This window comes from Lycorma delicatula, chromosome 7 (genome assembly GCF_047948215.1).
Source record: "Lycorma delicatula isolate Av1 chromosome 7, ASM4794821v1, whole genome shotgun sequence".
Taxonomy (NCBI): domain Eukaryota; kingdom Metazoa; phylum Arthropoda; class Insecta; order Hemiptera; family Fulgoridae; genus Lycorma; species Lycorma delicatula.
This window is the reverse complement of record NC_134461.1, coordinates 109119339-109249525: the sequence shown is the minus strand read 5'-3', so window position 1 is coordinate 109249525 and position 130187 is coordinate 109119339. Positions and strand designations below refer to the sequence as shown.

Genomic DNA, 130187 nt, shown 5'->3' with positions numbered 1-130187 from the left:
ATATAATGACCCTCACAAATCGAAAATCCGTGATATAATATTGTACTTATTACTTTGTAAGTGTAACCCTCGATTTTTATGATGGTATCCCTGGACACACTTTTTATATTATTATTATTATTATTATTAAATTAACATTTATTTTTGTTTCTCCATTCAATTTCTCCAATCGATTTTAATTCTGTTTTATATAACTAATCTTTGTTGCCACATTTGTAACACTTTTCTACTGCTGTGTTTTTTGTGTTTTGTTAGCAGCTATAATTTCTTGTAAACTAATACTTTTATTTATTTTTTTAATGAAGTGATGAGAATTAAAAAAATTGTTTCATCTTAAGTACTTTCATTTACATAAGAGCATTTACTATTAAAACAAGCTGTAGTAGTATATTTTCTTTTAAATTTTATTATTACAAGTAGGTTATCAAGATTTTGTACGCTACTTAGTATTATCAAGTACTGCTACCTAGTGGTGCAATTCGTAAACCTACTTTTTTGAGGAAAAACTGACATACTTGACTCCCGCGTTCATCAAATAGAAGAAAAAAACGTTGTCTAACATAAAATTCGAGGTGTTTTAGTAAGTATTCTTTATTAAAAATCTAATTGAAATGAAATACAATATGTTCATGCTTATTTTTTAATTCTTTTTCCCATTTTCTTTTCGCTTTCAGGTTAGGTCATATTTAGAACCGTACATATAGTTGCCGTACGTTGTTGTACATCGTGCCGTCCTCCGCGGACTCTTACCGGCGAAGTTCTAACTAACGAACTTCTCTAATCCCATATATTTACAACTTGATTTTTTGTTTTTGTTTTTTTTTTTTTTGAATTTTTTAAATAAACATAATTTAGAATACAGCAAAACAAAGAAATTTAAATAAAATAAGTAAATTATAACAAAGGATTTTACTTACTGCCATGTTCCAGATTCGTTTATAATCAGGTATTACATATAAATGTTTACATTCACTTATAGTTGTTAACCAAGAAATTTATTTTCATTTTTCGTAATGTGTACTTTGCAATCTGTTTAACTAGTGAATAATAAACAATCCCTTCTCTATACGTCCCAATGAAATGAGAATGATGATGTAACATGTAAATGAGAGTAGGATTGTAAAGACTGAGGCCGACCGTTCTTGAGTTGTGTGGTTATTTGCTTCCCAACCACAAACGTACATCGGAATCCACCGTCTAGTATTCAAATCCGTACAAAAGCAGCTAATTTTGGGCCTCAGAACTTCGACTTTGAAAATCAGCTTCATAAAACTGATACGCGATTACTAGTTAACCAGTAGACAAATCCGGTGGGCTATTAACTAACAAATAAGGTCTTTTTTGTATCTTTTAAATATTTTTGTAACTTACAACATATTTGTCCGTGAGCTACAGTTTAATTAGTACCTACTTACAATGATAAATCTATTGTAAACCACTATTATTCTTGTTTTAAAGATTTTCATAATATTCTTACTTGAGAATTTCAAAAGAAAATAAGTTCAAATTATAAAGAAGTCTTTCTCAAAAAAATAGTCATTAAATAGTAACAATCTTTTTTCTTAATATCCGGTTTATTTAAAAAAAAATATTTTAGTAATATCTTCGAGCTGTTTGGTCTGTATTTAAAAATTGAGGTCTAAATTTCTCAACTTCTGAAATTTATCTTGAAATTATTGCTACCTTTTGCAAATAAAAAATGATATTTTGTTTTAAACATTTCATTATTTCTAAAACTACGCACCTTAAAAAAAAAATAATTAATTTTTTTCTTACAATACATATAATTCAATAATAAATTAATACAAATATTAAATTTTCATATCAATTTTAACGATTATTCAATAATTTAACATTGATTATCGTTGGTAAAAAAAGGATATACAAAAAAACTAAAACGGAAATAAAACATGAAGTGTGATCTTCTCCTTTACTCAGATTTAATATTCTCGGGTTACACCGTTATAAAGTAGCTTGATCGAAAATTTCTTTGGACAAAAAGGTTTATGTGGTATCTTAATTTTTAATCCTTGTGTATATTATTTTACGAAGTTTACACAATTGAATGTAATCTGAATGATCTTACAGAATAACATGTTTTTTTACAAAATTAAAAAGAATAAAACAGGAATCAATCGAAGCAAACTTAATGGCAAGACTTGAATTTAGAGATTACATTTATTGATGGATGCAAATAGTTGTATTTCGTAAATCATAATGATTTAGGATCTTCTAGTAAATAGCTAATTTCTGTTTCATGAGAAAAAGGTATCTTGGATTGACTAGTAGGAAAAATATTTACATCTTGAATCATACACTATAAAGCGAGTAATTTTCTTGTAACTATTTTTTGAGCAAGTGTAAAAAATACAACAGTCGTCATTTAATAAATACAAATAGATGCATTAATTAATAGCTTAAACGTATCTAATCCACGTAAACTGTAAATTCAGATTGACCAATCAATTTTTTTATACGCCTCTTAAATAGGACGGGTAGATAAAAATTATCTCAAGAAAGATGAAGATAGTGTGAAACTTAAAGCAAAAAAATTAGTTTTACCTGCTTATGAACAAAATTTAAAGGAGAGGGTAATCATTTAACGTTGCGGTTTTAAAATTTTACAAAAGGATATTAAATTTGATAATCAGAAGACTATAGAGATCTAATAGTCCTTTATCTTTATTCAGCTATAAATTTTCCCCAATAAAATTCCTACCTATCCTTTTTTATTTTTCTGTTTAGCCTCCAGAACCACCGTAAGGTATGACTTCAGAGGATGAATAAGGATGATATGTAAATGAAGTGTAGTCTTATACAGTCTCAGGTCACTATTCCTGAAATTATTGGTTAATTGAAATTGAAAACCCAACCACCAAAAATACCTCTCTATTTCCTGTTTATTACGCAAATTATTATTTTTAATTAAACACAAACAAAATTAATATTTATTACATATTAGATGAGATATTTAATTTTTAAATTATGGTTTCTGATTATATTTGTTTGTGACCACTTTCCAGGTACAGCCAATTTACTTTGTTTTCTGTATTTATAACGATTTAAATGCTTCTTTACTTAGTTTTTTAATCTTTCTTTTAATTTTCTCTTTTGTATTTCTTGGGTAAAACCACATTAAAAAGAAACAGAATTACAAATAAAACATGTATGAACTCTAAGTTTTTATTGCAGTTTAATTTGACGTAAGAATAAAAACAATTCATATTTTATATTTATAATTATTTTAGCTTACTGTTATCCATTTGAATAAACTTATGCAAATAACTGACAAGTTATTCATTCAGATCGTGTCAGTTTATAATGAGCATATAGTTTTCATATAAGGATCTTTAATAATGTAAATATATTTGCATATTACATTTTATATCTTACATGAATAAATGATTAAAGCTGTTTTTATTATTAATAAAAAACGATTCAGTTTTATTTTTCCACTAATCTACACATACAAGCAAGCATTTGGATACACAGAAACACTCACACATACATACATACTCACCTTCTACATTATCTTTTCGTATATCCGAGCAGAAAATAATAAAATGTCTACATTAGTGAAGGTAACATTTCAGTGAACCAAAGCAGATTTATTTAGAAATTTACAAACACAATTAACGAGCATTATAATGTGTTATTCTTAATACACTTGAAAAATACGAGAAGTTACATGTTATGATTTATTCAAAAGGAATATAATAATCCTATTCATTTATGAACATTATAATTTATTTCTTTTATAATATTATTTTTGTATTATATTATATTATTTATTTATTTATAAATGTAATATATATTCATTAAATTTTAATTTATATTTATGTTGTTAAACCATAATATTAGCATATTTGATTTAAATATCTGTTATAATAGTAATAACAACAATAATAAAAATATTAAATCTTTACTAATTAGGACCTTTTTGTACCTGACCTCAACTCCTCCTTTTCATTATATATTTTGACTATAAATCCTTTTATTTTTTTAAGGGGGTTATTAATTTATTATATATAGTTATAATAATGAGTATTTATTAAGTTTATACCGTCTCTATAATATTGTACAGTTGTATTAATACCACATATGAATAGTATTACTACAATTATTAGTATGACATATTTTTCGAATGTAGGAATTTTTTAATTTGTTTTATTCGATAACATTCCGGGTTGGTCTAATGGGGAATGAGTCTTCGCAAATCAGCTGATTTCGAAATCGATAGTTCCAACGTTCAAATCCTAGTTACTTTCATACGGATTTAAGTACTAGATCGTGGATACCGGTGTTCATTGGTGGTAATTTTGGTTTCAATTAACTACACACATCTCAGCAATGGTCGACCTGAGACTGTACAAGAATACACTTCACTTACACTCGCATATTATCCTCATTCATCCTCTGAAGTAATACCTGACGGTGTTTGCCAGAGGCTAAACAGGAAATAAAAACGTTAAGTTAAAAGTTACTAATATACAATCCGTATAGTCTAATGATAGTATTTAATAGTTATAGAACACAACTCAAAAATAAACACATACTATTCAAATTCTTTCGAGCTAATACATTTACCGAAATGTATTTATATCCATAATCCTCAAGGTTATATACTTTGAGGAACACATCTGGGACGTATCATGATAGTGGATAATAAATAAATGTATAGGTAATTTTTTGGCATGATTTTATGAGGTTTTCTATGTTTTTTTTCACTTTTTTCAGTTCTGTTAGCTAAATAATTCTGTATGTAAGTGAATAGAAACCTTTTAATTTGAAGTTTTTTTATTTTATTTTATTTTTTAAGGAGTTATTAATGTATTATATATAGTTATAATAATGAGTATTTATTAAGTTTATACCGTCTCTATAGTACCTTTTAATTTGATGACTCGGAAGAACACCAAAATCATGTAATTTAAATTAAATGATTATTAAGCTAACCATATATACATTATATTCAATTCATACCATAAAATATATTTTTAAAAAATATTTTTTTATGTGTAGGTTGTAGGCGTGTATTTATAATTTTATAAACGTATGTTGTATGTTAAAAAATTTTCCCTACTGCAATCAAATATACTAAATTTTATAAAAATTGGGGTACTAAAAACCTGTCATTAAACTATTCTTCTAAATAACACGCTATTGCTTTTTTCCGTTCTACCAGTAGATTTTATTCAAAGCCTAAGTAACACGAGATAGTTATTTTCAGCTAAAAGTTACGAATTTCTTAATCCACTTATGATAAATCTTTTAATTGAAAGAATTCGTAAATTATTTTTTTTTTTAATTTAAAAAATACATGTTATTCCTAATGAAACATTTAATTGTTAGTGGAAGGGTTAGTGTTATCCTTTTGTAATTTAAAAGATGGTAATTTTTCTTGTATTTCGAATCTATTGAAATTTCTTATTGTATGGAATTAGGTAATTTCTTTTTTGTTTTCCATCTTCTAATTCTTTTTTGTAATTATTTAGTTGAGGTGCCTCATCCCGAAATCACAAAAAAACATATCAGATTTATTCAAAATTAATATTTATTTATATAATGATGTATTTTGGGTGTCGGAAAACCATACATTTAGCATGCCATAATTACCATAATTTGTATATTTAACGTTAATTAGACGAAATTAGCGAGCGAAATGAGCGTAGGTTATGTTTGGTTAGGTTATATTGATATTAACCACACATCTCAGGAATGGTCGAACTGAGAATGTGAGAATGTACAAGACTACACTTCATTTACACTCATACATAACATCCTCATTCATCCTCTGAAGAATTATCTAAACGGTAGTTACCGGAGGCTAAACAGGAAAGAGAAAGAAGGTTATATTGATATAATGCGCGATACATTATTACACGGAATCAATATAATTTAATCAAACACAACCTACGCTCGCTTCGCTCGCTAATTTCATCTGATTAACGTTAAAAATAAAAAGGTTATTATTATAAGACTATTTTCCGACACCTAAAATACATAATTAAATGAATAAATATTAATTTTGAATGAATTTGATATGTTTTTTTTGTGATTTCGGAGTGAGGCACCTCAACTAAATAATTACCTTCTTTTTTGTAATTTATATAGCATTATGAACTCAATAGATTATAAAATTACAAATTTTCCAAAGAATTTTTTAATTAATTATTTCTTGTAAGAGAGATAAATACTAGAAAAAAAGATCCCCATAACGATTCTGACGTCATAAAAATCTGTCTTTTGGTTAATCAGGAGGACTTTGTTTTTGTATATATAAGATTCACTAGTAAAATACATTTTTTATAAATGTTAAATCTTTTTTTTTATACCTCTTAAAAATTCAGAATATATTTGTTGAAATGTAGTGTTGATTTATTTAAAACAAAACCAAGAGTCCGATCATTTATTAATAATACCAATATTAATAATACTAATATACGTTTGGTTATTTAAATTTTACGGTGGCTAAACAATTTTAGAGTGGATGTAACAAAACTGTTTTTCTCCTATCTTTTGTCAATTGAATATGGGTAATATTGGTTTTTTTCTGAATCTTGAACTGTAGTTGGTTTATTTTGTAACCATAAAAGAATAATTTTACATTGTGAAAATACAACAATTTATTTGAAAATTTTTTTTTTTTTAATTTTAGCTTATAATTTTATCTCGCTAATTATATCATTTTTGAAAATAGTTATTTTGACGATGCTTCAAAAGTTTTGATTTTCGTTTGATTTTTCGCTTAAAACCGAGAATATTGCTATAAGCTTGACCACAAATAATAAAAAAAAGTGTTGGGAAATAAATATGTAGCAGATGAAGCTATCCATTCTCTTATTTATAATGTCTTGGCTATAAAACAGCAATTTAGATAAGAAAATTTAATTAAATTTAATATACGAGGGATATCTCTAAAATAAAGACCGCTAGGAAATTTCTCTCCTTAAGGTTGGTGAACCTGTGTCGTTTATGGTCACGCTAATAATGTACACACTGCATTGTTGTCTGTAAGTTGTCGCGTTGTAGTATCTTTGAAAACGTGTGAGTTATAAGGTTATAAAATGAATAGGAAAATCGATGTTGCCGCCGACTGTGATATACCTGGATTCATAGTTTTTTAAACCATCAAAACATTAAACCGGCTGAAATTCATAGGCAGTTGATTGATGTGTACGGTGATAATGTAGTAAATGAAAAAAACGTCCGAAAATGCTGTGAAAGGTTTAGAAATAACAGAATTAATGTGAATGATGAACAACGTTTGGGGAAGCCCTCACCTAGGACTTGAAACGCATCGGTGATGGAATCACAAAAGATCGTCGCACAACGATTTTCGACCTGGCCCTTCTTTTTCGTGATGTTTCAAGAGCTGCTATAGATTACATTGTTGACGACCATTTAGGATTCAGAAAGACGTCGGGTGCCGCACGTCTTAACGGAACATCACAAAAATATCAGAATGGGATCTGCCTTGGAAATTTTATGCGCTACACAGAAAAATATGATGAGATCCTTAATTCAATCGTTACTGGAGATGAAACATGGATTTTCTATTTATTGTACGCCAGAGAGAAAACGGCAGTCAAGTGAATGGCGTCATCCTCAATTACCAACCAGACCAACAAAGGTCAAGCTACAGACATTTGGACGTAAACTGATAGCCACAGTCTTTTGGGATCGGTTTGACATCCTGCTGATTGAATTCATGCCGTGTGAAACGATTATAAATGCAGAAATCTACTGCGAAATTCTACGTAAGTTACGGCGCGCCATTCAAAATCGGTGACGTGGGCGGCTGACCGATCGCTTCGTCCTCCTGAATGATATTGCACGTCCACATGTTGCGGGTTCGACGCGTGATTTATTGAAAACATTTGGATGGGAAATTTACGATCGCCCACCGTATAGTCCGGACTTATCCCCTTCTGATTACCATTTATTTGGAGAATTGAAAGAATTTTTGAGTGGTCAGCAATTCACGGGTGGCGATGATTTAAAAAATGCTGTTAATCAGTGGCTAAATGGACTGGCGGGAGAAGAATACGACAAGATATTAAAGCTGGTGTATCGCTACGATAAATGTCTTGATTCATGTGGCGATTATACAAAGAAGTAGTATGTGGTATGTAGTTTAAGAAAAATAAAATATATGTATAAATTTTCAGAATAAATTTTTTTACAATGCAACGGTCTTTATTTTAATGATAACCTCTTATAATGAATATAATAATAACATTTTTAGAACTCTGTTCATGAAATATTTCCAGGTATATTAAAAAGAAGACAAATTATTTTAGAAATTATTTATATAAATACTGTATTTAAATAATTAGAAGTGACAGGTACTGTTGTGTACGCTCGCCGTAAATAAGTATAATGCTTTAGTGATTTTATCTCTTTTAAAAAGAAGTTCAGTATTATTTTATTTACTGTTAATAAAAACAATAATGTATTCAATGAAAAAAAATCCACTTCTGTAGTTTTATATTCGTATCATTTTTATGATCAACATTATATATCTAATTTCCGGTTTTATTTGTGATTTTCGAATAATAGTTTTTTGTAGCATCATGTAATTTATATACAAAAAGAAGAAGTAACTTTCTACGATATATCTTACAAGACTTCTCCATTTTGTCTAATAGTGTTTTAACTATTATGTGTAACAGAATTCGTGCTTTATCTATTTTATTTACTTTTTTCTATTTCTTTTTTTGGTTTTTTTTAGAGTAATTTTATCCTGTTTTATTAGTTCAATATAGAAATGTAATTGTTAAGCAAAATTATTATTTAGCTTTCATAAATCAAAATGTACATTATACATTCAAATATATTTTTCTCTTTATACTATCAGTTTTCATTACGAATTAAAAAAAAGGAAAAAAAACATTAAATATTAATTCAGTATTTTCTTAAAATAAGAGAATTATTTTCTCAAAATAACTGTGTAAGTGGCTTATTTTATGAAAATTATAGTTGATTACATAAATATAAACGTTATACATTTTTTTTTTTGTTGAATAAAAAACTAGCATGGGGGTGTTTAAATAATTCACAATTTTCTTAGTATAAGATTTTGGATTATCATTGTTAAATTCGTTATACGACTTTCATTATTTGATAATATGTAAAATGCTTTCGTTTCAGTGATAAAAGACTGACAAAACAACTTTGTCAGTAACCATCTACTCATTTCACTCATTTAAACCCTTTTTTTATTGGACTATCGATTATGATAGTCCAATAATGATTCGGCTCAGACGGCCTTTTGTGTGTTGCAGATATCATAATTTCTTATGAAATTTTGCGTAAACCAGTATACGAATTGCTACTATTATTACAAAAATACATGTTATTAATTAATGTATTCTGTATTAGATTATATATAATTTTGAGTTTAGTTTGTTGTGTTTCATTCAAGTGTTATTTATTCGTTATATTTTGATACCAGATAAAAAATCAGCAGATTTTTGATGGGGAGTTAAGTTATTATATTAAGTTCTTTTTTTTTTTCAAGTGTCCTCTTATCCTTATGATCAGAGGACACTTCTCCGCTTAAATATAATTCATCTACTGTTGTTCAGTTGTACAATGTTAGCTCATTATGTCAATACCTATCCTTTTTCACTTAAAAACGAATTAATATAATTTATTTGTCGTGATCTATCCATTAATCTAATAAGTGTTATAATATTCATATCAGCTGTTTTGCGAATTAATAGAGAAATTACAAGGTATAAACGCTCCGGTGGTTTTACATATCCTTTAAATATTTCAGTAAACAATTAACGTCTAATTTAAATTGTTTTATTCAATTTTAATCAGTTTCCGTACAGTGTATGTAATATCTAAAGGCGGATTTTCCCTACAAGCTGCCTCTACTTGTCTCCTGTACCCCATTCTTTTAACCTAGCATGCGGAACAGGTGCTACTGGTTAAAAAAAAGTAATGCGTACGTGTTATTTAAAATTAATTTTCATAGAAAACTACCCCACGTCAAAGAAAATTATAATATTTTAGCCTATAATAAATAAACATCTCATCTCATATAATTTTGTATTACGTCATTGTTACTTTTTATTTATAGCAAACCTTAGTATAACACACTTGAATAGAAACTGTATACTTCCAAGAAATAAATAAATGAATTATTTCATAAACATGTTGGACAAAATATTAGGCATAAATAATTTTATTTGCAGTAACAAATTACCAGAACATATTTCGTTACTATAATAGTAACTTTATAATTTGATACGGAGAAAGTCATTGCAAATTAATGGATGTGACTTCGGAATATACTACTTTTGCTGCTGCTGTGAGAAGTAGCTGAGTGATGAAAGAACAGTGGAGGGGATACCACAGCGCATTGCTGACCCGCCTTCCGATATTACATACACTATAGTTATATACCTTGCATATAACGAGAACTGTACATTTAATTTGATCCTTTGGGCCGGATTTGAACAAGCGACCTAATTATTTATTAATATTGGATAGAAACAAGTATAAATAATTATTTAACCAACTGATTAATGACTAATTACATCATCTAACGGCGCGGCGACATGAAGGTTCCTAATTTGTACAGCGTAGGTGAAATAACTTGGTTATTTGGGTTTGTAAAAACTGAAGCGAGATTTTCATCTCATGACCTCTGCATCATAGATGTTGTTGGAGTTGTAACTGATCAACCACATTACTGTGTTGACGAATAACTTAACCCATATATCAAACATATAAAACTTAAAAATCGGTTTTAGGTTTAATCGGTCATTAAAGAAATTGGGGCGGAAAGAGATTTTTAACAAATTTTTCTGTTTTTTTGCTTCTTAAATGGAACGCTTAAACATTGTTTATTATCTATTATTGTATATCTATTGCCTGTTACATATATTTAACATGTATTTTTTTTTAAACAAAATTCTAAATTAATAACAAATTTTGATTATAGAACTGTAGTGTCTTACCTTTTTAGATATCAGTATCGTTTTATTAAATACAGTTTTATTTATATAACAGAAATTTTTGTTTTTTGAGCGGAAGAAATGATATCTGTGAAAGTCTTACCGTCCGGTTAACAATTTTTTTGTAATTTTTTTTTTATATCACGCGTTTTGTTAGATGATTCTTTTATTTTTATTTTTTTATGTCTTACTGATTCTTATCTTATGGATTTATTATTAAAATTTATTGCATTAGAACAAAGAAATTGAATTTCACGGCCAATTATTTTTGTTGATAGTCATATCATTCATACCATATTTTTCCGTTCTTAATTAAAATATTATAATGATCCTCACGAATCGAAGATCCGTAATGTAATATACGTATTACTTTTGTATCTGTAACCTTCAATTTTTATCTTTAAATTCGATTTTACCAATCATTTATTTTGGTTTTATTTATTCCTTTTTTTAATAAAACTATTATAATCTCTTGTAAACTAATACTTTTATTTTTCTTTTTAAAGAAGTGATGGGAATTAAAAATAATTGTTTCATCTTCAGTACTTCGTTTACGTAAGAGTATTTACTATTAAAATAAACTGTAGTATATAAATTTTATTATTTCAAGTATATTATAAAGTTTTTCTACGCTACCTAGAACTATCAAGTACTGCTACCTAGCGGCGCGATTCAGAAAGGTACATGAAAAAAATGAATAAAATAACATATTCGAGTCCCGCGGTTCATCAAATGAGAAAAAAAAAGTTGTCTAACAAAATTCGAGATATTTTTTTAAAGTACTCTTTATTATAAATTTAATTGAACTGAAATACAATGTTTTCACGCTTTTTCCCCCATTTTCATTTGACTGTTAGGTTAGGTCATGTTTAGAACTGTAAACGTATTTAGTTGACTTCGTCGCCTCTTACCGACGAAGTTCTAACGAATTCAGTGATGTGTATTTGCAAGAAATTTTACTGTATTACGTTAGTATTGTAAATATTCATTAAAACTACTTTGATCGGCTTAATATGATGAAAAAACGGACAAAAATTATGTACAGATAAAGTAATTTTTGTTTAAAACTTTTATAAAATAAATATGTTTAAGAAAAACGGTATTACTGTAATATAGAGATGAAAAATCAGTTTCACTGATTAAATTTCACTTCGTTTATCTTTTGAAATCGCAACGAATAACATATGATGATGATTCATGAGTATTCTGTTACCTTTATGGTTAGATATGAAATACAATCAACGTTACGGTGCATATCGTTTAGAATATATTGTTCTTTATATTAAGCTTAATCTGTTGTTTATTTTATAATATAATTAAATTATTGTAATAATTAATCTATTTTATTTACGTTATTAGATTTCATATCGATAGTATAGGTCTATTGTTTTTGTAACATTTGACCTAATTAATTTAATTTAATTAACTTCTTACATTTAAACCGTGTTACCGATTTCGATAAGATTATGTATTAATTAATATAAATAGCAATAGTTATGGTGGCAGTTTATAAAAATATCATTTGTTTAAATATTACTGGTTCTTTCTGTATTAATCTAATTCCTTGTTCGCAATTAAATATTAAAATAAATTATTATAATGATAAGACTTCAAAATTTTGTTAAAAATGCAAAAAAAAAACATTAATCTATGAAGAAAAATTAAAGAAATCCTAATTTTTTTCTTTTTATTTAAAACAATATTAAAAACTTCATAACCCAAGCCTATTTTATTTAGTATGACTACAGTTAGTAATTTTCCTTCACTTCTTTGATATTCTTTACAAGATTCCGTTATTACGTTATTGGTGATAAACAAATTATTTTTGTTAATAATTATTAACCTCGGCTTGTAAAACTTTTTCACAATAAATAATAATTGAGTAATAAAAAAAGAATTATGAAAAAATTCAGAAGTTATTAGTAAAATATGTACTTTTCATTTAAAAAAAAAAGTGTATATGTAATTTAATAGGTGTGCAAGGAAGTCATGTGCTGTCCACATCTGACAATTTATTCAATCTTACACCATTTTGTTCAGAATTAAATCCTGTACAAGTTTTGTTCAATATCCATTTAAAGTGTTTATTATCCATTTAAAAATGTTATTGAACGTTGATCATTTACCAAAATGTATTGATTTCCACTCCAGAAATACGGTTCTGAGATCAATTTTATTTGCTCTTTCAGATCAAAAAACCGTAAGAAATCAATAATTATGCTTCTTGATTAACGTCCTAGAAATTTCAGTACGACCTCATTTCACCGGGATAACTGAAATCAGAGGGAAATCTTTCACTAGCAAATGAACTATTTTAAGACGTGTGTTTATATGTACTTTTTCCATTATTTTGTTGAGAGAATAGGTTATGAAAGTCCTGGGAGAACTTCTTGACACTTTGTATATTCAATTTTTTTCCACAGGAGACTCTGGAGCAAGCTACACACAGTTACCCATGCGATAAGCATTAACTTCAAAGTGGAGACCAGCCAATTTAAGCCATTGCTCTTGAGAGTTATTTATTGTTATTGAAAGATAGAGATATAGGGAAAAAGACAAATCGCTTTTATAGAAAATTTAATTTAAGTAGAGCAGGAGGTTGGTGAATTTGATTTGAGCAGCGGTTTGGTCATAGTAAAGTTGAATATTGCCAACGAACATAATCCGGTTTTTACTGCAAGCTATTAAAACGGCCACCATCTTGAAAAGTTGAAAAATTTCATAACAGTTATATGGTCTTTCCAGGTATATAAAGTAAGTTAATGCAAAATTTTTGTTCAATCGATAGTTTTACTTGAAAGAGTAACAGACCCACAGAATCCGCTATGTATATAAAAAAATTAATTTTTTTTTCAAAGAAATGGAAGTAAAATGTACATACAGAGAAGTTTACATTCAATTATCTACAAAACTACAAATATTAAAAGGTTTCATTCTCTCTTATTAGTTTATTTAATTTATTTTATGCAATAAAAAGCAACTAAAAACATAATTTAATTAACTACATTATAATTATATTAGTAAGGTGATCTTATCAATTAATAAGATACTCTGAATTTACACAATCAGAATATTTAGTATATTCTATCTGAGTACTTTAAAAGAAATAATGATAGAGCTAATTCTAATCAGTTTACTTTAATTTTCGAGATATTTATTTTACGTAGATTTTGGATATCATAATTACCCAAGTAAATGTGTATTGAAAATTATTTTTATGTTACCTATTAAAATATTGTTAATCAATATTAAAATTTTAATTTCTTTCAAAGAACCTTTTCATAAATTATATATTAAACAAGCATTATTGGAATGCCGAATTAAAGACCGAACATTTTTTTGAAGACCTCACTTGACGAAGTCATAATATAATTTTAGACAAAATTTGTCTATAAGGTCTAAGTATGTATTTATCTTAAATAAAAGATACAAAAGCAGATATTTTGTTTAATTTTATTAATATTAAAATAATCTAACTTTTATTAAAAGAAAAATCTTGTTCCGTTCATAAGTATATAAATACCTAAATTTACATGAAAATTTATAAGTTCCTAAATTTATTTTCATATGTTTTTCTAAGAATGTTTGTATATTGAGTTCCCTCAATATATCGTACTATACAAAAAATTTAGCGCCTGTTTTCACTATGATATGAAATTTCACCGCGATCATAAAAAATTTAGCTTCCATTAAAAATTCATACAACAACCAATTTATAATAAAAATGGTAACAATGCTATTATTTTGCTTATAACTAGAATATGTAAACGAAACAAACTAATTTTTGAAAATTAAATTATCGAAAAATAGTAGAAAGAACTTCCCCGCTTCATCTCGGCTGAATTCACAGCAGAATTCATGGATTTTAAAAAACATAAAATTTTTTTCAGATTTCTCAATGCAAACTACTTGTTAGCGCTATTACGTTTAAATAATTTATCAAATATTTTTATTTTAATACTAAATTTATCTGGAAAGAATGAGTTAATATTTTCAACTGGTGATATAATATATAAGCACAGTAAGCATTTTTATTCTTACCCGTCCTCTTATGTGCGGCTGACATATTTCAAGCAGGAACAGTACTTATTGTTATAAATGTGTGCAGTATTTTTCTATCGGTTTATCAGTATGGCATATTAGGTTGAGTTTTATATATATATATAAATATATATATATATATTAAAATATATATATAAATATATATATATATATATATATATATATATATATATATATATATATATATATTATATGTATATGAACAAGTGATTATTAAATAATTATTGTAAACAATATTTTAGATGATTGAATTTGTAAACCTTCCGGTAAAGCTTCTTTGGACAGCTTTCTTGAGATATAAATCGGTTCTTACAGTTAATAGTTTTATTCTAATATCAAATTTAGCTATTTAACAATAATAAATTTCTACCTTTACTCATTTTTCCATACAATTATTATAAATTATTCATTAATGAAATGATTATAACAAGATGATTTCTTTTATAGTTTCTTAATGCGTTTTTTATTACTTATTTCATTATTACAGTTTTTTTTTTTATACAGTTTCTATCAGTTACGAATAAAAGTAAAACAACTGTTGTTTCCTGTTTTATTTACTCAGTTTTACAGTTTAAAACAGTTTTTTTATTTGTTTTTGTAGATAAATACAAGTGTATATGTATATAATAAATAACATATTTTTTTTTTTAAATTTATATATCTTTTTATTTAGAATATGGAAAATTTTGTAGACTTTTACTTCCTGAAGTCTTTTGTACTTCTTGTCAATGAGCAATTTATATACGATTAATTAGTAAGCAAACATTCGTTTGAAAATAAAAGCAATAATTTTAACAGACGTAGGTGGTATATAAAATATAAGAAGTTAGATAGAGAGAAATAAGGAGGAAGAGATAGAGAGTGAGAGAGTGTGTGTGTGTGTGTGTAAATGAAAAATTGAGACAGAAATATAGCCACGTAATTTTATTACGAAATAAGTCCGTTGATAAGAAACATCCTAAATTTGTCAGTGACTTATTATTTTTTAAATAAATTACCAAATATTTACAATTAATAATAATTTATTTGGGTAATATGTGTGATGAAATTCTAATTTTATTTAATTACTAGAACTAATTCAAATAATATGTAATAAAACATAAATTACTTTCAATAGAAACAGAAAGAAAGTAGCTTTTGTAATAAAGAGGATGAAAGAATCACGAATTACGTAATTATAGCATTTAAATAATAATTCTGCTGACAGATTGGTTGAAAAGTAATTTGTGTAATTGAATCAATAAGAGCTTTTAAAAAAAGTTTAACAATAACGCATATTGTTGCTATGGTGATTATGCTCTTACGAGAAAGTCAACTGTGGAACGTGTTGTCATAGAGTTTATTAATTTTCTAAATAATACGGTGTAATTTACTTATTTTGTTATAATTTCCAATGTTTTGATTATACTAGATATTATATTCAATTAATATTTATTGTAGTTAGGCCTGTTATGATTTTTTTTTTTATTTAAAATTTTTATTTACAATCAAGTTTTAATTACAAAATATTGCTAGCATGTAATTTTTGACTAATATAATTTTTTTAATGTGAGTACAAGATATAATTTACCTAAGTTTCGTAAAAAAATGTAACCGATTGTAAATAATAATTTGAAATTTTTATTAAAATAATTCAGCCACAAATTAAATTTCTGTGTATATCTTCTGATAAAATCACATTTAATAAATTTGTATTTTTTGTAAAGATTTCCTCCAACTGAAAATAAAATATATACGAATAAAATTTATTAACAATTCTTAAAATAAATATTCAAAATACTCCTGACAACAATGTTAGTTTTATTAAAACTCTCAACAACATTTTAAATTTAACAATATTTTACTAAAAAGAGCGTATAAATACAGTGATAAGATTTATTTAAATTCCACTTAAAATACGCTAAAATATTTTTTTAATGTAGGAAATATTTCATACTAATGCTAAGTACAAGACTGATAACGGAAGAAATCAGAACGAAAAGAAAAACCTATACTTTCCTTATAAGAAGATCTACATGCAAAAATCCAGCCGTATGAAACACCTACTTACTTTTTGAATGGTCCCTGTCAAAGGATTAAGATCTAGCAGATAAGATTTATTTATTTTTCTTTAATTATAATATCTTTATTAATAAAATAGAATATTTATTGAGATGGCACAGATCGTTTTAATAATAAATAATATTATAAAATTAATTAATGGGACTCTTAAAAGATTATTAACATTGATTTCAAAGAAACGATATTATCTTTTAATTTTTAATTCACGTTATTTTCTTCTTAGTCACGAATAATCAATTTACAACATTCTATATCATATGATACAAATTATTTATTTCGTTTTTTTTAACTTTTTTTTATTTTTTATAGTGGGTGTTTCTTAATTGTAATCATAATTTAAAAGCAAGTGTTTTTCATTAGTATTATTATTTTGTTCTTTATGTATGTGATATTTTTTATTGTTTTTATTTCGCCCTAGATTGTTTTAACGGTAAATATATAATATAATAGGTGTTATATTTTATAGTAAAAAAAAAGTATATATATATTGTACCTATACATAACGCATGCCGTGATTCCACTCGTTCATTAATGGGCTAATAAAAGATAATTAATGATATTGGTGAAGGGCAGGGGAATTTTGAAAGGAATGAAGTTTTTTTTTCTTTAATATATTATATAGAGGTAGGGGAAATTTATAATTTTTGCGTGTGCGCATGCGCGGTAACGTTCAGAGCGCGGATATTGTTAGGTCAGTTGCATGTTGTTTAGTTGGTGCGGTGTCATGGTGGCGTGAACATGTGCCCTCCCACATGGCAATCACACCTGGGGATGAGGATTCATCCAGGTAACATAACCTATAAAAAAACGGAGTTAAAAAAATTATAAAAAACATAATAATAATAAATGAAAATTTTATTTTTAATTTAAACCAAAATGCAGTAACTATTTTCATGGTTTTGTTTTATAAAAGTTATTAAAACTAACATCAGCCAAATAATAAATTAAAACATTGTAGATTTTTTTCAAAAATACCCCTGATTAATAATTTAATTAGTATTTTGGTTTTTAATCATTAAATATTATACGTGGGAATTTAAACTTTAAAGTTAAATTCATATTTTTTTTTACCATTTAATTTTTAATTAATGAAATGTAAAATATACAACAGTAAATTACTTTATTTGTTTCCCTTATTTTATTATTGATGTTAAAATCATTGAAAAAGAATTTTAAAACACCTAATTTATTCATAATCATTATATATACAACGTTTTTCATGCAATCCTAATAAAAAAATAATTTTTTTTTGCTATGCTTTTCAAATACCATAATTAAAATTTTTATAAATAAAATAATTAGCCACAAATTAAATAACTGTGTATATCTTTCAATAAAAAAAAACCCATTTAATAAATTTGTATGATTTTGTAAAGATTTCCTTCAACTTATATATTAAATTAATTGATAAAAATTTATATCTATGAAATTTAATAATATTAAATATTTTCTATGAATTTAATAAACCTGAAATGGTGAAAAAAAGCTTCTCATGTAAGAATGAGGTGATAAATATAAAAAAAAAAAAAAAATAGTTTTTTTTAAATTCATATAATGATGATTGAATTAATTATTCAAGTTTTTTAAGTTAATTATTTTATTATTATTTACTTTATATTTCATTATATTAACCTCTAAGTACAAAGGTTATGTAATCACAACACAGTAATATAAATATTAAATTATGTACTTTAATAATAAAATGACGTGTTTGTTTACCTATAATGAATACAAGTACGTTTTATCAGAAAATAACTGAAATTAAGTGTACACTTAGAATTAAACATTTCTATCTAGAAAATTTATATTTGAAATTTGTAAGATTTTTATAACTTAGTTTCTGTATTATTTAATCATTTTGATGTATTTTAAACCAATAAAAGCTATTTTCAGTATTGATAGTTAAATTTGTATATAAATTGTCGTATTATTAAATAAAATTTTTTGCTTAATTTCTTTATAAATTAATTTTGGAAAGTTGAATAAAATAAAATCATAAATGTTTTATAAATTCTTTCGGCTATTCATGTATCTTTTTCCCCTTGAATACCGTAAATTATTATAGTTTTGTTAATATCCTTAAGTACTTTAATTAGTACGTAGGGAGATTATTAGTTATGAAATATATATTTGAGGTTTACGATAAAATAATTAAATATGTTCAGATGTAAGAATATCGTCAGATGCTTCTATTTTATATGAAATTTAACGTTTATTCATTTATGTAATTTATGTCTAAATTGAAACAGTAATTTAAATTAATTATATTTAAATCTATTAAATGTATTTTTCAGATTTTAATATATCTTATGTAGATGCATGATTAAAAAATATTTTAATCATGTAATTACAGTTAACATTTTGACCTTTCTCAACTACCACAAAGTATAATATTTTAAATCATGATGATTAACGTAATACCTACAGTGAATTATAGTAATTTAATACAATTATTTAGTAATTAAAATAATATCTAAAGTTTAAAAAAGAAAATTTTCCGCAAATATTTTTAAAAAGTAAATTACAAAGAAAATCAGGAATGGACATAAAATTTAAGATATTGTAGGCAAAAAGTAGTTTAATATATATAATCTATATTTTTATCTTTGTATATTATTAAGTATGATTAGTTTCTATTATTTTCATATATTTATTATTATGATTTGTAATATTTACATAAACTTTTAAACTTTTTATTTTTTCATGAATATATTTCGGTTTTATCAGGTTAGCTTCATGGTTTTGTGTTATTTTTGTAAATTATTGCAAAATAATTTATTATTAACAAGCCTAAAAGTATAAATAAAACTTTAAGTATTGAAAAAATAAAAAAGTAAATATAGAATGAAAATGGTAATTTAAAAAAAATAAAATTTATCTTAAATAGACCTTAAAAATAAACATCATATGATTCAAATTTAACGAACTATGAATGAATAATCTATTTTAAAGGATTATCCTAATTTTTTCTGCAAATTATCTATATAGAAGAAGTTTAAAAAATGTAAATAATACAAATTTTTTACAGGTTTTTTAGTGAAAAAAACATTTTTTTATATCTAATTTTTAATACTAATTATATTTAATACTGAAAATATATTTTGTCATATTCCAATTTTGGTTTTACTTAGAAAAAAAAGAAATGAAGTTCAACAGCACTATCATTTAGTTATTATTAAATTTTTTTGTGATTGCAGTAAAATTTATTTTTCAACAAATATTATTTATTAGAAATACATTTTTAACATAATCTTCTTAATTTTTATAAAAAAATAAACTTTGTCATTGAGTTTAGAAAAAAAAATTCGTCCTTGTGTTTTTAAAATAAAAACTCAAGATAGTTTTAACGTTTTTGAATATATTATACAGTTTCATTTTAAAATAGTTAAAATATTGTTAATCCATAACAATAAACAACCCCAACACGGCCCAATGAAATAAAGATAATATGTATAACATGTGAATGAGGAGGTATAATCTTGTACACACTTAAGCCGACCATTTCTGAGACGGGTGGTTAATTAAAACTATCAAAGTACCCACTGTCTAAGATTTGAACCTCAGAACATTCGTGATCGTTAATCAGCTGTTAAACTACTGATTTTCGATGATGAATTAACCACGGCTAGACCATCTACCACCACTAGGTGGGGTTGATACATCGTAGAAAATTACAAAAAAAAAAGGCACCTCATTTGCACATTTTTGTACAAATAATAAAAATCATTGTAATATTTTCTTATCAATCCTATATTGAAAACTTATCATTAATAAAGTTATGTTGGCAAAATGTTTTGACTTTACATTATTTTTACATTTGAAGGATGAAATTTATAAATAAATTATTTATTAGTAATGATTTTATGCATAAAAATGTTTTTTTTTTTTTTTCTAAGTGAATTGCTAGGGGTGTAGCTAATATTATACTAAGGTCAATTTTCCATCTCTATTAAAAAAAAAAAAACAAAACTGTTCGGTTTAGATACTGTTGCAAATCCAAAGAGTAAATTTTAATCAAGTTTTAATTTTGTTTTCCAGTATAGAATTATAGTGTTGATCGTACATATCCGTTATTAGATTTACGTAATTATAATTTATATATTACACTTCTTTACGATAATTTTTACTCGTACATCGTGATATGTATTTCCAATTAATCCTACTGCAGCGTTGAAAACTTCTACTATAATGTAAGTTGATATTAAATTGTTATATTTATTTCTCTACCGAAAATGTGTTACACATAAAAATATGAAATTTAGAATATATTTTATATCGTTAACTAAATTATATGATATTTTATCTAACAGTTTTATTATTACACAGTATTTAAATGTATATTTTAAGAACGTTTACTATAATTTTAAATATATAATACATTCGTAAATTATTAAAAAAATAAAATTAATTAATTTAGAATAAAATCTGAACTAAATTTATTAGGGGTTTTCATGAATATTCAACGAAAAAATCACAATTTTTTTATTTTCATTGAATTTTCATTATTAAAAAAATTGTTATTATAACATTGCCAAAAATACAATAACTGTATTAAGTTAAAATTAGTTAATTTATTTGTAGTATTTTTACAAAAGTCATATTATAACTATTCCAGTTGGTTTTACAACTTCTATCAGTGATTAAAAATAAATGTTGATTGTACCACAGGATATGATTTTATGTTAAATATTTTTATAATTCTGCTTTTTTGTTCAGAATACTAGGTAATTGTTTTGTGTATTATAATTGGTTTTTATCGCTACATAGTGACAAAATTTCATAAATTTTGTACGCTTTTCTTACTATTATCTTTATATTACTATTATTATTACAACGAACATGATTCTGTACTACTTTCACAAAGAAAATGAATGAATTAATAGGTTAAAAATTATACTTGATCTGTGCCGGGAATGGAATGCTATGTTTGTTATTGTGATGAATTTTTTGTTGCCTTGTATTTATTTTATGAGGCGGGTAAATAACTTATACAAAATAGAAATTACTTTTATATGATTTTTACTGAATGGGTTTTTAATATTACATAATGCTAGTTTTTATTTGCTCATAAATGAGTTTATTTTAACTTTTATTATTGTATTCTGTGTGCATAACGTTACTAAAGTGTATTATTTATAGTATCTTTTTTTCTGTTATGCGATACATAAAGTTTTTTCTTAACATTTTTGTTGCACTCTTGCCATCTAATATATTTCCAATGCCCTTTGTATTTTCAATATCTAGGGTAGTAAGGTATACTAAAGGATAGCGAGACCTTCTTTTAAGTTATTATTTTATGTAGGTGTGTGAATGTGAGTGGATTATTGTAACCATTTGTGTGCGTGCGCGCGAGAGTGTGTATGTGTGTGTGATAACGACAGATTATATATATATATACCAGCATCCCCGTCACGACTTCACCCGGTCTATATAGTTACTTGCAATTTCCCGTCGCGATCAATTTTTCTTATTTACTTTTTTTTTCAGTCAAGTAACCGTAGGGAGGTGCAGCCAGTCGCGTTCCACATATAATAACAGTGGCAGTTGTAGTTGCTGTGTTGGTTAACCCGCCGCGCTCTACACCGTCGCACCCCCTTAAAAAAACGAAACTCAAAAAACCCGAAAACAGTTTTTAGATATTTATTTGAAGAGTATTTGCAAGTCCAAATCTGCTGACTATCTCGTTTAGAATAGTCGGAAATAGGGAAAATTTATAAATATTGTTCAAATTGTTTTTACCTTTCTTTCAAGTTTAATCTTAGTAATGAGCTTGAAAATGGTTTTTAGATATTCATATAAAGATTATAAATACAAAAAAAGCAAGTTGATGTCTTCATTTGTTACCGAGAAAGTAGCAATGTTTCAAAATAAATTCTTATCCTTCAAAAGTTAAAATTTCAAAAATCTATAAATTGATTTTTAGATATTCAGATGAAATAAAACACCAGTAATGAAGCTGATGTCTACATTTGTAGAGTAATTAAAAAAGTAATGAATTTCATTGTTACTTCATTTTACTCCGTTAAATTCGGAATTTCGAAAAATAATTTTTTAGTGTGCACTTATACCGTAAGAAAATCTTTTTCAAATTTTCATCAATTTGTCTTTAATGTTAGTCCATTGAGCGTTGATTATAAATGACTCATAACATGTTTTTTTTACATATAAATACATATATGTATGTTACATACTGTGAATATACAGATTACACAACGCAAAATAATATTTGTTGACATGAAAAAAATTACCTAAGGTTTTTTTTTTGGCGATGGGGTAATGCACGATGAAATTTTATTTGTAAAATTATCATTATGTTATAATAAACAAAAATAAATTCAAAAAATCGGTATCTTTATTTTTTCTTCTCTCCCACTTCCAAAATCATCTCCAAGAAATTATTCTGATTTTTGTTCTTTAACTACATTAAATGGAAGAAACTAAAAAAAAAAAAAATCCACAAAAAATAACAAATAAAAAGTTACCTGAGATTTCTAATTTTGGGGTGGTATGAATTATGAAGAAATTTTAACGTAATATTATTACTGAAAGTTTATTATTTATTTTTTTAATAATATTAAAAGTTTAAATAAACCAAATTTATAATTGAATAATTAAAAAAAAAAAGATATTTTTAAACCTTGATCGTCTTCCTTCCCCTAATATTGTTTGAACAGGATGTTTTTTCAGTCTCTTGAAATACTATTCTGCCTTGGAAGACATTAAAAAAAAAAATCAGTTAAATATATGTAATAATAAAGAGATAGTTTTTAGATTTTTGAGTAATGAGGAACTTTTGAGCAGAAATGTTAAGCATATGCCCCTTGCTTAATATAGAGAGTTTTTTTTTGTAAATTTTTGAGAAACTTGATCTATCTACCCCATCCCCTGAAAAAATATTGACCCTAAAATTTTACCATCTGTACAAAATTTCAATCGGTTTATCCAGTCAAAGGTTTTTTGAGCTTCAAATACGCCAACGTACGTACGTAAGTACGTATTTCATATGAACAGTACCCCCTGGTTTTTTTTTTTTTTTTATGTCCCTTAGTCATGAAACCTTGGGAAATGCAAAAAGAAATTCATACTCGATTCTTTGACTGATTTATCATACTTGCAGCACAGCTCTAGGATCTGTGAAACATAATCTAAAGCTACGTCTTTTAAAAAAAAATGTGATTAAGTAAATAGTTATTTCTGTGGATTGCTATTATTTAATTTAAGTTTTACTGAATAATTTTAAGATTCATTGAGTAAGCATTTCTGATATTAATAATCTTTTTTTAATTGTTATTACAATTTTCATTATATTGATTTAATTAGACTTTTAATAAGATTAAATTTAAAAAATCTACAGATTTGTTTTAAGATATTAACATGAAATTTACACACTCTAAAAATCAAGTAGATATTTTCATTTTTTACCGAGAAATAAAAAAAAATTTGCTTGGTATTAAAAAAATTCAAAATCCATTAAACTTGAAATTTCAAAGAGTTAAGAAATTAATTTTTACATATTCACATGAAGAATACACACACAAAAAATCAAATAACTAGTTTCATTTGTTACCGAGAAATTTAATAAACTCCGGTTCCTAAAAAAATCCAAAATTTAAAAACTCAGAATTTAAAAAAGTCAAGAAATTAGTTTTCGGATATTCACATTATGATTTCACAAACCAAAAATCTAATTGATATCTTCACATTTATTATCAAGGAATTAAAAAAAAATGGAGCAAATTTCATTATTACTCCATTCTAATCCTGTAAACTGGGAATTTCAAAAAATCCTTTCATATTTTGCACTTGCACTTTAAGAAGAACATGTACATTTTTTCTTCCAACATTTTTTGCTGGGCGTTAGTGAATCAGTCAGTCAGTCAGGTATCATATATATATATATATATATATATATATATATATATTGGACGATTTAAATGCACGTTTTCAGATAAGAAATTGTTAATTGTATACAAATGATATATTAATTTGTGACTAAACTATTTTACAATACTTTCCCTTCGTGATATAAGTACATTTACTACGTATTCTTAACATAAATAAATAATTCTTTGATTGAAATATAGAATTAAAGTACTGCTTTAAGTACATAAATCTGATACACGTTTATTTTTTTCAATTTACTTATTTCAGTTTATTATACATCTTTTTTTAAGTATATTAGACTAAAAGATATAAACCCGGTATCATCACGAGTTCATTACAGTCCGTTTATTTTTATACAGCAATAAAATATAAGTATAATAAAAGTTGTCATCTAAAATTAATCATCGTTCATTTATAAGGGTTTTTTCTATTTCTATTTCTAAAAAGATGTCAAAAACTTTATTTTTTAACAAATAATACATTTATAATAAAAATATTAAAAAAATGTATTCATACAAAGATTTATTTTTTGATGATCACTGTTCTTTTGTAGCAGTAAATTTATTTCATCTATACTAAAAGAAGTCGGAGTATTATATTGTTTATATTGCTGTATTATAAAAATGCGATCTCTTTTTTTTTTAAACAGTTCCAGTTTTTCCTGCTATTCTCAGTACATTCATCCTGTTAGTATATATCATAAAGAATAAAGATCAAAAAAGTATGCAGTAGAATTGCAGAATAGATGGTTTTAAATGGAAAAGATAGCTTATAGTTCTTAAACAACTTATAAATATATGCAGCAGTTGAAAAGTGTCTTATGGGTGTGTCTTAGAATTGACAGTCAAAAGACATAAAGAAAAGAATTTTTTCTCTCTTTGAAAATAAATTAATAAAACAAGACTTTTTTTAACAGACTTAAAAAATAAGAAAAAAATAAAATATATGCTGTTCTTTATTTTAGTTAGTTATTCTGTTAGTATTTTTCTTTACTGATTATTATTGTGTTATAATATATATTAGCCATTATCAACCACGCAGTATATTACCTAAATTCTGATTAAAATTCATTTCTATTTCGTACAACTAAATATAATGTAAATACGTTTCTATAGTTACAAGTAAAACGATTTTTTACAAATTATAATTTTAGTAGGGTGCTATAAATAACATTACTATAACCTAAAATATTTTTTTAATATTTTGTTAAACATAAAATTTATATTTAATGGCTTTCTTTATATTGTGTACATCCCATTAGATACAACATCAATAAATAAAAAAAATATAAGTAATAATAAGAATAATACAACTTCAGTAAAAATGAATTTTATTTAACGACATTGTTTTATTAATTAAACCTGTCTCGGCCCTTTATCCGAGGATCCCGGATTCTAATTACGGTCAGGCATGGTATTTTTCATGCGCTAAAAAATTCATTTACATATTTTCAAATAGCCCTGGTCCCGGAACCAGGCAAACTCTGGTACACGATGTGGCTTCATACAGGCCGATAATTCTATTACCTATTATATCGAAGGAATTCGATAGGTTCATCCTTCAGACAACGTGGCCTGTTTTAGAGCATGAGTCTTGCTCAATCATATTAACTTATTCTTTATAGCTTCCTTGAAGGACATTTTTCTCAGGTGAAATATGACCAGGAGTTGTCCACGTTCTTCGAGATTAGGTCGGGAGTTCCCCAGGGCTCTGACTTGGTGCATACATCTTTACTGCAGATATTTCAACAACAGATTAATTTGGCTTCATTTGCGGATGACACAGCTATTCTTAGAGCAGCTTGACTACAGAATCGAATAGCCCATAATTTGATATATTAATAAATTAAACGATATATTACTTTGCTTTCTATTGTTCTAGTGATGTTTAGAGTTTTTCATAATTGCTAATTGTTTGTGCTAGGCATAAAAGTTATTGTATACTAGTGTGTAATTTTTTTAAGGTTTCGCTGAGAACTTCATATGGTTTGGGGTGATATTATTTACTAAATGTAGATGTAACCGATTGTAAATAAGCTTTATGACAATAAAAAATTAATAAATTGAAAAAAATATTCCTATGTACAAGCTTCTAAAGCTTCGAAGATGAATTATTTCGTCATTGAAAAAACACATTATGTACATATTTGTACTTGTTGTCCTTATTTAACGGATTGTGATTTATGCGTATTACATTACAAATCACCTAATTTCAAAACTTTAGAAAACACTTTTTCCTAAAGATTCTACTTCTAGTTTTCGTTTTAGGTTTGAGGATTGATCATACGGTATGTTTATGTAAATACCCTTGAACAAACTACTCCTTTGCGTGCATCGGATTCAGTGTGGTTAAGGGCAGTTTGAGAAAACTGGCTTTTCCGTATAGCTAATAATAATGATAATAGATGATGAAATTAATTTCATTCATTCAGTCAAAAAATTTATAATTGACAAAAATTTAATTTATTCGGTAAAACAATTATTCTATAATAAACAGTAACAGTTTAATGTAGCAAGTAAGTTTATTTCTCTTATTCAAAGATGGAAAAGTAAAAACAAAATTGTAATGAATTGAATCGTTTTTTAAAAATATAAAATAGATTTTATATTCTTTTAAAAACAAATAAATTATCTCAAGTACGTAAATATTGCTTTCATCATTGACTATTGCAACTGATCTTGAATAAAAAACTTAAATAAAAATACATTTATATATAAAAATAATTAAAATATAAAACCCACTTACCAACAGTCTTTTAATGCGTCCTAGCGCTTTCGGAAACGAATTCCATCTTCAGGAACTTAAATTTATTTTTATCTAAAATTTTGTCGTTATGAGCAGAATTGTTTTGTAAAGTTTGTGAAATATATAAAGGTGGTCATGTGTTAAAATTGCATCGAAAATGTCTCCACCGTAAAAACGTTAATGATGGAGACATTCATTATGTCAGGACGTTAAGTCGACACAATTTTAACACATGACGACCACCTTAATATGTATCACATACTTTATATAAAAATTCTACTCATGACGACGAAGTTTTAGTTATTAAAAAAATTTTTAAGTTCCAGAAGATGGAATTCGTTTACGAAAGCGCTGGGACGCATTAAAAGACTGTTAGTAAGTGGATTTTATAGTTTAATTATTTATTGTATAATCATACCAACGGGCCATTTGATATAATTATTATAATTTATATATATAAGTAATATTTTTCCGTCATGTGCAAGGAAATTTTTCGAAGAAATCATTCTCTATAAAATATTTATATTATATTAATTTGAATTCCAGGATGAAGAATTAATTTAACTTATTTAAACGCTAAAATTTCTTAATAAAACTGTATTTTTCTATTGTGTTACACAAAATCACTGGTTTTTTTTGAAACTGAAATTCGTAAAAATTTAAAGATTTAATGTTAGTATTTTACGTTGTGACCGATAATAAATATACTACACACACATACAGGAGCACGCACACAGAAGTGATTATCGAAGAATAGAACAAACTTTCAGGATGTTGTACTGGTAAAAGTAAAGAACGTTCATATAAATGTAGTTTCAAAAAAAAAACTTTGTTAGCTAGTGTCGGCTACCGAAAGTTTTCGGGAACTTACTTAAATGTATTGCTTGTTCAAATGAAATATAAAAAACTTGATGTTGGAATCAGCTGTTTATATTGCCAACTTATGAAATAAATTATTTCAAACAAATTTAGATAATTTTTTTTTTTAATTAGCTTTTAAAATGTCCAATAAATTGTTTTAAAAATGTTTTGTTTTATTTGATTTTTGATTTTCTTTTTTGTTTTTTTTTAATTTTTTAATATTAAAATGTTATTTTTTTAAATTATAATAAACTTCAAAATTTTTAATTTTGTATTTAGTTTCTGTGAATTTGATCTTACATATTTTACTAAAAATTAAATTTTCTACAAGGCTGTTTACAACATTTATGTGTTATTATCCATTTAAAAAAGATTGTTTTACCCCAAACAAAAATTAGAATATTTTTCCACCCTAATCTTTCGTTTTTTATCCTAGATTTCTCAAAACCAACTAAAAATACAGTTCTGATACCTAATTTTTCCAATTTTTCAGATCAGAATTTATATATAAAACCATAACATTTACCCAAATATGTTCCAAGAATTAGTCTGGCTTAATTTTAACGAAGGTCCAGAAATCAAGGTAAAGTCATTAGCCAGCCGACACTTGTTAACGAACCGTTCTTGAATTTATGTTTGTGTGACTTTTCTTCTTTAATTTTTATCAATAAATAATATGTTCTGAAATTATGCTTCTTATTTTCTTAAATCGTCTGGTATATGTGTATTATATATACTATGTATTTATGAAATACTAATATATATATATATTAGTTAATATAATATATATATAGTAACTGTTGTTCTTAATTGTAGTACAAGTCGACAAATGAGGAGAATCAATTTACGAAATGAAGCCAACATAATTTATTTAGATCAAATGGAAAAGTTATTTATAAAAACAATATTTAAGTTCAATCTTTCCAGACTTTGATCGGAAGTTTTATTGAGGAAATGTGACCATTACGACAAATTATACCACTAATATAATTTTATAAGATAAGATTTTATAAGATAGGGAATCTTGGAGAGCTGCATCAAACCAGTCAAATGACTGAAGACAAAAAAAAAAAATATAATTTTCAAATTTTTTTTAAAAAAAGTATATCACTATATTACAACAAGAAAAAAGTAAGGGACGAGAGTAGTGTAAGCTAAATTTTTTTTTGGGCAGCGGTACCTAGGGTATGTTTATAACTATTGCTGATTGTCTTTAAGGTTGTAAATTAATCCTCTGAATGTCTATTATAGTTGATGGTATAGAAAATATTAAAACTTCTGATCGGCTCTAACAGGAAAAGAATCTACATACAATAAAAATGCGCGTGCGAATCACAAGTGTATGTACCCACATATGCGTGCCCGCGTACATGTATATCTGTTATAAACTTAATAATGTGTTGTAACTTATTTAAGTAGCATTTTAATTTGTTTAATCACATAATATTTGGTAGATTGTGTTAATCCCTTACAAAAAAAAATCTATATTTAAAATAATTTTTTTTTATTAAAATAAATTGTTAAAAATCTGTGTTAAAGTTAGATAAAGGTAAATTGAAAGAAATACTCGTCCATTTGACTCATGAAAGTTTTATTTTTAGATTTTATTATTCGCCATATTATTTTCTCAAGATTTTAAGACAGGCTGTTGGGGTATGTTGTATAATTTTAGAAAGAAATCGCTTTCTTAAATAAATATTTTTCGTTAAAACTCAAGTGTCTAGTCATTTTGTTACACTGTGACATAGGCAACTGATTGGCTTGATGATAAAAATCATAGTTCACAGATGTGAAATCATATTTAATGCTCATTTTTCTTATCTGTATATAAATATACAAAACATTTTTCGAATATTTTTACTTTTATTTATATTTAATATAATATATATTTATTTATATATTATCAAATCTTTTTACTCTTTATTTTTAATTCGTCCTATCTATAAATGGTAAATTACTGCCCATTTAATTGCAGTTTTTAATTAATTTTATGACTACATAAAATGAAATTAATACGTCGATTTTTGTTAAAAATTTACGCTCTAATTTAACTAATTTTCATACAGATATTTTTATAATTATATTATATTTTTTTTATTTTTAGATTAACTTAAAAATTCTACTTTTTAAGACATATTTCTCCTTTTTAGGTCATGATTCCTTTTGTTGATTAAAAAACTGTCATTAAAAATTTATTACAACAAAATCATTCTACATTTGTTTATTAGTCTGATAATTAGTGTAAATTTAATGCCAATTTATCTTTTATATTTTTTTTTAATTTTAATTAAAACAATTTTTTTTTTTAATTTTTGTTATTTAAAAATTAAGTCACAGCTTACAGTAATAAACTGTTTCCTGAATAATTTTATAACATAGTTATTTATTTATTAATGAGATTGCTTTCATTGTGGATAATATCTTTTGAACAGGAATGGAGGTGGGTCGTTAATCTCACGGGTCGCTTAATAAAATTGACCTTTACAACGACAACTAAAAGTTTTAAATAAATATAAATTTATTTATTTTTTGAATGTTACAGTTCAAAAAAAATGTTGGTATATATGCACAAGCTCTGACAATTGCATAATCATTTTTTAAAAAAATAAGCATATATGTACAAAAAAAAAGAAGAGGAACGGAGTGTTTTCCCATTGCTTTATCCACTAGATCATAAATACCAAGTCATAAATACATATCAGCATCATGCTGTACTTACTTAAATAAGGGATAAGTTATGCTCTTCATGCTGCACTTTCAATTTATTCTGGGGCTCTGTAGTAAAAATGATTCATTACTTTTGATATGATATATGAAGTCGAACAATCTTTTGTGTCAATAATTATTGTATCTACGTAGTATGCCTTTTATGTGGCAATTTTTTCTGATATATTTAGTACAATGTTTTTTCCGTAATTTTTGCTTTATTTTGTAATAAATTCACAAATTCCAGTTATTTTTAACATCCCAATCCCGTAGGGGAAGACACCCGCCTTGTGACGCTTCCGGTTGCCACACCACCCCGCTCGTTCATAGCCCTGAAGGGCTTTAATGGGAATCGTCTTTCACCTTCTAACTTTTAACATCGCACTGTAATAAGCCAGGTCTCGTTGGGATGCCACAAATGTAAATGCCTCGGTAGATATTTGCATTGGTGATTTTTAAACTCAGCTTTTGCCTTCGCTGTAGGCCTCGTGCGGTGATCTAGAATGTCCTAGATCGTTGCCCTCTGAACTACCGAACAGAGTCATTGTTAAAAATTAAACGAAATTATACTATGGATAAGCAAACAAAAGAAAATTAAATGGTAAATTTTTAATGTAAGTCAAATATTAAAGAAGGCTTAAGGAAATTCCTTATAATACAAACATTTTTTAAAAAAACGGGAAAATTTACGCTGTAAATTTATTTTTATATATGACCCGACCAATGTAACGTCTTAGAGGCCTATCAGCCTGCATCCTGTGCTATCTAAGGTGTTTAAAAAGGTCTTTTTGAAAAGACAAGAAGTTCGTGGACGATCAAATTCCGGCTCACCAATTTGGGTTTAGGGAGCGACATGCTTCTGTTGAGCAGGAAAACAGGATTGTTAATGTTATAAATCATGCTCTAGACGAAATCAGCGGTTTTCCTCGATGTCAGTAAGGCTTTTGAAAAGATTAGGGATGTTTGCTGCTCTACAAACTGAAAAAGGTTTTACCGCATGTTTTCTACGTAGTGCTAAAATCTTATCTAGAATACAGGTGTTTTCAGATTAAACATGGAGAGGTTTTAAAGGATTTGTTCGTTATACAATCAGGGATACCTCAGGAAGCGTTCTCGGATCCATATTGCATGTTCTATTTACTGTTGACTTACTAATTACTGCAGATACCACAGTTGCAACGTTTTCTGAAGATAATGCTATTCTTGCTGTCCATGAAGATCCGGCTACTGCCTATCGTTTTATTTTAGATTATATTACTCTCCTCGAATCGTGGTTTACACGTTAGAAAATAAAAATAAACGAAACAAAACCAAAGCACGTGTCGTTCATTTTTCGTAAGAAACACTGTCCTCCTGTTTCTATCTTCAATGATCCGATTTCGAGATCTCAGGACTGTAAATATTTGGGTTTTCATCTTGACCGACGACTTACTTGGGCGAAAAATAACAAATTTAAGCAGAAACAGTTTGATCTCATAGCTACTTGTTAGGAATGAGTTTTCAAAATGATCCATGACTGTTGTATTTGGATTCATCAACAGTTAATTTGAGTTCTGTTTAAGATTTTTCTATTTCACCTTGCGAAAAGGAATTCTAAATTTCTACATGTAAAATTTTTATGAAATTTGTTCCCAGAAAAAATAGTTTCCCAGTTTTTAACGTAGCTGTTCTTGTTTATGTTTTAAGTAAAAATATTTTTTGAATACAATTAGTGTTTTTTTCTGTGATGTTTGGTGAAATCATACATTTTTCAAAACTAATTGCATACCATAAAATTCGATTACTTTTTTATTTTTCAATGTACTATAAAAATAACTATAATTTAAGTAACAATGTTTGACAACTTTTTATGTAACAACTTATACGTTAGCATCATTATGTACGAAATAATTATGTTTCCCGTTGTACTGACGTTTAAACATATACTGCATCAGAAATGCAATCGTTAAATCAAATAGCTTATTATACAGTGACCTTGATATCCGCCACACCTAACTTATAACCCCTTATATTATAATCAGTATAAGAAACAGAGATATTACTTATTTAAACAGTAGACTGTAGATATAACTGAAAGTAAAATTTAATACTTCCCGTCGCGTCAGTAATAAATTATTGAAGGGATGTTCTGTTCTATTTAAAATTGATTTATTGTATATCATCTCTTGAGATTTATTATAATTATCTTTGTTATATTATAATTTTTAAGTCTACATATTCATACAGGAAATTGTTTACTACCAGAAATTATGTTCTTTTATAACCTTAAATAGATAACAAAATAAACAATAACAACAAAGTTAAATAACAAACAATATATTTATATCATAAATAACAAACCTGCACGCTAAATTAGGAAAACTGCATCTACAGAAAATTAATTTTAGTGTTAAAATCTTACATGTCTGTACGTTATTAGTACGTTTTCTAATAACTATGAAAGCAGTTAACTTTGTAATGAGTATCTAAGAAGTTTATATCATAGGGTCAGTAAATACTTCATTACGATCAAATCTAGTCATCTTCCACCATTCATATATGAACATGAATGGTTTTTTATAAATATTTTCTTCATTTCTTACTCGATACGTACGAAAGGATTTCAATTAACTAAAAGGAGTTTGGTATTAGAGTGAAATCTTTTAGATTCCAGTAATTAAAGCTTAGCCAAAATATTAGATTATATATCTGTAGTACAAAGCTGATGGGCGTTAATGATTATTAAGAAAGACTTATAAATTTAATATTAACAATTTAAATTTTCGTTGCAATCTTGGTAAACAGTAAATTATTAAAGTTAATAAAAATTACATCTTTAATAAAATAAAAAATAACTTATATATTTTTTGTATATTATTACTGCAAAACTTTGTTCAAATTTTGAATAAACCAATTTATTAAACTTTGGATTGTAATACGTTTAAATTAGGGACAGATGAGAGAATCATTAAATTTATTTACCAAACAGTAGCATTTATCATTAAAGTATTTAATAATTATTATAAACGGCACTTTAACAAATTAATGAATTTTAAGTTTAACGCCACTTCTAGAAGAGGTAAAAACTTACTAAGATGATTTACTCTTAAATAAATATTATTTCTATTATTTATTTTAGGAAAAAAGTTACTCTGCTAATTGAGTTGGAAATTTTACATAAACTTATAGATATTAAAATTAATTTAATTTTTTAAATTAATAATTAAATTATTAGTTGTTCAAATTAAATACTTTTTTGTTTTAATAGCCATTGCATAGAAATTAAATGGCCATTTTTTTTTTTTTTTTTTTTTTAATGAACATTTTTCTTAAGTTTATCAGTACTTTAAAAAAAAAATCTAATATGGACACTGCATAACTTCCTTGTACACCTATTAAATTACTATACACATTTTTAAAAGTACATTTGTTTTAATAATATTAGCGAGGGAACAGATAGAAATCTGTTCCCTCGCTATAAATTGTATTAACAAAAAAAAGATAAATTAAGTTTTTGTAAAAATTAATTTAAATTAATTAAAAGTTTAAGTGGTTTCTTTTTTTACAAATATAATAGTAGGATATCAGAAGGTGAATAGTAAAGGATTAAAAAAAACATTTGAAGTGTTTCTTATAAAATTTTTAAATAGTAAAAATCTGCGTGTGACAGGAAAAGTTGAGGATTAAGGTTAATCAAGGTAAGTCGAGGCAGGTCACATATGCCATGCGGAGAGGTGACTGTCCCGGTGTGTACTTCGATGGTGTTTTGATCCCGCTAACGGAGACTGTGCGATATCTGGGACTTCACCTGGATCGGCGTTTGAGCTGGAAGTGTCACGTAACGATGAAGAGGAAACAGCTAAACGCAAGGTACAGAGAACTTCATTGGCTGCTACGGAGAAACGCAGGCCTCACGTTAAACAACAAGATCTTGATTTATAAGGCTATCCAGCGCCCAATCTGGACGTACGGTGTAGAATTGTGGGGAACGGCTAGTACTAGTAATGTGGAAATTATACAGCGATTTCAGAACAATGGAGCGAGTGTAATAGCCGAAGTTCCGTGGGTCACGTGGAATCATGAGATTCAGGATTATCTGGAGCTCCCATCGGTTCGTGAGATTGCACAACAGCGCAATGTCAAATACCTTGAGAGACTTGAGAATCATGTGAACCATTTTGCAATTAATCTACTCGTTAACAGTAGAGACGTCTCACGGTTGAAACGAGCCCATGTACTCGACTTATTTGTGTCGTATCTAATTTCTTGTTACTTCTCTTTCTTTTTCTTGTTTATTTGTTATTAATGTTTGTTTTTTTGACTATATGGTGCTGAAATTAATGGTTTGTGATTTATGACTGAGCTTGAAATTTCATATTTAACTAAGTTTGCTTGCAACTATTTATTGTGCATTATTTATTTTGGGGGTTCCTTAAGTACCTTCTTATCACTTGGTTTTGTCAGGAAGCTTACTTATGGCTCTGCAGGAGAGCCGATTGTAATTATAATTGTTATTGAGCAAAAAAAACAATGAAAAACATAACAAAATTGACTAAGAATGTTATAATTCAGCTAACTAATCCATATTTTGTTGTTTAATAAACTTTTCTCACCTGTTTATTACAAAGCTGTAGATTTTATTAATAAAATATAAGTAATATATTTTTATTATTATAGAAGAACAATTGCTAACATGTACAGGAACCAAACAGCAACAGTAACAATTGAAGAACATAAGAAAGAAGCCGTAATAAGAAAGGGAGTCCGACAAGGATGTTCCCTATCTCCGTTACATTTTAATTTTTACATGGAACTAGCAGTTAATGATGTTAAAGAACAATTTAGATTCGGAGTAACAGTACAAGGTGAAAAGATAAAGATGCTACGATTTGCTGACAATATAGTAATTCTAGCTGAGAGTAAAAAGGATTTAGAAGAAACAATGAACGGCATAGATGAAGTCCTACGCAAGAACTATCGCATGAAAATAAACAAGAACAAAATAAAAGTAATGAAACGTAGTAGAAATAACAAAGATGGACCACTGAATGTGAAAATAGGAGGAGAAAAGATTATGGAGGTAGAAGAATTTTGTTATTTGGGAAGAAGATTTACTAAAGATTGACGAGGCAGGAGCGATATAAAATGCCGAATAGCACAAGCTAAACGAGCCTTCAGTAAGAAATATAATTTGTTTACATCAAAAACTAATTTAAATGTCAGGAAAAGATTTTTGAAAGTGTATGTTTGGAGTGTCGCTTTATATGGAAGTGAAACTTGGACGATCGGAGTATCTGAGAAGAAAAGATTAGAAGCTTTTGAAATGTGGTGCTATAGGAGAATGTTAAAAATGAGATGGGTGGATAAAGTGACAAATGAAGAGGTATTGCGGCAAATAGATGTAGAAAGAAGCATTTGGAAAAATATAGTTAAAAGAAGAGACAGACTTATAGGTCACATACTAAGGCATCCTGGAATAGTTGCTTTAATATTGGAAGGACAGGTAGAAGGGAAAAATTGTGTAGGCAGGCCACGTTTGGAATATATAAAACAAATTGTTAGGGATGTAGGATGTAGAGGGTATACTGAAATGAAACGACTAGCACTAGATAGGGAATCTTGGAGAGCTGCATCAAACCAGTCAAATGACTGAAGACAAAAAAAAAATGTATTATTTAATATTTTCAACAATTGAGTTTCATTCTTTCAAAAATACAGCGTTTAATATAATCTGATGCAGAGCGCCCCTTTAATTACATTTACTGATAAAAAAATTTATTAATAAAAGAATTTTAATTCATGTTATCATAGACTGTTGTAAAACAAAAAACAATAATTTTAACTGTTATTTCAAATAAATTGCATATCATAAAATATAAAATTTTTCCTTTACTCTACTCATGTTCTTACATTTCCTTTCTTTATCTTTCTTTGCGTGTACTTTTACAAGGGTGGGTGTGCTTATTTTTGCACGTGTACATATGTATATTTAAACAATGAAGGTGTTAGTTTAGCGAAGCAAGGCCACATCAAGCAGGTGTTTCAATTTTCTCGTGTTGTTGTTAGTTCAACGGCAAGCACGAGATAAAACATGTATTCGTTAGTTTATGTGTGTGTACTTGTATTTGTTTGATATTTATACGGCTTTGGTAATGCTGAAACAGGATGGAATTCGCGTAGGAAGAAAGCTGCCCAGTTCAGATAGGAGTCGATAGCTTCTGGAGCAAGGAATGGAATTAAGAATGTCAATGTTTAGGCTAATGCAAATGAGCTTTATAAACGTATTTGTTTCAATTTAAAATTTATCGCCTCTATTATCATTATTTTGCTTAAGCATTGTTTAAAATTTTATTCTTGTTTTTGATATGTTAATATTTTTCAGATTGTTTTTATCAAGTTTTTGCTACTCTGCTTAGCCATTAATTAAATCATATAATTGAGAGCTTAATTTTTATAAGTTTTTGCACAAGTTCTGTGACGTTTCGTAATAAACATGTTAATTAGTAATTCATAATATTTTTACCTTTGTTTTAGTCTAATCTAGTTTTTTTTGGGGGGTAAACGTATTTTATTACTGTTGGGTAACTTTTTTGGGATAAATACTACGTTTCCATATTAAAAAAAAGTTTTCTATGAAGCAAAAAAAATTTTTTTATTACATTTCTTTAAATTTATATTACTAAAATGTCAATCCGACGTCCATATTATTGTAAAAATATAAGCTTATGTCATTTTTTTAAACTTAAATTAGAAAAAGATAAAAAACACGACCTTATATACTCGTAGAAAAGATTTAAAAATAACCTGAAAAATGATCCAGTTTCGTATCAAATTGGCCAACTCAATTTTTAAAGTTATTTATTTTTTATCCTGAATCGCTTAGAATCCCCAACAATATGTTAAAAAATAAATATTTTAATAAAATGTACAGTAAATATCACGAAACTTCTTAAACAATTATCTTAACTTCACGTATATGTGATACGGAAATTCATCGCTTAGTTTTGATAATATTTTACCTTTATCATTATTTACCAATCAAGACCTTTTAACCATTATTAATAATTTTCGTATATGCATATACATTAAAAAAAAGCCACTTCCTTCACCCAAATATTATAATAAAATATAATAACTAAATTCTTGGTCATTCTATGCACGAATATAGTTCTTGCCGTAAAAATAAGTAGATAAAACATAAATGTATCTGCATAGTAAAAAAAATAATAATATATATTTTTAAATTTATTTAAATTGGCTTTATGCTTTACTTAAAACTTTCAGGCATACAAAACTACTTCAAAACAAGTAAGTCTGGAGTTCCAGCCAGTTATTGGGGAACGGCTTTCCAGTTCACTTTTATTTTGAAGAGTACATATTTTTCATAAAAATTTGGTTTTAAATATTAATTGATATTTATACGGTTAAAGCTACAGAGACTGAAAATAAAATATTTGTTTTTAATGCTTCTCACGCTTATCCTAGGTTAAGGACACATATAAAGTACGCTCAACAAGCATAACAGGTGTAAGCAGTAAATTTTATAATAATTGAGGAGAAAAAAGCAGTTTTATCTTTGAATTTTTCTTGTAAAAATGCCATCAGTTTTTTCAGGAAATTTTCTGAGTTAATTTCTTCTAATTTAATGTATTAAACTGTAGCGCAATGACAATTTTATGTTAGTATATCACCGTTTTCTTTCAAAACGTTCAACAACAGTGAGAGTTTAAAACTGTTTGTTGTATCGAATGCTATCTTAACAATGACAAAAATTAACGTAATAGGGACATACAATTAATTGCAATAGTTTAACAAAACAAGCTAACTAGAAAGTGAGTTGATGCAGATCGGTGAAAAACAAACTAGTTAGGTTTGTACACGACTAAATTTGTAGGATGTTGGTAATACAGCAGGTTTAGCTTGTTGTGTGGCCATGTCTAGTAAAATAAACATTATTTCGTTTGTAACTGTTTATATACTCAACACTGGTGCTGGTTTCTGAATGTCCTTAACTTAAGTCTACATTTCTAGTACCTCGCATAACTCAAAATTTTAACTAAATTTAAAGCTTTCTGAATTGAATTCTATTTAACTTATTGTACGACTATAATGTTTATTTTGGGAATGTTAATTTGCAATGAAGAAGAATATAAAAAAGATAATAACCTGTGTAAATATGATTAATTTCCAGACAAAGATGTATTAGAATTTATTTATTTAATATTAGGCAGTATATATTAAGTGATGACATTCACCTCATTATAGCACTTTATCCTATTACACCTATATCTTCAATCTTTTATTAAATAAATGCTAGTCACGAAATTATTCCTTTAATAAGAAGACTGATGTCTAAATTTGCTATTGAAAAAACCAAAGCCGTGAGTTGATTCGGATACTTATCTTATTGTTCATTATAGTTAATACGGTTCGCGCGCACAAAATCACACTCACACTCGTGTATGCGCGCGTGCGCACGCGCGCGTGTGTGCATTGAGTTAAAATACTATCCTTATACAAGACAAAGTTTATTCTATATTAAACATATATAAATAAACATAGGAGCAGAGTGAACAGTATCAATAGACTGAGAGATATTTTGTGGTGGAGAGTAGCTATACTCAGCCAAAGTGTATTACGTAGTTCTCCCGAGAATTTGATAAGCTATTTTACTCATGAAACTAATGGAAAAAGTTCATATAAACAAATGTCCTAATGTTTCGTTTGCGAGTTATGGCTAGTGAAAGATTTCCCTCAGATTTCAGCTATCCCGGTTAAATGAGGTCGTACTGAAATTTCTAGGACGTTTATTAAGGGACAGAAATAGTGATTTATTATGGTGTTTGATCTGAAAAATTGAATAAACATTCCATGTTAGCTGATATTTTTTATGATTTTTATCTTTTAAAAAAGCTACATAGACTGAAAGTAAAATGGTACACTTATTATAAAAGGTACACTGTATTATAAAAGTATTAGAAAATTCAACACACACGCGCGCGCAAGCACACACACAATCTTTTTTCTGGTAATTTGTTTTTTCATGGAAGAGAGTTTAAATTAGATATCATATTTGACATTTTTTTAAAGCTATTTTATATGTTAAATCTAAACAGTAAATAATTTTATATAAACGTTATTATTGTAACTTTTATAAATTTAAAAGATTTTTGAAAGTGTATGTTTGGAGTGTCGCTTTATATGGAAGTGAAACTTGGACAATCGGAGTATCTGAGAAGAAAAGATTAGAAGCTTTTGAAATGTGGTGCTATAGGAGAATTTTAAAAATCAGATGGGTGGATAAAGTGACAAATGAAGAGGTATTGGGGCAAATAGATGTAGAAAGAAGCATTTGGAAAAATATAGTTAAAAGAAGAGACAGACTTATAGGTCACATACTAAGGCATCCTGGAATAGTTGCTTTAATATTGGAAGGACAGGTAGAAGGGAAAAATTGTGTAGGCAGGCCACGTTTGGAATATATAAAACAAATTGTTAGGGATGTAGGATGTAGAGGGTATACTGAAATGAAACGACTAGCACTAGATAGGGAATCTTGGAGAGCTGCATCAAACCAGTCAAATGACTGAAGACATAAAAAAAAAATTTAAATTGCTTTCATTCCTATGATTTTTCTTTTCTTGTAAACTACAATTTCCTGCTGTGAATTATGTATCCATCTGGCGATCAAGTTATATAACAATCTTATTTGTACGCTAGTTTTGCAAAAAATGAATGCAGATGACAAGCCCAAAATTCACCAAGCTATACATACATGATTGAAGTCTTATAGTGTCCTAATAAAATATAAGAATTCCTTCTGGAGTATCACATAAACCAATCGGACAGTGAAATATTCTATCTCTTATTGTTTATTTATTTGACGGAAGAATGTTATTATAAACGCTTTTCTGTGAGGAGAAATTATCTCAATTTTAGTTTATCTATTTACATAAAAATAATCTAGAATTAATAATATTTTGATAGTTTTATTTTTATTTTTCTGTAGGATATAAAATTAGGAAATATTTTTAGAGGTATTTCTTACCGATATAAAGTGATAAATTCTACAAAGCGAATTTGCAGATTGTCTTTACTGTATTTATTTATTTTTTATTTTTATTCAAATATTTAAAACAGTTGGATCAATAACCTTTTTGAAATTTAATGTTTGCGTGCAAGTAGGAGTGCTTGTGTGTGTGTGTGTGTGTGTGTGTGTGTGTGTGTGTGTGTGTGTGTGTGTGTGTGTGTGTGTGTGTGTGTGTGTGTGTGTGTGTTTGTGTGCCGCTTGCTTGCTTTGTATTTGTTAGCTAGCAATGTTTTAATATATGAAAGTATGAATGCACAGCCCTATATTCTATGTAGACGGGGCAGGACACTACTTCTAGATCTCTTTACTTCGTTTGTTATTTACGATTATGTACATTATACAACTTTGTACGAATAAAGAATAGTTACTTGAAAGACTAGTAGGACTGGATTGCTATTTGGTATTGCAATTTTAGTTGCAATGCAATGCATTTCATTGCATTACAATCATGGGAGTTCTCTTTGTATGAAGTGCTGTATAATACGTTAGTTTGAAATGGAAAAAAGTAGGTAGTTCTTGAACTGGTGGAAATCACCATTCCTTTTAGATTATATGTTATTTCTTTAATCGTACATCTTTTTAAATAACTTAGGTATTATTATTAATAACTTTTAAATAACTTTAGGTTTCTACTTATTGTATTAATTTATATATTCAATCGATATTTCATTGGGAAATTGTATCATAGTAACAAATTACAGTTTTAAAATAATAAATTTTTTTTCTAATATTTTATTAAAAAGATTTTCATCAGTTTAACAGTAGCTTCTTTATATTAATTTTTAAAATAAAAAACAATCTTATTTTTTTAAAATAAGCCTTTAAAATAAACAGAATACATATAATCAAAAAATTGTACGATAAGTGAGCTGAAAGTCTGCCCTTCGACAACTACTGTGTCTAGCGTACTAGTCTGTTGTGTTTGTATTTTTATACAAATATATCATGAAATTAGTAATCGGATGATGTCATCTGGTAAGATATACTTCGGCTGTTGGTTTTTGGCACTCAGATTTAGATAGAAACGCGCTCATTAGAGGTTAGCAACAGCAGTGCGTGTACACTTCATTCCGTAACTGGGTTCGTGCTGACGGCAATAGTGCGTGTACAGTCTGCAAAAGAATTACCGTGTAATTGAGTATGTGTTGCGTATTTACGAGATATATTGTTTATCTTATATTATGTATTTTATATCATGAATGTATTCTGTTTATATCAAAGTGTAAATGTGCCACCTAAAAAAAAATCATGCAACTGGTGAAGCTCTTATCAGTAATTGTGATTATGACTGTACCGTCTCAGTAGCTGACTGAGTTTTTGTCCTTGGTGAAAACGCATGCGTTCTCCTAGTTTTGGAGGTGGTAATATTACGTTTTGTACAGCTATATCCAGTTGCCAATAATAAAGTATAGTACAACAAACCCAGCTCGCCCGTCTCACCAAAGCCAGCCGACAGTTCGGTTGACAAAGACAAGGTCAAACCTTCAGTTCAAATTGTAAAGAAAAATAAAACACCCATATCAAAATATACAAAATAAATAATTAAAACGTTTGTTATGAAGTCTTTTTATTTTGCTCATTCATCTATTGTAGTCTTATTCTGATAAATTAGCCAAAATCTATAAAAATAATAACAATAAAATAAACTCTAGAAAAAATAACCCGTGCCTAATAAAAAAAAAATAATAATTTTTATATATTTATATATGATATTTTATTTATTATATATAGGTGGATTTATATATAAATAGTGCATATAAGTGTATGCATATATAAATTAGTATGGTTTAAATTTATTTTAACGCAATCTTTTGTAACTTATCACCAATAAATCAACATTAACAATTTTTTTTTTTAATTAAAATTTTTCTGTTTGTTGTGACTTTTTTCTGATAGGATTTCTGTTTTATCAAATCTGTTTATTACTGTTTTAAACAAATTATAATAACTAAGAGAAATAATTATTGAATTATATTTATTTTAATCAAAATCAACTAAAAATGTGTGCGCAGTTCTGCGAAAGAAGATCGAATTTTCGTTAATTTAATCTGGTTTAATATTGCTAACAATTTTTTATCACACATAAAAAAACGTTAACTTTCCAACTTAAAGTATCATAACGAAACCTACCGGGTTAGTCTAGCGGTAAACTTGTTACACAACTCAACTAATTAAGAAATCGAAAGTTCTAAGGTTCAAATTCTAGTAAAGACATTTACTTTTATAGGATTTGAATACTGGGTCGTGGATATAACACCGGTATCCACAACCCTTTGTTGTTAGTTGGTTTCAATTAACCACATATTTTAGGAATGGACGACCTGAGACTTTCTGAAGTTATACCTTACGAAGGTTCCAGAGGCTAAAACATAAAAAAGTGAGAGAGACAGAGGTCCACACTTCTGACAACCTGCTCAATTCTTTCGACCTTAAATTGGGTGTAACTTTCAACCAATCTTCATAAAATTTTCAAATGCATAACTTCAGATTCGCTACTACACCATATCTAAATTTCAATAAAATTGATTTATTTCAGAAGATTTCTGATTCGCAAAGTTTTATCCATAAATATATAAGGAAAACCAAAAATTTAAGTGAATCGTATTTTCGTACTTCTACTAACACGAAACATAAAGAAATTAATTTACAACCCCACTCCCAACATGCGATAGAAGGTAAAACCGTACTTTTCTTCGAATAGTTGGTAAAAATGTAGATTTTGTATAAGTTAACTGTTTTTAATAAAACGTTTTTAAAGTCTAAATATTTTTCAATTGTATTAATTTAAAAAATATTTTTTAATGTATTATTCTACATTTAAAAGAAATATCCTTTTTCTTTGTTTTTTTAACCATCCACATATTAAGTATCGACGTGAGAGTTAAGATTGACTAATCTACAAATTTCTTTCTGATTTCTTCTTATACTATTAAATTGACCTCTACCTTTTCCGAATTGATTATCTGAAGGTAAAAATTATCGATCACATTTTTCTTCTTATTCTATTATACTCATTTCTTATTCAGCATACCGCTTTCTGATTTATGAATTATTATTATCATCTCACTCTTAAAAATAAAACATATATATATATATATTTTTTTTTTTGACGTGATGTTAGAAATATAAGTTTAGGAAAAATATGACATTGTTTTCTTATCTGAGGAATAATGTCAATATAATAATCATTTTATTTTTCTATAGATCTATCATTATAAAACAAAAGAAGAATTTTTAAGTGAAATGAAAAAGGAAAAAATAGGTATGAAATAACTCCTTTGGGTGATATCATGAACCGCTGAGTTCTTTTGTTTACGAGTAGGGTTATAAAAACATGAGACTATAAATTTCAGATAAATTAGTTTAGAATTCTTTAAAAATTGCAGCGTTAAAAACGCCTTGGGTAGTCGTAAGAAGAAGAAAAAATTTATAAACTTACTTTTGAGGAGGGAAATAGTAACAGTGATATTAAAAGTTATTAAATTTCAATAAATCAAAACTACCTAATTTAACAGACTTTTGATAAGGAAAAATGTTTATTTGCTACACACCTTTATATTATTATTGTGTGTGATTTGAATATATTTAAAATTAAATAGAAAAAAATGAACTACTCCCTTTTATTTAAAATTCAGAATTGTTCCATGTTTCGTAAATTTAAAAATAGTGTACATATACCTTATTACGTGGGAATGCACACTGAACTTGTAAGTACAGTTAATTGATAGTAACTTACTGTAGATGGAAAGAATAATATATACATAACTCCTGTACGGAATACCCATTACCGGAGATAGATTGACCCAAACCATAACGTGTAAATGAATATTTCACAATGATTGTGAGACTGTTAATGACATATCAGTATTTGTTATTTACAGTAAGCAATATTTAGCCCTTGTTAAAAATGAATAATTATAAAAAACCAGCAAGTAAAGCAAACGTTTTATGGTTATGTTTGTAATTAATTATTAAGTTATTTTTCGTTATCAAGTTACGTACCAATGTAATAATATATATATATTTTTTCATCAAACTGTTTATTATTTCTATTACTTAAAACGTTTTGTTTGTACGAATGATATATTTCCTAGAAAAATGTTTCCAAGGACTAATCAAACTAAAACATCTGCGGAAGCATATCGAATTGATAGATATAAATTGATAAAAACCTAAAAAAAAACAAAGTTTGACAATTTACAAAAACATAGTTTTAAAAATAATCAAAAACGTTTTAAGGAAAATCTCGTTTAACTCGCACAGATTCTATAAAGTACAACACAGAAATGTTGAACTATATATTTTACGACACACTTGAATGTATTTAAATTCCGTCTCTACAAAATTCTAAACTAGAGATTTAAAAAAAAAATAATAGAAATAATGTATGAAAGGCAATTTATAAGCAATTTTTTTAAGAAAATGTATAATGGAAATCACAAAAAGACCTTCTCTTTTATCTGAAAAGAAAAAGTAAAAGCGTATATTGTGATGAAGCTAAGTTAAAAGAGCTAAACAAAGTTGGAATGGGAATTCAAGACTTGAAAAGTCTATAATTAATAAAGATGATATTAAAAAAAAACAAGAGAAACTCAAAAATAAAAATGAATAGTTATAGAAGAATTCAGGAAATAGTTCAGTGAAACTCTTAAAACTTAACAAGAAAGAAAAGAAAGTAACTCTAAGAAAAGTGTTACAACAACAAAAAACCCGTTAAATTCAAAATTATGTTTAAAATATTCAAAATGAAATGGAATTTTGAACATTGTATAAAATAATTTTACTTAAACGTAGATAGAAATTGATTTTTGAAGACTGTAAGTACGAATGCTATTTTGTTTTTTGGTATCTTCTAAAAATAGTTTGATAATTCCTCTTTTTTTTTTTTAATGATATGATGATAATTGTTTAACAATCGAAATGCGCATCTTGTTTTAGGTATTTATTTGTTCTCTTATTGATTTTGAAACAGTTTTCCAACATTTTCTATTTCGTTTTATTTCAATAACTGTTTTATCACATCACTTTGTAGGTATTTTTATACAAATTACATATATAATCCGCTAATTAAATCTTAATGTAATTTAAAATATTTTAATTCTGTTTTAATCTATTCATTAAGTGAAACTATTAACAGTTTCTCTTTAAAGTAAGATATATTATTATGTCTGAATTTAAAAAATAATATATATTTAATCATTTTGTTTACATTATTAATTGATTAATTTATGAAGATAAATAAGAAATAAATAGCTTTCAGTCATAATATCACCAGAAGGATTTTGTTTCTTTTTTCATAATTTTTTATTTCTTAATATCCAATTAAAGTAATAGTAGTAGTAATAATACTAACAAATTAAACCTAGAAGTAGTAACTATTAAGTTGAATAATGAAAGTTAATTTGACAACAATACGATAAGACAAGGATTAGTTAGACGTAACCTGAATGTTGAAAGCCTCTAGGCATTTTTTGTTTTTTGCAATTCATCATAATCTGATTTGATTGACTGTCGAGTTAAACAAGTTGTTTTAAGATAGGTAAATACTATTAATTTATCTTATAGTAATTATGATTATTTATTTAACAGTTTTTATAGTTTTCATGATATCAAGATAAAACTCGTGTTTAATTTGCCAACTTTGTAAATTAGATTTTATATTTAATGTTATAATAATTAGCATCTATTTTTTTTTTTTTTTTTTTAACTATTTAACCATTTAAAATAATGGTTTTCACTTCAGTTCATGATAGATTACCTTCAAGAATTCAAACAATAGCTATTTATATTCAATATATATATATATATATAGCCAATGAGACTGTGAGTAGGAAAATTATTAGTGCAGTATTGAAACATCACGTCATCTAATCCTTCTGACACTAAGTAGCAGCAGCATAGTTCATTCCCTGCAAATTATTCTCTCTTAATATAATTAATTGTAATAAACACAGGAGGAACAAACAAACAATTATGAATATACAGTTATAAATGTGTAATAAGTATAGATATACATTATCTTGCCACAGTTTTAGTAAATAAGTTGTCAAATACAAAAATTCCTTTTTTTTAATATTGAGCCAATATTTTTTTAATATTAATTATAACTCACAGAAAAATATTTTCATTTGTTAGGAACATTATATTACGCAATTTGTGACTACGTAGTATGTCATGATTTATCAATGTTAAAAACATACATTTCCAATCTATTCTAGAAACTTAGGTTTTAAAATAATTTTTTTTTATTTGCTTAATCGCCGCCATGTTATTGAAGAATAGTATTTTTGTTTACAAACAAATATACCTTTTTCATCTTACAGAATACTCCACGATGCACAAACATTTTAAAATTAACCAGCCACATTATTCATAATGGAAATTATGAAAAATATGCAAAATATTATAAAAATATATATTTTGTCAAAAAAATATGCAAATTCTTTATTGAGGGGAAAAAGGAATATAAAATTCTTTAAAATTCAATTAATATCTTGCCAAAAATCTCTACTTCTTTTTTTTACACGACTGTCCAGAAAGGAGTGTAATGTATTTAGGATGTATGTATGTTTGTTACATCGTGGCAGCTCAACAGCTAAAGTAAAATATATATATATATATATATATATATATATATATATATATATGCAGGTGATTCAAAAGGAAAGGGAAATAATCTGTATACGGATTCTAGAGATTGAAATAAGGGAAAACGTTCATTCGACTGAAAACGCATTATTATCGAGTTACGGCTAGCGAAAAATTTCTTGCAAATTTCAGTTCCCCGGTGAAATTTCAGCATATTAGAGATAAACCTGATGGTTTCTTATATATTTTGACTTAAAAAATTGAATAAAACAGGTTTCAGAACTGTATTTTTTGTAGTTTTCATGCTATCCAACTGAAAACAAAAAGTGGATGACAAAAACATTTTTTTTAGATTTGAAGTGCAATAACTTTTCCAAATGACTAATAAATGCGTAAATTTTATTATCAAATTGAGTAGAAAATTTTATTCTGAGTTAAGTGATTTAATAAATTTATGAAAATCAACTTTTATTAATAACAGATTTAACAAAATAACACTTACGAGTTGTAAAAATAAAAAACAACTGTTTTTAGTACAATAAATTTAGATCATTTAAAAATTCAAATATTTTTTATTTACTTCAAAGAATCACTTACTGTAGTTTATACTCTAATAATTTATAATACAACTGCCCAAAAAGGAGTGAAATGTATTTAGACTGTGTACATGTGTGTTTGTTTTACCGTAACAGCTCAACGGTTGATGAATGACTGCGTTGTAATCCTTACGTTCCGGGAGTGTTATAGCCTATATAAATAAGTACATATTATGTTTAATTATTTTAAAACATTTAAAAAAATGTTACATTATATACAAAATTATCACCTAATTTTAATTATCCTATATCAAAGAGCAATGTTTTTTTTGGCATCTTGTTTGTTTGTTTTAATATATATCTGTTGTTTAATCTGTATTTTATTTTCTAAAAATCAAATCAAAATAATAAATAAAAATAGAACCAATCAATAGGACTTTAAAAATTATACTTTTTTCTATAAATTGTATTAATTGTTTATTTTTCATACAGTAATAATTGTATGAGTAAAACTGTTGTCTTTTTTACAGTTAATATTTTCACTGTAGAACGGAAATGAATTTATTAATATATAAAAAATGCTATAAAAATATTTAACATCTTATTGGAATTCAAAATTAGGTAAAAAGCAGAGTAAGTTGAGAATTTTTTATTTATCACTTACTTTATTATATAAAAATTCTTGGCAACCAGATAAATGCTTGTTTATTTTCAATATTCTGAAAGAAATAAAAGTAATTTATTCCTTCCCATTTGTCCAATTGTGTCGTACATATTTGAATTTTCAACGAGAAACAGTTCATATTTATTTTCCCATTGGTAATTGATTAGTTTGATACATTTTTTGCTCTTAACCTTAAATACCCTTTAAAAATCAAATGTTATATCCATTCCTTACGCATTTATCAATTTTATTATAATTTTTCCGAAATACATTCTCCTAACTTTGTTAACGAAATTTTAACAGAACTGTTAATTTAAATAATTATTATTTTGTTTAAATGCATTTAAAAAAAAAAACAAATATGCTGGGCCCATCCAGATGGGAGGGCCCATGGAGGAAACGCGATTCTGATTCGGTATTCTCTGCGGCATCATCAACTTCCGGGCTTCTGCACTGACAAGATTCAGGCAACCACGGTTGAAGTTACAGACTGGTTGGGGTCTATTAGGCTGTCCGCTGTGTACTGCCCTCCACGGCATACTGTAATTGATGAGTTGTTTTCTGATTTCTTTGCGACTCTGGATTCTAGATTCATTGCCGGAGGAGACTGGAACGCGAAAGACTCATTGTGGGATTCCCGGTTGACTACCTGCAGGAGTAGATCACTGAAGAGATGTGTTCAAAATCTGTAACTGGACCTGGTATCGGGATTCCAGCCGACATACTGGCCTATGGACCTGACGAAGATCCTGGATTTACTTGACTTTTTTGTTACCTCGGGTATATCACCTGCATACACTCTGGTGGAGAACAACTATGATTCATCGTCGGACCACTCGCCCGTTCTACTTAAATTGAGCACGACGGTGGTAAGGAGGAAAGAGAGGCCTATTCTTCATACGAGACGAACGGATTGGGTTTCTTACCAGGATTGGATCGAAGGGAAACTGACTGACCCGTTTCCACTCGATACCCCTGGGATATTGATTACGCGACGTACTTTTTGATCTCGGTCATGCAGGAGGGGCCGGTCTACATCTGATGATTTGGACACAGCTGGAGACAATACAAATCCAAGGGAAGTGACAGAACTAATTGTCTCGAACGTTTCAAAAGGCCAGAAGATAGGACTCAATAGGACGGCGCGGAGGCTGAGGAGGTTGTTGAGGACTATCAGGGACGAGACATCCAAAGAGTACATAGGAAATCTTTTTCACCTGAAAGGGGACGGATGCTTCTTATGGAAGGCTACAAAGAGACTGCAACGATTATAAGGAACGCCCCCGCCCAACAGAGGCATACTGGATCGAGGACTGACAGAGAAAAGGCCGATCTGTTTGCTTCACACCTAGAGGTAACGTTCCGATCCCACGATGCAGAGGGCCCCGACTTCCTTGAGAGGCCGATGCCAGTCAGCTTCCTGATTAAACCGATCTCTGCAAGGGAGATATTGAAATTAGTCAACCAAGGAAGACGATTAAGGAAGGCCCCAGGCTTTGACTTAGTGACGCACAAAATGCTTGTCATGCTACCACTTAAAGGCATCGAATACATCAGGAATTTGTTTAACGCTGTTCTGTGGACGTCTTACTTTACAGCGGAATGGTAGGTGTCGCACGTGGCGATGATTTTGAAGCCAGGGAAGTCTGCACAGGAAGTTTCTTCTTACAGACCAATTAGCCTGTTACCGGTCTTATCTAAGTTGTTTGAGAAGCTACTACAGCACAGGCTTAGGCCAGTGTTGGAAAGTAAGGGGATAATTCCGGACCATCAGTTTGGGTTCAGGTGTGGCCATTCCACAATGGAACAATCCCATAGAGTCATCAGCGTGTGTCTGGAGGAGCAGAAATTCTGCTCGGTGGCGTTCATAGATTTCCAGCAAGCCTTTGATAAGATATGGATAGCTGGCTTGCTCTACAAATTAAAGCTACAACTTCCTCAATCCTACTTCCTAGTCTTGCGGAATTATCGTGAGGGACGTTTTGCTCAGGTGAAATGGAATGACGAGTTTTCAAGGTTCTTTGAGATTGGATCCGGTGTCCCTCAGAGCTTTGTGCTGGGACCTGTGTTGTATTTCATATTCGCTGTGGATATTCACGCCACGTTCACTGATGGCACTGCTGGCACTGCTATCCTGGCCGTTAACGAAAACACTGGCCTACCTCGCAGACCCTACAAATGGCGCTGGATCGTGTGTGCGTGTGGCAGAAAACGTGGAGGATTAAGGTTAAGCAAGGTAAGTCGAAGCACGTCACATTTGCCATGCAAACAGGTGATTGTCCCGGTGTGTACTTCGATGGTGTTTTGATTCCGCTAACGTAGACTGTGCGTTATCTGGGACTTCACCTAGATCGGCGTTTGACCTGGAAGTGTCACGTGAGGATGATGAGGAAACAGCTAAACGCAAGGTACAGAGAACTTCATTGGCTGCTACCGAGGAACTCATGCCTCACGTTATCAAACAATATCTTAATTTACAAGACTATTCTGCGCCCAATCTGGACGTACGGTGTAGAATTGTGAGGAACGGCTAGTACTAGTAATGTGGAAATTATACAACGATTTTAGAACAAAGTAGCGAGGGTAATTGGCGAAGAAGATCCGTGGGTCACGCGGAATCATGAGATTCTGGATTATCTGGAGCTCCCATCGGTTCGTGGGATTGCACAACAGCGCAATGTCAAATACCTGCAGAGGCTTGAGAATCATGTAAACCACTTTGCAATTAATCTACTCGATAACAGCAGAGACGTCCGACAGTTGAAACGAGCCCATGTACTCGACTTAGGGTTTGCTTAACAGTTTGGAATCTAACACCATCAAGTTTAGCGGTGTCGTATCTAATTTCTCGTTATTTCTCATGCTTTTTTATTTGTTATTAATGTTTGTTTTGTGGACTACAATGGTGCTGAAATTAATGGTTTATGATTTATGACTGAGCTTGAAATTTCATATTTGACTTTAAGTTTGCTTGTAATTGTTTATTGTGTATTATTTATTTTGAAGGTTCCTTAAGGACCTTCTTATTACGTGATTTTATCAGGAAACTTACTTATGACTCGGCAGGAGAGCCGATTGTTATTATTATTGTTATTGAGCATAAAACTTAATATGATGTGACTTTCTTCAATTTTCTTGATAAATTTCAATAAAATCAGTCCCTTAATAGAAAACCTAAGATAAATAAAATGGGTAAATCTTCACAGAACACATTACAGATAGCTTATTTTACAATTAATATAATGTGTAAATTGTTTCACCAGGTGTACTGTATTTATTTTTACTTTTATTAAACAATAAATGTGTAGATCATGAAACATAATATAGAAGGGAACAAATTTATTAGGATGATATAGTTGAGAAATTGTCTCCTTCAAAAGTAATATGTTAGAGAAGAATTTAAATAATTAAATCTTTTATGAAATAAATAAACAACAAAAATTCATTGACCTGATTCAAGAAAATTAATTTTAAAATCCGAATAAAAGTGAAAAAATCAATTATACAAACACGTTAACTACTTATAAAAAAGACATAACAGTTAATTTATACTATTCCATGTACGAGTATATATAAATACATGTTGTAAAAATATCATAATATATATATATATATATATATATATATATATATATATTATGTCATAGAATCATATGTTTGAGAAAGTAACGTACAATAAAGATTCCTTTTTATAGACATTACTAGTAAACACCTAGTCATGTAATTGAAGAATTATTAGATAAATAAATTGCAATAATAGTTAACTGTGAAACAACTCAGTTTGTTTTTTTTTTTTTGCTACATCTCTGCTAAAGTTCCTTTTGTATTAAACTAGTAATTTGATCTAAATACTACAGTAAGTACATGACAAGAATTAATTTAATTAAAAAGAATGTCATAATAATTATTATATTATTATTCTGTTACGATCGTTTTATACATGTTGTTTTATTTTTTCCTAAAACGTACATATTATGTTGTAAGATAACTGTGTCGATTGATTCCATATAAAAATAAATAAGTAGCTTTACAGAAATGCAAAAAAAATTTCAATTTTTTTCTTCTTTAAGTTTAACGTTACAGTACCTTTACAATCTGTTTACAATTAAAATTGAACAAAAAGGAAATAAGCTAAATTTGAAGTAAACATTAAGAAGCTACAGATACGGTGGTTAGTAACTTAAAAGATAACAACGAAAAGAAAATTGAAGAGGACTTCGTAAAGCGGGTTTATAAAATTATTTAATGTATCGATAAATGAAATCCAAGAATATTGTTTCTCGTTAATCTTGATAAATCACTTATGGTGTTATCTAATAAATTAACTGCCATATAATCTGAATGCCGATCCAGACGATTTTGATATCGCTGACAGAGAGATTTCTTACTTAACGGTTCGTAATTTAAAATCGTTATATACGAGTTTATTGCTTATATACCAAAGTATGTTTAAAAATTTGTTCAGTGTTTTTATCTGATAACGTTTAAGTATATACATATTGGAATTGCTTGATGTACAAGTCCTAATTGGTTTCAAGATGGATTTATAAATCGATAATTTATTTTCTACTGAGAGCCTTGATCTATGTCCTATTAGTCAGTACATATTTTTAAACTTTGGTCTAATTGTATTCGCTTAGATTTGATATGTTTTGCTATAGTATGGTGCCGGTCAAAATTAAAACCAAAGTATTTACATTCTTGAAAACTTAGAATTGGAATATTTAAGATAGAAAGAGTTTAGCAGTTTTCCTTTCGAGGGGTGAATGTGACGTGCTTCGACTTTTTATCCAACTAGTAAGCAGGATTCGAGAAGACTTGAAATAATCTTGAATATAATGAGATGCAGTAGCTGGACTTTTAATGAACAGCAAGAATTGCAGTATTGTCAGCAAATGTTTCGACGGTTGTATCTGCTGTAATTGGTAAGCTGGCAGTAAACAGAATATATAAGATGGGTCCAAGAACGCTTCCTTGAGGTACTCCTGATTTTATTAAGAAAAAAATCAGTTAAAACTTCTTTATGCTTACGTTGAAAATATCTATATTCTCGCTAAGATTTTAGTATTACATAGAAAACATGCGGTAATTTTTTTTTTTAATTTATAAAGTAATCCTACTTGCCAAACTATGTTAAAAGCTTGACTGACATCGAGGAAAACAGCTGTTGTCTAAAGCATGATTTATAATTTTAAAAATTCTATTTGCTTGCTTCACTGTAGCATGTTTCTCCCTAAACCCAAGTTGGTGGTTTGGAATTTGATCATTTACGAAATGCTTCATTTTTTTTAATTTCATATAAAATTAATTTTATCGACAGCACAAGATTATCATCTAGAAAACACATTTTAACCAATAAGAAGTGCTGTTTTCTGTATATTAATAATTATAAGGAATGATCTATATTATTATAATTATGAAATGATATAACCGATATATAAAAATTTAAGGAAATTAAATTAATTTGGGTAAGAATTAAGATATACATTTTTTTAACTGTTTATTTTAGTTTTATTCTCTTCGGTTTTCAAATGATTTATGGTACCATTTTATAAATTATACATACTTTTTGGAAAAGATAAAATAAAAATTAGAATTGTAACAATAAATTTACTGAATTGGAATCTCAAGCAGTTCTGATCATATTACTTATTTTGTAATAACTATAAATCAAAATTTTATTATTATGCTTTTTATAAAAATTTAAATTGCCCTCCATTAGAAGATATTTATAGTATACTATACAGATTTTTATATATCTGTACTATTCTACTTTATTTTCATTTTTTGTTCTATATTATTAGGAAGATGTGGAAGGTTTTAGGTATTGCAATAACGTGAAGAAATTATTTGTCTTTATCCTGCAAATGGTTTTTTTTTTATTTTCTACATTTTCTTACATATAAAATAATTTAGGAGCAGAAATTATGTAAGTGGAGATATTATTCTTCTAATTTAAAAAAAAAAATATTGTTCTTTAATTTAAAGAATAAAGTGAAAATTGAATAAAACTTTAGGGAAGTAAAATGGCAGTCTAACAATTAGAAAGGTTTTCTTTATATATATATATATATATATATATATATATATAAAAGCAGAATTAGTGATTTTTTTATTTTTATTGACCTGAAATATCAAATAAAATAGGTCAGAACCTTAACTACAGTAATTTTTGACAAGCCTGGTGTAAAAACCAATAAATTGTGGTTAAAAACCCTGTTTTTTATTTTTGACATACAATAAATTTGTTAAATAACTAAAAAAAAACGTTTAAACAAAACTTATTGAGAATTTAATTCCGAACATAAAATAATAATGACCTATGGACTACTAGAACTATGGTACTAATTTCTGCGTTACTTAAAACTAACGGTTGAGAAAATAAATTTTTCTATAAAATTTCCTCGTTTCTTTCTCTTTTTTTAAAAAAATATTTTTATTTATATTCGCAACAACATTTAGTCATTATCGACTTATCAAGGTTAAATTTGTAAGTGTAAATGTACCGCTAAATGTGTAGTATTGAAGAGACTCAGGCCGACCATTCCTGAGACGTGTGGTTAATTGAATTCCAACCATCTAGCAACATCTGTATAAAAGCAACTACTTTTACCATGATTTGAACCTTAGAACTCTCGACTTCAAAATAAGCTGATTAACGATGACGAGTTTACCACTAGACCAACTCGTGGGTTTCCTCATTTGTTGGTTTTAATTTTGTAATCAAATACTCTATAAAATAAAAATGATAAAGCAACACTAAACTAAATTTTTAATAAAGAAACCAATTTTTAAAAAATCAGATGCATATATATTTGTAACCTTTCGTTAATATTCTTGATATATTTTTGACTTTTTTAATTTTTTTTTAATACTTTTACTACTTTCTCCTTTTACTAATTTGATTTAATTTAATTAACCTTTTACGCCTTTACTTTTACCTTTTACTAATTTCTCATTACCTTTTGAAGGTGATTTTTAAATAGTTGAAATATATGATAAAATAAACTGTTTAACATACCTCTTTTTCTTATTTAATCTTTTTATACGATCTTGTATTTATTTTATAACAGTGCGTACGAAAGGAAAATTTATTAAATGCTGAATTTTGATATCATAGCAATAGTAGTAACATTAGTATTCCAATAGCGAAATCCTTTGGGAAAACATTAGTCCACCTACAGCTTAAACCAATAATTACGTACAAGTTACGTATATGTATATATCTTCGCTATCTATATATTCCTACCACAATCCAATTAAACTTTCTCATGTATTTCATAAAATGAATTTTAGTTTTTCGCTTTACGTTATTTGCATTTTTGCAATTTTATTTAATGTAGAAAGTGTCTACTTTTTTTAAGTATATCAACTGCTATACTTACTGTATGTTTAAATCTACTGTAATCTATTCTGATCATACGATCAGAATATATTCTTCAGGTTTAAAAAAAAAATTATTACGTAGTTCTTGGCAAGAAGACCGACTTTTCATTATTTTATTTTTTATAATATGTTTAATATAATTATTTATAAAAACATAAATAAAAGAGAAAACTAAAAGAGGTATATCTTTTTTATTTAATATTATATTAACTAATTTGGTGAAATAAATTTAATGAGTTTACCCTACCCTCAAGCAACAAGATTACCTAACTCATTTTCTAAATTACATTTTCATCTAAATTAAAATATATTTAGATGTAGAAATAAACATCATAATCTGTTAAATATTACGATCAGTATAAGAATAAATTTAATACATAATAATCTCTCGCCACTGATAATTGTTTATAATTGTTATCAGTTATTTTCTACTGTATTGATTCGCAAGTATGTTTTTGTAATATTATCCATTATTTTTAATTTATAATATGTCCCAATTCTTAACAGTGATATAGAAGATTTACAATTTTACAGTCATTTATTTTTATTTACGTCTATGGATGCGTTGGTAGTATATTATTAATCAACTGTGAATGACGCAATATCAATACCTCTTGAACTTCACGTCAACCACAGTGGCATATTTCCTCTTGGTTCTCCTTTTGTTTTTGATGCAGATCTCGCTGTTTCGCTTAGGACACGAAATTTATTCTAATATAGAAGAAGCACATGGCTTCTTTCTTAGAATAAATTTAGAATTCTTTAAATTCTAAGTAAATTTAGTGTAATGTTGTTTACTTAATAATGAATAAGAAATGATTTCATATCTGTTCAATAAAAATAATCGTTCATTATGACATATAACGGGTGATAAATCTGAGACTGGTTTAAGAATTTATATATTGCCACATAATAACGAAGTGAAAAATTTACAAAAAACGTTGGTACGGGACTAATATAAAATATCTAAAATTTCAAGTAGTTATTTTTACTAAAAATATCAAATTTGCAAAACAATTTATCCAATAAATTAATTAAATACGATTAATTAAATCCAATAGTTTTCCAATAAATTAATTACACGTTAAAGATATAAATCAATACAAGGATGCTTTTCAGTTACATAAAATACTTTACCAAATATCATCTACAAACATATGTATAGCCATATGAACCATAAAAAGGGAACTTTTGTAGTGATTTATTTTTATTACTGCTGTTTAACATATATTTATTATAGAATCTATTTATAAAAATCCATCCAAATTTCATTCTTTTTGATGTATATTTTAACATTGAAAAGTATGTGATATTTTAAATAATTATTCTAATTTTAAAGCGGAAATTAAGATCACATTTTCTGAAAAAGCATCAAATAAAGATGTTAAAATGATATATTACATGTTGAAAATATTATAGGATAGCATAATTATAAAAGCCATTAATATTTATTTGAATGCTATGTAATAATAGTAGTAAACTGTTCGGGTATATTTCTGCTTAAAAAATAAATAAATTTGAGTAAAATCTGTCCGTGATTGATGATGTAATTATGTCTAAATCTGTTAATAAATAACGTAATAAAAAAACCTTATAAATTCTTTAGCTTTAGTATAGAATAAATTATTTACAAACGTTTCCGACTCCTGTCAATGTTTTTCGTTTTTAACAAAAACTTAATACTTTACACAGTAATCAGTTATTCCTTTTAATTATTGAATTTATTAATTATTTAAAAGTCGAATTATTTGATTGTTTTTTAATTTATTTTGCACGTTCATTATAATTTTACATGTTTTATCCATTTTTCCTTGATTATAAGGAAAAATATATTGTGACTGACCAGTATCAATATTTATTCGTTCAAGATGTGTTAAGTTATAAGGGTCATAAATATTTTACTCTTAAAGGTCGTTAAACTTTCAAAATTATCTATTTTAATAATTCTGAATTGCCTACGGGCGAAATCGCTTAAATTAAGCTATATTATTTATAAATCATAATTATTATTTTTTTGCTGAATACCTTTATTCACTTACAATCAGCTTCTACAAGGAAACTATAAGTAAATCCTATGACTGACTATCACGTGAAAGAGGACCACCCAATGACAATCCTCAAGTAATACAAAAACAATAGTCTAACATAACAAACAAACAATAGTATAACAAAAATAATATAACATTTTATAGTGCCTTTGAATGTTCATTCGAATGTCTAACCAACATTAACATTAAAACAACAAAATAAATAACAACTTTAAATAGAACCGTAAACGAAACAATAACTTTGAAACAACCAAGAAACAATAAACGTGAGCAGAAAACCGCCAAACCAGATCATCACAACGGGCCATTAATATCAAGCACATTGAGTCTTTTTAGTTTCCTAACGTTTTCGCTGTTGTCTACCATATTCAACCTGAGATGGTTAATGGTTATATAACCTGGACACATTCCTTGAAACTAGACGTCCAACTTCCTCTCGAACGCATGGAATGCTTACGTTATCGTGGATCTAAGCATTCCTCGCAAACCACAGCGCGTGGGTTATGTTTGTTCTGAAACCGTTAAATGACCTCCACGTTGCTGTTACTGGCCGTTCCCCAGAGTTCAATCCCGTACGTCCACATCGGTTTCAAGAAAGCCTTGTAGAGCAGAACCTTGTTAGACAAAGAAAGTTGTGATCTTCTACCCAACACCCAGTACATCTTCTTAAGCTTAATTTCAAGCAAATTCCTCTTCTCCCGTAATTTTTAATTCTTCGCAGTTATCTAGATGGTCGCTTCTCGTGCGTTAATTACAATCAAGAGATATCAGCGTTTTTCGATAATAACTCGGGGGTACCGCAGAGTTTATTCTGGGGCCGGTTCTGTTCCTGATCTACACTTCTGACCTGCCTACTCCTACTGACCTGCCTAGCAAATGTCACGGTTGCATCGTACGCGGATGACACGGCGATCTTGACGGTTGTCGATAGCCCGGCTACTGCCTTAGAGAAATTACAATCTGGAATGGATGCCATCAGCGTTTGGTTGCGTACAGGGTGGATAAAGGTTAATCTGGTAATGTCCATCCACTTGGCGTTCACGATGAGAAGAGAAGATTGCCCTGCGGTTCGGTTAAATAGGATAAGTCAGTACGGTACGGTACGGTATCTGGGCAACTTGATCACCGTTTGACGTGAAGAGATTATGTTAGAGAGAAGAGGAGGTTGCTTGAAATCATAATTATTAAAATTAAATATTGCAAAACAGTGTTTAAAAGTAAATTTTTACCTTCGTGGAAAAAGTTTTAAACTAAACTTAAGATATGCTAAAATTAAAGAGAGTGCAAAATTAATAAAATAGTGCAATTTACATATCTCCGCTTCACCACGTTATATAATTACTTGCGTTGTGAGAATGATAATGGTAAATAAATATTAAACGCTGTTCAGTTTGTTAAAAAATATCAGTGTATAGAAATTTTTTCAGAGCAACAATTTTGTTAGTTTGGTCAGTACAGGAAACTTTGAGTGATCTAAGAAAATCGGCCTAAAAATATTAGTTGTAGTTATCTGGGTAAAAATTTAGTTTGTCCTGTTTTTAGCGAGCTAATTGTGTTTCGTTTCCAATTTTTTTTCAATTTTTTAATTACTTGTATGTTATATTTTAAATCAAGTAACGGGAGGCAGATGCAACCAGTCACGTTGAACATACAAAAACAGTGGCTGTATTATTAAGCCCCCGCGCCGTATACCGCTGCACATCTTAAAAAATCGAGATATTTATCTGAAGTGTATTTGCAAGATCCAATTTATTAAATATCTTGTTTAATATAGTCGGAAATGGGAAAATTTACACTAATTTTTCAAATTTTTATACCTTTCTTCACCGTTTCAAGGTCGAATTTCGAACAATCTGGAAATTGGTTTTTAAATATTTAGATGAAAATTACACTCATCAAAAATTAAGTTGGTATTATTATACTTTGTTACTGAAAAATTAAAAAAATAGCCACGTTTAAAAAACAAATTACTCCATGTTAACTCATAACTCGAAATTTTAAAAAAATCTAGAAATTAGTTTTTTTGATATTCACATGAAGGTTACAAGGTAAGTTGATATCTTCACTTATTACCGAGAAATTAAAAATTTATTAACTTCATTTTAACCTTTCAACTCGAAATTTCAAAAAATACTTTTTTAATACACATGCACGTAAGAAGAATATGTATAAAAATTTCATCGATTTATCTTTAGTAGGTTATGCTGGGCGTTGATGAATCAGTCAGTCTGGACAAGTTGTTTAATAGGTACATATTATATATATATATATATATATATATATATATATATATATATAAACGTCCTGTATTAATTTTACATTATTTTTATTATTCGGTGTGTGTAGAATGTCTAGCGATTTGTTGCGGCATAGTTTTTTCCTTTACATCACATATGTACTAGTAATGTATATGTCAGGTTGATCTGACTCAAGACACTAATCAGACTTGCAAATGGTACAGCCATGCATAGATGTAACAAAATCCCATAAGGCTTGAGTTTTTCCTTATTCATCGAGAAAGTTTCCATAACACATATTTACCCTCTAAAGGCAGGTGATATTTAAAAGTGACACTTCACTCAATTAACTATATTTATTTATTTTACAGTGAACATAGCAAACTATGCATTACATTGACCTTACTGAATAGGAAGATATAAAGAAATATAAAAATATATAAAAAATTTCTTTAGTATGTAAAATAAAGTAATCATTAATATGATTATATTAGCTAGGTATGTTGGTTTATTTTCAAATAGTTTTATACATTTTGTGTCTTTAATCCTGTTCTTTATAATTTTATATGTGTTTTAATTCCTTATACGAAGTAAAGGAAGTATTGTAATGGCGACAAATTTCGGTTTTCAGACTTCAGTAGAAATATTCATTTTGACTATCCCTGAATCCACTTCGACGTGACGTCTGTACGCACATATGTATCTCGCATAACTCAAAAACGATTAGCCGTAGTATGTTGAAATTTTAAATGAGAGTACACAACTAGATGTTGTGTACCTCTCATTTTGATTGCAATTGGACCAAAAATGTCCAAAAAAGCCCAAAATCCAAAAGAAATTTTAATTTTGGAGTTTAACTGCAGTAATAAGACCTAATTATACCTTTACAACGATATTATCATAAATGGTACTTATTTTTCATTGCTTCCAGAGTTATAGCCAAATAAAAAATTTTAATTAATGAAATATTTGAATCTTAAAGGTGAAGGCACATCGGTTCGAATCCGACTTCGTTTCCTCTTTTTTTTTAACTTTTATTTTTTTTAATTTAAATATATTGATATATTAATACTTAAATAACAATTAAAAACAGATATGAAAAAAAAATCAGAATTTATTAGTCATAAAATTTTATGTTCTTTCCATTAAAAGTGTATATGTAGTTTAATAGGCGTATAAGGAAGTAATTTTTTTTTTTCTTTCTTAAATTAAATTATAACAATTCTTTAATAACGTTCAATTCTTTTATAACAATTCAATTATAACGTAATATATTTTTCTATCTTTTATTAAATAAATTTTCATTAAGTTTTTCATATATATATTTTTTAAATAAAAATATAAGAGTTAGAAATTTAAATACTTTCTTAAGCGATATATAGTCTTTAAGCTGTGTAGTGATTTATTTTCAGATGTTATCTTTCTAACTTTTAAGAAATCTTTTATAAAATGTCTCTTTTTGTCGTATTTGTTTCAGTTTGCAATAATTCATATACGTGTGGTCATAGTAATCTTCTAAAATTAATATTTTTAAAATGAGTAATAAAAAAAAAAAGATTAATATTAAAACAGATAAAATATAAGGTAAGAAATACTAGATCGAAACGGGATGATATGTTGGTTTTTATTTTATATTTAATAATAATATTCTATAATATTGTGACTTTTTTTATATATGAAATGATATATCTTGACCTTACATAGTTTACGACTAAAGATAACCCATTCCACTTGCAACAAATTTACAACCCAACAAGAGATAAAAGATACTTATGTTGTCTACTTAACTTTAAGATTAATGGTCCTCTGACGTTGGTCCAAAGAGGTTTCAAAAGAAGAAGGCGAATTTTTAGCATCTAACTTCCTCGTATACTAGCAAAGCATATTTAACTTCCGGGATACTCAACACACTCAATTTGAGAAATGATTGATGTGTTTTTAAAATGGTAAATCCGCTGTGAAAATATATTTTAATACGTATGTACGTGTATATTTGTGAATATTTTATTTTATATTTATTTTATTTATTTTTTTTTTTTTTTTGCAGTAGATTGCATAATATGAATACAGTGCATTTTGAACAGCTTTAAAATATTTTACATTGTGTTTAGAATATTTTCATATGAATGTACTGACATAATATATAATAACGCAGAAATGAATAAGTGATATTTATGTACATATGTGTCGGCAAGAATTCAAAAATTACGAATTTCATGATTTATTTACGGCTAAAAAAATTCTCATTAATCATTTCATGTTATAATTTTGTTGAAAGTTCCAATTTAATATTATAAAATTGCATATTATAACTGTATAATTTAATAAACCTTCCGGATAAATAATTTATCAATATATCAGCTATAGTCCATCTACGGTAACATGTAATATTTTCTTTTCACATTAAGATAACTGACATTACTGTAGTTTGATATATGTTAATGCATATATTTACCTCCTGATTATAAATATTATTACATTCTCCAGCCTTCACGTGTAAACATATACATACACAATTATTTTTTTATTCAGATTTTACATACCAATTTTTGCAATGAAATGAAATTTTATAAGGTACTAGAAAACTGGATTACATGCTATTTATTATTTCTCTAAAATGGAGAGAAAATATTTTATTAATTTAATATTTTTTATACATTTACCACTTCAAATTTTGTTCCGCTAACAAGTCCTAAAGTTTCATAAATTCATTTATTGGCTTGAAATGGCTACTTATTTTAATAGTTACCAGTTTTAAAATCTTTCAAATGCTGATATTCAATTTTAGTTTGATAATCAAAAGCTGATTTTATGCAAATCATATTTTTCGAAGGTTGAACTCGATTTTCAACCTTTTGGTCGAGCATATGCGTTTTTCTTCCAATCTTTGAGAACCTCTAAATGTTTTTTTTTTTTTTTTTAACTTCCGGGACGATTGTAAGGTATTGCTTCAGAAGAGGGTATGAATGAAATTTTTGTTGTGTGTGAATATGCCATGTCTGACCGGGATTCGAACTTGGAACCTCCGGATGAAAGGCCGTAGTAGCCTTAGATATTCTTCTTATCTGTGACCTCGATGATTAGACGTTATAAAAATAGCAATAAAAATAGCAATATCAAATTGAATGTTGAATCAATGCTAAAATTATTTGTATGACTTACCCTGCAGGAACTTCTTAGTTCAGAATATAAAAATCTACTAGTGCTTTTTTGAGGATGAGTTCTCGAGCGCGAGTCGCCGCCGCAATTTCAGATTAGATAATGACATTAAATTTAGCAAAATACATAACTTTGTTGAAAATGTCGATATTGATAATGGCAATGGATGTAGACAACTGCAGTAAATTTATCAACACAAGTTTTATATAAATATTCTATTACTATAAATACAAGTATAAATTTAAATTATTTATAAAATATTCCGTATCAACTTCGACCAAAAGGTTAGTTGTTAAGTAAATTCAGTAATAATTGGTTTTGCAAGATGAAATAAGGTAAATAAATAAATAAATAACAGTAATAACAAAATAAAAATAATTTATGATATGACTTTTTACTTTAAAATTAAATAAATAAGTTTACATGGTATGTCTTAGAAATAAAAGTAATTTTACTTAAATTACTTTTAAATAACGAAGTTATATAAAAATAAAGTTTTTACTCTTGTAAATTATTACAACTAATAAACAAGGTTAAAGAAGGATAAAACAAGATTAAGCTCAAAGAATGTAAAATCTAAAATTAGATGGCTAAATTTAATACCCAGTTAATAATTTCTATTACTAAACAATCATCATTAGTACACATTGACGAAACTATAGGAAAATATGTAAATAAATGAACTTAAAAAAGGATAAATATATAAGTAAAATTTCTGTAAGCAGTTTTTGAGCGTAATATTGTTCTTAAATATTGAAAAAAATGTAGTGTAACTTTTACGAAGGTAATGAAAAAAATTAATTCTCCCTTTGGGCCCGAAGCTACTTTCATTTTTATAGTTCTACGTGAAAAAAATTAAAAGAGTTAAAGCAAAAAACAAAAAACTCAATATATAAAAGTTTTTTTAGAGCTAGGGAATAAATTTTATGTTAAGCTTAACAAATTTGCTTAAGTAAAGTTTTCTCTAAATCTAACGCCACCCCTCCATAGTAAAGATTAAAATAAGAAAAAAGGATGTTCAAAAAACTTTTCTGCATTTTAGGACCGGGGTCAGTAATTTAAAAAAAAAAATCGTTAACATTTCTTAATAGCGCAATGTATAAAATGTAAACTTTCAAAAAGGTTTTGAAAAATATTTAATCCGAAGCGAGGTAGAGACAAAAAACATTTAATGTAAAGGGGGTTGATTTAATACAAAAAATGTTTGCATTATTTATATCAAGAAATTAGATACGACACCACTAAATTTGTTACGCAGACCCTAAGTCGAGTACATGGGCTCGTTTCAACCGTCGGACATCTCTGCTGTTATCGAGTAGATTAATTGCAAAGTGGTTTACATGATTCTCAAGCCTCTGCAGGTATTTGACATTGCGCTGTTGTGCAATCTCACGAACCGATGGGAGCTCCAAATAATCCAAAATCTCATGATTCCGCGTGACCCACGGATCTTCTTCGCCAATTACCCTCGCTACTTTGTTCTAAAATCGTTGTATAATTTCCACATTACTAGTACTAGCCGTTCCTCACAATTCTACACCGTACGTCCAGATTGGGCGCAGAATAGTCTTGTAAATTAAGATCTTGTAGGATAACGTGAGGCCTGAGTTCCTCCGTAGCAGTCAATGAAGTTCCCTCTGTTTCCTCTTCATCCTCACGGGACACTTCCAGGTCAAACGCCGATCCAGGTGAAGTCCCAGATACCGCACAGTCTCCGTTTGCGGGATCAAAACACCATCGAAGTACCACACCGAGACAGTCACCTTTCCGCATGGCAAATGTGACGTGCCTCGTCTTACCTTGATTAATCCTCAACTTTTTCTGCCACACGCAGACACCATCTAGCGCCATTTGTCGGTTCTTCGTGGCTAGACCAGGGTTTTCGTTAACGACCAGGATAGCACTGTCATCAGCGAACGTGGCGACAATGCAATCATCAAGGACCGGAATGTCCGCAGCGAATGTGGAATAAAACACAGGGCCCAGCACAGAGCTCTGAGGAACATTCGACCCAATCTCAAATTTTACAAGAGACAAGTATTAAAATTAAAAAAAAACACGACTGCTTAAACATTGCTTTTTAATATAGGATAATTATTAATTCTGTATAATTGAGTGTGCAGGTGAAATATTGTATACAGTATAATCTATATATATATATATATAGACACATATATTTATGTGGCCTGTGGCACTACCGGGGTACGACCCCTCTAAATCGGTTCAACAGTTGAGCTGCTACGGTGGAATAAACATACAAACATGCGTACACACTAAATATATTACAGTCCGTTTTGGGCAGTCGTGTAAAAATACGTATTGTTGAAATAATATATTTGTTATTTTACTATTATATAGAGTTAACAAATTTAATAAAAATCTTCAATTTTGATAAAATTTACAAATAATTACCATTGTAATTATTTCATTAATAAATTTAATGAAATTTATATTTATTATTATGATAATTTTAACTTTAAAAATGCTTTATCATTTGAAATAATTCAAAAACTTTGTCCGTTATAATATATATCAGTAGGCTAGTGTAGTACTTAAGATATGATTCAACCGAGTGGAAAACGTAGGCTGTTATTATATGGACCGGAAAATACATCAATAAACAAAATATATATGAATGAACTTCTTTCCTATATCTCACGTTTTTGAAAAAAATTATTTATCTCTATTACAATTGAAGATAACATTCCATTTATCTATCTATAATTTATAAATTATATCTCAATACTATCTGAGAATTTATATTATTTATTATATAAACTGACTACATTAAATATTCAATTTTATATTATTTGAAATTATGATATAATGAATATGATTAATGAACGGAAGGTAAAATTTATTTGAGTTACTTTGGAAAGTTACATACTTCTATATTATATAATGATTGACATATTCGCATTAGAAAAATAAATAGGAGATATATATATATATATATATATATAAATATTTTATATTGTAACTGCGATCGTTAAGCATTAAAAGTGAAGTTAGACCTACATAATTTAACATTTACTTGATAATGCTTTTATATATATATATATATATATATATATATATATATATATATACACACAGCCCATTCTTGTATATGCAGTTGCACAGACACATTTACTTTTTAGAAAGTTTTATATATATATATATATATAGTTCATAAAGTTACAAATACTTATGTATTTATACTCACCACGTAAGAAATATTTACAATCACAGACACTTTAATAAAACATTGTTTAATACTGATATAAACTTTACATATACTGCACGCATCTACTTAAGAATTAAAGAGCAGAATAGTGGAATAGCTATTAAATGTAACTTAAATCAGGCTTATACTAAATTAGAACTTACGCAGAACTTACAGTTAGGTCAAAGAGAAAGCCGAACTAATATTTTACGATTTAATATGATGGTGTCTATATAATGTTATGTATATAATTTACACATGCACCAAACACTTATGAGTACGTGCGGGCACGCACGAATATGGCGGTTGTAAAAAATGTTTGTTTCGTTATTATTTCTATATACTATATATTAAAATTTTTAAATAAATTAATTGTTACAAGTAAAGATAAGTAGCATGTAATGAAAATGTATTTAAGGTATTTTTGATGAAAGGTATACTTAAAATTTTTTCTTTATTTTAATTCGTGATTTGAATCACTAAAATATATGAGATGTTACTTTCTCTAAAAGTAATGATGTTTATTATTTTTACAATAAAGATAGGCTTAAATTTCTTTAAGTATAATGTACCCTTACGAAACATTTTATTGTTATTCTTTGCACTGAAAAATTCAAAAGACAAATATGAACTTTAAAATTTTAGGTTATATTTCATATTAACGGTACTGACATTATAATAACCGAATGGAACGAATAAGTGCGATAAGATACTATTGAATAGAACAAGTCTTGATTTAAATGAAGTGTTTAAGAAGAAGTACTAAACTGCGGCTGTTAAAGATAACAGCTCATCCAATATTACTTTACGCTGTAAAACGTACATGCGCTGTAAATGGGACGCAGATAAATTAAAGCCACTGAGGAGTGAGAAAAATTTACGGACCGATAAAAGATATTATGAATGGGCACGAGAAACAACCGAAGCTTAACATAGAAGTAACGGTAAACAGTAATTTTAAAAGAAAGCTATTACAACGGTTTTAATATCTTTACACAATTAAAGATGAAACACTAACTAAGAAAATCCTCTCAGCTAATCCATTTGGATAAATATCCATTGGTAAACCAGAATGAAAATTGGTGGATCACACCAATTTCAAATTAGATGTTCTGCAAGTGGAAAATGTAAAAAATAATAGAAAAATTGGAGAAATTGTTTTACAATAAGAATGGATTTTTAGGTTTATCCACGTGGAATGGAAATTAATTTCTATTAACTTTATATTTCATTAAATTTATTTTTATATATAGTAAATTCCGGATAACCGGACTACTTCGGAACCGGGATCATGTGGCCGTATTAAACAGCTGACTAATAATGGTTTATTAACGAAAAATGAGGAAACATACGCAAATACAGTGAAGTACATAAACACGATTTAACATCGTATTATTTTTTCCTTGTTTTTTTTATAGTGGCATCAACTATAATAGTCATTAACAACTTTATGAACACCTTTGTGAATTTCACAATAACCACCATACATTTGATAACAAACTGGAATATTTGTCCACTATCACAGATAAACCGCTACAGTTTTTTATATATTTTTTCCGCTTGAATAAAGCCTTCACATAACCCAGGTTTAATTGTCATCGAATAAACCCGAACACTGGACAATTTATAAGTGATTTACGAACCATTTTACATTACTCCTCACCTGCTGTGGAGAACCAAATAGATGAGCGTGGTTAGGTTTGTGTGCTCAATCCTCAAACTAGTTACTATGATTTAGTCTTTTTTTGTTTGGGATAAATGGTTTCTCAATGCCGTGTAAGACCTTGGGAGGATTCAGCAGCCAGAACTTATTTCACTGCATACGTAGTATGACAAGATTGTCTTTATGAAGTCTGTCTTACATGCTAATTCTAATCGGGGGCAATTTGTTGCCTCGCCTTGGCAGCATCTTCAGGCTGTTCGTTCCCGAGGATGCCGCTATCACTTGGACATCTAACAATAACATATTATTCTAAATTTATAACGACTGCCTTTTATGATCATACGCGTTTCACTTCAAGTTCTTCTTCATCATTTTCAACATCTTCCAGTTTTTAAGTAATGTTTTTGATTATTTCATCATCACTCCCATACACCTTTAAACATTCGTAATAAAAATCAGTAGAAATAAATGAAAATTGAACATCTTTTCATATTTATATAAAATTTACAAAATTTTTCTCCTAGTTGTAAAGGAGAAGATACTTTCTCCGTATAGCATTTAAACAACGGTTAAATCGCTATTTAAGTTATTATTTTTTCAAAAAAATAAAGAAACAAACTAGTGGGCCTTTCAAACGGCATTTCGGCTATTAAATCAATGTAATTTTACAAGAATTACAAAAATATGTTTCTGTTTGTACAAAACTAACCCATTTAAACGGCTACCTCGAATAACCGGGGATTCTGTTAACCTCAATTCACTATTTTATGAAAATGTCCATTCTTATATGTTATAAACAGATATCTCAGAAAAAAATTAGGTAAATTGATCAATACAAAAAAAGAAATAAGAGAAAATGAAAAGTTACATGTTATAAATATTCTATTAACATAAATAACGGTTTAATTTTATTAGAAATGACAGCCGAGCAGGGCGATTTGCCAGACTTTGTCTGTAATTTATATATTTAAATGTAAATCAATGTATCATGAAAACAATAAAGAAATAATTAAATTTCTGTAATAAATATATAAAATTTGACCCTCCTAAAAAGGTTTTGTTATAATCGCTAATTATTATACTCACATTCTTGACACATAACAATCTATCTCAATTATAAAATTTTCATCTTTATTTAAGTCGTTATGTCTTTTTCATTTCTTTTGTGAATATAAATATAAAATATTCGTTCAGGTTGAATTATATATATATACATATATTTTAAAAGTATTACAATTTATCATAACACCATATCTATCTGTTGACAACTATGAAATTTCATCTGAAATAAATCCAACTATTTACATGTAAAAAACATACTCTTTAGCTTTCCTTCTCGTAATTTATTTATATATTTATTTTTTTAATTCATAATACATTCCATTTTGTTAATCCGGTTTTATAAATATGATCTTCATATTTGAAAGTAATATATTCTACGTATATATTCATTTAGATAAATTTGTTTTAGATCCAATTTAATTGTGTTTAGATACATACATTATTTTAATGTAATAAGAAAATATATAAATAGATTTATTTTGAAATTGGTTTTGATATATTTTTATTTATTAATAAAATAATTCATTTTAATTTATTTCCATAGTAATGATAAATAAATAGACTTGTTTACTTTTTAAGGTTTATTATTATCATATATAATATATACTCGTATATGGAAAGATGTTTAATTTTCATTTATTTGTATTGATTTTTATTAGAATATGCTAATGTTATTATATATTTATATACTTAAATTAATATTTTATCATAATATAACCCTTATTATGTGCATATTTTATTATTTAAATTAGAATAAATTAAATTAAAATGAAGAATGAAGAAAGTTCTGATTTATTAAAAAGTAATTCAGAGAACTAGCTTGTTTAGTTTAAATGAGAAATTTAAATACTGAAATGGATTATCATTTTTTTGTAATATTTTCATAACATAACTATTTTTGAAATGGAAATGAATAAAACTCAGAAATATATAAGGATTTGGGAAGAAATACTACAGCTCAAAAAAATATAATATGGTTTATCTAAATCGATGTAGCTGGTAAATAAAATTTCAAAATATGTAATATTAAATTTTATATATAGTATTAAAAACACTTAAAATAGTTATGAAATTCTCATGACAGATCACAAGTTTAAAATGAACTTTGATAAACTTTTGGTACAGTTTGAATCAATTATTGTTTTTTATCGTATCTGAGTTTATATTAAAGTAAAAAAAATGGCAATTGTATACTTTTACAATCATCTTCGTCACAGCTTTACCCATGTTATACAACTTAAAAAATTAGAAACAGTTTTTTTGTAATTATGTTTGGGTTGTAATATAACTATTCTACTCTTGTGTCTTTTGGTCAAATGTCATTTGAAATAAGTTATTGTACTTTCTAGAATTATCTAAAAAATATTTAGATAAAAGATATGTTCTCAAAATAAAATTTTTAATGAAATCAATAGGATATGGAATTGCTCAAAGTACTTTCTTCCCAGCATATCAAAGTTCAGGAATTTCAGCATTCTATTTTTTTTTTTTTTTTCATTGCAATGGTTACTTATTTTAATAATGTAACTAATTTTAATATTTTTAAAATTGAGAGAATGTGATTTGAAACCAAACATTTCTTAAAAGTTAAACTCGGTTTAACCTATACGTTGTTCTTCAAGTCTATGATAAATTAAAAAAAAAATTATACTGTATACAAAATTGTCACCCGCACGTTCTTTAATTATCCTATATTAGTAATTATGCTACATTAAAGAGCAATGTTTGTCAAAATTTTTTTTTGGCAGTCGTGTTTTTAATTTTTTAATATTTATTCCGTGTTTCCAATTGAACCACTTCAAAAAAAAATTCATTTGTAATTTTTTTTAATAGAAACGATTTTATACGTAACAAATATTGTTTGGAACATATGGTATAAAAGTTGTGCATTAGTATTTCTACAATGTTGCAGGAGGAATAGTTTGAAAATTATATCAGGTAACTGAACTTACATTTTGCAATGTATGGTTGAAATATAAAAAAATAGAGTTTTTAAAAATATATGTTAAGTTTCCAGCGTTATTTATTTAAATTGTTATATTAAAAAAAAAATAAATTGATTTGAAGACGGGAAAAATTGAGTGATAGGGAAAAGTTGATGAATCCACAAACCTGAATATTATTCTGATGTACACATTCGTATACTGTATTATATTTCACGAAAAACAAAGTGTTCTCTATGTGATTTCCTGCTTCTGTTAACAATGGAAACCTTGCGTATTACCATGGTAACCATCCTCAAATCTACCAATAGCGATCAGCGCCTTTTCCCTTCCATTAAATTTGACACAAATGACAGTCATCTGTTTAGAGTAGGTAGAATTTGTTACTAGCAGTAAATGTATAGAAAAATTGAAAACTGATAGAGAGAGAACTGTTCTAAAAAACCAAAAGCAGATGATTATATGGAATAACAAATGTATTGTTAGTATTATTTACATAAAAAAAAGTTGTTTAAAATAGCTGATACGCTAAGTCAGCGTTTCTTCAACTTTTGGATAAATGGAACCCTTTATAATGCCCACTTTTTTCATGGAACCTCTGGTTTGCTTCAATAGTATGGTTTTAATACAACATTTTGTAAATGGATTATTTGTAATAAAAATGACAATTATTTCGATCAATATTTATTTGCTTCAAATAATCATTTTAAAATTAATCCAAAAATTTTTAAAATAACTTAAAAATAAGTTATTTAAACAGGATTTAAACATTAATGAGATGAGTGGTAGAGTGGTATTGTTTTTTATTATCACAGATATACTTAATATTAGGTTTTGTGGATGACAGATGAATTTTCATGTCAGGTCCGGGACACATAAGCTGAAAACCCCGTTTCGCGCATATATGTAGTTGCAATTGGTAAAGGTGCCAACACGCCCTTTTGTGAATATTGAGTTAACTGCATCATAATTCCACTATAGGCATTAATTAAAAATTTTCTTGCAACGATGAATCGGAAGTAATTAGAATAAAAGTTTCGTATTCTTCTGCTAACATAGTTGAAGTTATGCATTTACAATAAATGGGGTTTTAATCCTCAATGATTTTTTATATTCAATTTTTTTTGTTCATTTGGAAAATACTGATTAAAAGCTAGATTTAAATCTTTCAGGTGATGAATAATTTCTTCGGTATATGATCTTTCAATTTCACTTCTTCTTCTGAAAAGCTTCTTATTGTTGGGAAGTAATCAAAATCGTTGGAGCTCACACAAATTCTCCAAAATTTTATCATTTTCTTAATAGCAAGAATCTTTTCGTAAGCAGTAACCATAGTTATCTTTAGCAAAAGAGCTAGTTGTTGAGTCCGAAGTAGTTAAGTCAAGTTCTGCAGCAGAACGCTTTAGAGAGCTTTTTTTAAGCCACCTTTCCATCCTGCATCAAAATCTTGAAAATGTTTTTAAAACAAAAAATAGTGTGGCAGCTACCTTTTAAGCGAAATAAAGTTTATGTGATTACTAACATTGATAGTATGATTAACAACGGAAAATAAAATACAGACACACTATTAATAGAATTTCTGGGTTTTAAAACTTCAGACAGAACTAACACAGTTTATAAAAAAATATGATACACGTAGACAAGTGACTATTTCATTTGTAATTGAATTTGACTGTAATTATGACAGATGACATTAAATTGAAAATACTTCATCTTTAGCTCTACTACACAGACTACTTTGTCAATGAAAACGTTATCTCAACTCCATTGTTGGCGATAGTGTTTTCATTTTGAAGTTGTATCGAACGCAAAAACGATATTTGTGATTATCTTTGTTTATTACAGCGATTATTGTTTATTAATTTATTCTTACAACCATACTGACTACATATTAAAAGCACAAATGAGTAAGTTAATGTATACATACATTCGTAAACACATTAATATACTTATGGATAAACCTATGGATTTTAAAGATTACTGTGTAAATTACCTTACCTAAATAATTTCCTCCATAATATAGGGCAGGCAACTGCACATACTTAAACGCCTCATGTGAAGGCAGGATATTGGAGCCATGTTACAAACAAAATCCTACTGCATAAGCTAATGGAAGCGATGGTTAGTTGGGATTCTGTTTTAATTTTATGGGGTGTTATTTTTTATTGTTTTGCCTTGAATGTTATGAAAAAAAGCACGTAAGTTTCACGGAACCCCTGTGTGATCTCCACGGAATCCCAGGGTTCTGTAGAACACAGTTAAAGAAACACTGCACTAAACGCTCTGGATTATATAATATCATGTCTTAGCATAGCCTAAACATAATTTTTCAATAACTGATCGTATGATATAGTAACGGCTAATAATTTTCTTGTAAAACTTACTGTACGTTATTAGTGTTTTTTTATTTAGTTAGGAGACTGCATTTGAATTGCATGCTTAGAAGACTTTTCTACCTCGTATAAAGTGAAAATTGAACTTCAATCAAGATATTTCAGTGCATGCAAAAGAAATATGATCGAAGAGGGGGGAGGCAATCACTGTAGTTATTTGTCGAGCTATCATTAAAAAACGAACGACAGTATTCAATATACCATATTATACAAAAGATCGATGCAGAATAGGAACAAATTAAGTGCCCAAAAGCAGGTCAAATGAATGCTGATAAAAAAAGAAGAAAAAATACATCTTACGATAAGTAAAGTTTTTTGTTGCTTTATAAAAAAAAAAATTGGGGATTACTACTATACACGGTACGGGTTTTTTATTGAGTGATGCATTTACAGCTCAGCGTTAAATTAAGATTGCCTATAAAGTCAAATTTCTAGTTGAAAAGTGATATAAAACACTTAATATTTTACGATAAACTTTAAAATATCTAGTGATTCCCTTTAAACTAATGTAATAAATATTTTAAATACCGCGCTAGAGCCGTAATATTTATGAATCATCTTGGTGTGAAAGTGCCATGAAATATTTAGATTATATTAAGAAGTTTTATTATTCCTTCCTTGTATTCCAGTAAATATTTTAATGTTTAAAAGGATTCATCCTTTGTTTTTTTTACAACATTTTATTCAGAGATAAAAATATCTTGAAACCAATTTTTTTTTAAACTTAGATATCTAAGTACTTTCTAGAATTTTTTTTAAGAAATAAAGGTCATCTGATAAAAAGAAATAATATTTTATTATTTTTGTGAGTGACATGAACAGATGCTAATCCTACAATTTCTGAAAAAAATTAACAAAATATATCTAAATTTAATGGTCGTTATAAAATTTTTGTAGCTGTATGTATAAAACGGTTATGCTAGAATGTAAAAAATTAATCTCTGCAGTAATATTAACTTGCTTTGATGCATATTGTATAAATAACGTACCTAATAATAGTTACTTTATATCTTTCCCAGTGATTTTGTAGAATAACAACTTTATAGTTACGGTACCTAGTTGAACCTACAAAAGATTTTTACTTCAAAATTTATAAAAAATGATAAATATTTTTGTAAGAATTAGGAAGCTAATTACAAAGTATGGAGGTAAGTATGAGATTACATTCAGCCAACTTGTTTTAATAATTGAGAAATAAGTTATTTCGAATTAAAAAATTTTCTTCCTTTTATTATTCGATTGTTAAATTAATTTGTAGAAAAATTATTTTTGCGCGTAAAATTTAAAAATTTAGAATTTATTTTATAATATTTCAATAAAAAAAGAAAAAAAATTCATATATTTTAATTTCCAATATCCCACACTACCTTACTTACTAATTTACTTACTAAAAGTAATGAAATGTAGTAGAAATAACAAAGATGGACCACTGAATGTGAAAATAGGAGGAGAAAAGATTATGGAGGTAGAAGAATTTTGTTATTTGGGAAGTAGAATAAAGATGGACGAAGCAGGAGCGATATAAAATGCCGAATAGCACAAGCGAAACGAGCCTTCAGTAAGAAATATAATTTGTTTACATCAAAAATGAATTTAAATGTCAGGAAAAGATTTTTTAAAGTATATGTTTGGAGTGTCGCTTTATATGGAAGTGAAACTTGGACGATCGGAGTATCTGAGAAGAAAAGATTAGAAGCTTTTGAAATCTGGTGCTATAGGAGAATGTTAAAAATCAGATGGGTGGATAAAGTGACAAATGAAGAGGTATTGCGGCAAATAGATGTAGAAAGAAGCATTTGGAAAAATATAGTTAAAAGAAGAGACAGACTTATAGGCCACATACTAAGGCATCCTGTAACAGTCGCTTCAATATTGGAAGGACAGGTAAAAGGAAAAATTGTACAAGCAGGCAACGTTTCAAATATGTAAAACAAATTGTTAGGGATGTAGGATGTAGAGGGTATACTGAAATGAAACGACTAGCACTAGATAGGGAATCTTGGAGAGGTGCATCAAACCAGTCAAATGACTGGAAAAAAAAAATTTTTTTAAATAATTATTTAAAATAATTATTGGGTTATTTTTTAAATAACCCAATTTTTTTTGCTTGATATCACAACTTTTACACAAATAATAGGGAATGATTTATTAATAAATGTATTAATGATCATGGATTAATAGAGCGTTAATTTATTAAAGGAAAAGTTATTTCATCCAATCCACATCCAGATGCGGACAGCAACAAACAGTTGAAGATCTAATTCAAACGCGGATGTTTAGATGGTTTGTTCATGTGTGCCGGATGGACCCGGATCGCTTGCCGCACGGACTCCTCTGTAGGCAACGTCCTACTCAGTGGAAGATTCAGAGTTCTGCGCCAAAGTAAAAACTTGACCTCGACCAGGTCAGGATCGTCTCTATAGACCGTAAAGACTGGAAACCGTCGTGAACAAATTTCCGAATCCTATGGCACCCACAAAATGGAAGGCTATGGTGTAATTTAACTGGACACTAGGATTTTAAGAAATTTCTTTTCATTTAAGAGACAAGAACAAAATAAGGGGTAGAAAGACCGTATTATCATGATTTACGTGTCTTAATTCAAAAAAGTCTGCTTAAAACCATTAAATTGATACAGGAAGTCATTGAAATTCACAAATTATGTAAGACAAACTAATTAAAAATTTAAAAAATTATTATAAGAGGAATCGAAAGTTCTCGGCTAGCACGACGAGTGGAATTTTTCGAGGTTTGCTGAAAAGATTCGAATTCATTGTATATTTACTCTGAAGTACGTGGTTGCCCTGGACTTTTTTATCTACATAATAAAAAACCGACTCTTTCAAATTGTTTATACCAGTGACTTTCTTAGCCGAGGTTGAGAATCTAATTACAACCCTGCCTTCTGGAACCAGACCCCTAATTAAGCATGAACACGGTTCCGGGAGGTCCCTTCACTCTAGCTGCCAGATGAGGGAGGCCCGGCTATGCCGTTCCCGTCCTCCATTAACCAGCAACCGGGACTCGGTCCTTTGTGATTCGGAACGGACCTCCCGGAACCGTGTTCATGCTTAATTGGGGGTCTGGTTCCGGGAGGCAAGGTTTAAAAAAAAAGTAAAATAAATCTTGCGTTAATAATCACAGTTATTGTGATTTAAAAATTTGTTTTCATTTTATTATCCCATTGATAAATTAATTTGAAGAAAAATTATTTTTGTGCGTAGAATTTAATAATCTAGAATTTATTTTATATTTTGAAAAACATTCTTATTTTTTTTTATTTCCTTCATTCCTTTTTATTGATACACTATAAATAAATTTAAAATGAATTAAATTTTAACTAAGATCCTGATGTTAAGTTTAAATAATATTTTATTTTGATGATGAGTAAAGTTTGGATTAATTTTTGTACATTATTCGAAACTTTTAAAGAGCGATTCACCTTACCATGATAGAATATTTTATCATTGATACTATAATTGTTTTCATAATCTCATCTCGTGCAGTATTTACCATAAACTTAAAACATATTGAGCATCTGTTTTCATTAATCATTACCCACGATGAAACGGAAGCGGTATATGAGGTTGTGTGTCTGTCTTACCATTTTCCTGAAAAACTACTGGACCAATTTCGAATTTGGCTTTTTGCATTACATAAAAATCACTTCAGAGCATGTTTTCCCTCCTCAACTCCCCTGGGTTGGTCCTGCAATTAAACTTGTGGATGATAACTTAACCCAGGGGAGTGTTCTGTGACTCTTTTCCCCCGCCGGCAGCAGGTCCGGCATGGCAGGTCGGCTCACCGATTCCGGAATTTTTACTATGTCTTTTCTAACTTTATTTGCCTGCTTCAAGCTTTGATGCTGGAGGGCCGGGCCCGGCAATACCGTTCCTGGATCGCGCCCGGAATCCGGTGATTATCAGTGATTCAATTGTTTTCCATTCTTCGACATCTTGATTCCACATTGGTTTCAGGCAAGGCTTTACTTGATTCTTTCCCATCTGTGTATCTTTCCCATAATATGTATGGTGAAACGACACTATCAATCCATAATATAAAATTGGGCAGTTATCGTCGCCCAAATCAATGCAAGTACGCGCCGTATTCCCCATCGCCAGAGCAGCTTCTTAAATCAGTTTTATAGGCCACCATGGGGCGCTGCAGTAGATGTGTTTCTTTAAAACGGTTGGGACGATTTTGTTGCGGCTCTTTGGATTACACAGGTATCACCTCAGAGCAGGTTTGTAGATTAGGTTTACGGTTATAAGCCACCAGGGGACGTAATTTTTTAGGTAGAAAAAATATAATTGAACAGTTAAATAATTTATTGCATAATTTTCTGTTACAACGTAATTAAAATAAATTGAAAAGTTTATTTTTAGCGTTTTTAAACATAGACAAGTATAAAAATGTTGAAGTTTAATGCCGAATGCCAACTTACTAGATTATGTTGTCATTAAACTTTATAATAAGTGAAGTTCGAAGCTTAAGTTTAGGTATTATTATTCATCCATACGCGCAGCTTATCTTTGCTTTTCATGTCTATGCATGTCGGGGTGTATAACCTAATAATTTATACTTAACTGAACAGTAAATATATAAATGCATTTTAATGCACACGGGTAGGTATTTAATTGTTAATTACTTGTTTTATATGTATATTTACTTTTTTATAAATTATTTTTTATGATATGTATTTGTGTCATATAAGTAGATTATTTATTCTTTTTGGCTCCAGATATATTGGTGTCATTCAATGAATAACGGCATCAAGTGGTAGAAATAATTTACTACATTTTTTAACTTGCTATTTTATCATTTATTTATGTATATTTTATATATTCAATCATTTCATATTAAAAAAATGAATACATATTATTTTAGATATTTTTATCTAATTTAGAATAATAAAATTTTCATGTTACATTTTTAAAAATGAAATCTTTAGCCTCATTTATGGTAATAGACATTTAATATAATAAAAAATAAAATATGAATATTACCTGCATAAATAAATGTAACATTATACGAGAATGTTCTTATAAAAAGCTAAATTTAAAAACTCCACCCTTATACAGTCTTTTAGATTTACAAAAAAATTACATCTAGTAAAAAAGTATTAAATTAAATTAGCAGAGGTAAAAAATTAAATTATTTTTAACAGCGTTAAAAAACTAGACTTTTTCTTCATTGAACGGGACCTTTTCTGATGATTCCTTTTTATTTCATTTAGAATGGTCTCGTTGGAAAACGAAAAACTGTATTGACTAATTAAATTCAAGAAAATTAATTATATTTCCATATAAATATAGAGTATAGTAATCTAGAGAGATCACATTAGATCACTTTTAGATCAAAGTGTAAAATGTTTTCTAATTTATGATTAGTTTTTCACGAAGTAACGATAAGAATTTCAGAACATGTTCTACTAATGAAAATAATAAAAAATGATTATATAAATTCAGATCCTCTCCTGTTCTCTACTCAAGGGTAACCAAACAAATGAACAATTTTGGTGAAAAGAATTTTCATTATAGTAAGTTGTAATACATTTACTTAGTTAGTTTTAATCAATAAATTTGTTTGTAGATATTTTCATATATTCAAATCTTTGTTTTTAGATAAAAATTAAATTCAGTATTTTTCTGCCACGTATTGGTTTTTATTGGCAGTAACAAAATTATTTTACGCCAAAACTAAATTAATAATTATACAGAGTGTCCCATATAAAACGCAACCCAGCCTTATGTTGGTAGGTATTGAAATAATAAAAAGGTATGTGTAAATGTAAATGTAATTTTTATTATTACCATCCATTGCCTTACATTTAGAGTAAATGTTGGAAGTGGCCGCCATCTTCTTGAATTCAAGCTTCAATTCTTTTTACAGCGTTTCTTGCAACTTTTTTTCAAAGTTTGTGGCTGAATATTTAATACAGCTTGTTCAATATTGACTTTCAATTGTTCAAGTGTTCGTGGATTGTTGCTGTAGGCTTTTTCTTTGAGGTAACTCCGTAGAATCCGCCGCAGTCAAATCTGGAGATCTTGGTGGCCACAAGTCTCGACCGATAACACGATTACCAAAGAATTCCTCGACGAAATCAGAAGTTGAACCTGCGTAGTGCGATGTCGCACCGTCATGTTGTAGCCAGCAGTGTCTGTCTTCCTCTTCGAAGAGTGCAATGAACTGAAATAAAATATCCTGATATCGTTCTGCAATGCAATTAAATCCGTCCTTATAAACCTCTGTCTAGGTTCTGCGATTTGTAGGGAGAAATAAACTCCCGCCAACTTTGCATTCCATTCCATTCCATCGTTCTGCAATAATGGTGTACTCGAAAAAAATAGGACCTATTATTTTCTTCCGCGATATCGCGCACTACACGTCCAACTTCTGCGGGTGTAATTGTTTTTCGTGATAAACATGGGGATTTTCAGCACTCCAAATTCTTCTGTTTTGGCTGTTTACGTAGCCATGCAAATGAAACCGTGCTTCATCTGTGAAAAATAGCGAATCCATAACATTATTCCCTCACGCAGAAATCGACGGAATCGTTGACAATATTTTAGCCGTTTTTCTTTGTCGGGCTCAAGAAGTCGATAAACCGATTGAATGCGATAAGGTCGTAATTGTAATGTTTGGTCGCCCGATGAACAGTTGATTGGTTGATTTATTTCGAGAGGTGAGTAATCGGTCTTTGATTTCAGTGACTGTATGTATTCAACATTGACGCAGATATTTTGTGTTCCTCGTTATTAACAGAACCAGTCTCTCTAAATTTTGCAACTAACCTTAATACTATGTTTAACTAACCTTAATACTATATGTTTTATTAGGAGCTTGTTTATCTGGGTACTTATGGCGAAACAAATCTTGCACTGCAACCACTGATTTCGTACTGAAGTACGACTCAACAATGAAAACACGTTCATCTAGCGAAAACACAATCTTGTCTCTAGCAATACACTGAACGTTATGATCGCATTGTTGTTACTATCGGTAGTGTTCTACTGTTTCGCCGCGATGTTCAGATGTTGGACGAGTCCATTTCAGTAACGAGCAGGGGAGTAAGCTTGACTTTTGAAATTTCATGGATGAGTGGTTGATGGATTGCGGTTTATATGGGACAACAGTAGTTTATGTATCATAAAACAATTACTACAGATGCTGTTATGAGACCTGTTTTTTCAGTAAGATTTTTTTTTTAAATCCCGAGTTTGAAGAATTAAGATGGAGTAACAATAAAATGTACTATTTTTTTAATTTCTCGGTAACAAAGTAGATATTAACGTTATTTTTGTTGAATATAAGCTCTAATTACGTGATTTTTGTTCGACCTTTAAAGGGGTGAAGAAAGGTGTTTTGAACAATGATTGCAAGTTTTACCCATTATCGGTAGATTCAATTTGAATTTGTAAATACCATTTATAAATTTGAATTTGTAAATACGGTTTTGAATTTGAATTTGTAAATACCCGATTTCATAATTATTTCCAGATTTCATAATTAACCTTAAATTTCCCTTAAAAGTAACTTAAATTTTCGTTAATGAAATTTTTTTCTTAAAAATATTAATTTTTAGCCTCACCGATTTAAATCAATTATTAGTCTGTAATGAATAACAAATAAAAATAAAGTGAAAAATATGGTTTTTTATTGTTTCTGAGTTATTTCTGCGTCTTAAAATTTTTATATAAATATTTAGAATATTATAATGTACTTATATCGCCTTATGGAAAGAGAAGTAATGATGTTGACTATAGGGAAAATATCGACCATGATATTTGTACAACGAATGTTTAGACTAATTTTGTAAGCCATTGTTTTTTCAAATAGTTTCTTTATTAAAACGAGAGTAAATTTAATTTATAAAAAATTATTTTTTAATTCATAAAAAAGAGACTACTGGACTGATTACGATGCGGGTCTTGATTACAAAGGGATCCCCTTTGTACTTCCTTGTACAAAGGGGAAAAGGAAAAACGGGAAAATGAGAAAAACTAAAAGAGGATAAGGAAGGGGAAAAGAAAATAAGGAAAAGATACATGGGGAAAGGGAACAGAAATATGGTAAAAAAGAAAAACGGGAAAAGGAAAATGGAGAAAGGGTAAAAGGAAATCAGGAAAGGGGAAAATGTAAAGGGGATAAAGGAAAAGGGGAGAAGAGAAAAAAGGTAAAAGGAAGAAAGGAAAAGGTTAAATTTTGTGAAGTTACAAAATAAGTATAAGTATAAGTAAATAAGTATACAAGGTATACTCGTATACATATTGAAGGTAAAATATACGCAGTAACTATAGTGAATATCCGTTTTTTACAATTTTAATGGACTATTAAACTTAAATATATTTTTCAGTTAATCTGTAAACTTACTTTGGAATATCAAAAAGTCAGTAATCGTTGTATATAATTTTAAATTTGATGTTATAAAATAAAATATGCAGATAACTAAAATTGGAATATGACACTAAAATGTTTTTATTCTGTTTTCTTCAGAAGTTTTGTGCGAGTGATGTGTTTGTACGAAAAAAGAGAAAGAGTGATGTTGTGTTGTATTTCTAAGAAACAGTAAAATAGTTTAACATAGAAGTGCGCTTCAAGTTTATGAATAATATGTATGATGTCTTATTTGTATCGCTCATATCATAAAAACAACTGCAATGCTGCATAATGTTACCAGCTCTACTAGTTTTACTAAATTTAACAACTTGTGTTGTTTATATTTTTCAAAGTTATTTACTAGTGATATATTGTCGTGTAAGTTCATAAAATTATACTTTTTTCTTGTACAAATCGCTTATTTAGCCCGTTAAGAAAACCTAAATTCTATTTTTTTTTATAGAAGATAAATATTGTTTTAAGATTTTTTTCAGATTTCCAAGAGCTATTTTTCAAATAATAATGAATAGAAAAATGTTTAAGAAAGGTGTATTAAAATATTTTAATTTTAAAATTTTATTTTAAGATTCTCACGACTTATTTTAAATTAAATTTCAAAGCTTCGTGCTTAACATCATTGTGTTATCTGTACATAAAATACCGATTTCATGTAGCAGAAAGTTGGTTTAATATAATGGAATAAATATAAGAAAATTAATTAAATTTTAGTTTCTACTTTGTAGTATGAGATTATTTTATTTATTGTCTGGTATTATCACAAAAATGCAAGTATTAAACGGTTCTAATTGAAAATCAGTCTGTTTCATTGAATATAAATTTACTTCTTCTGGTAACTTTCCACATTTCATATATTAGTAAATAAATATTTCTAAATAGTCAGTTTTAATTTCTTTGGCCTCCCCCTTCGTTATTTTTTTTAAAATTATTATTCACTAATCTTCCGGGAGAGTGGCGCTAACAATATCTCTAACGTTGATATCAGATTGCAAGATATACTTTTGAGATTTAAGCAAAATATCCATGAGTTTTTATTTCAATTTCTTTCTGAAATCACTTGAACACATCTATGTCCTTCAGAATAGCTCTAATATACTGTGCCTTGTTCGTATCAGAAGATCACTGGTCAACAACGTTTGAAAACAAAATAGTTTAGCTTTGATAGGATCGGTGCTGTAATAAAATTTGAAACATATTTTTCATAATATTTTAATTACTTCTTATTCTATAATTTATCACACAAAATTGATTTTTTTAAAAAATAATGTACTACACGTCAAAATTAATTATATATTAATATATTTAATGATTATACTGATATTTTGTGATATCAAGCAAAAAAAATTGGGTTATTTAAAAAATAACCCAATAATTATTTTAAATAATTATTAAAAAAATTTTTTTTTTTCCAGTCATTTGACTGGTTTGATGCACCTCTCCAAGATTCCCTATCTAGTGCTAGTCGTTTCATTTCAGTATACCCTCTACATCCTACATCCCTAACAATTTGTTTTACATATTTGAAACGTTGCCTGCTTGTACAATTTTTCCTTTTACCTGTCCTTCCAATATTGAAGCGACTGTTACAGGATGCCTTAGTATGTGGCCTATAAGTCTGTCTCTTCTTTTAACTATATTTTTCCAAATGCTTCTTTCTTCGTCTATTTGCCGCAATACCTCTTCATTTGTCACTTTATCCACCCATCTGATTTTTAACATTCTCCTATAGCACCAGATTTCAAAAGCTTCTAAAATTTTCTTCTCAGATACTCCGGTCGTCCAAGTTTCACTTCCATATAAAGCGACACTCCAAACATATACTTTAAAAAAATCTTATATTATATAAAAAAATCTTATATTATAATTTAAAAAAATTATATTTTTTACTGAAGGCTCGTTTAGCTTGTGTTATTCGGCATTTTATATCCATCTTTAGTAATTCTACTTCCCAAATAACAAAATTCTTCTACCTCCATAATCTTTTCTCCTCCTATTTTCACATCTTTGTTATTTCATCTTTGTTCTTTCCATCTTTGTTATTTCTACTACATTTCATTACTTTTGTTTTGTTTTTGTTTATTTTCATGCGATAGTTCTTGCGTAGGACTTCATCTATGCCGTTCATTGTTTCTTACTAGAATTACAATATCATCAGCAAATCGTAGCATCATTATCTTTTCACCTTTTACTGTTACTCCGAATCTAAATTGTTCTTTAACATCATTAACTGCTAGTTCCATGTAACGGAGATAGGGAACATCCTTGTCGGACTCCCTTTCTTATTACGGCTTCTTTCTTATGTTCTTCAATTGTTACTGTTGCTGTTTGGTTCCTGTACATGTTCGCAATTGTTCTTCTATTTCTGTATTTGAACCCTAATTTTTTTAAAATGCTGAACATTTTATTCCAGTCTACGTTATCGAATGCCTTTTCTAGGTCTATAAACGCCAAGTATGTTGGTTTGTTTTTCTTTAATCTTCCTTCTACTATTAATCTGAGGCCTAAAATTGCTTCCCTTGTCCCTATACTTTTCCTGAAACTAAATTGGTCTTCTCCTAGCACTTCTTCCACTCTCCTCTTAATTCTTCTGTATAGAATTCTAGTTTTTGATGCATGACTAGTTAAACTAATTGTTCTGTATTCTTCACATTTATCTGCCCCTGCTTTCTAATATTTTAAAATAAAATCATGAAATATAATGAGTACATACTATTCAACCAATTAGATATTATGTCACATAAGAGATATAATTCAATCATATTAAAAAGTATAATCATTCTGTAATTCATTATATTACATATCAATTTCTATGTAGATGATTTTTAGAGTGTAGAGTAAATTTTTAGTGTTAGTAAAATTTTATTAGCTATTATTTTATATGACCGAGAGCACAGGAGAACGACTAACATCATTATGGTGTGATTAAAATCCTGATCTTTTTAAAATTATAGAATATGTTAAACTACTAAAAAAAACCTGAAGCCTACTTATATTTAATTAAAATTCAGTATTTATTTGTAATAATTTTCATCAGGTATTTTTTTTTTGTAGTGATTATATATTTTCTTTTATAATACTAGTGGTGTGGGAGTGGCAGTGCCGGGTTTATTCCGTTCCCGATCTCTACCGCATCTTTATACTGGTGATTCTGGAGTTGGAAGTTTCAGCGATGGTCCGCAAGCAAATACACCAGCTCATAAAAATACCACTCCTGAAATACGTCAATTGCTGACGTTAAAACAACATTATTATCCGGAAGGTGGTTGGGGTTGGGTTGTTGTTTCTACTGCATTCATCGTACAGGTTCTTACACATGGACTTCACACTGCTTCTGGTGTACTTCTATCAGAGACGGTCAACAAATTTGGCCCTGAAGTCACCATGCCTGCAGGTAATGTTAAATATTTTCATAATAATCGCATGATAAATTAGCGTGTATTTGTCCAATTATCAAAATACTAATTTTGAGTGGATCATCTCGAAGAAGACGCTTATTATAGAATAATTTGATGCTCATATAAATAAATTTTACCTTGAAGTGTGAATACTACTTGTATATTTTATTAGTTTTACAAAATGTTATCGACGGCTATAATATTCTTATTTTCTAATTATATTTCAATGAAATTTAATGTATTATACTTGTATATTCGTTAGTTAGTAATGATGCCTAGATTTATCCGATATGCACCTGATAAACACTGGGTTTCTTCTGCATAGCCATTGGAAATAGAGTCTACCGATTGGTCAGGGAATTTCTATATCGGTTCAGACGTATATAATATAATATAATATAAGACGTATATATATAATCTTCTTTGTTATTTTTAAATCTGAATATTTCATTAATTTTAAAACAAAAACCGGGAATAATCCGTAATAACATTATAAACCCAAAAGATACATTCTAAGAAGTTATGAAGTAGTCTGCCGATTGGTCATTGCAAGATTTGAACTAAAACATACTAAAACCATCAGCGCAAGTTTGAACTTTTTGGAATCAGGATATTAATTTTTTTAAAGTGAAAGTATATGAACAATTATTTTCCCTTGCCCCATTTAGTTATTCCCTAATACTTTATTCGTTGTACAAAAAATCTTTTGTTTAAAAAGTTTCTTTTTCTTAAAAATTACTATAAAAATCAACATTTTTATCACGATGAATAAGAACGTTCATACTGTCATCACGAACAGGAGAAGGGAAACAGATACTGTATCACTATTAACCCTTCCTAAGCGGCTAGAAGCACTAGCGTCACAGCCCTGCCATCTTTGAAATTCCCTTTTCCTCGCAGTGTTGCCAACCTAATTATTTTTTTGCAGATTATATACTAATTATTCGAATATTCCAAAAGTTGTTGCTACTGCATCATCAGCTACTGTTGTATTCTAAGGAGGAAGAATTAAATAAATAGTATTTAATTGGTGAAAAGGTAACTGGTTTGGATCGATCTTGAACTAGGTCGTCCGGTAAAAGTAGAGGCTGGTGCGTTAAGCCTCGTGACCATCCATCTGCCAATCGTGAATGCGAAATATCTGTTCTACATAAGACGCGAAAAATAATTCCTTAAATAAGATTAAATAAAAGAAATTAATATAAATAATTATTATTTCTTATTCGGATTACTATTTTTTCTCTTCGCAACTGTGCAATTTGTACGGTGGCGGCGGCATTTGTAATACGAGCAACCACCTATTCACGCATATGAACCATTCTCTTGTACACAACAATACTTTTCCAACCCCACACGCAAAATTCTAACGGTGTTTGATCAGGTGATCATAATGACCAGGAGTGTGGCCCTCCTCAACCAATCCATCCACTCTAGAAATTACTCATTTAAGAATGCCGATACAACATAAGAGAAATGGGAAGGCGTACCATCGTGCTAAAAGTACATGCGGTATCTTGATGCTCGTGGAACATGTTCTAATGGCAGCGACAATTATTCCTTAAGGAACTCCAAGAAAATATTGAAATTTAGATATCCTGGAAGAATGAATGATCCAAGTAGCTGATCATAAGCTAGACTACACCGTAATTTGACGGTAAATCGGTATTGGAGATTGCATTCTATTGTCGTGCGCGGATTGACTTCTGCTCTAGCGTGTTCATTGCGAAGGTTATTGGTGCCGACCCATTGACTTCTGCTCTAGCGTGTTCATTGCGAAGGTTATTGGTGCCGACCCCCATTTTGTTGAGAACGACATCAATTTTTTACTGTATTATATTTATATTTAATACAATATTTATCTTAAATACTCTTAGCACAAAATCAAACATGTGCAATTAACTGCACATAACTTTGTATGTGCAATTCCCTTCGTGCGGTTTTAGTGATAAGATCAAATTTCTTGAATTTGTTTTTTGTTTTTTATGGGCTACTTTACATAAAAATTAAAATCTTTACAAGTTTTGACAATAGATTTTTATACATTTATTAGTAATTTAATAAAAATATATAAAACGTGTGTGTGTAAATACATCCCTCACTAAATCGCGCTACCGTTTGTTGGAGAACGGATTTTCCAACAGATTGTACCACAGGCCTTAGGACCCACAATTAAGCATTATCACGGCCCTGGAAGGTTCCATTCCTTCTAACTACCAGGTTTGAATAGTGCCAGGCCCGGATATGCCGTTCCCCATCCACTAAGTAAACGGGATTCGGTTGTTTGTCATTGCCACCAACAGGGGTTCCAACAGTAAGAAACTACCGTTTGATGTCACGGTACATAATAGAAACGTTCAACAATAATAAAACTATGTTAAAACGTGTTAACCAATAACAAAAAGTGTTTTTTTAAGTGTTATCAGTCAAGCTAAAAACCAAAACCGTAAACATCGGTGTTGTCGTTCTGCCTCCTGGTGCACCGACCTCTTCCGTTAATTGCCAACTCCCGGTGTAGCAGTCAGAACAATCGTCCTCAAGTACGACTATATCTCACTCGCTTACTCGCTTACTATATTTCTCGATCACTCGCTCACTCGATCGATCAATCGACCACCTACTCTACCATCCGACCACTCGATCGACCCACTCGACCACTCAATCACCCCACTCTCTAAAGCCATCTATAAAGAATTAAATGAGATCAACGGAGTGATTTCTTTACTGAATTCTTTTTCTGTTAATAAGTTTTAAGTACTACTTTCTAATAGATGAATTCAAAATTATCTCCTTAACTTAACTCAATTTATTTTTTATCTTAATATAGATATACTACTGATTTCTAATATAATTATTACAGTTACTCATTTGGTTTTTAATTTGACCTGATTAAGGTTTTCCTTTCTTCGAGATTTTTCCTTTCTTCTAACCAACTAATTGGTGGAAGACTTTCTTTCTACATCTCTGAAATAGTACACCTATTATTTGCGATTTTATCTATATAATCTATAATTATATTGTGACCTGAATAATTATTTACAGGAATTCAAATTAAAAATTTTTTTAAAGACATAGCGAGTTTTTTAAACTGAATCTGATAAAGTTGACTTATAATAAAAATATATTCATATTCCTTTATTAATAATTCATTTATTTTTGTTATTTTTTATTTTTATTTTTTTGTTTGAAGAAAGATGTCACCTAATGCTAATGTCATTTCAGACAGCTTAAATAAATTTAGATGTTAAAAAATATTAATATCTTTCTTAGAAATGTCAAGTAATGCAGTTATAATTAATCGACTTACCACTTTCTCTCTTAATATTTTTATTTTTTATTCGCACACTTACTATTTGATGACTTGCACATTTTTCACGTCAATTTTAATGACGAGATAAAATTGAATTATTAAGTTCAATGGTGATTAAAATTTAGCTTACTTAAATTCATTTTAAAAATTATTTAAATTAGTTTGCGAATGTATCGCCTAGCAATGAAAATTATAGGTAGATCTAAATAAAAATAGATCTAAATTCCTATATCAGTTATCCAGGTTTATTTTCTTATTAATAATTATTTTTATATATATTTTTGTATTTCTTTATTGTATTATAGAAATATTTTATTAAAATTGTATGATTATTATTTTTACTGGGAAAATCACTAAAAGTGGTATGTTCTGATTCATAAAGTAACTGATCATTTACCCAGTATAGTTCAAGAATTAGTAAACAAAAAGTTTCAATGGAACCTAAATTTAATATATAACAGCTGATGGTAACAGGAATAATCTTTTACTAAGGTAATTTATGAAACATATAAAATATAAGATTATAAAAATAAAAACGTGACGAAAAAATTACTAATCCTAGAAAGTATTGGCGTAGATATTGAAATTTAAGAACTTTCCAATCAAGTTGGAACATTAAAATTTTGTACACCAATAACCACAGTTATAGTTATATTAATTCTCAAACGATTACATGAAATATTACTTATGGTAGAAAATATACTTATGATAAATATACTTATGATAGAAATATTTTACTTCTGGTAAAATGTTTTCTATCATAAAACATCCTCTTCCTGAATGATGTTCAGAATACATTTCTAATCCTTTCATAATTTCATTCTTTTTATTTTTATCGGTTGTAATTAAAGATTTACAAAACCAAAACATCACGAAATATTTTTATGTGTATAAATATACAGATATACTAGATCGTTTTTTTTTAAAACTAATAAACGTTCTAAGCTATAAACGTTCGTCAAAATTCAAACCTTAACTAAAGTATAATGTAATAACAATTCATCTAGACAGTGGGAAAGTACGTATTCTGTTTACGTTGTGGTGAAAAAAATCACGGAAACATCGTTTATGTTTCGATTATGACATTATTCTCTATCAATTTATTGCAACGAATAATACTTTCATAAAATTAAGTCTGATTTCATACGCGTTTGATGGTTCTCCAGAAAGCTAAATCGCAAGACATCAAACCCTATGATTCTAGTGATTATTCAATTCTTCCTCTGTATTATTTACGTTCAGGAAAAAAGTTTTCAATCCCGACTTAGTCTTCTCTTTATTTGTAATATCAAGATGTTTCTTTCTATAAATGTAAACAAATTTATTATTTTGTTGTTGCTATGGTTACCAGCTGTTTGCACGTAACATGTTAATATGCATTATTAAAATTAATATTTATTTAAATATCAAACGATATACATCATCACTCACAATGAAACTTATACATATAAAGGTTAATAAAGCTGTGGTGAAAAATAATGTAAAGAAATTAGAAATTCTATTTAGTGAATCTACAAGTGTAATATAGTAAGGTTACTCCTAATATAATGAATTACATGCAGTCGTAACAGCTATTCGTCGACAAAGCTGAACTTAACATTTGAAAATACTGGGGCACGGTAATACTGAATACACAATCCTTGTAATCCTGAATTACAATCCTACAGTAACAGTAGAATTGTGTATTATTTATTTTGGGGGATTTCTTAAGGACCTTCTTATTACGTGCTTTTGTCAGGAAACTTACCTATGGCACCGCAATAGAGCCGATTGTAATTATAAAAAGAAATATCCATTCTGACCATCCCTGAATCCATCTTGACTAATTTCGGCGTGACATCTGTACGTACGTATGTAAGTATGTTCTCAAAAAGTTTTTTTTTTTTTTTGTCTTCAGTCATTTGACTGGTTTGATGCAGCTCTCCAAGATTCCCTATCTAGTGCTAGTCGTTTCATTTTAGTATACCCTCTACATCCTACATCCCCAACAATTTGTTTTACATACTCCAAATGTGGCCTGCCTACACAATTTTTTCCTTCTACCTGTCCTTCCAATATTAAAGTGACTATTCCAGGAGGCCTTAGTATGTGGCCTATAAGTCTGTCTCTTCTTCTCAAAAAGTACATACTCAAAATTTTTGAGTACGTATTTACTCAAAAATGATTAGCCGTAGTATGTTGAAATTTTGGATTTAAAACTTGTGACATCTAGTTGTGCATCTTCCCTTTTGATTGCAGTAAACTGGACCGAAAGTGTCAAAAAAAGCCCGAATTTTGGACGTTTTCTTAACTGCAGTAACAAGCGCTCATAGAGAAAAAAAATTTCTCAATAAAATTTTTATTGTAAAAATTTTACAATAAATAATTCAGTATAATTATTTACAATAATTAATGAAATAAAATTAAAAAAAAATGTGTATATGTAATTTAATAAGCGTACAAGGAAGTCATGTGGTGTCCATATCACATTTTTAATAATAATATGATGGTTGGAGGGTAAAACTTCCAACCATATTAAGTATGATATTTTATCTTAATATCAAGCCTTAATACTAAACCTTGATTGAATACCTAACATTTTTGAGAAAAATTCGATCCATGTAAAAAATATATTCAATAGAACTACTGCCTTATATTGTTTCACATAAATAAAAATAGGCAGATAATAACTATTATAAAAGCTAAGTTGACATTCTTGGTGAAAATAATAAGAGAATCTTCTTTGACTTCATTTTCCATCGAAAAAGAGGGAAAGAGATTTAAAGCATCTGACTGTACGTAATATGAATCGAGTAATTGGTTTCCAAATGACTACATTTAATTGTCTTAACAACTTATTACATGGAATTAGTTCAAATTACTGTTTTCATTTGTGAATTGTGATAGCAGGAAATGAGAAATAAAAATCGTAATTAAAAATGAACGGAAATAGAATTGGTAGCTATTTTGTTAGGATTTATTAAAATTGCTTTTCAAATAAACATATTATGATCGTACTCTTTTATGATCTTTTTTCTACATCTAATGTAATTATATATCATATTCCCATTAAATGTAATTGAAAATGGAGATTTCTTTATTTAATCTTACAATAATTGCAGAATATTTATTTTATCGTTCTGTTTAATAGTGAACGATTTTTTATATTATAGTATAACATTATTTTTCTTTTTTTAAAAAGAAGTATTATTTAAAAATAAGATATGTAATAATAGTTTTAATTAAATAAGATATTAATGTTATCAGTCCTAGTTTGTTCATTTCAATCTATTTTCATTTCTTTTGTAAAATGAATCATAATTATTAATTGCTATATAATCAGATTTCGTTTGTAATAAAAAACCAAGAAGCGCAATAATATATACGTAAAATAATTTATTTTTATCTATTTAATATACCTTATTCTGCACAGTAATCCTTCGTTAACCAGGATAGTTACGTTCTCTGAAAATTTCACTAATCGAAATGCTATAATATGAGGAAAAAATGGTGGTGGATTCATTAAAGCACAACATTTACTTATTACTATAGAATTTGGTTAAGTAACGATAAATTTGGCACTTATAGCTATTTCCAGAGGATTATTTTGTATTCCCCATTATTAATCACGTTAAAATAATACTAATACTTTCTTAAACCCTTTTAGGTATGAAAAGAAATTTTCGTTTAAAGCTGAAGTTATATTTTTATCTACGCTTTTTATTATTTGAAATATTTTATATAAGATAACGAAAAATATATAAATTGTTAAAAAAATAGGTTCTTAAATTTATTTACTGTATCTTAACAGCAACTATATTATTTTATTATTTTTGTTTTTTAATTTATCACTTATTCCAGTTTTTTCCTTATCGAGTACTTTCATAGATATCAATGATAATATTTCAAATGTATTTAACTAATTAAAAACGAAATAAAATTTTTATATTACTCATTAGTAAATTCCTATCTTGAAAGTTTAAAATTTAGTTGAGCAGAGACTAATCAGGCGATAAAATTTATTAATAAATTTTAATACTCTTTTTAATTTTCTCAAATTATTATTTATTGTTATTTTTTAAAAGAAAAAAATAAAAACAAAAGTAATATTAAATTACATTTATTGAGAGTGTATTTGAAAAATAAATGTTAAAGTCTCTCTTCAAAACGCTTACCACCAACCGGTATACAGAGTTCAGCGCGGCGAATTATATTCAGAAAAACATTTTGCAATTCTTCACCTGGAATGCTGGCAATCTCTTTTCGTACGTTGTCTTACTTTTCCAATGTGTGTGGGCTGTAGACTCTCTTGTAGACTATCCCTTTCAGATAAGTTAGAAGAATTTAAAAAAATCTTACGTCTAAAAGTCTAGAGATCACACTGGGCAAAAGTCATTACTGATTCTTTGTATACTCTTAAATAGATGTCGGTATTAATCTCGTCGTTGGTCCGATGATCCGACTTCCAGAAATTGCACAATTATAAAACCATAGAGTGGTTTCATGGATGGGTTTCTTTGTTTTTTAATCTTATTAAAACCCTGCCTCCCGGAACCAGACCCCCAATTTAGCATAAAAATGGTTCCGGGAGGTGCCTTCGCATCTAGCCGCCAGATGAGGGAAGCAGCCGGGATTCTGTCCTTTGTGCTTCGTCTCTAATGGGGACATCCCCGAAGGGACGGCCTCGCCGGGGCTCAGTCTTTTAGCTTAGAGTTCGAGAATCCCCGAACTTCATCACCACCGATAACCTGTGCAAGCACGGGCGAACGGCAGCTTCGTACGGAGCTATCTTTCATTCCTCTCGCTTTCCGATATTTCATTTGAAGTATTCCCGACACAATACTCGACACAGTGTCGAAGTCACCAGACTGCGTAACATCGTTCCAACGATGGTCTCTTCATCGACATGCCGAGTTACGGCAGCACAGTCACGGAACTCCTCGTTCCACGGCGGGCACTGGAATATCACGTGTCTAAGGGTAGAAAGGGTCTTCAGCTCTTCCTCGTCTACAAGCTATGAACGAAAGACCCCATGATCGGTCAGGAATTGTGTCAACCAGAATCCCAGTTCACCAAACTTCCTCCTTGCCCACGGCTCAATGTGTGTGATCAAACAATGCATCCACCTCCCTTCCGTGGACGCATACCTTTTAGCGTCCAAGTCGAGCCCGAGGCGTATGGCGACGCAACTGAGTCATACGGCGCTGTACTCCCTCCAAAAGTCTTCTATTTTGCCCTACTACCATGGCTCTCTTCCACACTGGGGCGCCATAGAGGAGGATCGAGTTCGCCATATGCGTGTACAGATTCCTCTTTGACGTACGGGGCCATCCAACTTTCGATAGTGACTTAACTTCTTGACAGTCTGCGAAGCTTTCTCGCGCACCGCCCTGACGTGACGAGTGAATGACCGCCTGGATAGGTTTCATTTGGGTTTTGTGTAGTCCACTACCGCGTATTCTAAGAATAACGTAGCCTGGTAAATGGAACCAAGCTTTATGTGTTGAAATGAAGAAAAAATGATCAAGAAATCATTGAGTAATTTACTCGTTGAGTGAGTCAATGACCTTCAAGTAATACGCATGCGAAATAAATGTGCCATCTTAAATGTCAGAAGATATGGCTGTGACCGGTTTTATATAGCCCACCAAATATTTACTTCTCTATAGTATCTATAAATAGTTACTTCTAGTTTGCGGTAACTAAATTATTTTTGCGGAACAAAAAATACACTTTATCTTATGACTCCTCCGGTAATTCCATTCTTCTAATTAAAATCATCTGATTGCTGCGTCGATAATTTCTGTATATCTATAATTGTGTTCGTCATCTTTTTGTAATCTCGCAATCTGCGTATTATAGGAGGATTTGATATACTGGAAATTCGAGGGAAACGTAGAAGAATTTCCAGTATATCAAAGTTTCCCTCTGTAAGATTGTTTCCCTCGTAACCAGTATCAAACCAGTATCGTATTGTATCCCTCGTAACCAGTATCTGTTTCAAAGTTTCCCTCGTAACCAGTATCCCTTTATAAAGGCCGGCCTCCGTGGCACTAGTGGTAGCGTCTCGGCCTTTCACTCGGAGTATTGTGATCGAGAAAAATTTCTGTTTTCAGATTTCAACGGAAATATCCATTTTGACCATTCGTGAATCCAATTTCACTAGTTTTGGCGTGACGTATATATCTCGCATAATTAAAAAACAATTAGCCGTAGGATGTTGAAATTTTGGATTTAGGACTGTTAACATCTAGTTGTGCCCCTCGCCTTTTGATTGCAATCGACTGAACCAGAAGTAAACCAAAAAAGCCTAAAATCCAAACAAATTTGGATTTTGGATTTTTCTTAACTACATTAATAAGCCCTCATTGAGAGATTTTGAACGATATAATATGTGGTACTTATTTTCATTGGTTCCAGAGTTATAGCCAAATAAAGTTTTTATTTATTGAGATCTTTTGGCATCAAACTTCATCTCATTTTGTTTTTCATTTTTTTTTTTATTTACTAACTTCTGATTGTAAAAAACGTTTACGTTAAATAACAATTAAATAATAACAATAAAAAAAAAAAAAATATGAAAAACTATCATAAATTATTAGTGAAATAAAATTTTATGCACTTTTCATTTTAAAACACCTTATATATGTAATTTAATAGGCGTACAAGGATGCCATGTTAAGTTTACATCCGATTTTTTTTAAAAATATTTTATTTTATTTAAAATCATTTATTTACGTTTACTTTTATCAAACTAGTGTATTAAGAATTTTTTACAACATTTTGTATCTTCAATTTTGTATTAGGTTAATGGAAAATAACCTAATCAAGCGTCGTTAAAACAAGCACAGATTAGTATATGCTTTAAATTCAGCTGTTAGGTTTTCAATAGCGATTTGATATGTTATGATAAAGTAATAAAAAGGCTATGCAGGTAAAATAACATTATTTATTACATAGTTTTTGTCATTTAACGGAATTGGCAATTATTAAGACCTTGGAATATCTAAACAGGAATATTTTTTTGTATTGATTAACATATTTAGAATTTTATGAATTTAATTTCTACTTATACTGAAGCCTAAAACAGATATATATTAAATGAATATATTTATAGAATATTAAAAAAATTTATAACGATGATCACTTACGGTAAAGCATTCTCGTTGCAGTATAACGTTTCTTAAAGGGAACTATTGTTAAACCGATGCATAATAAATTTAAGTTGGCAATCTGTTAGGGGTTCATTATATTTTATGTAACATATGACCTCATTTATAGGATGTCCCTCGAAGTAATAATTTAAAAAGTGTTGTAACTATTTAGTGAATGCTATTAAATTTATGTCCTAAGAATGAATTATTAGGCTAAGAATATCTAAAATAATATATACATATTTGTGTGTGTATATATATATATATATATATATATATATATATATATATATATATACAATAATCGCATGAATAAACTCTTTTCCTTAATTAATAATGTTAACTTTAAAATTTTTATGAATATAATTTACCTGTTTGTATGATCTCCGACCTTTAAAACTGTGGTTTTTCATAATCAATATTTAATTAAAAAAAGGAATAAATGCAATATTAGGTCTATAATTTCAAACAGTTAATTTTAAAAGTTATTTTTAAGTAAAATAAAAAACACTAAAGCTAAATTTATACTATAAGAATTTCGGTAAAATTTCCGAAAAAATTGAATTACTGGCATTTCATATTAATTTTTAGATACAATCTATAGATATGATGTAATTTTAAAACACTGTGAGTTTGAAAAATGGAAATCTAAGAAAATAAAAAAGATGAAACCTCTTATCAGCTCTTAATAGAATGAGAAAATGTATAATGTAGGAAAATTCAGGTTAACTGTACTATTTTTGTCGATAAATATATTGATTTCTTGACGAAAATAAAAAAAATCTTTTAGGCCTCAAACACAAACAATGTAATTCTTTTAGCTTACTGATAACGTTGTTTTGGACGAACAATATATTCACAGTTTAATCGAGCATAGCAAATGTTATTCTACTCCTTCAAAAACTACACAAAATGTGATTGTTTATATTAGTCTTCATTTCTAAGGACAGTTACTATAACTACTAAGATTATTGAAAAGATGTAGTTTAAGAAAAGTTTAGTAATAACTATATTTGATAAGGTTCTTAAAATTGCTCAGAACATTGATATATTTATGTATATGGATTTTGTAGGTTTGTTACCAATAGTCATAGTATTTTGTTATACTAACATAAAATATTTTGATACTTCAGCACTCTTGGCCGTCTTCAACCGGTTTTTTTCTCCTTTCCGATATACGTTATTGTTAATGATGGATTCAAACTGCTTATCCCACAATTATACTAACAAATATCTTTCCTATTTTATGCAAAGGCAATGAAAAATATCTTTCCTTTTTTTATGCAAAGGGAAAAAATACATTTTTTTTCATAAATTTTTATTGCCTACTTACTATTATTGAATCGCATAAAAGTCTACAAAAGTACCGTAATTCAATATGCAGTTATTTTTTTTAGAATAACTTTTTGATTACCAGTCAACCACACAGAACATAAAACATAGATTTAAAAAGAACAAACAAATATTTTAAATCTAATACATTATTACTTCCTTGTACGAAGTAAAGGAAGTATTGTAATCGCGAAAAATTTCGGTTTTCAGTTTTCAACAGAAATATCCATTCTGACCATCCCTGAATCCGTAATGTCTGTACATACCTATGTACTTATCTCGCATAACTAAAAAAAGATTAGCCGTAGGATGTTGAAATTTTGAATTTAGTACTGTTGTAACATCTAGAGCACCTCCATTTTGATTGCAATCGACTGAACCAAATTTGGATTTCGGATTTTTTCATAACTGCAGTAATAAGCGCTTATTGAGAGCTTTTCAACGATATCGTGGTACTTCTTTTCATTGCTTCCAGAGTTGTAGCCAAATAAAATGTTAATTAAATGGAAGGCACATCGGTTCGTATCAGGTTTCATTTCCATTTTTTTTTAACTTTTTCTTTATCTAAATATATTGATTTATTAATAATTATTAATCCGTGATTATAAAAAAAATTACAATAACTAATAATTCAATAATAACAATAAAAAAAATAATCAGAAGTTATTAGTGAAATAAAATTTTACGTACTTTTAAAAATGTATGTATGTATTAATAGATTTGGTGAAACATCTGATTATTTAATATTAATTGGAAATTAATTTCTGTTTAATTTTATTTAATTATTCTGGAATTTCTGTTTAATTTTATTTACATTAAAGTTAACTTCTGACTGAAAAATAGACCCTCTCAAGAACAACATACATACCGAAGCATAAATCTTTAACAAATTGCGAAACATTCTTAACTATTAATTTATTATTTCTCTGATATTGGCGTACAATATTCTGTCTAAGTCGGAGTTAATCATCATTTCGTTTATTTGTTTTTTGTTGCCAATCATTTAATCGTTCTTTAGTGAATATTTACTTTATTAAAGAATCTTCGGATCGTGTCTCGTGTCTCATTTTCAAATGAAATAGATTTAAATGAAGTGCAGGAAAAAAAATGTTTGTATGTAATTTAATATGCGTATAAGGAAGTCATGTGGTGTCTACATCAGAATTTTTTAGTATAGATATATTACCCCATTTCATACAAAAAGCAAGTGAATAGATTTGCGGTAAATACTGAAATTTATATAAATAACTTCATATAATGAACTTTTAATTAACAGAAATATATAATTTATTACTAGTTTCTGTTTAAGATATATACTGAACGTGGGACGTACATCTGAAATATAAAACCAGAGATGGACATTTAATTTCAGAAATATTTCCCTCCAAATTTTGTAAAAAATCATTGTTTACTGAAAAAAACTGTTCATTCATTCCTAGCGAATTGAATTTTATTTTTGAAACCCAACAGAGAAGTAGATAACATAATGGAGAAAACTCTATCTCAGACCTTGCTTTTGCACAATTGATTTAACAACAAATATGATAATAAAAAAGAAACTTTTCAGGACCCATTATGTAAACGGTCCTGATATCCACGCATACTAATCGATTTACAATCTAATCATATTTTAAGCACATAAAAATGTTATTAATAAATTAAATAAAACTGTATAAAAATTTAATACATTATTATAATTTGTGATAGGTTCATAGTAAAAGCATTAATACTTACTTTTCCTTTCATGGGAACTTTCAGTTCTTACCTTATATAGGTTTGGTTATCCTTTTTATTTATTAAAGAGGAATGTTATGTCATTTTTCGTACCTGTAATGTAATTTGCCACTAACATCATATTTCCATATAGAAAATAAGATCGAGCGAATGACTAATCATTTACTTTAGTGCCCAGTGATTGTCGTTGTTATCTGATAAATGTCACTGTAATAGAGTCAAATTCATTATGTAGATTTTTTATTATATGGCTAATTTCTTCTAAAAAATTAACTGGTAATTCAAAAATTACGTCGCTTTCCTCCCGTTCCATTACATGAAGAGAAATAATTTCTATTGTAAAGACCAAATCCGTTGTTACATTCCTCTTATGAGAATTATATCATTGAATCGGTATTCCTTAACAAATACCTTAAAATTTTATTCATAAAAATTCCTATACGGTTTATTTAGCAAATTTCCAGTTTGGTGTAATACCTAAGTAGTTTCAAGCACTATGTAGGAAGTACATTATTAAATAAAGTATAAATATATTAATAAAAAATGAAAATTTGTAATTTTTTAGTTATTTCTTCTTATAATAATAAATTTCAGATTTGAAAATAAATCGTTTGATTTTTAGTAACTGAGTTCAGGTGACGATGTACGTGAATTAATGAATAATTTTCTCAGTAACCCAACAAATTCAGTAGGCATTTCGTTAATCAGGTAAATTTTACTCGGATTCTGCGTAAAATTCGCCTCATAATTCGGCTTCGACAATTTTCCCAGCTCTACGCAAATTTCCAAACTCAATTCCAAAGGTTTGTCATCTGAAATTATTTCTCTCTTGAGGTGTGTGGCAAGGTCCCTTATAGCTGCTCTTCTCTCTGATTAGGGATGTTGTTCTAGGGTCTGTGCCTCGATATGACTTTTCAATTCCCTTGTAGATGATCAGTCCTCTCAGGCGGCTTCGTGGCTCTACTTCTGATGTGGCCAGAGAACAGACTGATTCTACAATTTTCTGTCTCGCCTTCGATAGATGGAGGAGATCATGTCACCTAAGGGTCGGCTAATTTCCACGGTGGCTCTTGTCTGAATGACCAAACTTGATCAGTCTGGAAATGATTTGAGAAAAGCAGGTCATCTTCCATCATCTGTCTGAGTTTCCCTTGACGACCCCAGGTCGAAATATCATACAACACTCTCTTCCTTGGAATAACACCTTTCCGTCCCGAATTAGAACATATAGGGGAATCTTCCCGGTCCTGCCCTGCTACAGAGTTTGCTCCCAATATTTTCCAGCAGTGTCATCGAGTACCTGACCGCTTCAAACGCATTGTGTGGTTGTTGATGTTGACATTTTATTGTCTTTTAAATGGTTTCTGGACCTTGTTGGTGTAAAATATAGGCCAATCAAATTGTCGTAGGAAACATTCCGTAGAACCATCTCATTCCACAAAAACATTCCACCCTCTCAGTTTTTACGTTTTAAAGAAAAACTAGACGTTTTAAAAAAAGGTTTGAAATAAATGTAGATCCTTTTGTACTTTTAAGCCCTTTCCGATGTCAGTTGATCTGCAAATAAATTAATAATTACAAATTTTTTTGACGAAAATTCCTGAATATGTAGTTCTTGGCGAGTAGAATACGTAACTTTTTTGACTTTTGCAAAATATTCAATAGTTTTAGCAGGTTATATATTAGGTTTACCAGGGTTTAAAAGTTTTTTTAAATCTTTTAAACTTAAAACTTAAAATCTTTTTTTGTAAAACGTTTAGTTTTTCTTTAAAACCCAAAAACTTTCTTGCCAACTTTGGACGCCATTTTGTTAATCATTTAATTCTACGCAATTTTTCCTATTGCGTAGGAAAAATTTCTTTTTATTTTCCTTTTGACTGTACCATTCTCTTAGCTTTATCTCTACGTCTTCTTTTTGGTATTGTAGGTTAGTTGTCTTCACCACTAGTAAATAAAATGGAATTTTATACCATATTTGTTTTGTTGACTATTACTTTTCATTTTAGTTTTGAGCTACTAAAAGGACTCTTATATCATTGTTCGAGCGACTGTGCATTACATTTCGACCACTTTGTAAATAAATCAGAAACTCTTGAATTTAGTTGGCATCAGATTAATATAAATTTTGTTGGGTTAATTAAAGCTTAAAACGAAACAATTTTTAAAATATATAACCGCTTTCTATAACTGTCTGTAAAATAGTCAAATGAAATGAAATAAATGAAATATTGTTAAAGGAGGAGAAAAACGAGAGAAAACAGAAATATTTTGTACTGTATCATATTTATTAATAGAATTACGGAATAATGCGATTAATTTTCTAATTTATGACAAACTTGTTTTTTTTTATGGAATTCTTGTTTTTATACTTTCGTAAAATGAATTTCAGAAATAGAAAATTCTTTAATGATAATTTAATAACAATTTACATATAATTTTAATCATACCTTTTTTTATAGAAATTGATGTCATTTATAAAAGATATTTTTTAAATCACTATATTTTATTAGCATGACTTCTTAATTGAAAAAAATAATAAGATATTTATTTATTAATAAGATATTTATAGAGTCATGTAGTCTAATTACTTTTGATTGAAACATGAATTTTTATATGATCAAGATGCTCATTAGAATGATGGAACGTGCAAAGTATAATGAACTTTGATTAATTATTAATGTATTACCGTATTTGTATGACCGAATTGATCGACATTGATTTGATGTACATCACGATGGATATATATATATATATATATATATATCTTTACATCGAATGATTGATTACGTTGTGTGTTATAATTTATGCATGTATAGTTGATCCAAATATTATACTGATTTATATTTTTAGTAATTAGATATTGCTATTATTTTGATTAAATAATGTAAAAAAAAAAACTAGAAGTTCAATGAACCGTTTATGTGATTTTTATTAAGCATCTATATCAATACAGATATACTTTTTTATCTTCATTTACGCCTATTTTTTACCTTGAAGACATAATACGAATAAAAATGATCATAAAAATTTATTACTGAGAAGTAAATCCTCTTACTGATAGGAAAATATATTTAAAATTAAATTAATATTTTCGATGATTAATGCAAAAAATAAATTAATTAAAATCTTTTTTCCTTTCTCCATCGCAGTTAGTACTTTTCTGGTTTTCACGATAAATATAATAACTCCACTCAGGTTGATATTGAACAATTCACGAAATGTTTAAAAGATTTAAAATGCTTTGTATTGTCAATTCGTTAAATAAACAATATTTTCATCAAGTACATATTCTGTTTTAATAATATATCGTATGACATTTTCATTAAAGAAATAAACACGGAAGTTTTTTTAGTTTAGTTGAGGTACACAAAAGGGAATGACTAGGAAATGTCATGAAACATTTTTTGATATAAGCTTAATAAGCGGCGGCAAGATACTTTTCATTCCATTCAAAAAATTTTTACTTTAATTTAAATTAATTTATAGAGGATAGAGGAAAATTTGACTATACAGATGTAACTGATCTGGTGGGAATATTGAGAGTAAATTAGGTTGGGATCGAAATAACAAGAACTTGATTATTACTAATTTTATTACTTAGTTGTAGGGAAGGAAAACTATAACGGTGCTGAGTGTGGAAGTTATTTGTATGAAAGTGGTATTTTTTTTTGTAATTCCTTGTATACACTGCAAACATTCGGTGTAAAACGAGTGGGAATTGGAATACAAAATATTTGATGTACGTAGGTGGTTGAGATAGCAGTAACGTTTAGCGTCCTTTTGTTTGTGTAGTGTGTACTAATTGAGCTGAAGATCAGTTTTTATGGAGGATACTTGACTTATATTTTGGAGTATGAAAAGATAATATAATTACATAGACACTTTTATTGTTTTTAGCGAGTCCAAAATTTACAAGGAGAGAAATAATTTTTCTTTACAATTTAATAATTTAATTTCTTATTAAGTATATCTTGTGTTTTTATGTTTAGTACTGCCTACCTTTCTCGGCTTCATTTCTTTTATCACTTGTTGACGAGGTTCCGTATCATTCCATTGTCAAAACTTATTGTGCTGGTATTTTTAAATATCTTTTAATCTTTATGTAGTGTTTAGTCAACGCCCCTTCCTATATTTGACGTCAAGCCTTACCTGGCCTTCTTCTTGTTTATTTGTTATTAATGGTTATACTTATCGTTAAATTTTATTTATCTATTTACTATTTTCAATAAACTATATCTCTTTGATTTTCCTTAAATTTCTTATAAACCTTAAACAGAAATTACTTTTATCTGACAAATGTAATTTGTCAATTTTTTTTTGTCGCCGGCCTCCGTGGAAATTGGAAATTCGTGCCTGCCTATGTAGCGCGAGTGGTAGCGTCTCGGCCTTTCAAAGCTAATGTGGCGATATCATCAAGCAAAAAAATAATTAATAAAAATTTCCTAATATTTATAATTATCATTGTAAATTAGTTACTAAGTCTCAAAATCAATCAGCAAAATATAATGGAACAAGTGTAAATACTGTCACAAAATAATATAGCTGTTATTTTTTTTTTTTTTGTTTCTTTAAACGGGAATTCTTTTAAGTATATTAAACAACTCGAAGTTCCATGTACATTCCCTCAATGTAACTATTCAAAATAGAAAGCATTGGTACAAAAAATACAACTTTATTTCCTTCAATTTTTCCACCTTAATAATTTTTTGATACTATTGTGAAAAGATAAATTCCATGACGATACATCTGTAAATTTTTCAAAACAGGATTTTATTTTTTAATTTTTCGTTATTACCGATGGATTCTTCAGATTGCAATCGCTCATTTGTAACTGATAAGCTTATATATAAAGCCAAAACTTTGCCTGCTTGTTTGTTCTCGCATTACAAACTACTCGCAAAAACAAACCGACCGATCAAATCTGCAGGATATACTTGTTATATCCTAGGGAAGTTTTTAAGGCACAAATCGGGATCCTAGCCCCTTTGGGGGTTAAGTAAAAGATTTTCATTAAAGAAGAAAAAAAAAATTATAATTAATTAAAAATTAAATTAATTTCTTCTACATCCATGGAAACAGAAATAAGTTTAGGTTTTTCTCGTCAAAGGTCTGTATACTTTAGTTACCGTGCCTGAATACTTTGTTATTTATCAATATTATTCTCACAAACATGAGGGGTAACGAACACTACGGAGGTCCTGGCTAAACGGTAATGGCTAGCGAAGCGAGCTCTGCGGGGACCAGGGGGATCTCCTGGCTAGATGAAAATGGTGAGCAAAGAGCTTTGCGGCCTCGCAAAGCTCTCTTTGCGAGGCCGCAAATGGTCTCGTGGTTGGTCCCAGAGTAAAAAGAGAATTTCAGTTCAAGAATTTCATTTCTTTCTAATACAAACATATTATTATTACCTTTGATAAGCTGATTTCATTTTTTAATAAAATTTGGTATCGTATTCAAGTGAAATCACTTGAATTATTTTAGTTTTATGAAATTTGGTATTGTATTCAAGTGAAATCCCTTGAATGTTTTCCTTTATTCAAGTGATAAAGTGAGAAAAGATATTTTTTTTTTTAATTTTATTTTCAATGTTTAGTAATCTATGTGTTTTAATTTGTTCCTTTATTAAATTCCTTTTTAACCGAATTTTATAATTATAAATATGTTAATGGAGTGGAAATAATTTTATTCAAAAAATAAATTATTTTGAATAATCTATAACAAAAGGAAGAAATAGAGATTAATCATATTTTTCAAATAAGATTTTAATTTAAATATTTAATTGTTTGCATATTTTATATCCTACGGCTAATCGTTTTTGAGTTATGCGAGATACATACATACATAATACATACGTACGTACGTATGTACAGACGTCACGCCGCAACTAGTCAAACTGGACTCAGGAAAGGTCAAAATGGATATTTCGATTGAAATTTTAAAACCGAAAATTTTCACGATCACATTACTTTGAAAAGGAAGTAGAGAACGTTAAAGTAAATAACCCAGAACGTCTTTTACTAAATTTAATGTCATTGTTTATTAAAAATAAAAATAACAATTAGCATCATTATCTTACGTAAAGAAATTAGTTTGTTAGATTTTTGTTGGTTTGAGGAATATTTGAATTTGCACTTCTTCAGAAAGTTTGATTAAATTTAAGATCATCGTTTAATGTGGCAGCGACCCGCAAGAACTCATCCTCAAACAAATAAAGTAGTACTCTGTAGGTTATTATAACTTGAACTAAGAAGATCCATCAGTGTAATCCGTACAGATAATTATTAGGTCTAATAGAGTACATGATCGTAGACAACATGAATCTAGGCCAGTGCTCCCTAAGGCTTTACGCTCGGTTAAAATCTAGTTCAACCTTAAAAAGAATATGTTATAAGTCTGAAATTAACTTTTGATCTTTACCCTGAAATTAGCTACCTGAATTTGAAAGATATTCAGTTAGATAACATGATTAAAGATTCGATTTTGGGAATACATTCTTTATCTAAACATTTCTTCAATAATTCTAGACAACACAATACTCTTTATATTATTAACTATAATATAACTACACTGAAATACCAATAAGATATTATTTACTTAAACGATTATATATTTATCAGGTTTTATGAAAACTTATTTTATTAAAAATATTTTATTCATCAAATTATTTTATCCGGAAAGTTGTGAATAAGGAAAACTCAGTGCAACAGCCCATATATAATTGCTAAAAATCTACTTCTATTAGTACTATTGCGGGCGAAGCCGCGACAGGGATGTTAGATTTGTAAAATTATTATATTATATAATGTTAGTGAGATTTTATAACTTCTATAATTAATTTAATATTTATTTTCCTTCAAACCGAGTAGAGTTAGAAGTGTACATAGTCGTATTAGTAGTAGTTGTACACCGTCCAAATTTTTTCTGAACAGTAGGGAGTAACAATAGGAATTTCTGAACAGTGTTAATTCGTTACTTTCTCAGTCTTTTTATGGTTTTAACCCATGTAAAGCATCTGAGAAATGGGAGAAACTAGTCAGAACTGCTTACTCTAACGAAAATGTTGTTCATTACGACAGCCGTCTTTGTAGTTAAAATGGCGAATACATCTGCCGAATAATTTTCGTTTTGGTGTCTTACCTTGATTAGATGTAAATATTCTAATCCTTTATTATTGCTGGTTCATGAATAAATAAAGCCTTTGTAGTTATTATTGTTATTTTTATTGGATGTATAATATATATATATATATACATAAAATATTGTACATGTTCAGTCCATGAAGGCTAGTAGAAGACTGAGTAGCATTAGAATAATTGCCCATTTATATAGTAGGAAGGAGCCGAGTGAAGCCGCCGGAGCTGTGTGTATCCGAAGGGAACTGAGTGCAACCGACCGGAGCCGAATGGAGCTGAGTGCAACCAACCGGAGCCGAGTGCACACAAATGGAGCTGTATGCTGCTGATCAAAAGAACTTTACATTTTAAAGTCCTTCTTAAATAAATTTTTAATAACATGAAATGAAATTTGAGTCTGAACAATGTCACGTGTAGAAAATGAATATCAACATTTTAGCGGGATTTTGATCCTAAAGAGCAACAGTACGTTTGGTGTAGCGAAGAAGAAAATGGGTAATCATTTCAATCCTCATTTTCCTTAGTAAGCCTAAAATGGGGTACTTTTCCGGTATTCATTTTAGGCCGATTACACCCTTTTAAGTTATGCCACCTAAAATAGCCTTCATATATTAGGAATTTTTGTTTATGATTTACGGTGTTTACGGGTAAATTCGACGTAACTATTAGAAAATATTGTTCATAAAAGATAAAAGGTAAAAAAAAATTCTTATTTTGTTTATCTCACTTACGATAATTCATACCTAAACTTTTGATAATTTAATTGTTCGCGATATTAAAAAAAAAACATTATATATATATAAAGAATTTTAGTTGTTTGAAAGAATAACCGGAGTGTTTTTTAGTCTAGTTTTCTATAAAATTATAATAATAGTGTTTTATAATTTAAAGATGCAAAAACTGGATTTCTTATTAGAAAAAAATTTCTATAAATTCTTCAAGAAAATTTTCTAAAAAATTTTCATTAAGATATTACGTGGGCAAGGTTTTTTTTTTAAACCAAAATACAAGCATTAGACTAGTGTAGATGAAATTATGAGTCATATTTTTCAATGGCAAGCAACGTAGCGGTGACCACATCGCTCTTTCTCACACTCTCTCTTTTTAACCTTCTTTCCTTCTCCAATGGCGATAATGAAATTCAAATTAGATCGAGATACGTGACTTACCACCCCTCCTTTTAACTCATATGTACAAGCTCATTTTCCTCTCTGTCTATTTATCTTTCAACCTGAATGTTGGATGAAGATTATGTAGACTCAACATATTTGATCATCTCTTTTTTACCTCTTCTTCTAATTTATGTATCTGAGTGTGTATGTACATTTATATAATTTATAGAGTATTCAAGAATTGAATAACAGGACTCCGTTGATGACAATCACAAGGTGGTGTTAAGGACTTTACCATATACCATTTATACCCACCTATCTGGCAGTTACTTATAACTTTTTGAGTTATATTTGCTAAAATAATTAACGTAAAACTATAGTACAGTTTTAGAAATAGATTTACATAAATATTTGAGATAATATGTACAGGAAAAATTATCTAATTAGATTAACCTTAATGTTTCGCGATATACAAATAATTGTATAAAAATAGTCTATTTACCCAAAATTGATTTCTAAACAATATGGAAGATATAAATAAAATTTTTTTTTTTTTCACGTAAGTAATATTAGTGAATTAAAAGGCAAAATTTTCAGAAAGAAAAAGGTTACCTAAAATGTAGGCGCTTTTGGTAACAGTTAATAAATATATTGTCGCGTGTTCGCGACTTAATCAAGATATTGAGAGACTGACAATCGAAGATATATTATTATATTATTCTCAAACATTGGAGGTTAATCAAATTCAATGGTGGTTTTGCATAATCGCCGGAATAATAAAATTTACCGCAACATATATACTTAATCTAAAAACAAATATTCTAAGGTATATTTGGTTATTTAATTTATATTTTAAAGATTTTAAATCCTCTATATTATCGTTAAACTAAGAGAAGAATAACTTAACGTAAGTTAACATTTATAACGGTAGGAACGTATTTTAATTAATTTATGTGGAAACACCTTGATAAGATATTATTTGAAAGAAGGCAAAACAACCGTTACGAAATTATACGTGAACAGCGACGAATAAATATAATTAGATGTGGATTGAATTAAGAATTTTCATTGTTTTTGAAGTCGGTTAAATTTTACTTTTTCCTTAGGCTATTTGGAAAACTTATAAGGGATCACAAAAGAACTTTTGCTGTAAAAAAAATAAATAATTTCCCTTTCGCATGGAATAAGATGTTAACATATGAAAAACGACACATATTGGTGGATTTAAATCTTCTTTACCAAAATCAGTTAAACGCTTTTTTTTAAAGTAAGAATAGTGGTGCAGAGATAAATTCAGAAAATAAATTTCCAAGATGGCAGTTTTTGCTAATGCGTCTACTCCTTGAAGCAGTTTTTATTTTTTATTTTTGTAAATATATCTTAAAAAAGGAAAAATAATAGTACGTATAATTATATCGCTTCATAACACTTGTTATGTTGTCGAATATGTAAAATCAAAAATGTAATTTGATGCAATTTTAGGCATAATAAATATTGCTCTTTTAACGTTTAATGATTTAGATTGTAAATATTTTTGTTCATTAAATCGAAAGAAATCCGTCCGTCCATGTAAGCTCTTTCAGATCTTTATCTGATAAAAATAGCATAAAGGCCGTTAAACAGAAATTTCATTCTGTAAGTTTTTGTATGATTGAAATTTAAGAAAACTTAATAAAATTTTAGTGCTTAATTTTCGTAAAAAAATGTTGATTCAATCGAGTGATATCTTATAAATTTTTTCTTTTTGATAACAGAATTAAATTATATTATTTTATTTTTGAAATTTTGTATAAATAGATCTAAAATTCTACAGCACGTTTCAATATATTTTCCTTAATATTTTCACTTTGTATTTCATTATGGCTTTATTTGTTTAAAATTTCCATCGTTTATTTATCTGTTCTATTAGACATTTTTTTTTTTGTATATTCTATTATTTTTATTTGATACTTTTTTTTAAACATCCAGATTATTAATTTATTTTTATCATTTTTTCAGGTAAGCATATCTATTCGCCAACATACGTTTTGCTACAACTGTAAGTAGATATTCAGTATTTTAAAACAGAGAGCTATTTGGTTTCTTGATTTAAGTAAATTATAATATGTAAGGCAAGGTTTAGTAGCATAATTATAAGTTAATGAAAGAGTAATTTACTTCTTTATAATAAAGATAATTTAATTTAGAGAGGTTAATTTTTTTTAAATACGGTCAGTTTATACTACGCAATGTAAAACATTCTAGTTTTTCTTGGTTAATAATTTAAATATAAATTATGTACTCTTTAGAATTACCAGAACAGAGGAATTCCACAAGGCATATTTCTCGTAAATAGAGAAATGGAATCGTTTTTTAAATTTATCTTAGAAAATTATAATCATAAGCATTAATAAAAAAATAAGCATTGCAAAACATATGAGAAAATGAACCGGGACTGAATATTTTTTTTACTTTTCCCAAATTCATTTTCTATTAATTTGTTTTTCAATGGTTATTTTTATATTAATGCTTATAATTATAATTTTCTAAGATAAACTTAAAACGATTCAATTTCTCTATTTACCTGTAATATGCCTTTGTGGAATTGCACGGAAATCTCTCGGTAGATTCTATAGCCAAAAAAAAGGAAAAAATTCATATAAACATGAATAAAAATTGGTTCGTTAACAATTTTCGGCTTGGGAAATATTTATTTTTGCTTTCTGCTCCCTTGGAATACAAATTGAGGTGTAAATTTGGTGTTTTCTTGGGCAAAGGTTTTGTCTGAAAATACAAATTTTTACTGGTAAATTAATAAAGTATATTTTTTGACTAAAGGTTTGTGTTTTTCTCCGTTTTTCTTAAAACCTAAGTGAGATAGAGGTCTGGGATACTTTTATTCAATTTATTACACCAAAAACCGCAAGGAGGCACCAAATTTACCCCTCAACTTGTATCCCAAGAATTTTAGTAGGATTTAACTCCCCAGCCCAGAGGGACCAAAAAACAGGGGAAAATGTTTCCCGAGACGAAAATCGCTACAAAAACCATTTTCTGACGTAAGTTTATATGAATTTTTTTCTTATTTTAGACTAGAATCTCCCGAGAGATTTACGAACTGTTTGGAATCGCTCTGTATAGTGGAAAATTCAATTTACACTGATTACATATTTAAATTTTTGTAATATTTTGTTGTAGATTGACATTTTTTCTTTGCAATTTAGCTGTAGTCAACTAATGTAATTAGCGATAAAATTATCAGTTAAAGTTTTGTATCTGTATTGAGAATGTCGTTTTTGTGGTTCAGTATTAATAAAAAATTAAAGATACCGAAGCTACTCTTGAAGATATTTCGTGACAAAATGTTTAATTTATCACTACGTTGACATTACGTACACTGGTGTAAACTGAACGTAAAAATGGTAAAGGTGTACGAAATTTTCCTAACTTAACTTGACCTAAAACTGGTTGCACTTATGAAAATAAACAACTTCTTTAGGAGACATTAGTAAAGAGTTCTCAAAAATGTCAACCGGCTACATTTATCCAAAAATACTACAGAAAATTTATAATGGAATTAAAGTGATAGTATCTACTCAAGATTACTTCATAAAGTTGATTTTGACAGAAGGACTTCATTGTAAAGTCTCATCTTATTATACGGTCTAATTAAGCATGATTGAAAACAAACTGCCTAATACACCGCCATAATTGTTTTTTATTGATTTAATGAATTATTGGTCAGTTTTTATTTATGTAAAAAGGTATTTCATGAACCTTACATTTAAGAAAGTGTGCGATCACAAAAAGGGGTCGTATTAAACTAAGTGACTCTTCATAATTTAAAAACAATATTTTTCTTTCAAATATACTCTTGCAAGGCCTAAAACTTATCCAAGAAGTGTTTCCTGATATGACCAACCTTTACGGCAAGAGATGATCAAAATATTGCTGGAATTGTAAGAAGGTGGGGCTTGTCGTATGTTGAACATATATGCCAATCTTATTTACATGCAATCATTGTCGTTTTAAGTAAATTTGAATGTTTTCTTAACTTTAAGGTGGACATTTTTTTATTCATGAACTACGAAGATGGAATAATTATCTTCAACATAAAATGCTTTCACTAATCAAGGTTTTCAGTTCCCATAAGTAGAGCAGTGTAAAGGCTGGATTAAATAAGGAATTTTCGAGAAGGACGTTTTTTAGGGTGATAATAAGTAGTATTAAAACAAACCAAATATAAATATAATTGTGCTTTAATTAATTCTGATAGTGTACGAAAGTTATTCTATAATAACACTATACACTCGCTAATAAAAGTTTTTTAAAACTCTCAAACGGCTTGATTTTGTGAATCCTCACAATGCCGAACGCCATAAAAATTAAGAGTTGTTACTAACGAAGAGATCAGTTATTTAAGATAGTGTAGACGATGGATTCATTTTACAATTATTACATTTATGCGGTGGGCTAGATAATTAAAAGAATTCTTTTAAAATGGTTAAAATTGTTTTTAAATGTTCTAAAAATGATTCGAAAAGGACAAGGTAATTTATAAAATCGATCCACATGGAGATCGTTCCAATTAATTAAGAGCTGCTTGGATAATAGCATATAAAACAAATGTTACTCCACAAAAAAATATATATTAGGTTGTTTATTTCAAAGGTTATTTTTTTTTAGTGTTACTGCTCTTGTAATAAATTTTTTTTCAAAACAAGAATTTCCTTAATACATTACAGTAAATGAATTACTGTGCCCATTAGTTACTGGCGATAATAAAACTTTATTACTGGTTTAAATTATCAGTTCTACTATAATACCGAAATTAAAAATTTTTATTCATTTATACCTTTAATAATGATTATTCATGAATACTATTTGCTTATAAATCAAGGAAATAATCATGGATTTAAAATTTAATAGCATTTAAATTACGTTCATTTAGATGTTGATCGATCTGTCGATAACATTATATGGTAAATATTGATGCTCTACACGATATGTCGAATCTTATAACTTATATCGATCCTTTTATGAACAATTTTACTTGATACTGTGTCAAATCATTTTGACATTTATTCTTTAATAAGCATACGATCTGCGTTAACGATGACAGAAACCACTATTACATAACCCATTTATGGTATTATATTGCCTATCCAATCTTTACATATTAGAATTTGAAAACCAATTAAATATTGTTTATTTCCTTGCTGTTGTTGTATAGATGGTATGTTGAAAATAATTATTTAATCAGAAAAAAGCATAAATATGAATTTTCACTGGTTCAGTGAAAATGCTATTTTTGATGCTTTATTTGAATTATCAGCTAAAGGATTCATTTCTTTTTATATTAAATTAAATATTTATTCGTTTAGATTAATTTCCTTGAATAGCTTAATACTTTCGAAATATATTCGAGTTAAATATAGATAACTGGATAAATAATATAAAAATGAAAAAGTAGTGAATAATAATTCCAGATGGTTGGTTGCTCGTTGGAGTTACTGTAATAAAAATTCAAATTAAATATGTTGTAAAAAAAAAATCGTGCATGATATTTGACTACTGTTGGAAAATAATACTCAAATATATACTGTTTTTCTAAACACAGAAAATCATTCTGGGGATGATTTTCTGTGAAACGAAGGGGAAGACAACGGTCTTGTAAAAATCTCGGTCGCCTAACCACATTCTCCGTTTCTAGTCCTAATGGGCTTTACCAAAGGTCGTTTTTTAAACCCTCTAAAGTTGATAACACAACAGTCATCAGTTCGGCCTCTGTCAGGATGCCACCGATATAAATGCCTCGGCAGCCACTTCCATTAGTGTAAATACACTAATGGAAGTGGCTGCCTACTATAACTCACAACCCTCAAATTAACCAATTCGCGGATGCGCGATCCTCGCGCCTCCCTCTAACACCGAAAGTTTCACAAAAAACCTCATTCTACATCTAATTTCAATTAGACTATGCACTTATATCATTACTTGATTTAGGCTTTAAACACCAAAAATACTATCCTCATACCAACAAAAAAATATTGATCGCAGCTACGACAATTGTTTCCTACAATTCAAATTAATCTCTCTACTCTAATCTGCTTTCGAGAGCGAGATCAATGTACACGCTGTGAGAGGGTTTACCTACCGTGTTAGAAAATAGCGAATATCTCAGCTACCTGGGGCTCGATGCCAAATCGCCTATCTTGTCGAAATAAGCACCCAGGTGGGTCCTTAGTCACCCGGGTGGCTGTTCTGTTATACATCCTTAACAGCATCAGATCCCCTCGTCATCTTGAGCAGGGCTAAGAATTGAAGAAAGTCAGCAAATAAGTCCCATTCCCTTTCGATTTTTCAATTAACTTGCAGATAGAAACCAGAATTGATCCTCGCAAACTCTCTAGCTACATTTTTTAATGTTACTGCTCCTGTAATAAATTTTTTTTCAGAAGAAAAATTCCCTTAATACATTACAATAAATGGATTGCTGTGCCCATTTAACTGTTGGTGACACTATTAAAACTTTACTACTGGTTATTTAAATTATCAGTTCTACTATAATTCCGAAATTAAACAGTTTTATTCATTTATACTGTTGGTAATCATTATTCCTGATTACTAGTAGCTTATAAATTAAAGAAATAATCATGGATTTAAAATTTAATGCCATTTAAATTATGATCACTTAGATGTTGATCGATCTGCCGATACTATTACATGGTAAATACTGATGCTCTTCACGGTACTAAAATCAAAAATCAATATAAGTTCTTGATGATGTGTACCATGTCTATATAAAGCCTACACTCCTATAAGCCTGAATCAAACAAAATCAGGCCAACATGTCTCCAAAGGCACAATGTCCAGAAATAAACTATTTAAGAAGTCGATTGGGGAAATCCACTTTACTACTTGAGTACTTCGCACATCAGAATTGAAACGATCATTGTACGATTTCGTTCCTGCCATAAATGGAAACCTTGGTCGTCTATTTCTTTTATGCGCCTACTTCTAGGTTAATTGGTCTAACTTCTTAGCATCATAACGTAATTGGTGTTCGGTCGCAAGGATATGAATGGGCTTAATACCAGAAGTAACAAGGACCGCCTCTCGAGGGAAAGTTACTGTTTGGACTGCTGTTTCGTCTCTGTAATTGTGAACCCATTTTTCGATGAACCTTATAAAATGTATATGAAAGTCAGTGAAATCACGTTTACATAATTGTTCGATCGAATGCGTTTTTGGTCGACTGTTAATAAACGTAGCAACCATCGAGCGGAAAGTTTTTTCGTACCCAAAACATCGTGTAAAATATATTGGTCTGTCTAAATGCTTGCGATGCCAAAAACGTCATGTAATTTCAGTAGGCGATTGTTTAATACGTCATTGTTAGATTTTTCTGACGATTTCGTCGGTCATAGAGGTTTTTGGATGTCCCAAGAGTTTATCATATTTTCTGGATGCACTGTTAAATCAAGCAGCCCACTTTTCCATCTTCGAAAATGAAGGAAATCCTTTAAAGTGGGAGTTAAGTCTTTTAATACAAAGTAACAACTCGAACTTCAGTTTATCCACTTTTCAGAATATATCAAAACTTTTTTTTTTACTCGACCCTATAAAATATTAAATTTACTTTAATATATTTTGTTTCATTTTGCTACCACTTGTTACGTCTTGTCAGTTTATTTATCTATTCGTTCATCTTTCTTTATTTTAAATAAAGTAATAATTGTTTCATTAATCATATTATCGATGTACAAAAGAGGACAATAACATTATTTTGTTCTCTTCCTCTTTACATAGTTTTTTTTTATTACAAGTATTATTTTTTTAAAGTTAAAAATTTTTTTTCATTAAGTTAAAAATTATTTTTACACTAATGAGCTAACTTACTTTCTTGTTTATTAAATTGATAAAAAAAAAAAATTGCTACAATGATGATGTGATAAATTAATATAAATTCAATCTTTTATCATGGTAATTTGTTAATATTATAAAATTAACTGAAAAGAAATCGGAAATGTTATATTGTAGTTATTTTTTACATTTAATGTGTTTCATTAGTATTATTAATAATGTTAATGTATTTTATGTCATTAATTTTTAAATCATGAATATAGATTTTAACCATATCTAATTTTTATTTTATAATTAACTATGTTTTCTGTGATGCTGTTTTCATAGCGTTTTTACATTGTTTCCCTTGATTGATCCAGGAAAATACTGAGTCAGTTCGTTTTATTATCCACAGTTTAGTATACCTACCCATCGTTATATTGTATTATTAGGTACCCGATACAATAAAAGATTTTAATAACTTTATTTTATTTTTTTCATCTTCTTTATTTGCCTCGCTCCCCAGACCCCGGCCCGCACTCAAGGATAAACTCAGCTCCTGTTGGGGGGGGGGGGGGTTTGCCATTGCCTCAAACCACCTGGGCAATAACCCTTTAAGCCTCATTAAGACAGCTGGGACTCGGTCTTCTCTTGCCGTGCCTTCTTAAATGAAGTGACCCCTGAGGGGTCCCCTCATCAGGACTCCGGTCTTTACGATGCCGGAGTTTATTTTCTTTAACTATTTTTTCCTTTTTAGCCTTCGGGAATCATCACATATTACTTCAGAGGATGAATGAGGATGATATGTATAAGGTAGGAAGTGTAATCTTGTACAATATCAGGTCCAGTGTTCCTGAAATGTGTGGTTAATTGAAACCCAATCACCAAAGAACACCGGTATCCACGATCTAGTATTCAAATCCGTATAAAAGTAACTGCCTTTGCTAGAATTTGAACGTTGGAACTCTCAAATTCGAAATCAGTTGATTTGCGAAGACGCGTTCACCACTAGACCAACCCGGTGGGTTTTATTTTAACTAAATTCAGTTAAGTTAATTCAGTAAAAAATTATTAATTCAGTATCGATAAATTATCTCGTAAATAATAAGATTAAAAAAAAAAAACAATACTTACTGTCTTTTAAAGATTGATGTTAGAAAAACACTGATGCTCTAAGCAAAAGACTAAACTTATATTTAACTGTAGTCAAATGATATTGAATAAGTTCATTCATGGATTATGTTATATGTAAAATTACTTTGTTTTAGTTAATTTCTAGGCAACAAGAATGCAAAAAGTAATATGTATTATTTCTACGCAACTCAGAAAATTAAATTATAAGCATTTAAAATAAAAGAGCATTCAGAAATAAGAAAAACAATTCAAATTATGGCATTTCTAGTGTTTGAAAACTTACAAATACTTTTTTTAAACCAGTAATAAAGGCATTGATTGATCCCTCTTACGTGTTATTTTTTTATTTATTTATTTTTTTTATAAAAAATGCGTATTTTTATAACAGCTTATTTTATTTTTATACTCCTTGTTTATCACTGTAAAACTTCTACCTGGTGAAAAAAGGTTTCATTTTTCAAACATTTTACTATTTTTTTAAATCATCTGTCAGCTGATTCAGTTAGTAAAAAGTGTTCCTCAATTTGTACAAAATGAAGAACATTTTTTCAGTCTTTAGATACCTTTTATTCTTAAATTTATCTAGTTATATCTATGCTTGGATGAAAATCTTTTTTATATATTTGGTTAAAAACACGAACGGTGTTTATGTATATGGACTACGTGCTTTAGCTCAAGAAATGTAGATTTTTTACTACTGTAGGTAATTTTTTAAAAATAAATAAGTATTCATATGAAAAACAATTCAAAATACCCAATTATTTTTAAATATTTAACTGATTATAATTCTCAAGTTACATTACACCCGCAAATGCTTTAAAATTTACTGTATAAATTTATGATTAGAATTTAAAAAAATTATATTCTAATATCTTGTTAAAACAAGAAAAATGTAAAAACAAAGTTGAAATTTTAAAATAAAAAGAAAGATAAAACCTAAAAATTCCTATTATATTTATGAGAGTAGAATCCTATCTGTTAAAGTATGAAAACTGTTTGTACATAAGATACTTCAGTCAGGAAAGAAAATAAAAATATTCGTCTCGTTAAAACAATAAAAAAATCAATTTTTTTTTTCGTTAAGTTAGTTTTTATGAGATGCATTAATGATATCTTTTGTACAATACAAATGTGGTATTATTTAAAATAATATTTAAGGTTATATTATTTTTAAATAAGATAAAAAATACTTGCACGTAACCTTTTTCATAAAATCCCATCCCACACCTTTCGTCAGCCAATTTTCTAAAATGTATAATAAAATCACTCCTATTAATAAAAAAAGAAAAAATTCTTAATCGGTGTTGAAGTTGGGGTAATATTCTAGACCGATACATAAACAACGTTAATTTTAACCAGAATTTAAAATTCATAATTCAAATTGAATTATCATTATTCCGAATGTAACAAAAATTAATATGAAATAATAGCATTAAAAAAATAAGAGTCGTATTTTTATTATTTAAATATGCCTTGTTACATCGGCTATAGCTGGAGTACCGCCCATAGACTTACAAGCGCAAATGAGAGCTTCAATAATGGCTGAACAGGACAGAAAGGAAGCAATTGACGTCCTCTACATTGCCTGGCGTGATAGATGGCGAGAATCAGACAAAGGAAGGTGGACCTATGGGCTCACAAGCGAGGTCAGGAACTGGGTGGAGTGAAAGCATGATAACACAGGCTACGAATTTACCCAGTTCCTGTCTGGATATGGATGTTTTCGGGATTATCTGAACAGGATGGGCAGATGCCATACAAATCGCTGTCACGGCGGACTGGATACAACAGAGCGTGTGGTGTTTTTTTGCCCTAGATGACGCAACTTCCGCGTAGTGCTCGAGGATCAGGGTGTAGGGGGCCAACAATATAATCGAGGTGATGCTCAGCAATAGCAACAAATGGGAATGAATCTTGACTACCATCACATCAATGATAGGAGAGAAGGTCAATGAAGAGAGGCGACGACAGGCTGAGCATATGCAGATCTATAGAGACGTGGAGTTCGATGGCGGGTGATCATGGGAGGCAAGCTTATGGTGGTGGACGGCGGGGGCTCCTCGGAGTTGTCGCTCGTCGATCGCCCTCTGAGGACGCATTCCGGTCATACGGATTCAGATAGTAGAGTGCCTTGATGATCATGCAGGGGCTGTACATACCATATGGCTTAGATCCGATCCCTGCATGATAGGGGGAGAGGTTTTTTAGCGGGTGAGAGCCCCCTACTGCCGTCAGTGCGGGCCTGTCGACAGCTGGCAGAGCTTTTTCCTCCCCCTACGGAAAAAAAAAAAAATGTAAAAAAAAACAAAAAATATTCCTTGTTATTTTTATTTTTAAAACTACATTAACATGAAAATTTACATTATATCTCTCACGATAAATTCAATTTTAACTCATAAGGATCGAAGAAAGGTTTTTAACAGTAAATCCTTCTTATTTACAATTCGTAACACTAGTAATTTTTTTTAAGTTCTTTAAAAGCATTTTTGTAGATATTAAAGATTTTCAGAAAATTTGAAACTACTGGGTGTTTCAAAAAGGACTTTTTTTACATTTTTAAAAGCATATAAAATGTATTTAGGTAACGTACAGATTCGGTTGAGGTCCCATTACTCATCAACTTTTGACTCGTAGTTCATTTCTACCAAATTTGGCTACCAGTACTGCCACCATTTATTAAAAATGGATACATTTACTAGTGCGGAACGGGCTTGGTGTGTGTTTTGGCTTCATAATTTTTAGTCAGCAACTGTAGCTCAACATAATTTTTGTAGAGAGTACATTAGGGAGACTCCTAGTATACATAAAATTTTTCTCGTGGCACCAAACCTTTGTTGATGTAAGTTGTTCTGTTAAACGCACAAAATCAGCAGGACTCCCAAGCGTGCTTGAAGCTGCTATTGAACAACTCAGAGAAATCTTTACTTGTAGTCCAAATTAATCAGTTTTGGCACGTATTACATAAACGGTTGAACTCAAAGCCATACTAACTAACTGTGGTTCAACACATTACACTTGATGACAAAGTCGCTCGGCTAAAGTTTTGTGTGGAAATGATGGATAGAATTGCAGGCGATACATTTTCAGACAATATAATTTTAGTGATGAGTCAACGCATGTCAGTGGCAAAGTTAACACCCGCAACTGCCGAATGTGGGGTAGCGAAAACCCTCATGAAATTTTTCTGCACGTTTGTGATTGGCCAAAGGTCAATGCCTTTTTTTCCCCAAGCAAACAAAGGCTGTACGGCCTGTTCTTCTTCCAGGAAGTAACCGTAAATGGTACCGTTTATCTGGATATGCTTTGAAATTTTGTAATTCCTCAGTTAGACTTTGATGACCAATATGGACACTACCACTATCAGTAAGACGAGACACCACTTCATTACCCCTTAGAAGTCGGAGATTTTCCCATGTTTGCCCCGGTCTGAGGATTTGTTGTGAAGGTCTAACCTCGCTTCAGATTTGATACCCGCTAGATTTTTTTCTTGTGGAATTTCATTAAAGGTCGGGGTTATGTAGCATATTTACCTGCTGATCTTTTTGGAGCGAAGACTTCAAATTAACGCCGCAGCTGCAGAGGTAAGCCCCGACTTACTGGCCACAGTCTGGAATGTAATCGCCTTAAAATGGGATGTATGTCGCGTTACCAATAAAAGCCATATTGAATCAAAGTGAATGTTGGGTGTGTTTTTACAAACTTTATGTGCTTTTCCATGAAATGAGACCTCAACTGAATCTGTATCTAAATAAATTGTTATATGTTTTTAAATTTGTGAGATTTTTTTGTAATGCCTTTGATATAATCTTATTGTGTACTACGTAATACAGACGTATACTGAAATTCTAGATATAACAAAAAAATATATATTTTTCGTAATGTTAGTTAAATGAAAATAATCTATCGCCTTCAATTTTTTAATAGTTTTTTTTTTAATTGAAATTAACTTACAAGGTTTTTAAATTATATACAATTAACAAAAAAATAAAAGAAGTTTCTTTTTATTATTTTTCTTAATTTCTTGTGTGTTTTTTTCTTTGTAACTTATTTCAGAAGCAGATATTAGTGGTTGTCTTTACAGTAACATATGCTTATTAGGAGAATTGACATCGCGTTAATAATTTGGGTTGAAAGATCTAGTAAAATTTTTCAGATTCCTGTTGTTCTTTTACACGGAAATCAATTAAAAATGAATTTATAATCATGTATTTTTAAAAGTTTTTGTTGTAACATTCATATTAAACATAATCTGAGTCAAATGTTATTAATTTTACTCACCAAACTGCTTCTTACCAAAATACATTTGTTAATTAATAAAAAGGTTGCCCATCCTACACAAAAAAAACTTATCTGTCCAAATGAACTAGTGAAATAATATATTTATATTTTCGTTTTATTATTTATTTATTTTTTTATTCTTTATAACATTTTTAGTTAATATTTCTTTTGATACTGTTATACATGAATATGGATTTACAACAGAAATATTTTCTCTCTTTTAACCAGTTTCTTAACTTGTTTGATACGTAACTCCATTAATATTTTATTCTAAGCCGCTTTTTTACATCCTACGTATTTACATCCTCATTTATCTGTTTTATTTATTCAAATGATTGTCTTTCATCACAGGTTTTGAACCTGTACCTTTATTTTTTATTTTAAATTTATGAACCATGACTTGTTACTATTTATAAACCAGCTAAATAATTTTGTTTGTTTGATATTACAATAAATACGTGTATATTTTAATTCGATACTAATAAAATGTCTTAATTATTACTATTTTATAAATTTATCAAAATTCCAAGTTTATTCTGTATCTAAAATTAAAAATAAATTAAATATTCAATATTCAGGTATAATATTTTAATTAAATTTATTACCTATAATAGTTACTGTTAGTATATTTTTGAAGATGCTCACTTTACAATATTTTATTAAAATATTCTGTCTTTTTGGCTTATGTATGTACTCGTATTATTTGTACAGTACGTTCGGAAAGTTGCTGTACTGAATGTTTTATAATATTTTGTGGTGCTTCTGTTCTTTCGGCGTTAGGTTGGTTGTCCTGTAAATTCGGTAGGCGATACTCAGCAGTAAACCTCGTCAGTTGAGTTGTGATTGAACGTGCTTCGTTTCTTTTTATCGTTTTATCGGTATCAATAATTGCGAGAAACTTAGTGGTTCTTTCGGTAGAGAAACGCACTTTTTTCGTTGAACATGTCCTTCATGAATATGATAAGTATACTGATTTAGTGAAGCACAAATTTACTATAAAATCTCCAAATACTCCTGTTCCTCCCTGCAATGCAATTCGAATTCTTGTCAAAAATTCTAGGCAACAGGCTCGGATAAAAACGCTGATCAAGTAGAAGACCACTTAAACGACACTAAACGAACAGAAGCTTCCTGATATTTCGGATGCTATGGCTAAAAGTCTTGAAAGTTAATGCGACAGTTAGCATTTTCCTAGATTACTTTCGATAACCCATCGGGTTGGTCTAATAGTGAACTCGTCATCGTAAATCAGCTGATTTCGAAGTCGAGAGTTCTAAGGTTCAAATCCTAGTATAGGAAGTTACGTTTATACGGATTTGAATAAACCTTGGATACCGGTATTCTGTAGGGGTTGAGTTTCAATTAATCATACATCTCAGGAATGATCGACCTAAGAGTGTACAAGACTACAGTTCATTTATTTTCATATATATTATCCTCTGAAGTAATTAATACCTAACAGAGGCTAAACAGAAAAAGAGAGATTACTTTCTATGAGGGGGTAACGAAACAAGCAGTGTATTGCAACAGATCAACTATGATTGATAAACTAAAGACTGTAGTAACGGCATATGTTCCACTACATTCCACTACATCAAATGGTTAAAGTATTTGAAAACAAATTGAAACGTTTGCAGTGTTTATTGATGTCGAGGAGGTCATTTTCAACAACTATAAACTTACAGTTATTGTAATATCCGTTTCTATGAGATAAAAGTACAAAGTAATAATTAATATAGTTTCGTCATTACACTTCCGTAATTCCAGTGCATAGCAACTTTCCGAATGCTTTGTATTTGATGCGCCAGATTCTGAAAAAAATAAAAATATAATTTTATATACGAGTAGTTGAGATTATTTAATTTTAATCCTTTTGAAAATGTGTTTAACATTCAAATACTGAAGGTAACTTGAAGGTATATTTATTTATTTTTATTTGTACACACAATTACATATTTTATTTTTAATAACAATAATAATAATAATATAAAAATTTCAATAAATGAATGTGCACATTATAAATTAAACTTGTATGAAAATTAAGGTACTCTCTATAGATAAATCCGTGTTGCGGGTTACCATCAAATAACATTTTATTAAATGAAACATAAATGCTGGCTACACTGCCAGCAACTTAAAATAGTAATAGAAATTCATACATATTGTAATTCTAAAATTTCTTTTAATAATTTCTTCAGTAATTAAATTAGGATAACTTTTCAATTTCATCGATTTCTAGTGACCATACAGAGCTTTGTATTCTCTAAAGTTTCTTGATTCCTTTATATTAATAAGTAAAAAATTGTATAACCTCGGAGCCACAAATGAATAAAAATGTCTATACAATCCCATTATGGCAAAGGTAACACAAATTTATCATTCCTACCTAAATTACTTTTAATGTATTTTTGTGTTACTCTATACATATTATGAAGATCTACAATCCTCTTACCCACCATCCTCAAAATTTACATTTTAATTCAATAAGCACATGCGACCTCCTCGGGAGAAGGGGGAGCATTGCTTCCTCCAAATAACTACGGCCTCGATAGGCGTATTGCTGTTAGTCCGAAAAGCGTTAACACCGAAAGGACTTCAGCAGACGGACTGAAAGGGAATCATGCCGGGAGTACGAGGCTCAAAAGCTTAGTCTCCCACGGTCAGTCCCAGTAAATAATTTTCACGCTGATCCATACGGATAGGAACACAAATCACCAAATTCGTCCATAAATAAAACTTAAAATTTTTAACCGCTACTAAATAACCCATGAAATCCGCCCGATAATAGAAAGGTACAGCAGCAAGGGACATTAACCAGACTCGGCGATTTGTAGGGAGAAATATTGAAAACCGCCATTCATGTATTCTGTTCCGTTCCCTATCCATATTGCACCTTTTATAAAAACCTTTTAAGACAAAACATCTTAACAAAATCGGTAAATTTAAAAAAAATAGAAGAGATTCGCTTAATCTATTTTTATGAGAAATAATTCTTGTTATTACATATTTTTATGTTACCAATGATATATTTTATCATTTATACAAGAATAATAGATACTTCTCCAAAAAGTTATACCTTACAATATAAATTTTATCAAGGACAACTTGTACAAAAAATTAAAAAAAAAAAATTATATGTATATAATTCTATTTCTTTTTTTATCATATTTATATATTTTCCAAGGTAGATTCACATTTAAAATTAATCTCATATGCTTAACCGTATTTACTTGCGGTATAGTTCGATATGTACAATTTATGTTTGTATTACAATTTAAATTTTGATATTTTATGGTGTTAAACATTTCTGGTATACTCTTTCAGTTTCATAATCAAATGTTCTTTCATCTGCAAATATTTCACGCTACCATTAAATTTTCCACTACATAAATCATCGTTTTTAAAGTCTTCTTTTTTATAGCATAGCTATTCCAGCTTCTTCTTAATATTTGTATAATAATACTTCGGATATTACAAATACTTATATATAAAATAAACAACTGCAATTTAAATATCAGCCAAAGTAAATTCAGGTAAAAGTTTATCTAGGACTTTCATAATCCTTAGTTCTTGTACTAGAGGGGTTGGATGACGGAAACTCTTCGATTCAACATCTGTAGTATTACAAAAAATAATATTTAGTAATTCATAATTATTAAAATCCAGAATTAAAATCGAAAAATCACTTTAATAATTATAAAATTTCTAAATTTTGTTATTAATTTGGTGTAAATTAGTTACACCATGGAAATTTGAAATTACTAACGATTAAATTAATATGTGTTATAGTGACAATTATCATATGCAAAACATTCAACTAATTTTTATCTTGATATATCTGTCATCTATCTGTGGAATCGACCGTGATGGTCGATTCCACATCTGTGAGATTCAGCGTGATGCTGAATCCCACAGATTCTTTTTTCCAGACAGTAACGAAAGTTTCTTAATGTTAAAGAAATATTTTTCAAAAAAAAAAAAACAGTGTGTAATCAATTTTTAAATAATTAATTAAAAATTTCTATTTAATTTAAAAAAATGTAATTAATCTATTTAAACTTTTCTAAATAACATTTAGAATATATATATGAAAATTAGAGAGATTTTTTAATATTACTGAGCAATGTTTTTAATATTATTAACTATCATTTCGGGAAGAAATAAAAATTCCCAAAAATGATACTAAATGGGAACTGCTTGACAAAATGGACTAAAATAAGAATAGAAGGATGACTGGAATCTTTGGTTAATATAATCAATTACATATAACAGTAACACCTTCCTAGAGTAGATTACCGAAAAAAAGTTACATAAATTATAGAAAAAAAATATTTTTAAAATTACGTTAAAAAAGTACCTTTGGCGGTCGTGTGAATTAAGAGATTTTATTCACAGTAAAAAAAGAAAAATAATAATAGGATTACGGTGTACTTATGAATTTTTACTACTTCTATAACAGTGATAGTTTGGAATTTCAAAACTGAATTTTCCAAAATTTATTTAGATGAATTCCACATAATTTTAATATATATTTATTATTTTGTTATCAACACATGCAAGTAGTTCTTTAATTTTAAAAAATGATATTGAAAATTATTTTTTTAATGTTTATTAAAAATCGTAAATTTCAGAATTTTATTTCTCAAAAACAATCAATTCAACTTTTATAAAAATTATAATACTTTTATTGGATCGGATTTTATGGCAAAATAAATTCAATAGAACAACATATTTGTTGTTTAGTGGGATAGAATTAGACTTTAACAGCGTCTGGTGAAGTCCTTTTCTGTATCGATTATGAAATACAGATAAAACAGAAAAGAACTGAAGTTATTTCTAATGTGAGCTTAAAGGAGATTGAAAAAGATTACGTGACGAGATTGGGTGAAAAATTAAACAGTAATTGGGAGTGAATGGAACAGAAACTTTACTAACCTAGCTCCTTTCCTGACACATTGCAAGAGAAAACGGTTGATTAAAATCTAACTGTAGGTTGATCAGCAAAATATGCAAAGGAAAACGAAGGGTAGATATAAAAAGGTAGATTAGAAAACGGTTGGTGCTATCCCCAATTTACCTATTCTACCTCGAAGTTATATAGATACGTGGTAAAAATTATGCAACAATCTAAAAAAAAAAACGATAACTATAAAAAATGTTAACTGGAAATGGATGAGAATGGTAGTTGGCACGTACAAGGAACCAGCTTTAGGGAAAATTCCTATTCTTTTATCACTATATGATAATAATTCTATCGTAGAAAACCACTTTTTTGTCCATTTTTTAACTTCAGTGGATATTAAAAAGATAACAAAAGAAAAAAATAACATTTTATTTTAGTTTAGTTGCTTCAAATTATCGACTAGAATTGATTATACACTATCAAAACTACGTGGAATTTTAGCGTTTTTTACAAGGAAGTATTGTAATGGCGACAAATTTCGGTTTTCAGATTGCAGTAGAAATATCCATTCTGACCATTCCTGAATCCATTTTGACTAGTTTCGGCGTGACGTCTGTATCGTTTCGTACGTATGTATGTATCTCGCATAACTCAAAAACGATTATCCGTAGGATGTTGCAATTTTGTTTGGATTTAGGACTATTGTAACATCTAATTGTGCACCTTCCCTTATGATTGCAATCGATGATCCAAAAGTGTCCGTAAAAGGCCAAAATCCCAAAACTTTGAATTTTGCACTTTTTCTTAAGTGCTTTTCAACGAATATCATAAGTGGTACTTATTTTCATTGGTTCCAGAGTTATAGCCAAATAAAATTTTAATTAATTAAATATTTGGATCTTTAGGGGAAAGCATATCGGTTCGAATCATACTTTTTTTATTTATTAATTTATTTTTAACTTAAATATATTGAGTTATTAATAATTACTAACCCCTCATTGTAAAAAGAAAAATTACGATAAATAATAATTCAATTATAACAGAAAAAAGAAAGAAAAAATGAAAAAATATCAGAAATTATTAATGAAATAAAATTTTATGTACTTTTCATCTAAAGAAAAAAAAATGGTATATATAATTTAATAGGCGTACAAGGAAATCATGTGATGTCCACATCAGGTTTTTTTTATTTTGTTTTTTTTTTTGCGAGTAAATTATCGTTTTAAAGAAGTGATGTATAATCGATCAAAATTAGTGTATATATTACAGCAGTGTATGCACATAACACTTATTCACACAGATATAGACGCTCATACGAATATATTGTACATTACTCAAGCATTTTGAGATTTTCTAAGCTATCTTTTGTTTTCGTTTTAATTTAAAAAAAATAAATTTTTATATCGGTAGTGCATATATACGAAGTTATCAGATGGTAATGGTTGCGAAGTTACATAAATTTCTTTAAAAAATTATATATCTTTCTTTAAGAAAAACTAGTCTAACTTTCTTAGTATTGTTTAGGGAACCTTAAGAGTGAAATTGTTTCCCTTTATCTTCTTAGCTAAGCCAGATCGGCATACCATGTCAACTGAAATATATCTAATATTTAAATTTAAAATTTTTACACTGTTCATAGTAAGAACTTTCTTTCTTTTTCCTGTTTAGCCACCGGTAATTACCGTTCAGATAATACTTCAGAGAATGAATGAGAATGATATGTATGAGTGTAAATGAATTGTAGTCTTGTACAGTCTCAGTTCGACCATTCTTGAGATGTGTGGTTAATTGAAACCTAACCACCAAAGAACACCGGTATCCACTACCTAGTATTCAAATCCGTATAAAAATAACTGTCATTACTAGAACTTGAAGGCTGGAACTCTCGACTTCCAAAACAGCTGATTTGGGAAGACGCGTTCACCATTAGACCAACCCGGTGGGTTATCATTAGTAAGAACTAGCTGCATAATAACTTTCAGAGAAAGCAATCTTGGATGATATCAATCGTACCTCGTATGCTTTATTCATGATCATACTATGTTTGTGTAATGGAAATTTTATCAAATAATATCAGATTTAATTGTCTGTAGATGTGGTATAATTTTAATTTTAATTGAAAAGCTTTTTTATCAGTTTATTTTGATTGTTTTTGTTTAATTTATAGAACTTTCATAGGAACAGTTAAAAATAAATTCTATACCATCTGATGAACTGTATTTGTTTAATGTAAATGCACTTTTAATTTTGCCGATATAATATAATCTGGAAATAACCATTATCAATTATTTTATTTGATTTAACTTTTTTTTATGACTTATTTATTTTGATAAAATTTAAATTTTATTTGAAGTAATTCTTATTTTTTCTCATCAACTGTGGTTTTGTACTATATTCTAATGAAAACAGAAAAAAATACATGATTTACTTTGTTATAACACACGTATGCATTTTTTTCAAATATAATTTGCATAATTTGTTTACGTTTAAATGATTGCATGTGTTCTTTAAAATAAGTAACAGATGTTTCTAATAAAAAGGGTATAAAACTAGTCGAGTTGTATACATGCAACTTGAAAAGAACCATTTATTTTAAAATACAGTGTATTATTAAACCATCAATTTCTGTACCAATAAAACTTAGTGTATTATTTTCATTTAACGAGAGTAAATAAATTTACAATGATTTTTCATACTTGGTCATGTGTTATCAACGCAATTATAGATATAAATTATATTTTTTGTACATAACGAAAGATGTTTGATTATTGTTAACTATAATCACGTTTGCTGTCAGATTAAAATTTCAACTAATAATTTAGTGGTAAGTGTTTCTTACCTTTTCTGGTGTTAATACAACATTATATTTTGAATTATTTATATATATATATCTTTAAAAAATATTGTTGATCAAAGTTGTTAATACTTCTTAAGTTAACATGAGTTCCTTTCATTAATCTTGTATACTCAATTTTATTACTTTATTAATGAAATTATCTCAGTGCATTTCTATACAATTTTAAGCATTTTTATTGTTATACAAATTTGAATTAAATGCTTTGTTGACTTCAATGATTTTAAATCACTCAAAATATTATGTATATATATATATTTTTTTGTCTTCAGTCATTTGACTGGTTTGATTCCCTATCTAGTGCTAGTCGTTTCATTTCAGTATACCCTCTACATCCTACATCCCCAACAATTTGTTTTACATACTCCAAACGTGGCCTGCCTACACAATTTTTCCCTTCTACCTGTCCTTCCAATATTAAAGCGACTATTCCAGGATGCCTTAGTATGTGGCCTATAAGTCTGTCTCTTCTTTTAACTATTTCCAAATGCTTCTTTCTTCATCTATTTGTCGCAATACCTCTTCATTTGTCACTTTATCCACCCATCTGATTTTTAACATTCTCCTATAGCACCACATTTCAAAAGCTTCTAATCTTTACTTCTCAGATACTCCGATTGTCCAAGTTTCACTTGGACAATATACAAGTATACAATATATATATATATACAAGTATATATATATATATATGTATATCGTTATATCGTTAACGCTTTTCTTTTAGTATTATGGCATATACTTGTCTAAAACTTATTCTTCATCTTTCACCTTGAAAACAAAAATTAACCTATTAACATCAGATTTTGTAATTATCAAACATTTAGAAATTATATTTCATATTTAAATATATTGAGATAAGTTCTACATTATATAATTAAACATATTAATTAATTGACATGTTTATGTTTATGAAAGTTCAATCTTTGAAAAATCAATCAGTTATTAAATAATAAAAGTATTTCTTTTCATCAATCCAGAGAACGGAACTATTATTGTATTCAAAACTGAATACAATACTTCCTCACGAGAGAAGGAGAAACTTAATATGCTGACATTGCCATTTTTAATAAAGTAAAGACCCACTTAAAGATATTTCCACCAATTCATTTGAAATAAAATTATTTTTTTTTTGCAGAAACAATAAAACTACTCTATCGGTTAGTATTTAAAAATTTTAAAGATTTTTTTTTTTTTTATCTTAAATCATATTTATAATCTTAGTATTTATAATATTTAGTTTATAGATAGAAACCATAAGTAAATTTCATCACGTTAAGCAAATGTAAAGGAGTTTTCTTAAAACATCATAATTAAATACATTCTAAAATCATCAATAGTAAATCAAAGAGATCATATTCTACCCTACTAAAGAGCATTTGTAGGTGGGTGAGTTTATCTGTCCCTCCTTA

General features: G+C 28.5%; 1 protein-coding gene across 1 annotated transcript; it reads left to right on the top strand.

Annotated features, from left to right (window-relative positions):
* The first annotated feature begins 17502 nt into the window (after window positions 1-17502).
* On the top strand, window positions 17503-93809 carry LOC142328357 (monocarboxylate transporter 14-like). Its single transcript, XM_075372065.1, has 3 exons — window positions 17503-17883; window positions 85723-86033; window positions 93748-93809. Exons 1-3 carry the CDS (start codon window positions 17753-17755, stop codon window positions 93807-93809), a joined length of 504 nt encoding a protein of 167 aa, XP_075228180.1. The 5' UTR covers window positions 17503-17752.
* Window positions 93810-130187: the final 36378 nt, after the last annotated feature.

What these genes read in the sequence shown, in the direction of transcription:
- LOC142328357 (XM_075372065.1), top strand. Translation starts at nt 17,753, where the DNA reads ATGCGCGGTAACGTTCAGAGCGCGGATATTGTTAGGTCAGTTGCATGT. An exon ending in GGGGATGAGGATTCATCCAG is followed by an intron (nt 17,884 to 85,722) that starts GTAACATAACCT and finishes TTATAATACTAG; the next exon opens with TGGTGTGGGAGTGGCAGTGC. An exon ending in TGAAGTCACCATGCCTGCAG is followed by an intron (nt 86,034 to 93,747) that starts GTAATGTTAAAT and finishes ACTCTTAAATAG; the next exon opens with ATGTCGGTATTAATCTCGTC.